Source organism: Nicotiana tabacum, chromosome 24 (genome assembly GCF_000715075.1).
Source record: "Nicotiana tabacum cultivar K326 chromosome 24, ASM71507v2, whole genome shotgun sequence".
Classification (NCBI taxonomy): domain Eukaryota; kingdom Viridiplantae; phylum Streptophyta; class Magnoliopsida; order Solanales; family Solanaceae; genus Nicotiana; species Nicotiana tabacum.
In genome coordinates this window covers 92,103,844-92,246,601 of record NC_134103.1, presented here as the reverse complement: position 1 = coordinate 92,246,601, position 142,758 = coordinate 92,103,844, and the positions used below count along the sequence as shown (strand labels likewise).

At 36.8% G+C, this 142,758-nt stretch overlaps 9 protein-coding genes and 2 long non-coding RNA genes across 18 annotated transcripts in view; 8 read left to right on the top strand and 3 right to left on the bottom strand.

The window, feature by feature from the left end:
- Positions 1-668, top strand: part of LOC107760412 (DNA glycosylase/AP lyase ROS1) — a 10,340-nt gene extending 9,672 nt beyond the window's left edge. The window contains exon 20 of the mRNA XM_075248392.1: positions 340-668. Coding sequence (XP_075104493.1) covers positions 340-479 — 140 coding nt within the window. The 3' untranslated portion in view covers positions 480-668. The remainder of the gene's footprint in view (positions 1-339) is intronic.
- Positions 669-39,905: 39,237 nt separating this feature from the next.
- LOC107776232 (serine/threonine-protein kinase CTR1-like) lies at positions 39,906-54,976 on the top strand. Of its 3 annotated transcripts, none has more exons than XM_075248028.1 (16): positions 39,906-40,553; positions 42,766-43,067; positions 43,156-43,300; positions 43,519-43,622; positions 44,828-45,036; positions 47,495-47,869; positions 48,073-48,113; positions 48,472-48,540; positions 48,699-48,799; positions 48,890-48,974; positions 49,062-49,160; positions 50,306-50,374; positions 50,482-50,617; positions 53,835-53,922; positions 54,013-54,216; positions 54,712-54,976. In XM_075248028.1, the coding sequence occupies exons 1-15, from the start codon at positions 40,089-40,091 to the stop codon at positions 54,122-54,124; spliced, it is 2,400 nt and encodes a 799-aa protein (XP_075104129.1). In that variant the 5' UTR covers positions 39,906-40,088; the 3' UTR covers positions 54,125-54,216; positions 54,712-54,976. The 3 variants fall into 3 exon arrangements, with proteins under 3 accessions (XP_075104129.1, XP_075104128.1, XP_075104130.1); XM_075248027.1 differs by having other exon boundaries at positions 39,909-40,553; positions 50,482-50,613; positions 53,828-53,922; XM_075248029.1 differs by having other exon boundaries at positions 39,911-40,553; positions 47,504-47,869; positions 50,482-50,613; positions 53,828-53,922.
- Positions 54,977-55,475: 499 nt separating this feature from the next.
- Positions 55,476-63,623, bottom strand: LOC142178464 (ribosome production factor 2 homolog). 2 transcript variants are annotated; one of them, XM_075248030.1, is made up of 7 exons: positions 63,180-63,623; positions 60,931-61,023; positions 60,639-60,842; positions 56,533-56,778; positions 56,205-56,447; positions 56,049-56,114; positions 55,476-55,960 (listed from the first exon to the last, which is right to left on the bottom strand). In XM_075248030.1, exons 2-7 carry the CDS (start codon positions 61,015-61,017, stop codon positions 55,841-55,843), a joined length of 966 nt encoding a protein of 321 aa, XP_075104131.1. In that variant the 5' UTR covers positions 61,018-61,023; positions 63,180-63,623; the 3' UTR covers positions 55,476-55,840. The 2 variants fall into 2 exon arrangements, with proteins under 2 accessions (XP_075104131.1, XP_075104132.1); XM_075248031.1 differs by having other exon boundaries at positions 60,931-61,042; positions 63,180-63,317.
- Positions 63,624-63,680: 57 nt separating this feature from the next.
- LOC142178316 (serine/threonine-protein kinase CTR1-like) lies at positions 63,681-73,139 on the top strand. The gene is made up of 5 exons (XM_075247647.1): positions 63,681-63,704; positions 71,455-71,555; positions 71,646-71,730; positions 71,815-71,913; positions 73,059-73,139. Exons 1-5 carry the CDS (start codon positions 63,681-63,683, stop codon positions 73,137-73,139), a joined length of 390 nt encoding a protein of 129 aa, XP_075103748.1.
- Positions 73,140-73,229: 90 nt separating this feature from the next.
- LOC142178463 (uncharacterized) lies at positions 73,230-76,485 on the top strand. 2 transcript variants are annotated; one of them, XR_012706612.1, is made up of 4 exons: positions 73,230-73,366; positions 75,357-75,451; positions 75,542-75,745; positions 76,241-76,485. It is a non-coding gene; the product is annotated as an uncharacterized LOC142178463 (long non-coding RNA). The 2 variants fall into 2 exon arrangements; XR_012706613.1 differs by lacking the exon at positions 73,230-73,366 and adding an exon at positions 74,134-74,639.
- A 524-nt stretch (positions 76,486-77,009) lies between these two features.
- Positions 77,010-85,144, bottom strand: LOC142178462 (ribosome production factor 2 homolog). Of its 2 annotated transcripts, none has more exons than XM_075248026.1 (7): positions 84,696-85,144; positions 82,447-82,558; positions 82,154-82,357; positions 78,065-78,310; positions 77,737-77,979; positions 77,581-77,646; positions 77,010-77,492 (listed from the first exon to the last, which is right to left on the bottom strand). In XM_075248026.1, exons 2-7 carry the CDS (start codon positions 82,531-82,533, stop codon positions 77,373-77,375), a joined length of 966 nt encoding a protein of 321 aa, XP_075104127.1. In that variant the 5' UTR covers positions 82,534-82,558; positions 84,696-85,144; the 3' UTR covers positions 77,010-77,372. The 2 variants fall into 2 exon arrangements, with proteins under 2 accessions (XP_075104127.1, XP_075104126.1); XM_075248025.1 differs by having other exon boundaries at positions 82,447-82,539.
- A 52-nt stretch (positions 85,145-85,196) lies between these two features.
- On the top strand, positions 85,197-94,653 carry LOC142178314 (serine/threonine-protein kinase CTR1-like). The gene is made up of 5 exons (XM_075247646.1): positions 85,197-85,220; positions 92,969-93,069; positions 93,160-93,244; positions 93,329-93,427; positions 94,573-94,653. Exons 1-5 carry the CDS (start codon positions 85,197-85,199, stop codon positions 94,651-94,653), a joined length of 390 nt encoding a protein of 129 aa, XP_075103747.1.
- A 971-nt stretch (positions 94,654-95,624) lies between these two features.
- On the top strand, positions 95,625-97,997 carry LOC142178422 (uncharacterized). 2 transcript variants are annotated; one of them, XR_012706559.1, is made up of 4 exons: positions 95,625-96,131; positions 96,849-96,943; positions 97,034-97,237; positions 97,733-97,997. It is a non-coding gene; the product is annotated as an uncharacterized LOC142178422 (long non-coding RNA). The 2 variants fall into 2 exon arrangements; XR_012706558.1 differs by having other exon boundaries at positions 95,629-96,943.
- A 504-nt stretch (positions 97,998-98,501) lies between these two features.
- On the bottom strand, positions 98,502-106,636 carry LOC142178421 (ribosome production factor 2 homolog). 2 transcript variants are annotated; one of them, XM_075247813.1, is made up of 7 exons: positions 106,188-106,636; positions 103,939-104,050; positions 103,646-103,849; positions 99,557-99,802; positions 99,229-99,471; positions 99,073-99,138; positions 98,502-98,984 (listed from the first exon to the last, which is right to left on the bottom strand). In XM_075247813.1, exons 2-7 carry the CDS (start codon positions 104,023-104,025, stop codon positions 98,865-98,867), a joined length of 966 nt encoding a protein of 321 aa, XP_075103914.1. In that variant the 5' UTR covers positions 104,026-104,050; positions 106,188-106,636; the 3' UTR covers positions 98,502-98,864. The 2 variants fall into 2 exon arrangements, with proteins under 2 accessions (XP_075103914.1, XP_075103913.1); XM_075247812.1 differs by having other exon boundaries at positions 103,939-104,031.
- Positions 106,637-114,422: 7,786 nt separating this feature from the next.
- On the top strand, positions 114,423-115,965 carry LOC107765576 (serine/threonine-protein kinase CTR1-like). Its single transcript, XM_075247645.1, has 4 exons — positions 114,423-114,516; positions 114,607-114,691; positions 114,776-114,874; positions 115,885-115,965. The coding sequence occupies exons 1-4, from the start codon at positions 114,425-114,427 to the stop codon at positions 115,963-115,965; spliced, it is 357 nt and encodes a 118-aa protein (XP_075103746.1). The 5' UTR covers positions 114,423-114,424.
- A 96-nt stretch (positions 115,966-116,061) lies between these two features.
- LOC142178313 (serine/threonine-protein kinase CTR1-like) lies at positions 116,062-118,932 on the top strand. The gene is made up of 5 exons (XM_075247644.1): positions 116,062-116,192; positions 118,288-118,382; positions 118,473-118,580; positions 118,635-118,763; positions 118,866-118,932. Exons 1-5 carry the CDS (start codon positions 116,070-116,072, stop codon positions 118,930-118,932), a joined length of 522 nt encoding a protein of 173 aa, XP_075103745.1. The 5' UTR covers positions 116,062-116,069.
- The last annotated feature ends 23,826 nt before the right edge of the window (positions 118,933-142,758 follow it).

Genomic DNA, 142,758 nt, shown 5'->3' with positions numbered 1-142,758 from the left:
TTTTAGCAGGGTTTGTAAAGACATGTGTTTTAAACTAGCTTTATGTCGGGATGACATACTGTAAAACAAATAGATAAAATGGATCACATTCTAGTCTGTTTAAAATTTAACATACCATGTTAAAAAAAAAAACATATTATAGTCAAAATTTTAAATGATATAGAAGTATCAGAAGACCTAGGACCTGTTTCATGATTGCCTTCCACAGCATTGGATAAATGGTAAATTTAGCTATGAACAAAGAGTAGTAATCAGTTCAGAAACTAACAGGAAGAAGTTGGTGTACCCTGCTGCAAAACATTTTTGCTTTTCTGATAAATATCTATTGTATTTTTCCAGGGTTTGTTTGTGTGCGGGGATTTGATCATAAGACACGAGCACCTCGACCGCTGATGGCACGGTTGCACTTTCCAGCCAGCAAGTTAAACAAGACTAAAGGAAAAACGGATGAAGAACTTGGAGCAGCCCACCGAATATAGCTACCCAGGTAATCATGCCAAACAAACTAACAGCATTCAATATCATGCAGTTCTAAGCCAGATGGTGAAAGAAGATAGGTATCTTGTTAACTTATAAAGTAGAAACGAAAGTGAGATGATAATTTTTTTTTGTAAATAACAGTTATGATGTTTCTTTAAATAGCAACAATTTATTGGGTCAGTTTATTCCCATTTAGTTCGATCGAATTCTGTAAGATAATGGACTTACAGAGCCCATTATTTTACTTTTTAGTATTAATAGCTTGAACTGAACAAAGTTGTAATGTTTCCTGTTCTCTGCTACATATGCAATAATACGCAAAGGTAAACATGTGAATGCACCTGCTAATGCAGGTACACACATGTATACATGATACCAGCCTTCTATATAGTAACTTATAGACACGGGTGGATGCAGTGTTGAGTTACTAGGTACTTTTTACGCGGAACATAAATTTATGTGTAAAAAACTCCACTAAAAGTATGAAAAGTAATAGACACGAACCCATAATTTCAAAAATACTATGGGTTCAGTACTAAAAACCTTAGAGGTTTGAACCCATAGAGTTTACGTTGGATTCGCTCTCGTTTATATACACACACACGTACAGTATCAGTGTAACAAGTCTCTTAACTTGCTGGAAAGGGCAGCCTTGCCATCAGCTGAGAAATACGATTTCTACAATTTTGACGTTCCAAATAGCTATTGAAAATGCATGATGACCACTTCTCAACCTGCACAATCACAGTAGATTCAAGCTATTTACAATGAGTGAATCGTTAATGTTCACAATTCACAGATATTGTTCTTAAATTATTTGCATGTATATACACAGTTCAAATCAAAAGCAATTGATGCAACCAGTGACCAATTCAGCCACTACATACATCAGATAGTGAGATATGATGTGCAAATGTACGTCCACCAGAATTATCAACAACTCATACAGATGAAGCTTCACATTTAAGTAAAAAACACATAGATAAACTACGGCGGAATCACGCTGTTAATCACGTACTCCTCTTGAAACGATTTGATGTTTATATCGTGTGTGTTACAACTTCAATTTGACAGCAAACCATACATTAATCATAAGAAACACTCAATAGCAACATCAATCAATATCACGATAATACACAGATTAGGCTTTTTGAAACGGTACCGAGTATCCAGTCCATCTTAAGCGCACCTTAAGTCCATAGATATTCTATCCATCAAAGTTTAACCATAGTTCCGAAATTAGAACTGCGTATTAGCGTGTAGAAGGAAGGGAGGAATATATCGTTTGATGCAGAGTTTCTGTGTTTTTAATGCATTTATGGGAAAAATTTGCCGCCGGGTAGCTTTTGGCGTTCCCTCCCTTTTTGGGTCTCCGTGCTTGAGGACACGCGCCATTCGCGAGTCGAGATTGCACTGATTCAGCATTTCCGAATCGATACCCGACTCGTTTAGTTGCTTGCTCTTGCAAGTCGACCCCATTAACACGTGTAAATAGCATGGGCTAGCCAGTTTTTAGATCGATAATCGAAAACTCGCTAGTGTTTACAAAGTCAGTAAAAAATAGTCACGAAAATAAAATCTGAATAAAAATGCTCTAGCTGAAAACACAAAAAGTTCCAGCATAATCAGCTGGATTATGAAGCTCTTACGTATAAACTTCCAGCAAATTATTTCGGAACTCCAGCATATTATGCTAGAATTTTTAAGGGCGTTTTTATTCATATTTTATATTTACATGAAAATGTGATTTTATTCCAGTTACTTTTCAAATTGTGGCTGATTTTTCAAATACTAGTTGTAAATCAGGTTATTCTCATTTATTCCCAATTAACACTGATGAAGAAAGTCTTAGTGGGATGAGTCTGATTCTCTCTAGGTGCACGTTAGCTTAAATTATGCCAGCCATGGGCAAGAGAGCGTGCATACCCATTGAGAAGACATTAATGGCGAAGGAAGCACAAGCCTCACATGCAGCAGCTATGAGAGGTCAAAGAAACAAAGGCGAACCAGCAATCGAAGTGCAATCTGAACAAATTAGGTCTCAATTACTTGAACCTAGTTTGAGCAGCAGCAAGTTGGGGATAAATGCGGCAAGTAAACCTAATCAAATTGGGACAAAATCAACGGAGAAATTATCTTCTCTAAACCAATTGGATGCATAACCAGTACAAATTGAAGTTCAAGGCAGAGATAAAGTAATGGAGAAAGTCCAACAACATGAGGCAATAAAACAGTGGACATAGATAACGTCTACGACGCCTAGCAAAGGAGATCAAACAACATCAAGTAGCGGGAAAAAATCCTGGGCATATCAAGTTGAAGAGGAGATCGCAACGAACAAAAGTTCGATATGGGATAACTTTTACATTTCTAAAATTACAAACGTTGGATTTAAATTGGAATATATTGCACCTAATCTACATGGTGAGTCCCCTATTGTTGACATTGACTATGAGGACTTTAGCAGTGGAATTAAATTTTGGAAACATACTATTGTGTGCTATGTGTTAGGAGCCCATCCCACATTTTAGGTGATTAAAGGATTTATTCAAAGGTTATGGGCTAAAAATGGCATAAATAAGATTGTTATGATGAAGAATTGAGTTGTGCTGGTACGGTTCGATGCAACTGAAGAAAAGAACGAAATGATCCAAGGAGGAATTTATCATTTTGACAATAAACCATTTATTGTAAAGGCTTAGAGCCCAGACATGAAATTTAGTATGGAAGAGTTGAGAATTATCCCTATATGGATACGATTTCCTGGTTTGGATTTCAAATACTACTATGTGAAAGGTTTAAGCAAAATAGGCAGCTTAATTGAGAAACCTCTAATGGCTGACCATAATACAGAGAATAAACTTGGTTTAAACTTTGCAAGACTATTAGTTTAAATGGAACTGGATGCACAACTACCAGATACAGTTTACTTCGGGAATTAAAAAGGAAACATAGTTGAGTAGAAGGTTAGTTATGATTGGAAGCCCACACTATGTAAATTTTGCAAGAAATATAGCCACTCAGAGGAAATGTGCAGGAAGAAGAAGGCAACTAAACAAGGAGAATAAAATACCAAAGTGATCAATGCAGGGAATATGCAGGAGATATCTCTTAAGAATCCACAAATTCCATAGGAACAAATACAGAACAAGCTGGGGCAGCAGAAAGGGACTATCTCAATTAGTGAGAAGGGGCAGACAAGTAACACCCAAAAAAAGCTCAGGAACAACAACCAAAAGAGAAGGAAGCACAAATAATACAAAAAGATGCCCATGATGAGGAACCTAGGATGCAATCTACATGGTGGGTCACACCAAGGAATCAAAAGAGATACTAACAAAAGCCAAATCAGCAAATGGTAAAGCAAAATATATTTCAGGTACTTTCCAGGCCTGAGACTAATAGACAAATAAATGTGACAATGGAGAAAGAGGGAGGCCAACATATGCCTCACTCAGGGCATGGATAGCATCCTCATCTGGAATGTAAGGGGCTTAAGTGGCCCGAATAAACAAAAGGAGGTTTAACCCCTTTGCAATAAGGAAAGAATAGGACTGATTGGACTACTAGAAAATAAAATAAAAAGTAATAAAATCAGCCAAGTAACAGAAAATCTCTTTGGAGGGTGGCAGTACTTAACAAAACTAGAATACCATTACAATGGTAGAATTTTGGTTACCTGGAGGCCAGATTATTTCCAGGTGATGCCAATGACTATGAGTACACAAATGATCACATGTGAGGTATTGCATATTCCTCTACAAGTTTCATTTGTAGTGACTTTTGTGTATGCCTTTAATACAAAAGAAGAGAGGAGGGGATTATGGAACAACCTGCTTAGGTTGAATGTAGAGATTCAAAAACCTTGGTTGATACTTAGAGATTTCAACTCATTACTAACAACTGAAGATAGAGTAAGTGGTAATCCAATATCATGGGCAGAGCCGCAGAGGTGGTGAATTTTGCTAATTGTATTGAGGAAGGTGGGTTGATTGAATTACCCTATCAAGGGAGCAGATATACTTTGAGTGATAAGTATGAGCATCGAATCTTATCTAAAATAGACTGGACATTTATCAATGGAGCTTGGTTGGATGTGTTGCCCTCTAGTAAGACCATTTTCTTATTGGAAGGGATTAGTGATCACTGTCCAACTAAGGTAATCATGGCTGAAGACAGGTCCAATCATGTGAAATCATTCATATATTGCAATAATTTGAATCAACATCCCCACTTTACAAGGTTGATAGAAGAAGGATGGTTGGTGCAAGTTAAAGGGTACAAAATGTTCCAGATAGTTAAGAAACTGAAATTGCTCAAGATGAAGTTAAAAAAGCTAAATAAGGACCATTCCAGTAATATAGTAGCAGAGGCAAAAGAGGATAGAAAGTCTTTGCACCAGGCTCGGGTACTATTACATACAAGACCTTTAGATATTGAACTTCAAGCAATTGAAAAGGAGAAGTATCTGAAATTCAAAACATCTTCTTACTTAGCAGAAGTGTATTTACAACAAAAGAGTAAAGCCACTTGGCTACAATTGGGAGATGATAATACTAGCTACTTTCACTCTATTATAAAACACGGAAAACTGAAGCAAGCAATAATTCATATCAAGAATGACCAAGGTGGGCTAAACACTAACCAAGACAGTATAGCTCGGGTATTTTTAAATATCAAGACCTGCTAGGAAAGAAGGCAATAACTAGGGTGTCAGCTCATTCAGAAATCATCAAGAGGGGAAACACTTTGTCTACAATACAACAAATGCATCTTATAAAGGAGTTCACAGAGGAAGAAGTCAAAGAAACCATGTTTAGTATTGGCAAAAACAAAAGTCCTGTGCCAGATGAATATGGAAGTGGATTATATAAAGCAACTTGGAGTATTGTGGGAAAAGATGTCATTGAAGTTGTTCTTGAATTTTTTCATAATGGGAAGATGATTCGACAGATCAATGCCACAAACATTGCCCTTATTCCAAAAAGTGATCATCCGAAAAGTGCAAGTCAGTATAGACCTATAGCTTGCTGTAATGTGTTATACAAGTGCATCTCAAAAATATTGTGCAGGAGACTCAAAGAAGCAATGAGTCATATAGTTACAGATAATCAATCTACATTTGTTCAAGGAAGGTCTATGATCCATAATATCCTAATATGTCATGATCTCCTCAGACACTACAATCGGAAAACCTCACCAAGATGTCTTATGAAAATAGATCTCAGGAAAGCATATGACATGGTAAGTTGGGAATTTTTGGAGGAAGCTTTGAGGGGGTATGGATTTCCTGAGAAATTCATCAGGTTGGTCATGACATGTGTATCCACCCCAAAGTTCACTATCAAAATTAATAGAGAAAGCCAGGGTTATTTTGATGGTCATAGAGGGCTCAGACAAGGAGATCCTGTATCTCCTCTATTATTTGTGTTTGTAATGGAATATTTAACTAGAGTCCTCAATTGCATGAGTTTGCTACCAGACAAATATCATCCAATGTGTAAATCTCTAAAACTTACTCGTCTGATCTTTGCGAATGACCTGATGGTATTTTGTAAAGGGGATGAAGACTCAGTCAACAAAGCTCTAGAGGCTTTAAACCATTTTAGTGTTGCTACAAGACTTATTGCTAACATGGATAAGTCACATATGTTTGTTGCTGATGTGCCTGATCAAGTTAAAGCTCAACTGTTGGATAAGATTGGATTTGCCAAGAGGACTTTTCCTATTAGATACTTAGGATTACCATTGTCATATAAGAAATGGAGTAAGCTTGAATGTCAACAGTTGATCAACAAGATTACAAGCCGGATAACAACTACTTATGTAAGACAATTATCATATGCTGGAGGGCTGCATGTACTTAATGTTGTCCTGTTTTCTCTACATAACTTTTGGGGCTCAGTTTTTATCTTGCCACAAAGCATCTTAAAAGGAGTTGATAGTAAGTGTAGAGAGTACCTATGGAGTAAAATAGGGGAACAAAAGAAAGCATCCTTGGTCTTTTGGGATAAAGTCTGCTTGCCTAAGAGTAGAGAAAGTATAAGTGTCAAGGATTGCAGAACTTGGAACATTGCTTAAGTGGGTAAGCTGTTGTGGCAATTGATAGAAAGGAAGGACTCATTATGGGTGATATGGTTTCACGATGTGTATATAAAAACAGACTCAGATATATGGAGCCACAATGTACCTGAAGATAGTAGTTGGTACTGGAGAAAGATCAACTATGACCAGGAAAGATACATTCTCATAGCTCGGGGAGGATATTTAATCATTAAAAAGCTACTTGCAGTTGAAAGGAGAGCACAACAAAATGGAAATGTCAGATATTATTTGAAACTCAGTAACTCTACCTAGATACATATTTCATATGTGGCTAGTAGTCTATGGTAGACTATTGACAAAAGAAAGATTGCTCGGATTGCACATACCAGTAGAGAATCCCAGTTGCTGCTTATGTGACCATCATGTTATGGAGACAAGTACACATTTATTTGTGGACTGCAATTGGATCACAACTTTGAGAGCTTAGCTTATTCAATGGACTAATTCTCAACTCCCCGTTGGAGAGATGAAACATGTGTTGGAATGTATCAAGAGGAAGCACTGGAAAACACTCAAAAATGAGGTTATAGCAGCTGTTTGGGGAGATATGCCATACCAAACCTGGCGAGTTCGGAATTATAAACTGTTCAAGGGTGCTATACTACAACCAACAGAAGTAGCAACACAGATAAAGAGAGAAATTATACAGAGAATATAAGTACTTAGATCGTCAAAAAAGCACATATGAGTAGAGAGTTTTTATATAGAATACTTAGTTGAAGTACAGTTTTGCATAATTGTAACTAGTTATGGAAATAAATACTCTATAGGTGTATTAATTTGGTTTGTTAATGGTAATATTCACATTGTTACCCACACAAAAAAAACTGATGAAGTTTTGGAGATTTTTTTACATAGTATAGCCACATTTTGGTGTGTATTTAAAAGTTAGCCACGATTTAAAGATATCTTAAATTATTCAGATTATGAGGTGGTGGTTTTCATGACTCTTTAGTTCATAGATAGAAGTAGCTTTCACTAGAGTTTTGGAGTGAGAGTAGCATTGGCTTGTAAGCCGTAAATCAGGGGAGAACAAAATTTCAAGAACAAGTAGAGGATTTCTTTTGTGTGTTAGTTTTCTCGGCATATTCCAATATTATGGAGTGTTGAAGGGATTTATTGAGCATATAATATTAGGATATAGAGTAATAGAGACGAGAGATTTGAGTAGAGGGGAGGTTGGAGATACATTCCTTTTGATTTGTATTAGGGAGATTACCTTTAAATTATGACTGATTTGAAAACACAAAGGATAGATAATGAGACAAAAACGACTATACCCCTGATAGGAAAGTGAAAAACCGAGAATAGTATATCTCAAAAGATGAGAGTCTCTTGTTGATTAAAAAAATATTCAGAAGTACTTAAATTCATGCTTACATAAAATGTCCAAATTCATCCTCTTAAAATTAGTATATGTATTTATTTCACATAATGGGTCATTGCTCTAAAATCCCCAGCTATTGGATCATTATGACAATTACTCATTCATTGCAACTTTCTCATTTTTCTTCACCTATATACATATTCTTCCCTTTTGTGAAGTTGCATTAGAAAATCTATTCTTTCTTTCTATTAATATGTTAAGTTTATTTCTCTTGAATAAGTTTGTTGTCTGTATTGGTAAATTATGGATACTCGTGGACGATACATAAGCTAACACGTGACAAGCAATACCTAGTCAGTACCGAAGGACCCACCTAGAGCGAAAATTAAGGAACCATCTTAGAAACTCGTCCCAAATTCGTTTAGCGCAATCTCGAAGTAGACCACCCCACTAGTCTTCGTAGTCTTGATAAGATTATTCTCAAATCAATGGAATTATGCATTAACTCCTCAACGGTTACAATTGACATGTGTAACGTACTGAGCATATTGGTAGTGTCCATAACATTTAGGGGCAATTACATTAGGGTTATGTTGTAAATATCATATTTTCCTCCGATTGTATCCCATTTGGATTCTACTTTACAAACCTACACTATGGAGTTTTTTTGTAGCAATCACCAACATTATTATTCATCACATTTAGTTCATTAGAGATTCATCAATAAGAATCTCACTCTTATTCTTCCTTGTTCATTCTATTATTTTATTTACATCATAACTACTGTTATACCACTTTTAATCAAGAAATGATTTAATCGCTTTGATATAATCAGATTTTTTGTAGCCTAGCATATAAATTCAATTGCTTAATCTAGTCAAATTTTAGGTTAAACATTATCTCTACTTTTATTTTATGTTAAAAGAGCTTATTGTATTTTGAATGATAAGATCATCCTGGTGAAATATCCTTAAGGATAATGTCTTTGACACATCTCAAGCTATAAGAATTTTTGTATTTTTTCAGTATTTCGAATGTTGAAGTTGCCCATCCAAAAAATAAAACATACAAATTTCCTCATTCTTTTGCCTATGAAACAAAAGTCAAGAATTCCCCAAATCTAAAAATAATCACCTCAAGAAAACAAAATGTAAATCTTTTAAAGGAAAAAGTGTGTTCGTATATAAATATGGAATTTTGACTCATTGCTTTTGCTTTTAATGCTTCAATAGCAGTTTCATTCATCATTTCTCACAAATCTCATTAGTTCAAATTCTTCATTCTTAAAACTGCAAAATAAATGTATATAAAAGTAAGATAGATCGAATTTGTTTTTCAGGTAATGAGAAGACAGTTTCATTCATAAACGAAATAAATAAGATAGATCGAATTTTTTTCCATATGATGAATAGAAATAGAGAAAAAGGTCGTGGTGCGGTAAAATGCATCATAAGTGGATAAAGCCGAGAAATTAGAACCTTATAGTTGTCTCGATGCTATGAATGAAGGGAGCACACCACTATTTAAGAAAATCAGGCCTTACAATGATTAAGTAATTGGATCCTTATTAGTTATAGATTTTTCGAATTGCTCAAAAAGCAAAAATGAAATGAATTTATTGTAAATAAGCCTCCAATGATAGAGAATCTTTATTGAAGTTCTAAATCTTAGAATTAAAGCGAATCGAAGAAAAGGAAACTTGATCGTCAAGGTATAGGGAAGCAAAAGCGTCCCAAGGTTATTTGGATGTTTCACAATCATAATTAAGAAAAGTGTCAACAACTAAATGAGATAAAGTGACATTGATCAAACTTAAAGTAATAGTGTCACATTAAATTCAAAATATATATTCCTCGTGTGTTGATACTTGGTGGTGAAATGGAATTCAGCCATTAATCAAACGTATTTGATCTTTTAAATTATCTAAAAAAGTTTTTTTTAAGAAGGATAATTGAGGTAGCCCAATTGAGAAGATTTGGATTTTGTGATTTGAGCAGAAGATAGTTGAGAAGCCAAAAAAGTTATGATACTCTGATACCAAGATGAGAATAAACATTTGATGGTCTGCTTAATTGCTAAGTCTAGAATAACATATTTATTTATACACATAATATTACAAGTTGCAGTGCTAATATAAATAATATATTAGGTAAATGAGTATATACAAATAATCAGGTAGTTTATCTCTATCATTACCTGAAAAAATATAATGATCACAATGGAGTCTATAGACTGAAATGGCTTCAACAAGAATCCTGAAGTGAGAATTGACGTGGCCCGTATGGTGAAATCAAAGAGAATAAAAGTTTGAGTAAGGCGGGTGAGGGGAAGGGGAGAGGAGATAGAGGATTCATTTTTACGAGTATGTTAATTATCTTTATATGTTTTAACTTTACTGAGTGTTTCGAAGAGATTTATAGATAAGTTTTTTTATTTTAGAACGAGAAATTTGTCGATAGGGAGGTTAAGCGTATATTGTCTTTGATTTTCTTCGGAAAAAATGACTTTCTAAACTCTTACAAATCTAAAAACACAAAAAAGACAAAACAAAACTAAACAAAAGAGAATATCAATCCCTAACATTGAGAATTGCCCCCACCAACAAAAAAATATTTTCTTCTTTTTTTCCCCCAAAAACGAACACCAATTTTCAAGATCCAGGAAAATACATCAAGAAAATATAATGTAAATCTACTAACTGAAAACACGTGATAGTGTAAAAATATGATATTTTGATTCATTGATTTTTTCTTCCAATAAGTTTCAATTATAATTTTGTCCATCATTTTTCACAAGTCCCATAAGTTAAGATCCTTTATTTGTAAGACTCTAAAATAATACTTCTTTCATTTCACTTTATGTGGCACACATTTTCTTTTTAGTATACTCTAAAAAGAATGATAACTTCCGAAATTTGAAACAACTTATCTTAAACAACTCATGTAACCATTGATGAGAAAGTTTTAAACTTTTAGTTAGTGTCTATATTGTTAGTAACTGGGAAGATGTATAAGGTGAAATTGGTTTATATTAAATACTCGAATGTTTAAATGACACGTGAAATCGGAGGCGGACAAAAAATGAAGCGAATGGGAACCAAAGCCGAAGACAACACCTTCGGTTGGTATCGGGTAGATCCCGATGGGAAAGCAGTCAACGGAAGCAAATGAATATTTGTCATCGGATGGTATTTAATGAATAATATTCTGCAGTATTAAATATGCAGACGATGCAGAGAACTTTGGCATTCATGGTCCGCCGTTACATATTCATCAATAGCCCCCCTTTATTGTCATTTAAGAGGGGCTTGATCCTAGGATCTTGTTCCCTAGGTATAGCTATAAATAGTGACTTCAACAACTATTGTAAGACAGAAAATCTCCGGCAAAAATTATGCTACACCTTATTCTCAAGCTAAATAATATAACTTTATTTTCTGTCTAATATTGTCCTTATCGCTATCTTCGGAAACCTTGATCCCAGAACCAGACTACTTGCTATTTATATCGATTTCAACGCTAAGTCTTATATTTTATTTAATTTATTTATCATTTTGGGATCAAATTAGTTCGCTCAACTATAAACCATGTAACAAAATTCAATTGTACTATTTTACGGGTAAATGATTTGGCGCCCACTGTGGGGATTAAACAATTATGTAATTGAGTTGATCCTTGCATTTATTACTAACTTGTTTGATTCTTTGTTTCATAGAAAAAAATCGAAAAAAATGGCAGTTAACGATGTCACCATCACACACAATGTTGATGCACACGAAAATGTGCCTCAACACGAGGATTCAATTAGTGACACCTGCAACGAGGGAGAGAAGCAACTCCGGTCCATGGCGGGAAATATCCCTGACATGTGTGGGAAACAGCTCCTGATGATGCCGAGGACGAGCATGTTGCGAAAATAGTAAGGATCTTGAGAGAACAACAAAAGACTATCATGGTCCATCTCTCAAGGCAAGACTAGGCCATGACGGAACTAAAACAGGCATTGTCATGTGCTTCCAACAATGCGAATGGAATATGCTATGTTCCTCCCAATGCTCCCGCAAATCAAATATCTTAAAGAGTTGATAACAAAACCCCAAGGGGTGAAGTCGGCTTTGATGGAGCTGGGGGGCATCGACAACGGATCCGGTAACGACAACGACGATGATCCCTTCAAAACCAAACTCATGAGATTCATGAGGAAAATGAACTAGCGGATGGATCTGAATGTGAAAGAGTTCCACGCTCAAATGGAACAAATTCCGAGTGCACCACCAGTGTTGAAGGGCCCAGACTCGAAGAAGTACACCCAATTGCCGTTCAAACCCATAGCACTAGAATTGATTCCAAAACAGTTTAAAATGCCGGATATACCGAAGTATGATGGAACTTTGGTCCCTCAGGAGCACATCACAACTTATACAACGACGGTGAAAGGAAATGACTTGGCCCAACATAATATCGAGTCGGTCTTGCTAAATAAATCCGGGGAAACCCTCACGAATGGGGCCTTGACATGGTATTCACGTCTACCTGAACACTCAATCGATTCTTTTGAGATGCTTATAGATTCTTTCATCAAAGGCCACATATTCAGAATTTCGCAAGAAAAGTCTAAATTGTTGTGTGAGTTTGTGATCAGGTTCTAGAAAGAAAGGATGATGTTATCGGTCGTTCCACATGAATGGGAAGCTGAGGCATTTACTAAGGGGTTGAATTCGAGGAGCTCTGACGCCTCCAAGAAGTTGAAAGAAAGCCTTCTTGAGTTCCAAGAAACTACATGGGCAGATGTCCATAACCATTATGAATCATAGATAAGGATAGAAGATGATCAGCTCGGGTTCCCGGTATCAACTAAGGGCCGGGATCGAGAAAAGAACATGGATAAATCAAAAGATGATTTTAATGCAGATCGGCGATCTTTTAGGGGCCGATTCTTGCCATATGAGAGGTTTGTAGGACGCTGCAGCAAAGGGTTGATCAGTGGATATGTTCGCCCCCGATAGAAGAGTTGATCGCGGCCGAAATAACAAGTTATTGCAGGACAACATGTCGTTGCGACCGAAATAACAAATATTTCCTGGTATTCCACTTATCACATACTATCAGAGTATAATTTCAATGTTAATATAGTGGAGCTGGTATCGACAATGAGAAACATCAAGGAAGCAAGGTTCCTGAGGCCGATGAGATCTGATTTCTCCTAGAGGGATCCTAATTTATGGTGTGAATATCATGGGACTCATAACCATCGAACTGGGGACTGTCAACATTTGCACGAGGAGGTGGAAACATTGTTAAAGAACGACTATCTTAGAGAATCCTTAAGCGAGCGGGCCAAGAACAATTACGGCCGCAACCGAGACAACGCAGAACCCTCAAAGATAGGGAACGACCCTCGTCGACTAACTATCAACGTGATTTTCAGGGGGAAAGAGATCAACGGTGTATCTTTTTTTGTAGCCAAGAAGACAAAGGTATCAGCGACTTATAGCAAGTGACTCCGGAAAGTAGCTGAAGACGACATCACCTTTACGGAAGAAGACGCCGATGGAATTCTTCTGCCACACAACGATTCCCTGGTAATTTCTCTTAACGTTTTAGATTTCAAGATTAAACGTGTTTTGGTTGACCTAGGAAATTAGCCAACATAATTCAATGTAGGGTGTTGGAACAAGCCAAACTTATCGGAAGCAAATTCCGGCAACAAAGCTCCTCGTCGGGTTCAACTTAGCGAGTGTGACAACCCCGGGGAGATCTTTCTACCCATGGTTGTCGAAGGGGTCTCAAAGACTACCTTATTTGAAGTGGTAGACAACGACATGGGCTACAACATAATTATCGGTAGACCATAGCTACATGATATGAAAGTCGTACCATGAATATATCACTAACTGCTTAAATTCCCAACTCCAGAGGGAATCAAACAAATAAGAGGAGATCAACCGACAACAAGGGAAATGAGTGCGGTATCAGTTTTTAGTAGTAAAGGGAAGGAACTCAACATAGCAATTACATGAACCGACGCCTGCTCCTGAACCAAGAGAATGTGACAAAGGGGAGGAGTCGTCGGAATCCTACTAGGTACCAAGATATTTTCAGATACCAAAAGAAACAGAGGTGACCAAGTCCACGGTAGAAGAGCTCGAACAAGTGGCTTTGTTCTAAAAATTCGTGGATAGAAAATTTCACTTAAGAACAGGACTCAACCCCGAGCTCAGGTCAAGATTTATTGATTTTCTTAAAACTAATATTGATTGTTTCGCATGGTCGCACACAGATATGACAGGTATCCCACTAGAGATGGTTGCACACAATCTAAGCCTAGACCCGAGTATCTCACCGGTAAGGCAGAAGAAGTGCCCAATTGCCGAGATTAGTAACATGTTTGTTAAAGAAGAGGTAACTTAGTTACTTGACATCGGTTCAATCCAGGAGATAAAGTATCCTGGCTAGCTAATGTAGTTGTAGTTCCAAAAGAATATGTAGTAATAAATTTCGAATGTGCGTAGATTATAAGGACTTGAATAAGGTGTGCCCGAAAGACTCGTTTCCACTGCTGAACATCAATCAAATGATTGGCGCCATGGCGGGCATAAGTTAATGAGTTTCCTTGATGCTTATTCCAGGTACAATCAAATTAAGATGAACCTGTAGGACCAGGAAAAAACTTCATTCATAACGAACTTTGGAACATATTGTTATAATGTGATGCCCTTCGGGCTTAAAAACACCGGAGCCACTTATCAGAGGCTCGTGAACAAGATGTTCGAAAAACAAATAGGTAAAATAATGGAATTATATATACATGATATGTTCATCAAGTTTTTGAATGCAGGTGACCATTTAAAATACATCTAGGAAACCTTCGATATCCTAAGGAAACACAACATGAAGCTCAACCCCGAAAAATGCGCATTCAGAGTTAGCTCCTGTATATTCTTGGGTTTCCTGGTGTCACAAAGAGGGATCGATGTCAATCCCGATAAGATCAAAGCCACCGAGGACATCTCAGACTAGCTAACAAGCGTGAAAGAAGTCCAAAGGCTAACCGAAAGATTGGTCGCTCTTAGCAGGTTCATTTCTCGGTCTTCGAAAAGAATGTCATCACTTCCTCTCACTTTTTGAATAAGAAGAACAACTTTGAATGGACTCCTGAATGCCAACATGACTTAAAAGACCTGAAACATTATATATCAAGCCCTCCTCTACTATCAAAATCGGAGGAAGGTGAATAATTGCTGATATACTTAGCGATCTCGGAGGTAGGGGGTAAGTGTCGTTCTAGTCCAGGAGGAAGAAGGTACACAATATCATGTCTATTATGTTAGCAAAATTTTGTCAGAAATGGAAACTCGTTATCCGCACCTTGAAAAACTGGCCTTAGCTCTCGTAGTCGCCTCTCGAAAGCTTAGGCCTTATTTTCAGTGCCACCCGATAGCCATGGTGATAACTTTTCCCCTGCGGAATGTCCTTCACAAACCTGAGTTGTCATGTTGGTTGTCCAAATGAGTAGTTGAAATTAGTGAATTTGATATTGAGTATAAGCTCATGACTGCGATCAAATCTCATGTTTTGGCTGACTTCGTGAGCGATTTCAGTCTCGAGTTACTGCCTTTGGTCGCAAAAGAAGCGGTGATGGTGTCGGAAATGACAGAGGGAGTCTGGGCCATATTCACAGACGGAGCTTCCTATGTGAAAGGGTCCAGGCTCGGAGTGGTTCTAATCACTCCCTCGGGAGAAACTATGAGGCAGACCATAAAAACTATTTATTTGACTAACAATGAAGTCGAGTATGAGGCATTGATTGCAAGGCTCGAATTGGCCTGAGGACTTAGCTCTGAGGTCATAGAAATCAATTGTGATTCGCAACTGGTAGTAGACCAAGTTTATAGGATCTTTGACACGAAGGAGGAACGCAACAAAATTATGTGATTAAAGTTCAAACCTTGATCACACGGTTCAGGGAGTGGTCGATCACCCACATCCCGAGAGAAGAAAACATAGAAACAGATGCATTGGCCAATTTGGGGTCATCTACAGAGATAAAAGGGATCAGATTTCGGTACTGTCGTACAACTCATGCATTTGGTACTGGATGTGGATAGTTATTGTGAAGTATATACAACCAACCTACTCTGGGACTAGAGGAATGAGTTCATTGATTACCTTCAGCACGACAAGCTGCCCGAAGACCCGAAGGCATCCCGGGCACTCCACACCAAAGCAATTCGCTACAGTTTCTGGGGGGCATCTATATAGAAGATCGTTCCAAGGCTCGTTGGCCCGATGTTTAGGATCCTCGGAGGCAAATTACGTCATGAGAGATGTTCATGAATGGATATGTGAGAATCATTCCAATGCAGATTCGTTGGTGATAAAATTAGTTAGAGTAGGATACTATTGGCCTCAGATGGAACAAGACACGAAGGCGTGCATTCAAAAATGCGACAAGTGTCAACACCATGCACCGATGGCGCATCAACCGGCAAAACTACTGCATTTGGTATTGTCCCCATGGCCATTCATAAAATTGTGGATGGATATAGTTGGACCGCTGCCACCGGGTCCGGGGAAGGTAAGATTTCTTTTAATTTTAACTAATTACTTCACTAAATGGGTTGAGGCAGGTTCCTACCAAAATATCGGTGAGCATAAAGTGGCCGATTTCATATGGAAAAACATAATTTGCCAATTCAGAATATCGAAGGAGATTTCTTGCAACAACGGACCACAATTCATAGGCTCCAAGATCACAAAACTTCTTTAAGACATGAAAATTAAAAGAATCATATTTTCACCATACCATCCGAGCGCAAATGGACATGAGAAAACAACCGATGCGATAATTATTCAAAACCTCAAAAAGAGATTGGAAGCAGCCAATGGCAAGTGGCCCGAAGAGTTGCCGAGAGTGCTATGGGCATACCGAATGATGGCCAAGTCGAGCATGGGGGAGACGCATTTCTCTCTCGTATATGACAGAGAAGCTCTGATCCCAATGGAAGTAGGATCACCGACCTTGCGGTACTTCTTGGCGGACAAAGAAGAAAATAATGAGGCATTGCTGGTCAAACTGGGATTGCTTGACGAACTAAGGGACTTGGTGCATATATGAATGATGGCTTGGAAATAAAGGATGGAAAGATATTATAACCAGAGGGCCAATCTCCGCTATTTCAAAGTGGGAGACTTGATTTTGAGGAAGGTGACTCGGAATACCTGGGAGCTAAACGCGGGAAAGCTGGGTCCGACATAGAAAGGCCCCTATCGGGTTTCAGCTATCACCGAAAAAGGGTCATACGAGCTAGAGAACCAAGACGGAGTAAAATTGCCGAGTGAATGGAACGTGACTCATCTCAAAAGGTATTACTGCTGATGGATCCTGCTAACACTGAAAGTATGTGCTACACTCTTTTTCCCTTCACCCAGTTTTGTCCAAATTTAGTTTTTCTAGCAAGGTAGCGATGGAAAGCATACTACGAAGAAAACGTCATCAGTAGAGTTAAGACCTTTAAATGACAAGGTATTGAAATAACAAACCACTGCGGGATAGTTAAATAGTCTTTGGATCGATGGCAAAATCCTAATGGGAAGTAAAATATGCCATCATACCAAAGATTATTCAACCTTTCACAAGTGTTTTTTCCTCAAAGGAGCAAGATTTCCAGCGTTACAATTCATATTCTTCGCTTTCGAATACTGGGGGAAATATTAAGAGAATACAACAACTTGATTGCCACGAAAACCGGGACTGTGAAACCTAGGAACAATAATGTCTCATTGGAACTGGTAACTGCACAGCTAGCCTCGTAGAAATAAGTTGTACAAATTATCCACATGTATTGGCAAATTCTTTTCTTTCAGCAAACGAATGCTTATGTACTTTTGAAGATATCAGGAATAAAATGAAGTCCTTTTATTTTTATCTTGTTTTATGTCAAAACGATGAATTGATTTTATCATTTGAAAGTTAACTAAAAACTGCAAATGCTAATGCCGAAATGAACATGAGACGTCCTCTTCAAGACCACTGTAAACATAAAAGGACCCTCTCTTATGAAACTCTCATAGTAAAGGGTTGGTTCTGGAAGAGTTTATGCCCGGAACCCAAATGCTATCGGAAGAAAACACACCCAAAGTCTTACTTAATTCGACGCAAAAAGAATGAACTTTGTGCAATACTTAAACTAAAGATCCTTTTTTATTTATCAAACATGACAAGCGACATGAATACAAATATACAAAAGAAGACAACAAAAGAAAAGAAAGCAAAAAGGCTAAAATTTGTCGCCACCGGAACTCGGCGGAAGAGAAGCATTTATGCCCCCGGGGAAAGTAGGCGAATTTTTCATCGGCGCAGGGTCTTGGACTTTATCATCATTCTCTTCAAGTTCCTCCTAGGTTCCAGAAAACTCAAAACAGGGACTAGAAGAGTCAATTGCATCAGGCTGAGTCGGGAGGTGTTCTCGAGCAGTTAACTCCAGCGTTCGGGCCTTGGCAATCTCATCGTCGATATCAATAACACCCTTTTTGTACACTTCCAAGGTTTTCCTCCTCATATAGTACATAGAGTATGTTTTTTCAATAATGAGGGAATCCCCTTGGTGCTGAAGTTTTGCTTTAAGCCTATCAAGCTAGATCAAAGGCCATCCCGCTCGGATCTCATGGCACTAAGGCTAAGATCGAGATCACGAATTGTGTTTATGTGAACCTTATTTCATGATTTTCTTAAAATATTTTCCATCCGGTCCTGCTTCTTCTCGGCAGCAGCAACCTCTTCAGCTTTTGAGTTCATAGCTGACTCGCGATTGGTAGCAGCAAGAGCAACATCTTGAGATTCATCCCACCCAGCCTTTGCATCCTAAAGATGTGCGTGTAGCTGAGTGGCTTGTTGACTATGATCCATCACCTCTTTCTCACTCTGTTGCAACCGGGTATCAAGCTCGGCCGCTTCAGCAGCCTTCGCCTCTAGCACCAGGAGGGGCGTGGCAAGTTGATTCCCCTCGACCAACAGTTTATCCCGCTCGAACATAAGTCCCTCTTTATCTAGGAGCAATCTCTAAAGATCCTTGGAAGCGAGGAAATTGGCCTACGAAGCAAATATCAAATTTAAAAACCATGTTATAACAAGCCAAATAGAAACAAACAACAAAAGAACAAGTATGGTACCGTTGCTGCATTGTGCATGGCATAATTCAACATACACTCCCCCGAAATAGAGTGTATTTTCTTTTTATCTTTTTCTGAAGCCAATGACTTCAGATAATTGGCAAAGTTCTACCGGCCTGGATAGCAGGTGACACTCCTTTGAGACCGAGAGAGAGACACTCCTCCTCCCTTAGGGATCTATAGAAGGGGGTGAATAGTTGTGCCCCAAATTTCCATGTTCATGGGACTGTGGAGGAGGGACATCCTCCTCTCGGGCGTCTGTGGCCGGGGGAAAAGATGTAACAGTTGCTGGTGGCGAAGGCACATCTGGTGTGGAGGGAGATGAAGCTGATGTTGTTGTATGTTAAGAAGTAGCTGCGGGATAGGCGGTGCTATTTGTTGGTTACTCACCAACCAAAGATAGAAAAGGCATGGTATCCGACCGTATGGGGCCGGGACCAGCAACTGGGACTGAAAAGGGAGAATCATCGTTATCTACTAGATCCAATTCTCCCTAGAGCACTCGGACCTCGCCCTCAGTTGGGGTTCTAAGCTCTCCAGATTGAGCATTTTGTTGAGCTGATGAAGATCTTTGTCTCCTTTGTAGGTAAGCCCCTTCATCACTGTCTTCACCATCATCGTCAATGACCACAGTGGTTGTGGTTGGCTCGGGGTGGCTTTCTTCACCTTCTTATTTTTACCCCCAGCCGAGGAAGAACGCAACCTTTTTGGTTGCTTGTTCTCTAGCCGGGGATTCCGAGAGGAAGCACTCGCACCAGAAGTAGACCCGAGGGCACCGGTCCGAGTGAGAGCCTCCTGCAACAATCTCGTAGTCTCTGCAGGATCGACCAAAACATCCTCCTAAAGGCAGGAAATAGAACCCTGCGGGAAATCTAAATCAAACAAAAAGATAGAGTTAGCATGTTTTTTATATACAAAGGTGGAATGTAAGAAGAGTCAGTTCACCGTGGTTCTTGGCCCTCCGCCCGCATTTGAGAGCCAACTCCTTCCACCAGCGGGTCTCTAGCGTAGTGATGTTCAGGATCATCTGAACCCATTGGTCTAGGCTTTCAACCCCTGGTGGTGTCGACCAAGTATCTTAAATAATGAAAGAAAAATTGTTAGCAATGACATGGAAACAACTTTTTTCAGAAAAAGAGATAGACTTTGAACTAACGTTAATGATTCCAGGATTCGGGGAAATATGGAGTCGTAGTCGGGATGATATCCTTGGTGGCAATGACGACAAACCGCTCCATCCATCCAAGGTCATTGTCATCATCCATATTGGTAAGAAAAGTATGGTGACCACGCTTGTTGAAGTTTATTACTCCCCCACTGAAAATTTTGGGGGAGTAGAGGTTCATTATATATGCCAGGGTTAGGGGTTCCCTCGTTTCCAGGCACAACCATCACAGACAGACCACCGTTATCCACACCGAAGGTCCCCACCTGAGCTAAACAAACTTGGTATCGGTGGTACAACTCCAAAATCACGGGGTCAAGTCCCCCACTTAAAGAAAATAGACCCAAAGTGAATGTATACATCTAAACTTAAGTAAAACCCTTCTTAGTGAAGGTCACCCACTCCACCAGGACAGGGGAAATGATAATTAGGTCATGACAGTCATAATCTTCCTTCACAACAGGAATACAAGAAAGGTATTTACCAACAATCCAATTTCGGAGATTTGAAGTAGGAAATTTCTCTTCAAAATCTTTGGCAGTGTTGATATGTTTAGGTATGATGCTGCCCACTGTGGGAGGGTCATCATCAACATCAACCTCTTTATCTTTGCTCCTCTTCGGGCCCCTACCAAAGAGAATACTCGAGTTCTTGAAAAATTTAGAAGAAGACATAATGATAAGGAGATGATAAAGTTTTTTTGAAGAATAACAAAGAGAGATGAGAGCATAAGAGAGTTTAGTGCAATATGGTTGATAGAGCTTGTGAAGTTATTAGAGGTGAAAGAAGAAAAATGAGGCATATAAGTAAAAAAATAGTCGGTTAAAATTATGGCCATGGTTACCTCGAGAACCGGAGAAAATATTGCTAAATTGTAGGGTAACACATGTTCGGGGTATGAAATGCGAGGAGATGTGTGTCTTATCAAGCGTCAGAAACTTTTTCAAAAGGGTACAAAAAATTCCGCCAAGAAAGGAATCTTCACGATGACACAAAGATGTGCCATCGGAAAGTAGGGTGGACTATCTGTATAGGGTGAAATTGGTTTATATTAAATGCTCGAATGTTTAAATGAAACGTGGAACTGGAGGCGGATAGATGATGAAGCGAGTGGGAACCAAGGCCGAAGATAACAACTTCGGTTGATATCGAGTAGATCCCGAAAGGATCGAGTCAACAGAGGCAAACGAATGTTTGTCATCGGATAGCATTTAATGAAGAATATTCATTAGTATTAAATATGCAATCATTACAGAGAATTTTAGCATTCATGGTCTGCCGTTACTTATTCATCAATGACCCCCTTTATTGTCATTTAAGAGGGGCTTGATCCAAGGATCTTGTTCCATATGTATAGTTGTAAATAGTGACTTCAACAAACATGTAAGACAGAAAATCTCTAGCAAAACATATGCTACACATTATTCTCAAGCTAAATAATATAACTTTATTTTCTGTGTAATATTGTCCTTATCGCTATCTTCGTAACTTGCTCCAGAACCAGGCTACTTGCTATTTCTCTCGATTTCAACACTAAGTCTTATATTTTATTTAATTTATTTATTATTTTGGGATCAAATCAGTTCGCTTGTCTATAAACCACGCAACAAATTCAGTTGTACCGTTTTACGGATCAACAGAAGAGGGGGTTTGTCCATTATTGGTGGAATACAAAAGGTTAGAAACTAGTGGCAATAAAGAGTGGCAGTTCTGGCAGTAAGTACTATTTGAGTATTTATAATGAAGTGGTAGAAGCAGTCATGTTTGCTACTTCTCATTATGTGGCATTCATATTGGTCTTTTTCTGAGCCCTAGATCATAAGCCTTGACTACTTACCTTTACATTCAACCAACCATTATTTTACTTCCCAAAATATATAGCATCTAGTCTTTTTAAGCGCCTTATCACGAAAGTGACTAGGCATGCAGATGATGACGGTGTCAACCGGTAAGCTTGCAAGCTTTCGAAATGAAGGAAGGAGACTCTTTTATTATAAGTTGAAAACGAAGTCAGAAGTCCTGATATTGGTAATAATAAATGTTTATAAATTCTAACCAAATATTATATTTGTGGAATAAAATACTTGGTAAAATTTGGAGAGAAATTCAAATGTGACTATAATAATATAGTCAAGGATGGAAAATTAGGCCTCATGAGTAGCCGGATAATAATTATATTTTTCACTCATCTCCCAATTAATAAATTATTTAATTAATATAGTTTCTTTTAAGAAGACTTTTGAATTTAAACACATGACTCTTGGGCATTAGATGCGGATCTAGGATTTTAATTATGTGGGTACAATATTTAAACTTTTTAGTATTGAACTCATTATATTTTTAAAGTTATGAGTTCATATCTATTATTTATTATACAATTTTAATGATTTTTACACACAAAATTATGCTTCGCGCCGAAGGTACTGGGTTCAATTGAACCCAGTAACTCTCTGTTAACCCAAAAATGAATAACCTCATATACTCCCTTACTGCTCTCATGGTGAAATGAATAACCTCAAGAAAATAATTTTTTTTTCTTCTCGTCAAGTGAGTCTCTTAATAATTAAAAAGAACAATTTAAAAGAGAAGAACCTTTAGAAAAACTAAATTTTATATACTTAAATAATACTCCTATAGCGTAAAATTACAATCATTAAGTTATAGATGAATTTGTATTAATGTAACGACCCGACTTGTCGTTTGGAGAATTAACGTTCTGTTCACCGACTTAAGATCCCGAACAACTTCGTAATATGTATTATGACCCGCGTGTGTAGTAGAGTTTGATTTTCGGAAGATTCAGAATTTAACTGAAAGAACAATTCTTATTTTTGAAGTTTAAATACAAAGAGTTTGCCTGGAGTTTGACTTTTAAGCAAACGACTCTGAAATAAAATTTTGATGATTCCAATAGATTCGTATGGTGATTTAGGATTTAGGCGCATGTAGGGATTTGGATTTTGAAGTTCGTAGGGCAATTCAACGCATTTTGGCGAAAGTTGAAAAATGGAAGATTTTTTGAAAGTTTGACAGGGAGTTGACTTTATTGATATCGGGGTCGAAATTTGATTCCGAAAATCGAAACAGGTCCATTATATCATTTATGACTCGTGTGCAAATTTTGGGATCATTGCGGATTGATTTGATACGTTTCGGCACAAGATATAGAATTTAGAAAATTTCATAAACTCATAAATTTGATTCGAGGTGTGATTCGTTGTTTCGGTATTGTTTGATGTGATTTAAGGCCTCGACTTAGTCCGTAATATGTTTTGATACTTGTTGGTATGTTCGGATGGGGTCCCGAGGGGATCGGATGAGTTTCAGAGTGGTTTCAGACCATTTCTAAGCCATTTTTAACTGTTGATTTTTGGCTACAGCAGTGTGCATCGTAGAAATTTCTGCTGCACAAGGCTTATTTTGGCAGCTTATATCTCGTAATCTATAAGGAATTTGGAGATGATACAAAAGTGAAAGTTGTATCCTTTAAATGTAGTTTCCAGAAATGTAAACCAGTCATCTTTTGGATATTTATACAGAAAGTTATGATCGATTAACTGAAGCCTGGTACTGTAGTTGTTTTGCCTGGTAGTGTGCATCGCATAAATTTCTGCCGCACATGGGGAAGCTTAAATCTCGTAATCTATAAGGAACTTGGCGATGATCTAAAAATAAAAGTTGTAGCCCTTTGTATCTAGTTTTCAGAAATTTAAACCGTTTGGCAGTTGGAGTTGGGTACAAAAAGTTATGGTTGATACACTACAAGCTGCCTGGGAAGAGTTTTGAAATCGCGAAGAAGAAATTTCTACTGCGCAGGGCTGATTTTGGGAGATTATATCTCGCTATCTAGAAGGATTAGGAGATAAGCAAAACATGGAAGTTGTAGGCCTTAGTGTCTAGTTTCAAGAAAGTTTAACCATTCATCATTCAGACATCGTATAAGAGAGTTATGCTCATTTCCGTATCGGGAAAGATTGCTATTTTTCTGGAGGTGAGGCAAATCGCAGGTGTCAAATGCGAGTTTTAAGTCTCAAATATCAAATGCGACTTGCCTAGACAGATTCTAAAAATGGGAGTTTCGGCTATTTTACATATTTGGAGCTGTGGAGCGCGGATTGAAGCGATCTTTTAGGTGATTTTCATCATATGGATTGGGGTAAGTGTTCTATATCCAAAAGTGATTATACTTCATGATTCCATGGTTATTTTCATCAATTATTAGTGAATCAAATGGAAAAAATTGGAGAAATTTCTAAAACTTTTCAAAAACAAAAATTTAAGATTTGGAGGTCGATTCGTTATTGGAGTTTGATAAAATTGGTATGGTTGAACTCTTATCGGAATGGGTATTCGGATTTCGTCAATTTTTGTCAGGTTCCAAGATGCGGGCTCCGGGGATGACTTTTAGAATAACTTTTTAATGTGAATTTTTAAGTCAACTTTTTATTATCCGGAATTATTTTTGATGAATTTTAATAAAGTTATACAATTAATTTAGATAGATTTGAGTTGTCCGAAGGTCAATTCAAGAAAGAAGACTATTTTGGAATATCGGTCTAACTTCAAAAAGGTAAGTATCTTGCCTAACCTTGAGTGGGGGAAATTACACCTTATGCATTGAGTCTTATGTGAAAATTGTGTAATTGAAAACCATGTACGCAAGGTGACGAGTACGTACTTAGTTTATATGTGCAAATTATATCGATTAAAATTCGTGACACCTTTATGTATTAAAATAGAAATTGTTGGCACCTATTAAATTCTTTGTTTGTCATCCTTCATTCCTTGTTTGTCGAGGTTGTTTTTATATGATAATTTGGTGTGATTTCCACTTTGATTATTATATGAAATACCGTGGTTAGTTGGGTTGACATTTCTTGAAAATAATCTCATTATGGATTCCTTATCTGTAAATAATTATTAAATAAGTTTAAAATGAGGCATTAATATATATTTATCAAAAATTTGGATTAAAGAAGGCGTTGTCCTATACTGAGTTACTTTTCCATCTCTGTTATTTTTGAGGTTTTATATACGTTGTGTGGAGCCTTGGGCTATTTGCTATGAAATTAATTGATTTTGTTGTATCTTTGAAGTTGGTTGCGGCATGTGGGAAAATTATGATATGAATTGTTGTATTGTGTTGTCGTTTAAACACTCTCCTTGATATTATTTATGTTTCCTACATTGCTTGTTAATGATATACATGTGCTTGGTAAGTAAGAGCGTAAATCACAAAGGGTGATGTCGTGCCATTTCATATACATTATCATTTGAGGGAGAGTGTAAAGCATGACGGGTGATGCCGTGCCATTTAAGTTATATTATCATGTGAGGAAAGGTATAAAGCACGAAGGATGATGTCGTGCCATTCATATACATTAATATGCACGAATGATAATGCCGTACCATTTCATATACATTATCATGTGAGGATAAGAGTAAAATCACGAAGGGTGATGCCGTGCCATTATTTTTATATTATCATATATTCATGGAACGAAGGGTGTTTCCGTGCAGGCGAGGACAAGAGGAATACATTATATTGTAATATCTTTTCGTTGTATATACATTTATGCCTTTATCTTGAGTTGTTATTGTGCACCTATATTTTCTATGTGACTTGTAGTCGTTTTTGCTTCCTGTGTGCCTCCCACTTTATTTCTTTTATTGTTATTGTCATTTCTCCCACCTAGTTGGTAGTCGTTGTTTCTTCCTGTGTGCCTCCCACTTTATTTCTTTTATTGTTATTGGCATTTCTCCCACCTAGTTTGTACTGTTATATCTATGCATGATGAGAAAGATATAATAAATGCACGAAGGGTGTTGCCGTACCAATTGATTTGATCTACATATATATATATCAGGTGAGAATGAGACAAGTGCACGAAGGTATTACCGTGCCATTCGATGTGATATGTTAAATATATTTCTCACACCAAGAAAGTTAAATGAGGTATCACATGAAATATTCATTCTACTAGTAGTCCAGGGGTTATGATGAATTCTTGTACTCTCGTATAGCGACATGATGGGTGCAGTGAGGGGTATGGAATTTGAAGTTGAGGATCAAGGTTGTTTTTTAGTGTTGATAAGAATGTCATGAGCTCGGATGAGCAGGGAATAATTCAGATGTTTAGAGTAAGCTGATGTTATCTAGTGTCGCTTGAAAATGGTGTTATGTGGAAAAGGCATTGTGTTTGGATTTGTGGATTGTGATTTGCCTTACATAATTAGTACGGTTGGTGTTAGGGATGTGCACACTTTGTCACCTGGAGTGGAAGGTTGGGGGAGCGTACTCCATGGGTAAACTTGTATAATGTGACCTATTAGTCACTTGATTGTTAAAGATTGAAACAAAGTATGGAGATTTTGGGGTACTATCGTTAATCTGGGATTTTATTTCGAATTGGGACGGTTGCTCGTGTGGGTTATGAATAGGTCCACTGTGGATCCTTGAAAGGTTATTAGCTCAGTATGGTATGATCGGAATCGGTGTGAGGTTCCGTGTAGCTTGTAGTGTTATGTGAGAAGGATAGCTCTCGAGATGTAGGTCATTTATCACACATTCGTTATGCTTGAGTTTCATAGCGTGTGGTAATATTCGTATCCCCCAGGATTTGTATTAAGCATTGGGCATGCTTATGGTCGATATTCGGGCATTTTGTAAGTATAAGCGTTACAACTTGATGTGTGTGTTTTCTTTTTGATTTTTATGTGCGGATCGGGTGGCACGCCGCCATGAGTATGTTGTTTGGATCGGGTTGCATGCCACAATGGTACCGTGTGTGGATCGGGTTGCACACCGCAACCGTGAGATATTGGGTACGGTTCCATAATTTATTTCTGTGTATTTTGTTTCTCATTCACTGAGGAGAGTTCATAGCGTCTGTTCGACCGTTTTACTTTTTACGCGGGCTGGGAAGTTCCATTCCATAGTTCACTTTTTTTTATGTATCTCATTCAACTTTGTAGCATGTTGGATGGTGTGATTTCAGCACAAGTGCACAATCATGTTTTCGTACAATGTGTAGTAATTGTTATAGTGTTCGTATGTTAGAATCGGATATTGTAAAGAAATTCGGAGGTTGGGGTTTGGTTTTAAGGCTTATTGACTAAATAAAATGAAGGACCTTCACTCCGGCTCGAGCTAAGTTGCCAAACTGGGTTGTGATTGCATGGGCAGGTGCATGAGGTGTTAAACAATGTTTTTGGATAACTCCGAAGCAGCTCCTAGCACGTTCGAGGATGAACGTATGTTTAAGCGGGGGAGAATGTAACGACCCGGCCGGTCGTTTTGAGCTATAGCGTGTCGTTAGGCAATTTGAGCCTTGAGTAGCTTCACTTCAGGTATTATGACTTGTATGCATGGTCGGAATCGAATTTCGGGAAGTTTGAAGTTGATTTGGAAAACAAATTCTAAATTCGGAAGCTTTAAGTTAGAAAATTGACTAAGGTTTGGATTTTTAGAAAACGACCTCAGAATCAGAAATTCAAGGTTCCAATAGGTTCGTATGATGATTTCAGACTTCGGCGTATGTTTGGGTGGAGTATCAGGTTTCCCAGGAGTATTTTGGCGACTATTACGGAAGGTTGGCATTTTGAAGGTTTAAAAATTTCCTAAGTTTGGGTTGAAGTGGATTTTGATATTATCGATGCCTATTTGGGATTCCGAGTCTGCGAATAGTTATGTATGGTGATTTTGGTCTTAGGAGCGGTTCGTAGGTCATTTCGGCATCAATTGGCGAAAGTTGGAAATTTGGATGATTTTGAGAAGTTTGACCGGGAGTGGACTTTTTGATATCAGGGTCGAATTTCGATTCCACAAGTGGGAGTAGGTCTGTAATATCAAATATGACTTGTGTGCAAAATTTGAGGTCAATCGGACTTGTTTTGATAGAGTTCGGTGTCAAATGTAGAAGTTTGAAGTTCTAAAGTTCATTAAGCTTGAATTGAGGTGTGATTCGTGGTTTTGATGTTGTTTGATGCGATTTGAGGCCCCGAGCAAGTTCGTGTTATGTATTGGGACTAGTTGGTGTGATTGGACGAATCCTGAGGGCCTTAGGTGTGTTTCAGACCAATTTTGGCTGTTTTGACTGCTGTTATTGCTGGTTCTGGTTTTGTCCTTCGCGAACACGAAGGGAGTCCCGCAATCGCGAAGAAGGATTTTGGGCCGTTAAAATTTTGAACGCAACACAAGGGTCGCGAACGCGAAGAAGGGAGGGGGAGTTGGGGGCCTGGAAGTGTTAATCCTTCGTGAACGCGGCTTGTTGACCGTGAACGCAAAGCATCAGGATCTGAAGGCATCGCGAACGCGGCATAGTTGATGTGAATGCGAAGATGAATTTTTGGGGCAGTGGTATTTGGCCTTCGCGAACGCGAGGCCCTGGACGCGTTTGCGAAGAAGGGGCGACTCTATTGGGCAGAACATTTTAAAAATGGGGTTTTGGCCATTTTCATTTCATTTCCTCCACGATATCCGACCTTGGAGCGATTTTGGAGCACCATTTTCAATGTCAATCATTAGGTAAGTGATTTATACTAGTTGTGAGTTAAAGATACGAATTTAGGCTTGTAAATTCATGGAAATTAGTATAAATTGTCATTTTGAAGAAAAACTTAGAAATTGGTATATTTTGGATTTTTACCACGAAATTGGACATGGAATTTAGAATAAATGATATATTTGAGTTTGTAGTGTTATGGGTAAAGTTCATCTTCGAAAAGTTTCGGAATCCGGGAACGTGGGCCCGAGGGAGAATTTTATCGACTTTTCGAGCGGAGTTGAAAATTATTTAAATTGATTAATTATGGGTATTAGAACACATTTTGATTGGTTTGCACATTGTATGCATAGTTTTGGATCAGCAAGCATTGGTTTGAGGTGTTAGAGTAGCGTTGGAGCCGGCTATGGAACTTCAGAGTGAGGTAAGTCTCTTGTCTAACCCTGTGAGGGAAAAACTACCCCATAGGTGATATTATTGTTATGTGCGCTAGTTGTGGGCATACGTACGCACAAGGTGACTAGAGTCTGTACGTAGCTAAAGCATGTTTATGTCCGGGTAGACTTAGGATTTTATCATGAAATATTTGAATTACTTGAACTTGTTCTCCTGGGTTAATTAATTAAAATTATAACTGAACATGATTTAGAAATTACATATATCATAGGCCAAGCCTTATCACCTTGAGTTGTTGACTAGTTATTTGAGAAAATGGTAAGATTATATTCATATTAAGTTCATGTTCTATAATGTAAAACACACTTCTCGAAATTCTGGGAACTTCTTTCCCTTTCTTGTGGAGCGGGCCGAACGCCTCGGTAGTATAGATGCATCTATGGTTCGTGCCGCTCGACCTTCGGCAGTGTACACATTATTCCGGATCGGGCCGAACGTCCCTCGGCAGTATCGTGCGTTATATCGCTAGTAGCCAAATATTCACGAGTTAGTCTTTCCACTGATGCCCGACATTTTATGGTATTTCTTATTTAATTGGTATTGACACTTGGTATGTTCTGAGATATTAATAAAATAATAAAAGCCTGAGAATTATGCTCTAAAGGGAATAATTGGTAAATTTTGAGATTATAGAATTACTTTACTACAGTTGTATACTTCATACATGTTATGAATTATCTTATTATTTATTTGGACCTCTAGTTAGTGTCGATGTTAGTCTAGATACTTACCGGGTACACGTTGGTTTACGTACTCATGTTGCACTTCTGCACTAAATGTGGAGAAATTGGCAGGTCCATTTGGTGATCACCTTGGCGTATAGGAGTACATGTTGGGAAACTTTATGTGAGCTGCATTCCAGGCTATGCATCGCAGCCCTCCGAGTCTCTATTGTACAATTTACTTTATTCTGTCTTATTACATTCGGGACATGGGTTGTATTTATTATTGTACTCCTTAGAAAATGCCCATGCACTTGTGATACCAGATTTTGAGGGTTACCACAGGTAGTTCGTCATTGTAACTCGTGTTCATATTATCATTCACCATGTAAATTCTATTCCACATTATTTAATTAACGAAAAAATTTGATTTCAAACTTCTAAAATGGGTAATGAAGTTGGTAAATTATTGTTGGCTTGGCTGGCGGTTGCATTAGGTGCCATCACGACCTATAGTGGATTTTGGGTTGTGACAACTTGGTATCAGAGCGTTAGGTTTACTTAGGTCTCACGAGTCATGAGCAAGTCTAGTAGAGTCCTGCAGATCGGTAAAGAGACGTTTGTATTTATCTTCGGGAGGCTACATGGTTATTAGGAGCACTTCCCTTCTTGATTCCTTTATCGTGCGGTTTAATTCCATTGAGGCTTATACCTTTATTTCCTTCCTACTCATTCTTATATGATGTTGAGTGCTCGTGCCAATTGGACATCGAGGAGTTGTAGTGGTACTACAGACATGGTGCAAGATATTTTTCCTTGCGCATTTAAGCAAGTTATTATCGTCTTATTGCGGAAGAAGGTTCTGTCATTTCAGATCAGTATTGGTATGGTTTGAGGCTATGTACAGTGTTGGTGTAATGGTAGGGTGCATGTCTACATGTCGAGCTAGTGAATGACTTGAAAGGAGTATCTCTCGGTGCATGATTTAGAGGTTCAGTATTTAATCCCAGCAAAAGAAAGGCAATTGGACTATGAATATCCAGGTTTGGGTTAATGGAGTAACGATACTTGGTATTTTTGAGCGTGGTGGAATGTTCATTGTGATATAGTGTCGTCGTCCTTGTTTGAATGCATTTTTGTTGCCGGTGCTATGGTCTTTTTTAATTTTTTTTGCCTTCGGGGAGGGGTGTTGTGGACTGGTGCCTGAGATGCGGTGTGCAGTAGTTCAGGGTCGGATTGGTATTTCTAATGTGACGGCTCGAGGAAGATGATCTTTCAGGAGGCTTAAGGCCGGTAACAATTATTAGCTCAGGTTTACAGAGATGGATTTTAATTTGATACAACACTAGGTAACGAAGAATGAGGAAGGACATGTGGGAGGTGCCTTGCGGTGGTTGAATTATTAGCGAGTCAAGTATGAGAAGCGGAAGTCGAGAAGTTGTTTAAAGGAGATGGTTTGACCGAAGTGGGAGATGAAGAGTGTCATATGGATTATATGGTAGAATAACCACGTGCCTTGAGAAAGTGTTGAACGACTTGGGAATCGTGATGAAAGATGAATTGGTCTACTTATTTTATTTGTAATAATGGTCATTGTATGTAGAGAGATTTAATATGGCAGGAAGAAGTTTGCTTAAAATTAGGAGGGGTGTGAAGATTTGATTATCGTTTCAGATGTAATATGACTTGAGTTGGATGTTATTGTTGAACTCTCAGTTGATGTCAATAGGGAATGAACGGACATGTATAACTGGTGGACGAGCATGGGCTCGGGAGGGTTACTGAATGCATGGTAGTTGCACCCAGTGCAACGTCGTTGGAAGACGTCGGAATGGAATTTCCATATGTGGGTTATCTCCTGTGAACAGGCTAGCGGTGCGTGGTGTTGATGAAGCTACTACGAATGATTTTATTTGCTACTTGGTAAGAGGTCGAATATGAGATTGACGAATGATTCAGAATGTTCATGAAAAGATTAACAAAAGACTTCGGGAAATTTGGCGGGTTAACAGTGCGAGATCATGGTAATTGAGAAGGAGGAATCATTGTAGGCTCTACATTATGCGATGGTAGATTAAAGCTAAGTGGGGGAGCCCCAACTGTCTATGATTGTATAGCGTGGTTTTCTACTTGTGTGGTTTCTAGCTATCGGTGCATGGGTGAACTATTTATAACTAATGAACGTGTGCAAGGAACTTGATGAATGTGTGCCAAACTTCGTCTTATCGATTCAGATGCAGGTTTTGGGAAAATTCAGAGTTATATTTCTTGTGGATGAAATGTGCAAGGAAAAAGAATTCAGCCGGTTGCTTCTTTGAGAGGGTATTCATGTGCTAGCAGAGTGTTGAAGTTTGGTTATATTCGGGACCAGGACATAGTGGGTGACTCTCAATAACAGTCCAGTGAGTTCAAGGATTCAAGTACAGTACCTAAGAATTTTGGGTTCGTTGTGCGGTTAAGGATCGAGTTTTGTAGTTAATTGTGAACAGGACTTGGAGTGTTCTATGTTATCACTGGGTATGCGGTGCAGTATGGGAAGAAAGGAAGAAATAGCTTCAGATTCACAGAAGGTCTTGCAAAATGGGTGTACTAATTGGAGATGCTATTGTGCATTGAGAAGGGTATGAGATGGTTCATGGGCATTTAGACGATGTGGTCTTGCGATTCGGGTCGCTCGGGATGCGTGTGAATTGGGTTCGTTATGTTGTGAATGGAGTTGCTGTTATTTCTAAGACAAGTCAAGAGTAACCTGAAGGAAGTAAGGTAGGTTGGTAATGGTTTGAATCGGCCTAATTATGGCAATGATCAACTCATTCATTATGTGAAGTTATTCATGTGGTCGCGGTTACACGTGCGGGATCGGCATTCCCCATAACTTGATTGATCTGGGAGGTATTGATTCAAATGACCTTGTGGTGTAAATGGATTTCCGAAAGAGTCATGGCAGTTTAGACCATGACTTGAGGTTTGTATTTTTCTGCGGTTTAGGAATTCAGTTGCGTGTTGCATTGGTTCTTCTGAAATTAGCTAAGTGAAAGGTGTCTAGCCAATGAAGTGTTCATTCTACTAGTAGTTCAGGGGTTATGATGAATTCTTGTACTCCCGTATAGCGGCATGATGGGTGCAGTGAGGGGTATGGAATTTGAAGTTGAGGATCAAGGTTGTTGTTCAGTGTTGATAAGAATGTCACGAGCTCGGATGAGCAGGGAATAATTCATATGTTTAGATTAAGTTGACGTTATCTTAGTGTCGTCTGAAAATGGTGTTCTGTGGAAGAGTCATTGTGTTTGGATTTACGGATTGCGGTTTACCTTACATAATTAGTACGGTTGGTGTTAGGGATGTGCAGACTTTGTCACCTGGAACGGAAGGCTGGGGGAGCGTATCCCACGGGTAAACTTGTATATTGTGACCTATTAGTCACTTGATTGTTAAAGATTAAAACCAAGTATGGAGATTTTGGGGTACTATCGTTAATGTGGGAGTTTGTTCCGAATTGGGACGGCTGCTCATGTATGTCAAGAATATGGCCACTATGGATCCTTGAAAGGTTATTAGCCTAGTATGGTATGATTAGAATCGGTATGAGGTCCCGTGTAGCTCGTAGTGTTATGTGAGTATGATGGCTCTCGAGATGCAAGTCATTTATCGCACATTAGGTGTACTTGAGTTTCGTAGCGCATGGCGCTATTCGTCTCAGGGTTTATATTATGCACTGGGCGTGCTTATGGTCTATATCCGGGCATTTCGTAAGTATAAGCGTTATGGCTTGATGTGTATGTTTTCTTCTTGATTGTTATGTGCGGATCGGGTGGCGCGCCGCCATGGGTATGTTGTTGGATCGGGTTGCACGCCGCAACGGTACCGTGTGTGGATCGGGTTGCACGCCGCAACAGTAAGATGTTGAGTACGGTTCCATAATTTGTTTCTATGTGTTTTGTTTCTCATTCACTGAGGATGGTTCATCGTGCGTTATATTGCTAGTAGCCAAATATTCACGAGCTAGTCTTTCCACTAATGCCCGATATTTTATGGTATTTCTTATTTATTTGGTATTGACACTTGGCATGTTCTGAGATATTAATAAAATAATAAAAAGCCTGAGAAATAATTCTCTAAAGGGAATAATTAGAAAATTTTGAGATTACTGTACTCCTGAGAAAATGCTTATGCACTTGCGACACATGGTTTTGCGGGTTACTACAGGTAGTTCGTCATCGTAACTCGTGTTCATATTATCATTCACCATGTAAATTCTATTTCACATTATTTAATTAATGAAAAAAATTGATTTCAAACTTTTAAAATGGGTAATGAAGTTGGTAAATTATTGTTGGCTTGCCTGACGGTGGCGTTAGGTGTCATCACGACCTATAGTGGATTTTGGGTTGCGACAGTTATTATGCACCTATGTTTTTTATGTAACTTGTAGTTGTTGTTGCTTCCTGTGTGCCTCCCGCTTTATTTCTTTTATTGTTATTGGCATTTCTCCCACCTAGTTGGTACTGTTATATGTATGCTCGGTGAGAAAGAGATAAATGCACGAAGAGTGTTGCCGTGCCAATTGATTTGATCTACATATATATATCGAGTGAGAATGAGACAAGTGCACGAAGGTATTACCTTGTCATTCGATGTGATATATTTAATATATTTCTCACACCAAGAAAGCTAAATGAGGTGTCACATGGTGACTTTTACTTGAAAGAATTATATTCGAAAGGTATTTACTTAAAATAATTATATTCAAAAGATATTTACTTGAAAGAATTATGTTTGAAATATATTTATTTGAAAGAATTATATTCATAAGATATTTATTTGAAGGAAGTATATTCGGGATATATTTAATTGTACAAATTATATTCTAAAGATTTTTATTTGAAAAACTTATAGATAAAAGATGTATATTTTGAAGGACTTGATTAATTAGTTGTACTTGCGTTTATATTTGTTTGAGCAATATTTATGGTGTTCATGTTGCCTTGCTGTTTATGTCACAAGTTGATTGTTGTTGACATCACTGCTATTTATTTTTTATTGTTTGTGTATGCTATATTGCACAGGTTATTTGACTAGTGAGTGTCTTGACTGTACTTCGTCACTACTCCACCGAGGTTAGTCTTGATACTTACTGGGTACCGACTGTGGTGTACTCATACTACACTTCTGCATATTTTTGTGCAGAGCCATGTATTGGAGATATCAGATTCGGACATATATTATAGTGTGATAGCAAGGATTCAAGGTATGACTGCTTGGTCGTTGCAGTCCCTTGGAGTCTTTCCATTATATTGTACTGTCAACTCTTATTCGAATATTATTGTATATTCAATCCTTGAGATCAGTGTATGTATTCAATTAGAGTTCATGACTCGGTATTACCAGTCTTGGGAGGTTGTTATAATTATATGTTTTTTTAAAAAAGGCTCGAAATGAAATTGTAATCGGATTACCTAGTCTTAGAGACTAAGTGCCATCACGACGCCGGTGGTGGAATTTTGGGTCGTGACACCTAAGTAGTATCTATGAGCGTGCATTGCACATTAATAATGACACGTGATGGTTTAAATATTTATTTATATGAAGGAACAATAAAATTTAATTAATGAGAGAAATTTTATGTATAATAATACAACAATCATTTAAATACTAAAAAATATTATTACATTATCATAATACGTGAATTCAAATTGAAATGACATCATCAAAACTTACACAAATGATCAATTTACTAATATTAGTTAGATAATTATGCATCATAGTTTAAAAGTATTTAATATGACGATATCTTACCGAGCACTTCTTTGTAGATGATGTTTTTTTGTGTATGGTTCCTTCTATTGTTTTGGCTACTCTGCCATAATCAGAACTCTTATTGTCGATATTGATATCCCTCTTGAAAGTGCAACATATAATTGTTCGTACAAGAAAAAATATTTTGCGGTAAATATAGTCCAATATTTGTTATGTTTGTCTTTGAGCTTTATTTATTATTACAATTGCAAAACATAAACATACTAAAAATTATTTTCACACAAATTTAAAAGGTTATTCTTTAGTTTCAGAAGATGAAAGTTGAATTCAATGATAAAAATATACTTAGAAGTATTGAGTAGTATCATAATTTTTTGCATGTATGACGTTATTGTCAAAATTTCTATATACCATATGTATGCTATTACATAAGCTATTTGTCATAAGTTTTTCAATAGCATGACATGCATATTTTTCTTCGTAATCAACCGGTATGCAATGGAAGATCAATTTTAACTTAGTCTATTATATATACGGTGACACTAACATATGTAAGAAATAATAAGCTTGACAACAAATATGTATGGTAGAAGGCCATTTGGTATTAAAGTATTTAAGTATTTTTCTTGATAGTAATTGTTGGTATCATCTTTTACTAAGTCAAAAATTAAAAAATATTTTGTTTTTACCGCAAAATTTTGCAATCAACCTTTAATTTAGTTGATCAACATATTCATTTTTGCTAGCTAAGATGGATTTTTAATTTCTATTATACAACTTGCACAAATTGCATTTTAATCTAATTATGAAAATATTTCCCTTTTTAAATGCATTATTACTGCCATTGGGGTTGATAACCAAGTGTTCTGGAAGAATCGAATCATTTTTTATATCCGACATGAAGCAATAAATCACTGAATACTGGATATATTCTTACTTTATATTTCTTCTCAGTTGAATCTTTTTCATTTGAGACCATAAGTATAATTTTGACAAGCTAGCTTTTACAGTCTCTACTTTGGTCGATTTTGGAACTACTGGCAGTACTTGACATAAATCACCTTCCAAACCATTAATTTTTCACCAAGTTGTTCATTGATATCCAATTTATCTCTAGAACTCCGAGCAATTGTTTCGATCGTTTGACACTTCTCCATAAGCGCTTCATCTCATATTATCAATTTTTCTTATAAATTTATCATTATTGCTCTGCTTTGATATATTTGTGAAGGTTATTTCAGTTATTTGAAGAGGTGTATCAAATATAAAGTGAGTGGTCTCATGATAAATCGTTGTTGCTTGTTGGTACACCACTTGTTATTATTGCTGACAGTATTATGCCTCTTGATCTGACATTTGCAAGTAATTGACACAAAATATATTTCGATTCCATCGAATGCATCTACAAAGGATAATTCCGCTATACCAGAGTCGACTCCTTATAATATAGTCTTGAAAGATTGTTCTTGTTCAGGATTTAGTTTTGATTGTGCTTCTTCAGTTACTTGTATGGTCTTTTAATTCTTAATACTATACTAACCTTTTTTACTTTGTGTTCTAATATTTTTAATCTTTAACGCTCTTTTTATGGAATAAATCTATGTACCCTAAGATTTTTTTAACTTAAAAAATAATTTTACTCATATGATGAATTTAAACAATAATTGAATTGGATTATTTAGCTAAATAATTAATTGAAAGAATTAATTATTTGGTCTTAACATAAAAAATAATTTATTTTTTGTTGATTCAAATTCTTAATATTAGTTCATCTTTTGTTTTGAATATTTAATCTTAATTATAATTTTATCCTCACATGAATTTTATTTTCAAAGAGTAAAAATATTGATTTAACGTTCCACTTTTAGGGCTTTATATATACATAATCATTAGTGGTATTAATTCTTATCATCCATTTTTCTTTCTTTTTCTCACACATTTATATTCTTAAATATTTTCTTAGTTGTTGTTTAATAATTGGGTATATTTTTTAATATTACACGAAAAATTGATTAAAAAAATAGTATTTGAGTAGGAAAATAGTTCAAAAATAAGATAAAAATATATTATCACGGGGATATTTTTGTCTCAATTTACACGCCTTTTGCAGTTCATTTAACATTACTTTTATTGTTTCGTGGTATTGGACATTATGGAGTGGTAATGTATTTCCAACACGGAGGATTCTTATGAAATTGATTTTATTAAACCTTCATGCATATTGTTAATAAGAATTTAATAGAGAAAAAATTATTAATTTTAAAATTTTATATATTAAAAAAATTAACATAGAAGGTATTATAGTCCAAAAAAATAAGTTATTACAATTATGTCCTTTCCCTATGAGTTCTTCTGTTTAATATTTTAAGGCAATTTTGGTCTATCAATATTGTATTCGTGCTATAATATATAGGCTCTCCTTTTCTAAAAATTAGTAATAGAATTTTTTAAGAAGTATATCCTAAAAGTAATAGGATTACATGACTAAAAATATGTGTCTATCCTGAAAGTAATTATACTAAAAGGAAACTCAGCGTGTTCCTAAAGGTATTAGGTTTACAAGATAACATGTGATATTATATGTCTATGCCCGAAATTAATTATATTAATAGTATTCCTAAAGGTAATCATGTATGATTCATAATATGTATTATTATATCCTAAAATTAATAGTATTACAAGACTAATATCTAAAATTCTAGTTATATTATTTTATTGTGAGTTATTATACTTAATATTATAAGATAGAAATATAGATTTAACGCACAAGGCTAAAAGCCATGCGCTAAGTTCAGCTCCCAAAAAAGGAAAAAACAAGTAAAGGTCAGAAGCCGGAACTGTCAACCGTTCACGCATTTACGCACAAAATTCTCTGCATCTTTCCGCCTCATGACTAAACAGCGCCACTTACTATAATTTATTCAACGAAAAATGGTTAAAATTGTTCTCAAACTATCGAAAATAGTTCAAATATACCCTCCGTTTATTTTTTGTATTAAATTTATCCTCGTCGTCTAAAAATTGGACCATTATTACCCTAAAACTAACGGTTGCCACATCAGCTTTTGGACATACTTAAATATTACAGGAAAAGGGTCAAAATTGCCCTCAAACTATCGAAAATAGCTCAATTATATCCTCAGTTTTGTGTTTGGTACCAAATATGTACTTGACGTCTAAAAATTGGACCATTACTGCCCTAAAAACTAACGGTCGTCACATAAGCTCATGTGAACAACAAAAGTCTATCTCCAACAGACTGTCTTCCATCTTGACAAAAGCCCCCACGAATAAAATTTCTTTCTCCATTTTCATTCGTTGACTCATCGAAGTGTTGCTCCTTCCAAATAATTAAAGTAACACCAATCTTATTATGAGAAATTTAATTGGGCTATTATTAAGATTCACAAATCTATAAAAAAAAAAAAATCAATATACTATACAAGAAATAAAATACCAACTTTTATCACTTAAAATCATAAATCTTATCACAAAAATAGTGGAGAACAACAAAAGCTGTATATTGCACTACTCTTATGGCTAGCTATCCAAGCTCATATCTCAAAAAGGTCACATATCAGTTGCAGAGATATATCCTTTTAAAAACAACTCTCATAAAAAACTCGAAAACCATTAGAATGAAACCATCCTCTAAAATACTAAACCCTTCCACTTCCAGCCTTCATCAACAGAAAAGAAAAGAAGACCGACCGCAAATAAGACCTAGACCCAAAACCTCATACAAAGATACATTTTTTAGATACCACCTAATCCTTCCCCTTCTCACCGGCCTAGCTAGCAGGCCACCTGAAGTGCTTCACTACGCCTTCACGAGAAATACAACAACCTCGCAGAAAATGGAGAAATTTTTTTTATTCGTGGGGACTTTTGTCAAAATGGAGGACCGTCTGTTGGAGATAGACTTTTTTTGTTCACATGAGCTTATGTGACGACCGTTAGTTTTTAGGGCAATAATTGTCTAATTTTTAGACGTCAAGGACATATTTGGTACCAAATACAAAACGGAGGATATAATTGAGCTATTTTCGATAGTTTCAGGGTAATTTTGACCATTTTCCCATAATATTTAAGTATGTCCAAAAACTGATGTGACAACCGTTAGTTTTAGAGTAATAATGGTCTAATTTTTAGACGGCAAGGACAAACTTGGTACCAAAAATAAACGGAGGGTATATTTGAGCTATTTTCGATAGTTTGAGTACGATTTTGACCCTTTTCCGTTTATTCAAATAAAGCCAGCATCTCTGCTTTAATAGTTGTTTACCCCACAAAATTTCACAAAATATTGCAATTACGCCCTCGAAAACTGAACATCCATTATCTCCTTCATCTTTCTCTGTGAGAAAAAATTTAAAGAGAGAAAGTGATTTAAGGTGAGAAACTGCACTGCTACAGTATAATGGCAGTTGCTAGGATTTTTGTAAATTGAACATTTTCTCTATGGAAGTTTCTGGTAGACGATCGAATTATACTTTGTTGAATCAAATTCCTGACGATAATTTTGTCCAGCCGCCACCGCCGAAGTTCTCCGCCGGAGCTGACTTGATTGAGGACCGCATGATGCAATCACAGAGCCGGGTCGGATCATTGCAGTTACCCGGTTCGGGAGGGTCGCATAGGCAATCAAGTGAAGGCAGCTTCGGTGGTAGCTCGATCTCCGGGGAGTACTACGCGGAGACTTCCTTTGGGCTTAGAAATGATGGCTGCGGCTCGTCGGCGGCGGCAAGGAGTTGGGCGCTGCAGACGGAGGAGAGTTACCAGCTGCAGTTAGCGTTGGCAATACGGCTCTCTTCAGAAGCAACCTGTGCTGATAATCCAAACTTCTTAGGTCCTGCGGCCGACGAATCAGCATCCCAAGATTCAGATTCTTCTGCATCAGCGGAAACAATGTCACATCGATTGTGGGTAAGATGTTTATTGCTTTAGAAATCCTTTGACCATTTCGTAATGGTAAACGAGAGAAATAACAGGAGTTGGTTTAGATTACAAATGCCTTATGCTATAATGTAGTAGCTGATTAAGTGGTGGATTATGAGGGAATCTAACAGTCCAACCCAAAACTTTGAGATAATGGGTGAAATGGTCCAAGACCTTTATAAACTTATTTGAAAGCCCTTACATAATCACGCAGAGCAATAATATGTGACTCAATCATCCTTTTTTCTGGTTTACACGTGAGCTTTAATATGGACATATGGGTGTGAGAATGGGCGTTCCTCTAATACTATCTGAAAGAATCTGATCATCCAACCTAAATCCTTTTTGATATTGAATGGAGTGACTCAAGACCTTTTGTGAACTTTTTTGGAAGTCCTTAGACAAACTTATGAAGAACCACAATATAACTCAACTTAGGATTTGGTTTAGACTACAATTGTCTCCACGCATTAAAGTTGGTGATTAAGCGGGTAGTTGAACACTCCATCACCAAATGAACGAATTATTCAATGATTATTTAGACACTTCAACTCGCCTCCAGTGTGTCTCGTGGACACTCGAAGCCACCAGACCAGATGTGTGCATTACAATCGCCAATGACATGCAAATGAGTGAATTATACAATGACATGTGTTGTTAGTGAATATTTTTTTGAAACATGTAATTAAAAAAAAAGAATACAAGAAAAAATCTCTTTTTCTTATTTTAACCATAACAGCAACCCCCCATCTCCATTCTTCTTCTTCCTTCCTCCTCCCCTTCCACCCCCTTTTCAATTGGTAGAACACCCAATTGTTAATTATTGGTAGCTCTGTTAATGTATTGTGTTCTTGGAGAGGATGGGAAAATCGATGAGGAGATTTTAAAGATTTTGCGGCTGATTTCATGGTGTTCTCAGGTGACATTCATGGTGGAATCGCGATGGTGCATGGTGGAACGATGGTAGAGAGAGGTGGTTGAAAGGGTGGTTTAAGGAGTAGAAGAAGAAGAATTGTGAGGAAGAGGGTGATAATGCGAGACCCAAAATGGTGGGATCTATGTGTATTGTGTCTAAAATGGTGAGTTCTCCTTTTTTAATGGTGAATGGGAAATTGAATAAGAAGAAGTGTTGAGGAAAAGGGTGAAAACACGAGATCCACATAATTAAAAAAAAGAAGATTAAAACACAAAATTTAAAGATTCACGCGCTAAAATTTTGTTTAAAAGACAAACATTTTGCCATGTTAGCGCCGACTGTCTATTTTACCATGTCTAGCACCGGGTGTCCACAACACATTGGGGGAAAGTTGAGGTGTCTAAATGATCATTTGGTAAGTTGGAGTGTTCAACTGACAGTTGGGGCCAACTTTAAGTGTCTATTTATATATTTTGCCTTTTTCTTAACATGGTATTAGAAAAGACCCATCCCTTATGTCGAGTAACCCAATGTTGGACCCGTAGTTATGTTATCCACGCTCCAAGTGTCTAACTCTAGGCATGAGGGAATGTTAGAATTCCATATTGGTTGAGACTTGAGAGTATGGCTGAACTGCGGGGGTCTTAGAGCTCTATATAATTGTGTTGAAGTGTATGACCATCTCATCTAAAAGCTTAAGCTGTTAGAGGTAACATACTTTTATTTTTTTAGTTATGTCTTCAACACGCATCCCCACGTGCGGGCCTCATTCTTTTCCATGGACCAGGTGCTTGAAAATTCTTTTTTTGATAATGGATGGCGGTGAGACTCAAACTCAGGACCTCGCCCTGCTGTTATACCATATTGAAGTGTGTGACCATCTTATCTAAAAACTTAAGCTAGAGAGAGCACATTTTTATTTTCTTGATAATGTATTCAACAGATTGAAAGTATAGATTGTAGTCTATTTATATTGTTTTAGACCAGCCTAACCGCGCAAACTAGGTTTTGGGATTGAGTTAGGCTTAATGTCCATTTTGTTTTAACTTCCTTTCCCAAGCTTAGTAGTTCTGCTCGCTTCAACTTTGTTTTTCTCCTATGTTTCAAACTTAAGTATCAAACTAATATGGAGGTTGAGAATAAATGGGTGCTTTTGACAAGCGAAGGATGGAGTCTTTCTTTGTGTAGATCTCTTCTCATTCTCAATCGACACGCTTATTCTGTCCATATTTTCCAGGTCATCATTCCTAAAGACATCTTTTTGCTGTCTTTATTCTATGCCAGATAAATGGATGCTTATCGTACTTTGACAAAGTCCCTGATGGATTTTATTGGATATATGGGATGGATCCATATGTCTGGACTGTCTGCTCAGTTCTGCAAGAAAGCGGCCGTATTCCATCAATTGAATCATTGAAGGCAGTGGATCCCACTGTAGCACCATCTGTTGAAGTGATTTTAATTGATCGGTGTAACGATCCCAGCTTGAAGGAACTGCAGATTGGAATTCTTAGCATGTCCGCTAGTTGCATCAGCGTAGAAGAAGTTGTTGATCAGCTTGCCAAGCTTGTCTGTGATCATATGGGGTGAGTACTACAAGCTTTTTCTCAGAAGCTCCAACAGACACACTTTTTCTGTTTTTCTTTTTGTAATTAGCTTTATTCCCTTTACAAGGGGTGCAGCTCCTGCTGGAGAAGATGACTTGGTTTCCATGTCGAAGGAGCGCAGTGATGAGCTCAAGGATTGTCTAGGAACTATCGTGCTTCCAATTGGTAGCCTGTCAGTTGGGATTTGCAGGCACCGAGCGTTGCTTTTTAAAGTATGTTAAACCTGTTTAGTTGGTGCTGTTATAAGTCAGTAGATCTAAATTCTAAGGAATTTAAGGATAATAATCAGACTAACGGTATATTTTATCACCAAAATAGAAAAACCTTATGGATAGAGTGTGTGTGTGTATTTTATTTTTTCTGCCATCAGTGTGAAATATGGCCTGTATAAGGTTGATGTTTATCATTAACTTCAATGTGATCATTACAGGTGCTAGCTGACATAATTGATTTACCATGTCGAATTGCCAAGGGATGTAAATATTGTAACAGATCCGATGCTTCCTCATGTCTAGTTCGATTAGGACTTGACAGGTAAAAGTTCAGAATAAATATAGTTTATGTTATCGTCTTTACTTCGTTTGAAAATGTTCGTACTAGGATAGAAAAAGGGGAAGAACACTCTGATTCATCTTTTGTATTCCTCTCTGCTAGATAAGTATAGTTTCGGGGATGGTGTGTCTTTTAGATGTTGAAGCCTTAACAGATGTAATAAATGCTGCCACTTACTTTTTGTTTGGAAAACAATTATCCCTCATTTATTGTGTATGATATGATCAATATTTACTTTCCTATTGCTATTACACATCTGTTGATAACATTATGGAAATGATTTGTGCCTATTGGTTGTACTGGTTACAACTCTTTTACCTGGTATTTTATTTATGATATGCTCAACTTTAATTTTTTCTTAACGCTACTGGTTTATGTGTTCTTCGATTACGTAAGCTGGTGAAGAACAAGAAGTTCAAAATCTAATACACTTGTCAAAAGAAACAGTTCAAAATATATATATGTATTCAGAAAATTGACTATGGCGAATTTTCTTATTGTATTATGTGAATTTTTATGACTATGGCGAATTTTCTTATTGAATATGTGAACTTTCCGATGCGATAAAACAGATCTTTAAAGATTCAAGTCACTACTTTTAGTTTATGAACTGAATAAACCTAGCAGGAATTTGCTTCTCTTAGTACCTGCTATACCAAACTTAGAGACTTTTTTTGTTTTGTTGAGAAGGTCAAAACTTAGAGATTTTGGAATTAAGATATGTGAGTTGAATGGTAATTCTTTATTAATATGCTGAGATTGAAAAAAAAAGTTCAAAAAACTGACCCCCATTGTCCACGAGATAGGTAATGTACCTTAATTTCTCATACAGTCTTAATAGCTCAGATTCTGATTTCATGATCCCATCCTTTTCTTCTTCCGCTCAGCTCCAAAATGCAGAGAAAAAGAACCAAAGTGCTAAAACTAGAAGCAAGCAGAATCAGATATCCAAGGCAGATGGTTTAGTGAATGACAGGAAATTATTGCTGTCACTGCTACTTTAAGTTGGGATTAGCTTAGTAATTAATGATATGCCTGTCGTCTTCATCTGTTGAACTATTATTCTTGATTCAGTTTATATGATGGATATATATTAGTCTTAAATATGCTAAACATTTGTGCGCTATTTGGATAGTCTCATATTAGGAAGGAGTGCTACTACTGACATGTAACTCTTGACCATACAGGGAGTACCTGGTTGATTTGGTCGGTAAGCCAGGAGTTTTATGCGAACCAGATTCCTTGATCAATGGTCCATCTTCCATCTCAATTCCTTCACCTTTGCGCTTTCCGAGATACAGACAAGTTGAACCTACAATTGATTTCAGGTCACTGGCCAAACAGTATTTCTTGGATAGTCAATCACTTAATCTACTGTTTGATGATTCTTCAGCTGGTGATTTTCTAACTCTTACCTGCTTAAACACATGCATTTTTGGTGTTCATTTTGTTTGTTTTGAATATTTTTGTAAAGTCGTTTTGTTTGTTTTGAATTATCTAACTCTTTCCCGACATGTAACTTGGCCTTTGCCATGATGTATTGAGAGACGTTCAGTTCCTTAACCAAATTTAAGATGGCTCCTGTCTAGTATGCTGCGTCCACCAAATACCCACTTGTGCCAAATTTCTTTTCATTGGATAAAAAAGAGTCTGGGATCTGATAATCTGTCAAACTTATTAGTGTCTCCTGAAAACTTTGGCGGTATATTTTGTTATTTGTCTTACTTGAATGGAGTATACTTTCAGCTTGCCTGTAACTATATTCAATGCTGTAATAACCTAAAACATAATTGAATACATGATTTCATTGGCAATCCAGAGTTCACTGGTGCTTCCATGCATTATCTACTCTTTAAATGACATAACACAGGATTGAAGACAATATATTGTTTATTTGTGTATATTGTTCCAGAGACTAATTGGCATTTCATTTTATAAAGTACATACCTTTCCATTTGGATCTGTATTGGCCATAACACAGACCTTTTCTGTCTCATCAAGATTCCCCTGCGATTTTGTCAAGATTACACTAAATCCCTCTTGTAGGAATGGAACTTGAACCTTGTTCATAGTCAAATAGGCTAGCAACCTTTGTTTTCCCCCTGAATACATGTTTATTTCTGTAGGTAGCCAATTTAAGTTAAACCCAATGGAGATGCTTTTGCTTGCATCCTTGCTCCCTCACAGCCTACTGTTTTTTTTTCCCTTTATCTGCCAGTACATCGCCAAGACTTCTATAACTGTGAGTAATCAGCAAAGTCCAAAGCAAGATATTTATGTGGTTTAGAGTGCCAAGCTTGGCCACTTATTTGGTACCAAAATGCCTCCTGTCTGTACCATAGTTTTTAATTTCGACATTCCATCTTCTTGCCATCTATTCTGTTCTTCATTTGTTTCTTTAATTTATTCTCTGGTTTAGGTAATGTGATTAAAAGGCTTGATACTAGCTCCGCTTGTTAAGTTTCGATGTTGATATTTGATTTTTCGGAATGATTATTTTTAATAGTACCCACACCCACCCATACATTATATGTGTGTGTGTACATTTGATTAAAAAGCTTGATTTAACTTCAAATATCAATTTAAGGTGTTGACATTTGAGTCTTCTGGAGATTGAATTGTTTTTTTATATAGATGGATGTATATTTATTTTAGATAAGGTAAATGATTTTATTGATTTGGGAAAACTCCCGTATACAAGTAGTATACCCAACAGTAAAAAGCCTTCACAAAAATATAAATGTCTACAAATAACTCCAATCTCATATAAAAACAGGGATCTCATGGGTGCACCAAAAGCTAAAGTAGTAGGCTATTTCTTAAATGTACAGAAGCTCTCCTATTTTTCTCTTTACGCAGGACCCACATGATGGGTATTGGGCAAAATCAGATGCCCTATGTCTTCTCGTTTATTCTTCTAAAGGCTTCACTAAGCTTGGCATGGTCGACTGCACCCCGAACTAGTTCCAGACAGCCTATAATTGTGAATCCACCCGACAATACAACAACAGGGGATGATCCACATCTTTGCTTGAACGTCTGCACATAAAGCACTAGCTAACATATGTAATCCTCTTCTTCCGCAAGTTTTCATCCGTCGAAATTTCCCAATTGCTGCCAAACAAGCAAAGAAGCACCTTTTAATCCAAACCGATACATGCGGGAAGCCTGTCCTTCCTCACCAAAGCTTGTGGTAGTATGACTTTAATTAGAAAATTCCATCTCCCGCTCCCCACCTCTATGAGTCCTGTCTAGTGAGTGTTGGGTTTTGTTTGTTAAGCATCCTTGGAAATTCATCCGCATATATACATGTATATTTATATACTTAGCTATTTTTGGATCGCAATATTTCTTCCTTTTGGTTTGGGGTGGGGTTGTGGGTGGGTTTGGGGGGGGGGGGGGGTACAACCTAAATTAGAATAGGCAAAGACAAATTAATAACATTAGTGTCTCTAGTCTCCACCTGTCATAACTAGGAAAGTAAGTATGAATTATTTCTCTTCCTTGTGCAAATAAATATTATTCCCTTTATCCCATTTTATGTGGCACACATTTCTTTTTAGTTTGTCCCAAAAAGAGTGGCACCATTCTATATTTTGAGACAATTTAACATTAAATTTCCTATTTTCCCGATGATTTATAGCCGCGCAAATGTCTATGGCTTGTTTTAGACCACAAGTTTCAAAAGTCTTCATTTATCTGCTAAGCTCCGAGCCAAATCAAACAATGCTACATAAATTGGGATGGAGGGAGTACTATTTTGTTTATGGACAATTTCTCTTCAGTTTTGTTAGTGAATACCAGATCCCTCAAGTCCTGTTTCAGGGATTCATAACAATTAGCATTTGGCGCAGGATCTGCAGCTGATGGAGATGCAGGACAATCAAACAGAAGTTGCATGGATAGAAACAATGCAGTCCCTAGTTCAAGTAACCGTGATGCAATTTCTCGGCTACCTCTGCCTCCATCAAATGCATGGAAAAAGGGGCGTGATAAAGAATCTCAACTTTCCAAAATGTATAATCCTTCAAGTATGTTAAACTCAATGAACGTGGACAAGGACCTAGTTCCTGTGAAGCATGTCCCCCCATCAGGGGAAGATGTTCAACCACTGATGGCATTGTCTCACCCAAGAGCAGATACAATAAATGATGGAGAACTTCTTAGTGATGTAGAAGAGTTCAATATTCCATGGAATGATCTGGTTCTGAAGGAGAGAATTGGGGCAGGTAATCTGTCTCTGCTTGTTTCTAGCCACTTGGATAGTGGTCGGATGTTTGTTTTTCCTATTGAAGGGTGCATGTTATATTGGTATTCTATAGTACCATAAAATTTCTTGTTTTTCCTATTGAAGGGTGCATGTTATATTGGTATTCTATAGTACCATAACATTTCTTGTTTGTTTTAGCTAACACCGTTTGTCGATTTTCAGGGTCTTTTGGTACTGTTCATCGTGCTGATTGGGATGGCTCTGTAAGATACTTGTCTATGTAGATCTTAGTTTTTGAAAGTCTTCTATCTGGAAAAAATCTAACGTATCTCTCACTTCAGAGATTCATTTATGCAATGTAAATTTGTTTCTCTCTATTGTTCTTTTATTGGGGGGAAACCATATCTCTGTTGTGGTTTAAACAAGCCAACAAGGTAGCACTCAAGCTCCCTCCCAAATGCTTTTTACTGACTCTTTTTTTTCTCCAGATTTTGTCGTTTTTATTTTGGGGAGGAGGGGTAGTATTTTGTATGTCCATTGGAGATAAAAATATCTGAAGCTGCTATTTTCGTTGACTTTGTTCCTTCCTGATTGCGTCTCATGGAAGTTTGTATCATTTAGGACGTTGCTGTGAAGATTCTCATGGAACAAAATTTTCATGCGGAGGGATTCAATGAATTTTTGCGGGAGGTAAGTCTGGGCCTTCTCCCCCATCTTCCAACTAGCAATTAGGAAGAACAAGAGACAGACCAGGATGCGTGGAGATTGAGGATCAGTGAACATCAGTTTTATTTAATTGTTTTCCCTTCTACACTCTTCTAATTCTGTTTTCTCTTTGGTTGTCCTAGGTTGCAATAATGAAGCGGTTGCGACATCCAAATATTGTACTTTTTATGGGTGCTGTCATTCAGCCACCAAATTTGTCCATAGTTACTGAATATTTATCGAGGTCTTAGAAATATTTTCCCGTCCAATTAACAGAAAACATTACGCTATTCCCAATTTATCTGAGCGATTCCCATGTTATCATGTATTTCAGAGGTAGCTTATATAGACTTCTTCATAGACCTGGTGCGAGAGAGTTGTTAGATGAAAGACGTCGGCTGTGTATGGCTTACGATGTGGTATGGATAAATGTGTCCTACTCCCTCCTCTTTCTCATTTTATTTTTTCAATTGGGGCTAATCTCTTACTATGGTCTTGTTGTGCAGGCAAATGGGATGAATTATCTTCACAAACGCAATCCTCCCATTGTTCACCGAGATTTAAAATCTCCAAATCTGCTAGTGGACAAAAAATATACAGTGAAGGTGAGAGTAAGAATTTCTTTAGCAAACATAAAGGTGCAATCCTTTTTGTCATGATTAATATATTGTCGGACTTGGCTGTCAGAGTAGTCAAATCTGAAGGAAGTATCATTTTGGATAGGGCATATTTTTTTATTAACTTCTTCAGATATTTTCCGGAGGGTCAAGAGAGAAACATAGAGAAGTTTTATAGTTTCACAAGCTTCCTAACCTAATCAAACTTGCTAAAACACATAAGGCAAGTGGTGAACCAGCAAGTATTTATCAGATTTCTCAGATGATGGAGAGTTAACGTTGCAATCCCATGAAATGGGTTAATTTCCAACAAGAGAGGATATATGTTGAAGCTTTTATCTAAAGGGAAAAATCACTTGTACATAATTAATAATTTTACATTTTGGAGGGAAGCTTGGTCCAAAATCTCTCTTTGCGATCTTCTAGACATATACCATCTATAGAGTGGTTTTTCAGCTGCCATGTAGCAATAGTGCTGCATTCAGTCCACCTTACATATCATAAACACATGTGGATCCAGTGTTTCAAGAAATTTAGGAGTCACTATGAGGACGAATTTATGTCTAGTTAAGATTATGCTTTTTCTACTCATGTTTTTCCTTAACATAACTTGTCCTCCTTTTCGACCTCCTAGTGAATTAGTTTCTTTTTAACTGGAAATATTAGCATAGATGTGTCTCCTCTCACTCCGGAAATATGTGTCTGGTCTTCTTCCTTTTAATCAACTTGGACCATCGAGAAAAACACTAATTTCTTGATCATTCAATTTGACTTTTCAAACCCAACCAAAAAAGATTTTAAAAAAAATATCAAAAGGTCTTGAGGTCTGATTGAGAATTTGCTTGAAAAAGAGGAGGCATTTTGAATGTCTGTGATTTTTAAGGAGGTTCTGTCCTCCATAGCTCAGCAGTATGCATAATGTATTACCTGTACTTTTAGTTAACATTATAATTTATTCTTAAGTTCTGAACAAACTTGGTAGTCCTACTCAAAGTTAGCTAGCGAATATGATTTTGTTGCTTTAATGAATTTATTATTACTTATTTTCGTTTATGGAAGTTTTTATGAAGCTATTATTTCTCTTTATCAGTAAAAGATTCTAAATGTTCTCACTTGTCTAATGTCCTCATCAGGTCTGTGATTTTGGTCTTTCTCGTTTCAAAGCTAATACATTTCTTTCATCAAAGACTGCTGCCGGAACTGTAAGTTCTTGATTCAAGCTCTGGTTCCTTTAGTGTTCTGTTGGTCTTTTGGCTCGTTTCTTGATAACTAAATAAGGAAAAGAATGATTTGGTGCTTAATGTGACAGCCGGAATGGATGGCGCCTGAAGTTCTTCGTGATGAACCATCAAATGAGAAATCTGATGTATACAGCTTTGGCGTTATTTTATGGGAGTTGGCAACACTACAACAACCATGGAGTAATTTGAGCGCACCACAGGTTTGTGCTTGGTATTTTAGGTGTAAATGGTGATCTAAACAATTGAATAAGGGTGGCAAGTGGGCCGGTCCTGGACCGGCCCGGGACCACGGGCCAAACAGGCTAACGGGCCAGGACCGTTTGGGCCGGTCTTAGTGGGCCTGGGTCAGTCCTATGATTTGGGCCCGTCATGCCCGGGATCGTTTAGCCGCTAGGGCCCGGGACCTTAGCGGGCCAAACGGTCCCAACGGCTATTTTTAAAATTTTTTTAAAAAAAATAAAAATTAAAAAAATTAAAATATATATAGCTTTGAATATCTCTTTACAATATTTTTGTCTTTTTATATATCTTAAGCTATACATATAGTATATAATATAATATATATATATATATACATCTTACTATATACATAGTATATAAGCCATATTCGATAGTATACATCTTACGATATACTATATATACATCTTAATATAGTAAGATGTATATATAGTATATATATATATATATATATATATATCTTAAGATGTATGTATAGTATATAAATCAAATATTAATATATAAATCTTAAGATGTATATATAGTAAATCGAATATAGCTTATATATCTTAGGATATACATATAGTATAGTATAGTATATATATATAAGCTTATATATATATCGAATATAACTTTTATATATATATACTATACTATAGCTTATATATCTTAAGATGTATATATAGTATAGTATAGTATATATATTATAACGCATTGCTTTGAATATCTCTTTACAATATTTTTGTCTTTAAATTTGAATTAAAAAAATTAGGTGACAATTCTATAATATAATTTACTAGGAATTGCCTTAGATATTTTTATTATCATTTTTTTTCTCTAACTTGTATAAAAACAAATTTAAAAATAGAAAGTATATGTAGGCCCGTTTAGGCCCGGGACCGTTAGGTCGTGGTCTTGGTCCCGGACCGGTTCCAACAACAAGCCCGTGAAGCCCGGAACCGTTTAGGACCGGCCCACTTAGGACCGGGCCCGGCCCACATGCCTGAAGTTCTTCGTGATGAACCATCAAATGAGAAATCTGATGTATACAGCTTTGGCGTTATTTTATGGGAGTTGGCAACACTACAACAACCATGGAGTAATTTGAGCGCACCACTGGTTTGTGCTTGGTATTTTAGGTGTAAATGGTGATCTAAACAATTGAATAAGGGTGGCAAGTGGGCCGGTCTTGGACCGGCCCGGGACCGCAGGCCAAACGGGCTAACGGGCCAGGACCGTTTGGGCCGGACTTAGTGGGCCTGGGCCGGTCCTATGATTTGGGCCCGTCAGGCCCGAGACCGTTTAGCCGCTAGGGCCCGGGAGCTTAGCGGGCCAAACGGTCCCAACGGCTATTTTTTAATTTTTTTTAAAAAAAAATAAAAAAATAAAAAAATTAAAATATATATAGCTTTGAATATCTCTTTACAATATATTAGCACCTTGTTGTGCTCAATCCATAGGGGGGAGGAAGACTAAGAAAGATATTGCCATAATTTTTTAATGCTATAATAAAAATATAACGCATTGCTTTGAATATCTCTTTACAATATTTTTATCTTTTTATATATCTTAAGCTATACATATAGTATAATATAGTATAGTATAGTATATAATATACTATATATATTGATTATGTACTATATATACATAATCAGATGTATATATAGTATATAAATCGAATATTAATATATAAATCTTAAGATGTATATATAGTAAATCGAATATAGCTTATATATCTTAGGATATACATATAGTATAGTATAGTATATATATATAAGCTTATATATATATCGAATATAACTTATATATATATATATATACTATACTATACTATACATCTTTATATATATATATATATATATATATATATATATATATATACTATACTCTATATACATCTTTATAACGCATTGCTTTGAATATCTCTTTACAATATTTTTGTCTTTAAATTTGAATTAAAAAATTTAGGTGACAATTCTATAATATAATTTACTAGGAATTGCCGTAGATATTTTTATTATCATTTTTTTTCTCTAACTTGTATAAAAACAAATTTAAAAATAGAAAGTATATGTAGGCCCGTTTAGGCCCGGGACCGTTAGGTCGTGGTCCCGGTCCCGGACCGGTTCCAACAACAAGCCCGTGAAGCCCGCAACCGTTTAGGACCGGCCCACTTAGGACCGGGCCCGGCCCACATGCAACCCTTACAATTGAATCTAGAGGGTAACAACTAATATATCAACTGAAAGGACCTAAGGCTATCTCTTGGGATGTGAAAATGAGTTGGTCCATATGGTTCTTCTGCCAGGAACTAGGGCACCACAAGTGGGATCACTTCTTCCAGGAATGCCATTTCAATTTCCTTTCGTCATCTGCCTCTCTTTTTCATGTGGTTAATGTAGAAAGCTACGCATTCATGGGCCCTTGAATGGGAAAGTTCTGGGGATGCTACTTTCCACTTCTCTCTAGGTTTTGTTTTGCTTATTGTGGTCTTCTAATAGTTCATATTTTGAGAAGAGAAGAAAAGAAAAAGTTCCTACTTTCTGTAACAGTTAGTGTACAGTTTGTCAAGATTATTGTTAAGTAGAGAACTAAAAGTTGTGGTAAGTTGATGACTAGTGTAACCGTAGTTTAATTATGATGAATCATCTAAATATTGTATTTGTTAATGCGGGTGAGGTAAAGAAGTTAGTCAACCACATTGACATGGTGCTAGATAGGAAAAGGTTGTCGCATGTTAGAGGATGGGGACAAAGAAGCTAATTCAAGAGAGTAAGATTCGAATAGTTATTTGGAATAGACTTGTTGATGGGAAAGCAAATAGAATTAGTAGATACCATAAAGAGGAGGACAATAGATATGCCCACAGGCTTAGTTCAAGTGACCTAGAATGTAGGTCACAGGTTCAAGCCATGCGCCATGTGAACTAAGCCTTGTATTGTAGCGAAGAAGGGTACAGGGGCGGGCCCATTATTCCCGAGTTTCGGAGCCTCTGGTTACTCCTAAGGGTTGATTTCTCGGTCATCATGATTGTTGAAACTGTTTCCCTGTGATATCGTACATTCTAGTTTCTGCTACAAGTTTGATTTTTGAAAGATAGATAAGAGGACCATCTGTCGAGCCTCATGAATATTGAACTGTTTGTTTTTTTATATCGTACATGGCGTAGAATGTGCTGTAATGAATCTGATTTTGTAGGTTGTAGCAGCTGTCGGCTTTAGGGGGAAGAGGCTTGACATTCCAAGTGACTTGAATCCTCAAGTGGCGACTATTATTGAGGCCTGCTGGACTAAGTGTGTTGCTTGTACTCGTCCCCAAGTTCATGCCTTTTAGTTTCGTGATTGCTTTAATGTTATCTAAAGTTAGTTTTGATAATGTTGTAGTGAGCCGTGGAAACGCCCCTCCTTTTCTACTATCATGGATATGCTGAGACCAAATCTTAAATCTCCTCTCACACCTCAATCAGGTCATACAGACATGCAGATGCTCACGTGAATGTGTGATAACTTTTATGGTTTCTGCACATAATTTGCATTTGTTACTAGTCAATGTTTCTGGGAGGAAGAATGCTTGGAGGATTATGTCAGGTTTGTCTATCTCGAAATCTGTTTCGTCGTTCTACTGAATTTTAAAGCTATTGCCCTTGGTATATCCACATTTTTGTCAAAGTCTAGGTAAGTTTGACACTAGGTGACGAGTGCTGATAGTAGTAGTTGAACTATTTGGTAGAATGTTTGGAATAAACTTCTTCCCATGACACACTTTCTTGGGTCTAGTGATGCTTTGGAAACTGCTGGAGCATCTGAACTTCTGTTTGGTGGATTTGAGAAGGCATTACTTTAGACTGGCCATGACATCATAGCAGCTAGTATTCTGTTGAGAGACCCAGCCTAACGATCTAGATAGGTGCCAGTGAACCACTGTCAAGCTTTAGCTTGAAAGATTTGAGAGTAAATGGTCAATAAAATGGGTTCACCCCTTTGCTTTCTTGCACTTCGATGGCAAATGTTTTATGACAATACCTCTAGGCAGTTTCTTCACATGTATAAACTTTGATAGCTATGTCTGCGTATGTTTTGCAGGCTTGTATCTATGCATATTAGTTCAGGTTGCCTGTGGAGAATACTAAGTTTTCTTCACGAATTCAAGCAGCAGCCGCTGCCTTACGGAAGATCCTTTGCACTGGGCATGTCCGTTTCTCTCTAAGCACTGTTTGGCCTAGTGATTTTGTTGATGCCAGCAATAACATTTTTTGTATTCTCTGTTCAGAATTGTTGTTGTATAACTATATGTATAAGCATTATAATGAAAAGTTGGATTATAGAAATGTACACCTATCAGACACCATACTTGTGTGTGCTTTATGGTGACATGTACGTTTGTTTCATAAGTAGCTTTCCTCTGTTTGATTGCTTCCCCTAAAAAATTTTGTAAAGGGGAACACACGCACTTGGGAAGTAGAGTTCCTTAACGCTTCCCTTGCAATAAAATATGGCTTGTACTTGTAATTATGCATACATATTATTTGGTTGCGGACAGGATAATGGTCGACTTTTAACACAACCAAGTGGTGTTGTAAGTGAAGGGATTATGAATGAGGATATATACAATTATACATAACATATATGTGCGTGTATAAAACGATGAAATAGGATTTGCTAGGGTTGGGGCTGTGAGAGCGTTACGCCGTAGTACATTAGTTGAATGCCAGCAATTTTGAATGAACAGTTAGCAACAGGATATAATTATTTTCAAAACATGCTTCGACGAAAGAACAGTCGGCAGCGCTGATATTTTAGGATAATGAGTGCTTGGAGTGTTCTTAGCTTAAAGAAAATAAAAGACATGTTTAAACATAACTACATTTTTAGGATGTTGATTCGTATAGAGTTATATAGAATGATAAAAATTCTAGATTTCAGACTTCAGAATGACCCTCCAAACAGATAGAACTAAATTACAAGCAATAGAGGAAATTTTTCCAAATAACTAGAAACACGCCAAATATACCAAATGGTGAAAATTCAAATAACAGTGAGAACCATCGCTCCAGAAAGCTCCCAGTTGATATTTTTGACAGCAATGATCCGGCCTTTGGTTCGCAGAAAGCTGGGATTAGACTCCGATATGCATTGTGCCTAAAGCACATAAGAACAAAACTGATTTGGCTCAGCAGAAGAGCATCAAACTACAGAAGGTTGGAATTGAAAATCACTCAGAATCCAGCTTCTGTTTCTTTTCTTCAGGCTGGTCTGCCACATTCTTCATCTTAGCTTCTCTTCGCTCCCTTTTAACTCCTTTTGCTTTGTGAGGCAGTGCAACACTTCCAACCTACAGAAAGGAATAATTTTTCACTGGTAAACAGTCATAGAATTTTATAATTTCTTTTCAACCAGAGTAGTGTATTCTTATTTCTTACCTTCTGATCAGGAATGTAAATCTTCCCGTATTTTCCTTGAATGGCATCTTTGACAACATTTTTCTCCTGAAAATGACAGCCAGTAACAACATAAGTATTTTGCAGACTCCAAGTTAGTCAAATAAAGATGTGAAGAAGTGACTAAGCCAATCAAACCTTCTTCTTTGCTTTATCAAGAGCAGTTTTCATAGCTTCTTTCTTCAAACTGTCGTCAGGGAGACGATGTCGCCGAACTACTAAGTCCATGGACGGGCCAACCTCCACTAATTCTATTCTTGGAACTACTGTGCCAGATTTTTTAAGCCGTAGTGCACAATGTGTCAAGAAAACCTTTTTTGGCGACACAGCTGCACATACATATACACGATCTAACCCAGCAAGGTTCAAGTTGGTCACTACCTGCAATATTGAACCCACGTGCATTAGTGGTACTCTTTCCAATTCAAAGAAGCCGTGCGAATAAGTTGATTGAGAAAGAACAGACCTCGCCATGGAATAGATCAAGCAAAACTTCTTTTAAATGCTTCAACTCTTCAACACTATCAAATCCTTCTCCAATAAAGGTAAAAAAGGGCTTTGACCCAATTTTAGGAGCCAAACTCTTATCATATTTGAACGACTTCATGCTTTTGAACTCTTCCACCCCTACCTCTACAAGATCGTAAATATGGTGATCATAGGTTCGCCCAATAACAAGATTGTTAGGGCGCTTCTTGGAGTGAGAACCATACTGCAAAATAACCAAAGACTGTAAGTGGGTATGGAAAACAAAAGACAAAGCAACAAGCAAAAAGTCCTGAACACAAAAGACAGAACTACTCCTGATAAAGCGATAAACTAGAAGAGTTCAACAGTTTATACAAAGATAGCCTTTCGTTCAAATCAAGATTTTCAAAAGTTGAAAAAAACTCATCTCACTCCGAGTATCTAACTTAACAGTAGGTGTTATTCCTCATCTGCATGAAGAGTTGAAATCTACTATCGATTATAATAATGTAATAGACAATTTTACCAGAGCAATACTACTTGGAAGAGTTGAAACTAGTGGCGGAAAATGGGCGGGTTGGGTCGGATTTGGACGGGTTAAAAATGGGTTGAGCAAAAATGGATTGGGTCTCAACCCGCCCATATTTCATGCGGGTCAAAAACGGGTTGGGTGTTAAATGGGCGGGTTGAATATGGGTTAACCCATATTATATAAGTGTAATAGTTTTTCAAGTACAATTTATAATTTTCCTTTTGCTCAGATTATTTAGTGACATAAGCTTAACCGGAATAATATATACTTCTTCATTAAACTTATTCAAATTTGACTATCTTCCACAAAATATGACAGTTTTCATTTTAGGAAGAAAATGTGCTTAATGCACATCAAGCAATATCACTAATAATATATGACTGCATTTTCCACTTTGTTCATATATTGTTTGCAATCCAATATAAAACTAAACAAATTTTAAAAAATACTATAAATAGAAAGATACTATTTATATTCAAAAAATTCGCTAATAATATATGACTCTATACAAATTCAACATTGAAATATGTGCATCATAACTAAAAAGAAAATATTATTTTTTTGGTTGAAAAAGAAAGTACCCTTTCTACAATATAAAAAGAAAGTACTCATTCTATTGAAATGAAAGAAAATACTTTTTCTACATTATGAAAAGAAAGTAACTTTTTTTGTTGAAATGAAAAAAAAAAAAAAAACTCATATTGTTGAAATGAAAAAGAAAGTACTCTTAGGGTGTGTTTGGTAAAGCGGAAAATGTTTTCCGTGAAAAATATTTTCTTGGAAAACAAGTAGTAATCTTACACATTTTTCGGTGTTTGGTATGCAAATTAAGGAAAATAACTCCTCAAGAGTATTCATAAATAATTTAGATACAATAAACATGAAGCCATAAACATGACAAGAGTGGGTTGCTCTAGTGGTGAGCACCCTCCACTTCCAACCAAGAGGTTGTGAGTTCGAGTCACCCCAAGAGCAAGGTGGGGAGTTCTTGGAGGGAGGGAGCCGAGGGTCTATCGGAAACAGCCTCTCTACCCCAGGGTAGGGGTAAGGTCTGCGTACACACTACCCTCCCCAGACCCCACTAGTGGGATTATACTGGGTTGTTGTAAATATGAAGCCATAAACTTTCGAACCAACAAACTTGCGAACCCACAAATTCCATAAACTTCCGAACCACTAAACTTTCAAACCCGTAAACTCTATAATTTCTAAACCCGCAAACTTCCAAAATCATTAACCTCAACTCATAACTTTGGAACTCGTAAAATTTCAAACCTATAAACTGAAAATATTAATTAAAAAAAAATGCCCCGCAGTGAGGGGAGGGGTGTAGCAAGGTGGGTGGTGACGGAAAAGAAAATAAATTGAAATATGAAAAAAAATCTTCTTTGGAGAGAGGGGGTGGGAGAGGTAGGGTAGGGAGAGAAGGGGGAGGGAGGGAGTTAGATGTGAGGGTAGGTGAAATTTTTGGAAAATGTTTTCCTAACTTTTTCTAGGAAAGTCATTTTCATACAATTTCAGGAAAATGTGATATCTAGAAAAATAATTTACAAACTATTTTGTGCAACCAAACAGTGGAAAATGGGAAAACATTTTTCGGAAAATGTTTCCGTCATACCAAACACAACCTTAATAATATTTCTATTGAGTTGTGTAGGGGTGGATGTGGGTGGGTAGCGTAGGGGGTTGGTGGGGATGGGGAATAGGGTGGGGAAGATTGAAAAGGAGTTCTAGAAACTCTTGATAAGGAAAACATTTTCCTCCAATTGGAGAAAAATGAGTTCATGAGAAAAATATTTTCCAAAATATTTAAGCCAACCAAACATGAAAAAATTGAAAAACATTTTTCGAAAAATATTCTCCTTCGTACTAAACATACCCTTAATGTAATCTTGAGTACCTCTTCGTTTCAACCATCCAGTTCTAATCCTATGAGTACCATCTTGATCTATCATTTCATTCTCTTGAAACGAGCCTAGATATCTAAATTGATTGCATTTTGGCACCACAAATCCATCTAGTCAACTTCGCTCTTCTCGTGCAGGCTGAACTTGCAATGCATGTATTTAGTCTTACCTTTATATATCTCAGAACACTTGCTCAATGCATGTATTTAGTCTTACCTTTATATATCTCAGAACCCTTACTATCTAAGATGTTTCTCCATAGCTCTAGCTTTTTGTTAACACCCTCGCTAGTTTCGTAATTTAGTACAATATCATCAGCATATATCATACACCCTGGAACCTCATCCTGTGTTACGTTGGTTAGCTCATTCATAACTAGGGTGAATAAGTAGGGGCTCAATGCAGAACCCCGGTGTGAACCCACTGCTATGGAAAACTTCTTTGGATTTCCTACTACTGTTTTAACACTAGTGACAACTCCTTCATACATGTCCTTTATGACATCTATATATTTTACTACATGAGTAATATAACTTGTAGACCAATTACTATCAGGAGCCACATATCAACTATAAATATCTCGAGTGACCAAAAATTGAACACAAATACATTTTCAGTTAGGGTGCTCCAAAGCTACAAAATACAAATTCTAGATGCTCTAGTTCTAAATGTGCTCTCCCCCACGCTATAAAAGAAACCTCGTTAACCAAGCAACATGTTACCAAAAGACTATTGTTAATCACTTATAAAATAACATCAAGACATCAGTAATTTAGTTTTACCATTCAGAAATAACCCCTCACTATATCTATTAGCACTAAAAATAATGAACTATGGTAGCACAATGAGGGATATACAGACAATCAAATACTAAGTTCAAATTTTTACTTATTCGGTGTCTCAACAAATCAAGCAACCAAAGCGAAATCAGGACTTGAAACTTATGGGTTCAAGATTCTAGTCCTTTTAGGTTACTAGGTTCTAAATTAATAATTTGTATATATTCATTAAATTTCCTAAGACAAAAAAAAGAGCTTGGACAAAAATTATTGGGTTCCGCGAACCCGTAACTCAAAAGGCTAGCTCTGCCCCTGTAAGCAACTAACAATATTATAGATCTTTTCTATTTTAAAATAATCAAGCAGTTGAAGATCAAAAGTGGACTCTTCAATAGTGCTACAAGTAGCTAAAAGGACTTAGGCAGATAATGTACCCATTTTTGTTATGAACTTATGCAAGCTACCCATTAAGCATTATACGGCTTAGTCTCTGTTCCTTATTCCCTAGAAGCCAGCGGCTTAACCTGATTAAAACAATGCAAGTCCATGTCAAAATGAACTTTCTTTGGCCTGGGTTAGAGGGAGATTCAGAATGACGCAACAAATTCACAACATTGCACCTATGTTTCTTCTTCTGTATTTCATTGAATATATATCTTTGAGCACAAATAACTATTTATTATGAAAAAAGATCTGTTCTCCTTTACTAAATATTTGGAGACAATTAATTTTTGTACCTTCAAGAACAAGCCTTAGGAAACAACATAATAATCAGAGAGCCACAGACACAAATCCAAATTAACATGGAGCGATATATATATCAGCACTTATCTATCCACTGAACCAAAAAATGCCTCAAAAAGGAAAACGGCCTGTAGACGCTTACCACAAAAAGGCTGCAATCTGTCTTAAGAGAGAAAAACTCCAAAGAAGCCTCGCCCCCGCTCTCGAATGGTCTAACATTCTCATTCTTCCGGGTATATTTAACAGAATTATCCCTCTTCAAATGATAAATTTCAGTCATCACCTCATTCAACACTTGGCTTGTTTTTGTACCATGTAATATCAATGTCTTTTTCCCAGTTTCAACCTGCCCTCAAATAAATAAATAAGATTGTCATCACAATAAAAATCCCATCTTTAAAAAAAAAAAAGTGGTTTGCTAAGATCAAACTCACCAGTTTAGGAGCACGTTTTTCAAGCTCCCTTCTAATTCTTCCTTTCTGTGGGGTTTTAATTTTCCATGGGGTTTTACTTCTCATCATGCTTACCTACAAACAAAATTGAAAACTAAACTAATATTATTGTGGTTAAAGCAAATCTTCAACTATCATAACAACAACTACTAGGGCTTAATCACAAATTAGTTGGAACCCTAGAAACAAAAACAAACAGCAAGCGAACAGTAAGAATTTAAGCTTTTACTTACCAATTGAGGAAAAGGGAAGATACGAAGAAGAATTGGTAAAGGGATGATACGAAGAAGAAGGGGAAGAAACAACTATGCCTATGCAAATATTAGGGTTTTAGAATCGTTTAGGGGTTTTGGGCGGGTGTTATTGTCTGGTTTCAATTGTGGGCCTAATAGTGAAAATGCCCAGGCCCAAGTTGACTCAACTACTACTAATCCAATAACAATTTTTAGCTTCCTATACTATATATGAAACTTTATTACACACCCTAATCAAGTTTTAACTTAATTACATGGTTATATATAATTTATCAATTATATAAAAATTAGTTTTAAATGAGTATCTTTTGTTCCGCAAAAAATGCATATATTTAATCATTATTGCCTTATATTATAACACTTTTAATCATCTTTTGAGTATTAATTACATTACTTTGTGCTTAATATTATATTTTAACTGTGTAGGAATAATGCGGTGTGAAGATGAAGAGATTTGGAGTAAAATTGAATAAGATACGGAACAAAAAAGATAGAAAATTAAAAGAATAAAAAATGGGGAATACCCTTTGGTATTTGTCCCCGAATGAAAGACAAAAAAACAAAGGAAATACATTCCAAGCAAAGAATTAAAGAAGGGAAAAAGAAAATGTACTTGGCAGCAAAAGAGCTGTCACACCTCCTTTTTCCCGAAGGGAGATAAGGGAGTTTTTTCCAATTAAAGTGACATTAATCAAAATGGGATTATTTATTAAAAACAGAGTCGCCACATGGAATAAGTTATGGTGTCCCAAGTCACCGGTTTATTTTAAATCCCAAATCGAGGAAATTTGACTCTATTTATGGTCCGCGAACACAGAAGACCGGGTAAGAAATTCTGTTAACCCGGGAGAAGGTGTGAGGCACTCCCGAGTTCCGTGGTTTTAGCACGGTCGCTCAACTATTAATAATTGACCTAATTATCTGATTTATTACATGTTTGAAACCTATTGTGCGTTTTTAACCTTTTAATCGTTTTTAATATTTATGGAGATTATTTAAATAAGTCGCGATGTCGCGCACTTATTATTTTTGTACACATTGTGAATCGCGTCACATGAAAGGCACCCGCGATTTACAACATGTTAATTTTTATTATTATTTGAAGTTGTAAGGTCGAGTCACGTGAAACACACACTCGAATTGGGGTTTACGTATCATGACTACGCCAAAGGAACCGTACTCATAGTCACGATGATTTATTTAAACGCGCCTAAAGCAAACTACCAATGTTTATGAGTTGTTTAATTTTCTAATACTATTGATATAGCGTGTAACTAAGAGACAAGCCCCAAAGATATGCCCAAATATAATTCACGGCACCTCAAACTATTCTTTATGAGACCTTCCCAAATCAATCATATTGATAAACAACAAATTCATATCTACTTATTACGAATCAATCCTTTCTAATTTTGTTATGGGTAACGGAATAATCCTTTTATAAGTGAAGATGACTGAGCGGAGAAATTGGTGAACTTGCTTTTCCGTGAAGTTTTTCACCTTCAGCAGTTCACCACTTGCACAAAATGAGGGTCTATTATACACCAAAAGTCTGGCAATTGAGCAGCAATTGAAGATTACAAGATGAATGCACAGTGTGTAATGGAATCTGGTTCAAGTTAAAATCTCACTTGGGAGCAAAAGAATTAATAAAAATATACGAACTGTTTGCATTCACCCATAAATAAAACGGAACAAGCAGATTAATTTGTGTTTAACGATAAGTAGTGTAAGGGTCAACAAGCAACTTGAACAAATACTGTAACTAAAGATGCCAAAATAAAAGAAGCTAAAACCATATTAATTCTTCTTCAAAGGTTATGGAACCATTATTTCCAGCATAAAAATGACAAAGAAAAATCGCTATTCCCCACGTCGTACTTCACTAAACAACAACGATTACACAAATATTCTAATTCGGAATTCACACAATTTCATTACTCAATCAAAGTGAGGTGCAGAGGTTCAATGACTTACCTAATTTCGCAAAAGTAAACTGGAATGTTGGCCAAATGAAAGCTGAAAAGGACGGATGGAGTCCGTCAAAGCAGCAATCAACAATACAGAGCAACAAATCTCCCCAATTGTTTTAAAACCCAGAACGTGAAAGCACACCAAAATCCATTTGAATAGTGACAGAAACTTCTCTTCTATTTTGTTTTCGTATCTCTGTCTTTCAGATCTGAGCTTCAATTTCAATTCAAAAACCTTTGTTTTAGCTATTTGGACTGTGAGTTCGTGTGTATTTGTGTGTTTGTTCAGAGAGGTGAGTATGGTAAGAAAATGAGCGTTATCTTCGAAGAGTGGGGGAGGTGAGCGTGAATCCTCTCTGTGTATTGTGAGGATGCCGAATAGTTGAGTGAGAGAGGGGCGGCGCTAGGGTTCTCTCATCTCTGTTGGGTTTTTTCCTTTTTTTAGGGGAGAGTGAAATTAATGTCTCCCTCTATTAGAGTGGGGAAGAAGAGTATGGGCCAGACTATGGGGTGGATTGGGCTTCTACAGGTATGGGCTTGAAACAATTGCAAAATTAGTCACTTTGGACTCAAATTTTAATTAAAATCAATTTGTGTGGCTAAACCATTATATATATATATATATATTTTACTCACTAATTGACTAATGACCTAATTAATTAACTAGCCTAAAAATGCATGTAGAGTTACTAATGTATTTTTTGGTATTTTAGTATTTTACAAATGCAATTGATTATGCATTTAAAATCTACAAAATGTAAAAATTAAAAATATTTTTGTATTTTCTTTAGGATTTAAAAATGCAACTTAAAAATGCATCAAATATGAATACGTACAAAGCAAACTAAGTAAAAATATAGAAAAAATAATTTAAAGCTATTTTTTGGATTTTTTAGGAGTAATTTTATATTAGGGCAAAAATTAGGTGCTCACAACTGCCCCTCTTTGCTCGAGAACATGAAGAGTTTTTCGGGCAAAGATAAAGTGAGCAATTATGAGCAATTTTTGCCCGTTTGACACTCCATGGGAAGCATTTTGAAAATGTTTGACCGAACCGTGCTTCAAAGGTTGCCTACATATCCTTGGCTATAAAGGAATCAGGTCAGTGTAGTTCTGGAAGTTTAGGTAGCTGGGACTACCGAGAAGCTGTGATTTCACTGTTGCTGCTGCTGTTTACTGCTTGCTGACCTTCTTTTTACACCAAAGTCAAAAATGAAAAAGACTAACTAAGCCTATCAGCTACGAGTTACAGGATTCCTATCTATGAGTCTTTTGAAGCTTGATCTTGAGTTTTGGCTGGTTCTTCATGCAGACTCTGATCTGATCCTCGATGCTTGCTAGTTGCAGGTGGTAGTTCATTCTTCTTCGGCATTTCGGATCAAGATGGGACATGCAAAGCTTGCGACTTCAATCGTGTCTTGAGCAGCCCATATCTTTTCATCTACTTCTGCATTTTGGATTCACTTCTCTTTTTTTCTTTTTATTCTATATTGAGACTTCTTCCTTTGGTCATCTCGGACTGTCAGCTAGCATTCTTGAGGCGAGCTTCTGCTACTTCTAACTTGAATTGAATCCTTAAATGACTTCCCTCGTTCTCCAGGTGGGCGCCTGATGACTTAAAACTCGAAATAAATTCCCTCATTCTCCAGGTGGGTGCCTGCTGACTTAAAAACTTGAAATAAATTCCTTCATTCTCCAGGTGGGCGCCTGTGATGACTTAAAACTTGAAATGAATTCCCTCATTTTTCAGGTGGGCGCCTGCTGACTTAAAACTTGAAATTAATTCCCTCGTTCTCCAGGTGGGCGCCTGCTGACTTAAAAACTTGAAATAAATTCTCTCGTTTTCCAGGTGGGCGCCTGCTGACTTAAAACAGAAATGAATTCCCTCATTCTCCAGGTGGGCGCCTGATGCTAACTTAAAACTTGAAATAAATTCCCTCGTTCTCCAGGCGGGCGCCTGATAATGACTTGAAAATTAAAATAAATTCCCACGTTCTCCAGGTGGTGCCTGATGACTTTAAAACTTGAAATTAATTCCCTCATTCTCCAGGTGGGCGCCTGCAACTACAACAAAATGGAAACAACAAAAGAAATATTTTTCTGCCCCAGTTTACACTAGGAAGATTTGTGAGTTATTAGCAGAACTATAAATTACCTATGCTATTGATGAAGGATGCAATGATGAGAGCAAAATTGAAGACTCGACTAGGATGTGCGTCTCCTAAAGAAATAAAAATCTGAAAAACCCAAACTAGGGAGTGCATCTCCTAAATTTGAGATTGAGCTTGCAGAAAACTATAAACTAAGCTTGACTGAACTAAAAAATGACCCTATTCTCCAGGCGGGACCCCTGATTTCAAGAAAACTAAAGATTGATAACTTAAGAAAACTAAAAATTGACCTCTGTATTTTTATTTTTTTTCAGACTTCCCTTTTTTTAAACTTATTATCCTAGGAGAAAATTCATTAGACTAGGTATTTTTTTGGTATTTTAGGAGAAAGATTCATCAGACTAAGATTTTTATCCTACGAGAAAGTTCATCAGACTAGGTTTGTTATCTTAGGAGAAAGATTCATCAGATTAAAATCTCGGTCCTAGGAGAAAATTCATCAGACTAGGTCTTTTGTGTTATCTTAGGAGAAGGATTCATCAGACTAAGATATTTTTATCCTAGGAGAAAGTTCATCAGACTAGGTCTTTTTGTTATCTTAGGAGAAAGATTCATCAGACTAAGTTTTAATCTTAGGAGAATGATTCATCAGACTAAGACGTTTATCCTAGGAGAAAAATTCGTCAGACTAGGTTTTCTATCTTAGGAGAATGATTCATCAGACTAAGATTTTGATCCTAGGAGAAAATTCATCAGACTAGGTTTTCTATCTTAGGAGAAAGATTCATCAGACTAAGATTTTGATCCTAGGAGAAAATTCATTAGACTAGGTCCTTTTTTGTTATCTTAGGAGAAAGATTCATCAGACTAAGACGTTTATCGTAGGAGAAAATTCATCAGACTAGGTTTTCTATCTTAGGAGAATGATTCATCAGGCTAAGACTTCGATCCTAGGAGAAAGTTCATCAGACTAGGTCTTTTTTTTTTGTTATCTTAGGAGAAAAATTCATCAGACTAAGATATTTTTATCCTAGGAGAAAATTCATCACACTAGGTTTTCTTATGTTATCTTAGGAGAAAAATTCATCAGAATAAGATTTCGATCCTAGGAGAAAGTTCATCAGACTAGGTCTTTTTGTTATCTTAGGAGAAGGATTCATCAGACTAAGATATTTTTATCCTAGGAGAAAATTCATCAGACTAGGTTTTCTTATCTTAGGAGAAAGATTCATCAGACTAAGATTTCGATCCTAGGAGGAAAAATGTGAAGAGCAATGGAAATATTTTAGGCACACTAGCAAGACAAATAAAGGCAAAGATTTGAGAAACTTCCCTTTTGTCGGCTCTTCTCTTCTTCTTTTTTGAAACCCAAATTCCTTGCACTGCTTTGTTCCTGTTTCAAACAAAGAAAATTTTGTCAGTTTTAAAAGTGGTGGTCGGTTTGCGGACTTGAGTCTTGGATGGCTTGACTTTGTGATCATCCAACTTTTAGAAGACCGACTGCATTGGTAGTTGGCTGCACTGCTGGGAGACTCTGTTGTTCCTTACAAGGGACCTTTACTTTCTGTATCAACCCTGATTGTTTCGCTCCCAATGCCATTTGTGTTTTGTGGCTCAATCAGCCTTATCTCAAAAAGAGATTTCTTTTCTTTGATAACCTTTTCAGATATTTTGAATGGCTTTTGCTTTTGGAGCAATTTTGTCTCTCAGAGAGAATCACAACTGGTAAGTGTCTTTTGCACAATGTGCCACTTCATAGTCCTTGTTCGGTACTACATGGAATCCCTGATTAACCTTGAGGTTATCTTTGCTTGCTTTAGCCAAATAGGCTGACAAGAGTCTTTTGGGGGAAACCTTCGTATTGCACGAATCCTCAAGACATATTGGCTGTAACAACTGAGTGTGCTGGCCAAATTTACTTTGTGCAACTGAAAAGCTAGTAGCAGATTTTGAAATCTTTTCTTGCTTGTTTTGACAAGGACGAACTTAGAGTGAAGGACACAATGATGTAAAGAAACAATATTAACAAGAAATACCCCTATCGGAAAGGAAAGGAGGAAGGTTTTTTTTTTTGGGGGGGGGGCAGCTAGCCTTTATGATCATGACATGCATTTTGGACTTAGCGGCCTCATCTTTCAAACTGTTCAAATCTTTCCTTTTACCATTCCTATGACATTTGAAGTCGGGCTTGTTTGTGTCAATTCTTTGCATCAGCTTCATGACTCACTTTCGACTAGTGGTGCCCCGAGGGGTTTTCACCAACAAGTCTCTCTCATTTATTCATCTCTGCTTACCGTGAGGGTTTTCACTAATAAGACTCTCTCATTTTTCTTCTTTATTTTTCTTTTTCTTTTGCTTTCTTGTATGAGCAACTTGATAGTGTCCTATGTCGCGTGACAACCATTGCTCATTGTATGCTTCTCTTGACATTCTTGAAGGCACATCGGAAGATCTTTATTTGGAAGGTTTTTGGATAGGGTTGGAAAGATGGGTCGGCATGGAGGCTCTAAGTAGACTCAATATGATGGGTTGTACACTTTACAACTCTTGGAATCGACTCTTTCAAAAGTGAAAAAAAAATCTTTGCCCCAGTTTTAGATATTGAGGATTTTTGGATTTTTTTTTTTGAATTCTTATTTGGTTGGACCGAACCGTGTAAGGCTGCCTACGTATCCCTTTTAAAGGAATAAGGTCTAACGTAGTTCAAACATCTGACCTAATATTATTTTTTTCATCTTTCTTTCTTTTTCTTTGTCTTTCTCTTCTCTTTTTTTTCATTTATTCCATCTTTCTTCTCTTTTTTTTCAAAACAAGTTGTCCCAGCTTTTATTTTCTGGGGGCATGGACTTTGACTGTTCTTTTCTTATTCTATTTTTTCACTTGAACTTTCTAAGAGTCGCCCTAGTTTGTACTCTTGGGACATGGACTTTTCTTTCTTTTTTTTTTTTTTTAGACTTTTAACTCTAAACTTGATTCCAAAAGAGGGTGGTCAAAGAAAATAACACTGGCTCGAAAGGATAACGAAGGGTATAAAGTATTTGAATAGCAGAAAAAGGGCCTCCCAACCTCGAGAATGCCAATCATGTTAGCCCTTCACAATCACAGCATTGATGGACATGTTGCTTTCTCGTCTTTTTCAGTGTAAAGTTGTATGAGTAATAATTTCCTTGCAGTGAATGACCCTTGTCAATTTGGGTGACTTTTCTTCGATTTTGTCTTGATGTAGAAGATGCATTTTGCCAATAAACTGATCCATTTCAAGTTAACTGGGATACACCTTCTTTTGAAAAATACTTTCTATCTTTTAGTGCTAAACAGACTTCAACCCGTCCGGTTATCCTTAAGCCCGATCTCCTCAATAATTCAAAAGGTAGAGATCCTTAACTATTATGAGCATGACTGCTTTTGTTCCATGTAAACTTGGTTCATGCTTATTTTCCAAATGTTTCATGTCTCTATTTATCTTCAAAAGTGTCTCTTTCTCAGTTATCCAATTCAAGACTAAATCAGTTTTCTAAGATCTGACCAAAAATTCCGCATGCATGTCATGTCACTAGGACTAGCGTGAAAAGAACTATGCACAAAAATGGACACAAAATGACTGACTGTTGTTTATTGAATAAAGGATAGCAAAGTCCGATAACACAAAAAGAAGAAGAAAAGAAGACAAAATAAGCTACCATGGCTAAAAGAGGAGTGACTTTCCAGTTGCTAAGCGACATCTTAGCCACACATTCGCACATCAACATTACTAGCATTTACCCGTTTTGATTGCTTTGGATTCAACACTCAAATTTTGACAATTATCCCGAGCAGGCCATATCCTATTGCTCAAATCTGGTAAAGTCAACCCCACATTTGTCTCCATTTTTTTAATTTTTCACCGCAAACTTGCCTATTTGCCTTTCTGTGACCTTGGATCAACAACAGTTATGTTTATTCCATTGGTTGAGAAGATGCTTTTATTTTCGAAGGATCTTGGATTGTTTTGTAACTCGCCATTGCAAACCAACAAACCGACCACCTTCAACTAGCTTTTATTCCAAAACAATAAGCATGTTAGAATAAACGCTCTTTTTTTTTCTTTTTTTTTTGGTTTCTTTCCTTTCTCTTATTTTCTCTCGATTGAACCTGATGTGGGTTGCCTACGTATCATGTGGGAACATGAATCAGATCGTGCGTAGTTCGGAAAGATCAAGAATAAAAGAAATAAACTAACTATTTTTTTTCTAATTTCCGAAAGAAAGACTTACAAAGAAGAAAGAAAATATATTTTTTTGAATTATGATTTTTTCGGAATTTCGAAAGAAAAACCTCTAAAAAAAAAGAAAGGAAATATTTTTGGATTTATGGACTTTCATTTTGAATTTATGAAAGAAATACTTCTAAAGAAAAAAAAGAAAATATTTTTGAATCTTGAATTTTCTTTTCAATTTTCGAAAGAAGAATGAAAATATTTTTGGATTTTGAGAAGAAATTAAAAGGAAAATGTTTTTGTTTTTTTTTCTTAAAAAAAATTGGGGGCTAAAAGAATGATTTTCTAAAGAAGGAAGTAAAGGAAAATATTTTTCGATTTTTTTTTGAAAATTGTGGGCCGGAACCGATGAGGTTTGCCTACGTATCTCACATCCGGTGAGAATCAGACCAGCGTAGTTCTGTCATTTTGATGCACAGAAAAATATGATTTGCTTTGAAATGATTTTTGTCTTCTTTTTTTCTTTCTCTTTTTATTTTTGAGACTTTGGCAGAGCAACGTATTTTTGAATATCAGGATTATCAAAACCGGGCATTTTTCTATCCTACCTCACTCTTGGTTTTTTTTCTCTTACTCAAGAGGCCGGCCAACATACAAGCCAAGCAAATTAATGCACAAGTAGCACGTAAAAAATGCATCAGGATGGTCCTTTTAATTGTGGGTACACCTGTCCTAGACGGACCCAACCCCTGTGTTGAGTCTCCTAAGTCAAATGCACGTGATGCAAGCAAACGTACCTACTAGGGATCCGGCATGAGGCTATGTTATTCTAAGTTTAAATCCTGGGTGTATTGTTCTAGACCTGACTTACTCGAGCGGACAACTCGAGCCGGGGGAGGGGGGGCAGCGTACCGGGTATACAGAAGCTTCACCGGCTTTGCAACTTGTCCGAACCTCATTCTAAAATTAGGATATGACTCTAACAGAAAAGAAGCCACGCGAAGCGCACGCTCCCCAGAAGATTTAGAAGACTCAGAAAGAAGAAGGGTTTCATAGCAGTTTATATACAGTTCACATAATATCAAAGCGGCATTTAGCACATTAGGCTCAAACACGTAAAAATCAGATAATAGACAAAAATCAAGTATAACAGTTATTCTAAGCTCGAATTCTGAACCCTGAACCAGAGATTCTGGGTTCTTGTCCCCAGCAGAGTCACCAGAGCTGTCACACCTCCTTTTTCCCGAAGGGAGATAAGGGAGTTTTTTCCAATTAAAGTGACATTAATCAAAATGAGATTATTTATTAAAAACAGAGTCGCCACTTGGAATAAGTTATGGTGTCCCAAGTCACCGGTTTATTTTAAATCCCAAATCGAGGAAATTTGACTCTATTTATGGTCCGCGAACACAGAAGACCGGGTAAGAAATTCTGTTAACCCGGAAGAAGGTGTGAGGCACTCCCGAGTTTCGTGATTTTAGCACGGTCACTCAACTATTAATAATTGACCTAATTATATGATTTATTACATGTTTGAAACCTATTGTGCGTTTTTAACCTTTTAATCATTTTTAATATTTATGGTGATTATTTAAATAAGTCGCGATGTCGCGCACTTATTATTTTTGTACACATTGTGAATCGCATCACGTGAAAGGCACCCGCGATTTACAACATGTTAATTTTTATTATTATTTGAAGTTGTAAGGTCGAGTCACGTGAAACACACACTCGAATTGGGGTTTACGTATCATGACTACGCTAAAGGAATCGTACTCATAGTCACGATGATTTATTTAAACACGCCTAAAGCAAACTACCAATGTTTATGAGCTGTTTAATTTTCTAATACTATTGATATAGCGTGTAACTAAGAGACAAGCCCCAAAGATATGCCCAAATATAATTCTGTTTTATTTAATTGTTTTCCCTTCTACACTCTTCTAATTCTGTTTTCTCTTTGGTTGTTCTAGGTTGCAATAATGAAGCGGTTGCGACATCCAAATATTGTACTTTTTATGGGTGTTGTCATTCAGCCACCAAATTTGTCCATAGTTACTGAATATTTATCGAGGTCTTAGAAATATTTCCCCGTCCAATTAACAGAAAACATTACGCTATTCCCAATTTAGCTGAGCGATTCCCATGTTATCATGTATTTCAGAGGTAGCTTATATAGACTTCTTCATAGACCTGGTGCGAGAGAGTTGTTAGATGAAAGACGTCGGCTGTGTATGGCTTACGATGTGGTATGGATAAATGTGTCCTACTCCCTCCTCTTTCTCATTTTATTTTTTCAATTGGGGCTAATCTCTTACTATGGTCTTGTGCAGGCAAATGGGATGAATTATCTTCACAAACGCAATCCTCCCATTGTTCACCGAGATTTAAAATCTCCAAATCTGCTAGTGGACAAAAAATATACAGTGAAGGTGAGAGTAAGAATTTCTTTAGCAAACATAAAGGTGCAATCCTTTTTGTCATGATTAATATATTGTCGGACTTGGCTGTCAGAGTAGTCAAATCTGAAGGAAGTATCATTTTGGATAGGGCATATTTTTTTTATTAACTTCTTCAGATATTTTCCGGAGGGTCAAGAGAGAAACATAGAGAAGTTTTATAGTTTCACAAGCTTCCTAACCTAATCAAACTTGCTAAAACACATAAAGCAAGTTGTGAACCAGCAAGTATTTATCAGATTTCTCAGATGATGGAGAGTTAACATTGCAATCCCATGAAATGGGTTAATTTCCAACAAGAGAGGATATATGTTGAAGCTTTTATCTAAAGGAAAAATCACTTGTACATAATTAATAATTTTACATTTTGGAGGGAAGCTTGGTCCAAAATCTCTCTTTGCGATCTTCTAGACATATACCATCTATAGAGTGGTTTTTCAGCTGCCATGTAGCAATAGTGCTGCATTCAGTCCACCTTACATATCATAAACACATGTGGATCCAGTGTTTCAAGAAATTTAGGAGTCACTATGAGGACGAATTTATGTCTAGTTAAGATTATGCTTTTTCTACTCATATTTTTCCTTAACATAACTTGTCCTCCTTTTCGACCTCCTGGTGAATTAGTTTCTTTTTAACTGGAAATATTAGCATAGATGTGTCTCCTCTCACTCCGGGAATATGTGTCTGGTCTTCTTCCTTTTAATCAACTTGGACCATCGAGAAAAATACTAATTTCTTGATCATTCAATTTGACTTTTCAAACCCAACCAAAAAAGATTTTAAAAAAAATATCAAAAGGTCTTGAGGTTTGATTGAGATTTTGCTTGAAAAAGAGGAGGCATTTTGAATGTCTGTGATTTTTAAGGAGGTTCTGTCCTCCATAGCTCAGCAGTATGCATAATGTATTACCTGTACTTTTAGTTAACATTATAATTTATTCTTAAGTTCTGAACAAACTTGGTAGTCCTACTCAAAGTTAGCTAGCGAATATGATTTTGTTGCTTTAATGAATTTATTATTACTTATTTTCGTTTATGGAAGTTTTTATGAAGCTATTATTTCTCTTTATCAGTAAAAGATTCTAAATGTTCTCACTTGTCTAATGTCCTCATCAGGTCTGTGATTTTGGTCTTTCTCGTTTCAAAGCTAATACATTTCTTTCATCAAAGACTGCTGCCGGAACTGTAAGTTCCTGATTCAAGCTCTGGTTCCTTTAGTGTTCTGTTGGTCTTTTGGCTCGTTTCTTGATAACTAAATAAGGAAAAGAATGATTTGGTGCTTAATGTGACGGCCGGAATGGATGGCGCCTGAAGTTCTTCGTGATGAACCATCAAATGAGAAATCTGATGTATATAGCTTTGGCGTTATTTTATGGGAGTTGGCAACACTACAACAACCATGGAGTAATTTGAGCGCACCATAGGTTTGTGCTTGGTATTTTAGGTGTAAATGGTGATCTAAACAATTGAATAAGGGTGGCAAGTGGGCCGGTCCTGGACCGGCCCGGGACCGCGGGCCAAACGGGCTAACGGGCTAGGACCGTTTGGGCCGGTCTTAGTGGGCCTGGGCCGGTCCTATGATTTGGGCCCGTCATGCCCGGGACCGTTTAGTCGCTAGGGCCCGGGACCTTAGCGGGCCAAACGGTCCCAACGGCTATTTTTAAAATTTTTTTAAAAAAAATTAAAAAATTAAAAAATTAAAATATATATAGCTTTGAATATCTCTTTACAATATTTTTGTCTTTTTATATATCTTAAGCTATACATATAGTATATACTATATATATATATATATATATATATATATATATATATATATATATATATATATATATATATACATACATATCTTACTATATACATAGTATATAAGACATATTCGATTGTATATAAATATATATAGTATATATATCTTAAGATATATGTATAGTATATAAATCAAATATTAATATATAAATCTTAAGATGTATATATAGTAAATCGAATATAGCTTATATATCTTAGGATATACATATAGTATAGTATAGTATATATATATAAGCTTATATATATATCGAATATAACTTATATATATATATATATATATATATATATATATATATATATATACTATACTATATATACATCTTTATAACACATTGCTTTGAATATCTCTTTACAATATTTTTGTCTTTAAATTTGAATTAAAAAATTTAGGTGACAATTCTATAATATAATTTACTAGGAATTGCCGTAGATATTTTTATTATCATTTTTTTTCTCTAACTTGTATAAAAACAAATTTAAAAATAGAAAGTATATGTAGGCCCGTTTAGGCCCGGGACCGTTAGGTCGTGGTCCCGGTCCCGGACCGGTTCCAACAACAAGCCCGTGAAGCCCGCAACCGTTTAGGACCGGCCCACTTAGGACCGGGCCCGGCCCACATGCAACCCTTACAATTGAATCTAGAGGGTAACAACTAATATATCAACTGAAAGGACCTAAGGCTATCTCTTGGGATGTGAAAATGAGTTGGTCCATATGGTTCTTCTGCCAGGAACTAGGGCACCACAAGTGGGATCACTTCTTCCAGGAATGCCATTTCAATTTCCTTTCGTCATCTGCCTCTCTTTTTCATGTGGTTAATGTAGAAAGCTACGCATTCATGGGCCCTTGAATGGGAAAGTTCTGGGGATGCTACTTTCCACTTCTCTCTAGGTTTTGTTTTGCTTATTGTGGTCTTCTAATAGTTCATATTTTGAGAAGAGAAGAAAAGAAAAAGTTCCTACTTTCTGTAACAGTTAGTGTACAGTTTGTCAAGATTATTGTTAAGTAGAGAACTAAAAGTTGTGGTAAGTTGATGACTAGTGTAACCGTAGTTTAATTATGATGAATCATCTAAATATTGTATTTGTTAATGCGGGTGAGGTAAAGAAGTTAGTCAACCACATTGACATGGTGCTAGATAGGAAAAGGTTGTCGCATGTTAGAGGATGGGGACAAAGAAGCTAATTCAAGAGATTAAGATTCGAATAGTTATTTGGAATAGACTTGTTGATGGGAAAGCAAATAGAAATAAAGAGGAGGACAATAGATATGCCCACAGGCTTAGTTCAAGTGACCTAGAATGTAGGTCACAGGTTCAAGCCATGCGCCATGTGAACTAAGCCTTGTATTGTAGCGAAGAAGGGTACAGGGGCGGGCCCATTATTCCCGAGTTTCGGAGCCTCTGGTTACTCCTAAGGGTTGATTTCTCGGTCATCATGATTGTTGAAACTGTTTCCCTGTGATATCGTACATTCTAGTTTCTGCTACAAGTTTGATTTTTGAAAGATAGATAAGAGGACCATCTGTCGAGCCTCATGAATATTGAACTGTTTGTTTTTTTATATCGTACATGGCGTAGAATGTGCTGTAATGAATCTGATTTTGTAGGTTGTAGCAGCTGTCGGCTTTAGGGGGAAGAGGCTTGACATTCCAAGTGACTTGAATCCTCAAGTGGCGACTATTATTGAGGCCTGCTGGACTAAGTGTGTTGCTTGTACTCGTCCCCAAGTTCATGCCTTTTAGTTTCGTGATTGCTTTAATGTTATCTAAAGTTAGTTTTGATAATGTTGTAGTGAGCCGTGGAAACGCCCCTCCTTTTCTACTATCATGGATATGCTGAGACCAAATCTTAAATCTCCTCTCACACCTCAATCAGGTCATACAGACATGCAGATGCTCACGTGAATGTGTGATAACTTTTATGGTTTCTGCACATAATTTGCATTTGTTACTAGTCAATGTTTTTGGGAGGAAGAATGCTTGGAGGATTATGTCAGGTTTGTCTATCTCGAAATCTGTTTCGTCGTTCTACTGAATTTTAAAGCTATTGCCCTTGGTATATCCACATTTTTGTCAAAGTCTAGGTAAGTTTGACACTAGGTGACGAGTGCTGATAGTAGTAGTTGAACTATTTGGTAGAATGTTTGGAATAAACTTCTTCCCATGACACACTTTCTTGGGTCTAGTGATGCTTTGGAAACTGCTGGAGCATCTGAACTTCTGTTTGGTGGATTTGAGAAGGCATTACTTTAGACTGGCCATGACATCATAGCAGCTAGTATTCTGTTGAGAGACCCAGCCTAACGATCTAGATAGGTGCCAGTGAACCACTGTCAAGCTTTAGCTTGAAAGATTTGAGAGTAAATGCTCAATAAAATGGGTTCACCCCTTTGCTTTCTTGCACTTCGATGGCAAATGTTTTATGACAATACCTCTAGGCAGTTTCTTCACATGTATAAACTTTGATAGCTATGTCTGCGTATGTTTTGCAGGCTTGTATCTATGCATATTAGTTCAGGTTGCCTGTGGAGAATACTAAGTTTTCTTCACGAATTCAAGCAGCAGCCGCTGCCTTACGGAAGATCCTTTGCACTGGGCATGTCCGTTTCTCTCTAAGCACTGTTTGGCCTAGTGATTTTGTTGATGCCAGCAATAACATTTTTTGTATTCTCTGTTCAGAATTGTTGTTGTATAACTATATGTATAAGCATTATAATGAAAAGTTGGATTATAGAAATGCACACCTATCAGACACCATACTTGTGTGTGCTTTATGGTGACATGTACGTTTGTTTCCTAAGTAGCTTTCCTCTGTTTGATTGCTTCCCCTAAAAAATTTTGTAAAGGGGAACACACGCACTTGGGAAGTAGAGTTCCTTAACGCTTCCCTTGCAATAAAATATGGCTTGTACTTGTAATTATGCATACATATTATTTGGTTGCGGACAGGATAATGGTCGACTTTTAACACAACCAAGTGGTGTTGTTGTAAGTGAAGGGATTATGAATGAGGATATATACAATTATACATAACATATATGTGCGTGTATAAAACGATGAAATATGATTTGCTAGGGTTGGGGCTGTGAGAGCGTTACGCCGTAGTACATTAGTTGAATGCCAGCAATTTTGAATGAACAGTTAGCAACAGGATATACTTATATTCAAAACATGCTTCTACGAAAGAACAGTCGGCAGCGCTAATATTTTAGGATAATGAGTGCTTGGAGTGTTCTTAGCTTAAAGAAAATAAAAGACATGTTTAAACATAACTACATTTTTAGGATGTTGATTCGTATCGAGTTACATAGAATGATAAAAATTCTAGATTTCAGACTTCAGAATGACCCTCCAAACAGATAGAACTAAATTACAAGCAATAGAGGAAATTTTTCCAAATAACTAGAAACACGCCAAATATACCAAATGGTGAAAATTCAAATAACAGTGAGAACCATCGCTCCAGAAAGCTCCCAGTTGATATTTTTGACAGCAATGATCCGGCCTTTGGTTCGCAGAAAGCTGGGATTAGACTCCGATATGCATTGTGCCTAAAGCACATAAGAACAAAACTGATTTGGCTCAGCAGAAGAGCATCAAACTACAGAAGGTTGGAATTGAAAATCACTCAGAATCCAGCTTCTGTTTCTTTTCTTCAGGCTGGTCTGCCACATTCTTCATCTTAGCTTCTCTTCGCTCCCTTTTAACTCCTTTTGCTTTGTGAGGCAGTGCAACACTTCCAACCTACAGAAAGGAATAATTTTTCACTGGTAAACAGTCATAGAATTTTATAATTTCTTTTCAACCAGAGTAGTGTATTCTTATTTCTTACCTTCTGATCAGGAATGTAAATCTTCCCGTATTTTCCTTGAATGGCATCTTTGACAACATTTTTCTCCTGAAAATGACAGCCAGTAACAACATAAGTATTTTGCAGACTCCAAGTTAGTCAAATAAAGATGTGAAGAAGTGACTAAGCCAATCAAACCTTCTTCTTTGCTTTATCAAGAGCAGTTTTCATAGCTTCTTTCTTCAAACTGTCGTCAGGGAGACGATGTCGCCGAACTACTAAGTCCATGGACGGGCCAACCTCCACTAATTCTATTCTTGGAACTACTGTGCCAGATTTTTTAAGCCGTAGTGCACAATGTGTCAAGAAAACCTTTTTTGGCGACACAGCTGCACATACATATACACGATCTAACCCAGCAAGGTTCAAGTTGGTCACTACCTGCAATATTGAACCCACGTGCATTAGTGGTACTCTTTCCAATTCAAAGAAGCCGTGCGAATAAGTTGATTGAGAAAGAACAGACCTCGCCATGGAATAGATCAAGCAAAACTTCTTTTAAATGCTTCAACTCTTCAACACTATCAAATCCTTCTCCAATAAAGGTAAAAAAGGGCTTTGACCCAATTTTAGGAGCCAAACTCTTATCATATTTGAACGACTTCATGCTTTTGAACTCTTCCACCCCTACCTCTACAAGATCGTAAATATGGTGATCATAGGTTCGCCCAATAACAAGATTGTTAGGGCGCTTCTTGGAGTGAGAACCATACTGCAAAATAACCAAAGACTGTAAGTGGGTATGGAAAACAAAAGACAAAGCAACAAGCAAAAAGTCCTGAACACAAAAGACAGAACTACTCCTGATAAAGCGATAAACTAGAAGAGTTCAACAGTTTATACAAAGATAGCCTTTCGTTCAAATCAAGATTTTCAAAAGTTGAAAAAAACTCATCTCACTCCGAGTATCCAACTTAACAGTAGGTGTTATTCCTCATCTGCATGAAGAGTTGAAATCTACTATCGATTATAATAATGTAATAGACACTTTTACCGGAGCAATACTCCTTGGAAGAGGTGAAACTAGTGGCGGAAAATGGGCGGGTTGGGTCGGATTTGGACGGGTTAAAAATGGGTTGAGCAAAAATGGATTGGGTCTCAACCCGCCCATATTTCATGCGGGTCAAAAATGGTTGGGTGTTAAATGGGCGGGTTGAATATGGGTTAACCCATATTATTTAAGTGTAATAGTTTTTCAAGTACAATTTATAATTTTCCTTTTGCTCAGATTATTTAGTGACATAAGCTTAACCGGAATAATATATACTTCTTCATTAAACTTATTCAAATTTGACTATCTTCCACAAAATATGACAGTTTTCATTTTAGGAAGAAAATGTGCTTAATGCACATCAAGCAATATCACTAATAATATATGACTGCATTTTCCACTTTGTTCATATATTGTTTGCAATCCAATATAAAACTAAACAAATTTTAAAAAATACTATAAATAGAAAGATACTATTTATATTCAAAAAATTCGCTAATAATATATGACTCTATACAAATTCAACATTGAAATATGTGCATCATAACTAAAAAGAAAATACTATTTTTTTGGTTAAGAAAGAAAGTCCTCTTTCTACAATATAAAAAGAAAGTACTCATTCTATTGAAATGAAAGAAAATACTTTTTCTACATTACGAAAAGAAAGTAACTTTTTTTGTTGAAATGAAAAAAAAAAATACTCAGATTGTTGAAATGAAAAAGAAAGTACTCTTAGGGTGTGTTTGGTAAAGCGGAAAATATTTTCTTGGAAAACAAGTAGTAATCTTACACATTTTCCGGTGTTTGGTATGCAAATTAAGGAAAATAACTCCTCAAGAGTATTCATAAATAATTTAAATACAATAAACATGAAGCCATAAACATGATAAGAGTGGGTTGCTTTAGTGGTGAGCACCCTCCACTTCCAACCAAGAGGTTGTGAGTTCGAGTCACCCCAAGAGCAAGGTGGGGGAGTTCTTGGAGGGAGGGAGCCGAGGGTCTATCGGTAACAGCCTCTCTACCCCGGGGTAGGGGTAAGGTCTGCGTACACACTACCCTCCCCAGACCCCACTAGTGGGATTATACTGGGTTGTTGTAAACATGAAGCCATAAACTTTCGAACCAACAACCTTGCGAACCCACAAATTCCATAAACTTCCGAACCACTAAACTTTCAAACCCGTAAACTCTATAATTTCTAAACCCGCAAACTTCCAAAATCATTAACCTCAACTCATAACTTTGGAACTCGTAAAATTTCAAACCTATAAACTGAAAATATTAATTAAAAAATAAAATGCCCCGCAGTGAGGGGAGGGGTGTAGCAAGGTGGGTGGTAACGGAAAAGAAAATAAATTGAAATATGAAAAAAAATCTTCTTTGGAGAGAGGGGGTGGGAGAGGTAGGGTAGGGAGAGAAGGGGGAGGAAGGGGGTTAGATGTGAGGGTAGGTGAAATTTTTGAAAAATGTTTTCCTAACTTTTTCTAGGAAAGTCATTTTCATACAATTTCAGGAAAATGTGATATCTAGAAAAATAATTTCCAAACTATTTTGTGCAACCAAACAGTGGAAAATGGGAAAACAATTTTTGGAAAATGTTTCCGACATACCAAACACACCCTTAATAATATTTCTATTGAGTTGTGTAGGGGTGGATGTGGGTGGGTAGCGTAGGGGGTTGGTGGGGATGGGGATGGGGAATAGGGTGGGGAAGATTGAAAAGGAGTTCTGGAAACTCTTGATAAGGAAAACATTTTCCTCCAATTGGAGGAAAATGAGTTCATGAGAAAAATATTTTCCAAAATATTTAAGCCAACCAAACATGGAAAAATTGGAAAACATTTTTCGAAAAATATTCTCCTTCGTACTAAACATCCCTTAATGTAATCTTGAGTACCTCTTCGTTTCAACCATCCAGTTCTAATCCTATGAGTACCATCTTGATCTATCATTTCATTCTCTTGAAACGAGCCTAGATATCTAAATTGATTGTATTTTGGCACCACAAATCCATCTAGTCAACTTCGCTCTTCTCATGCAGGCTGAACTTGCAATGCATGTATTTAGTCTGACCTTTATATATCTCAAAACACTTGCTCAATGCATGTATTTAGTCTTACCTTTATATATCTCAGAACCCTTACTATCTAAGATGTTTCTCCATAGCTCAAGCTTTTTGTTAACACCCTCGCTAGTTTCGTAATTTAGTACAATATCATCAGCATATATCATACACCCTGGAACCTCATCCTGTGTTACGTTGGTTAGCTCATTCATAACTAGGGTGAATAAGTAGGGGCTCAATGCAGAACCCCGGTGTGAACCCACTGCTATGGAAAACTTCTTTGGATTTCCTACTACTGTTTTAACACTAGTGACAACTCCTTCATACATGTCCTTTATGACATCTATATATTTTACTACATGAGTAATATAACTTGTAGACCAATTACTATTAGGAGCCACATATCAACTATAAATATCTCGAGTGACCAAAAATTGAACACAAATACATTTTCAGTTAGGGTGCTCCAAAGCTACAAAATACAAATTCTAGATGCTCTAGTTCTAAATGTGCTCTCCCCCACGCTATAAGAGAAACCTCGTTAACCAAGCAACATACCAAAAGACTATTGTTAATCACCTATAAAATAACATCAAGACATCAGTAATTTAGTTTTACCATTCAAAAATAACCCCTCACTATATCTATTAGCACTAAAAATAATGAACTATGGTAGCACAATGAGGGATATACAGACAATCAAATACTAAGTTCAAATTTTTACTTATTCGGTGTCTCAACAAATCAAGCAACCAAGGCGAAATCAGGACTTGAAACTTATGGGTTCAAGATTCTAGTCCTTTTAGGTTACTAGGCTCTAAATTAATAATTTGTATATATTCACTAAATTTCCTAAGACAAAAAAAAGAGCTTGGAAAAAAATTACTGGGTTCCGCAAACCCGTAACTCAAAAGGCTAGCTCCACCCCTGTAAGCAACTAACAATATTATAGATCTTTTCTATTTAAAAATAATCAAGCAGTTGAAGATCAAAAGTGGACTCTTCAATAGTGTTACAAGTAGCTAAAAGGTTAGGCAGATAATGTACCCATTTTTGTTATGAACTTATGCAAGCTACCCATTAAGCATTATACGGCTTAGTCTCTGTTCCTTATTCCCTAGAAGCCAGCGGCTTAACCTGATTAAAACAATGCAATTCCATGTCAAAATAAACTTTCTTTGGCCTGGGTTAGAGGGAGATTCAGAATGACGCAACAAATTCACAATATTGCACCTATGTTTCTTCTTCTGTATTTCATTGAATATATATCTTTGAGCACAAATAACTATTTATTATGAAAAAAGATCTGTTCTCCTTTACTAAATATTTGGAGACAATTAATTTTTGTACCTTCAAGAACAAGCCTTAGCAAACAACATAATAATCAGAGAGCCACAGAAACAAATCCAAATTAACATGGAGCGATATATATATCAGCACTTATCTACCCACTGAACCAAAAAATGCCTCAAAAAGGAAAACGGCATGTACACACTTACCACAAAAAGGCTGCAATCTGTCTTAAGAGAGAAAAACTCCAAAGAAGCCTCGCCCCCGCTCTCGAATGGTCTAACATTCTCATTCTTCCGGGTATATTTAACAGAATTATCCCTCTTCAAATGATAAATTTCAGTCATCACCTCATTCAACACTTGGCTTGTTTTTGTACCATGTAATATCAATGTCTTTTTCCCAGTTTCAACCTGCCCTCAAATAAATAAATAAGATTGTCATCACAATAAAAATCCCATCTTTAAAAAAAAAAAAAGTGGTTTGCTAAGATCAAACTCACCAGTTTAGGAGCACGTTTTTCAAGCTCCCTTCTGATTCTTCCTTTCTGTGGGGTTTTAATTTTCCATGGGGTTTTACTTCTCATCATGCTTACCTACAAACAAAATTGAAAACTAAACTAATATTATTGTGGTTAAAGCAAATCTTCAACTATCATAACAACAACTACTAGGGCTTAATCACAAATTAGTTGGAACCCTAGAAACAAAAACAAACAGCAAGCGAACAGTAAGAATTTAAGCTTTTACTTACCAATTGAGGAAAAGGGAAGATACGAAGAAGAATTGGTAAAGGGATGATACGAAGAAGAAGGGGAAGAAACAACTATGCCTATGCAAATATTAGGGTTTTAGAATCATTTAGGGGTTTTGGGCGGGTGTTATTGTCTGGTTTCAATTGTGGGCCTAATAGTGAAAATGCCCAGGCCCAAGTTGACTCAACTACTACTAATCCAATAACGATTTTTAGCTTCCTATACTATATATGAAACTTTATTACACACCCTAATCAAGTTTTAACTTAATTACATGGTTATATATAATTTATCAATTATATAAAAATTAGTTTTAAATGAGTATCTTTTGTTCCGCAAAAAATGCATATATTTAATCATTATTGCCTTATATTATAACACTTTTAATCATCTTTTGAGTATTAATTACATTACTTTGTGCTTAATATTATATTTTAACTGTGTAGGAATAATGCGGTGTGAAGATGAAGAGATTTAGAGTAAAATTGAATAAGATACGGAACAAAAAAGATAGAAAATTAAAAGAATAAAAAATGGGGAATACCCTTTGGTATTTGTCCCCGAATGAAAGACAAAAAAACAAAGGAAATACATTCCAAGCAAAGAATTAAAGAAGGGAAAAAGAAAATGTACTTGGCAGCAAAAGAGCTGTCACACCTCCTTTTTCCCGAAGGGAGATAAGGGAGTTTTTTCCAATTAAAGTGACATTAATCAAAATGGGATTATTTATTAAAAACAGAGTCGCCACATGGAATAAGTTATGGTGTCCCAAGTCACCGGTTTATTTTAAATCCCAAATCGAGGAAATTTGACTCTATTTATGGTCCGCGAACACAGAAGACCGGGTAAGAAATTCTGTTAACCCGGGAGAAGGTGTGAGGCACTCCCGAGTTCCGTGGTTTTAGCACGGTCGCTCAACTATTAATAATTGACCTAATTATCTGATTTATTACATGTTTGAAACCTATTGTGCGTTTTTAACCTTTTAATCGTTTTTAATATTTATGGAGATTATTTAAATAAGTCGCGATGTCGCGCACTTATTATTTTTGTACACATTGTGAATCGCGTCACATGAAAGGCACCCGCGATTTACAACATGTTAATTTTTATTATTATTTGAAGTTGTAAGGTCGAGTCACGTGAAACACACACTCGAATTGGGGTTTACGTATCATGACTACGCCAAAGGAACCGTACTCATAGTCACGATGATTTATTTAAACGCGCCTAAAGCAAACTACCAATGTTTATGAGTTGTTTAATTTTCTAATACTATTGATATAGCGTGTAACTAAGAGACAAGCCCCAAAGATATGCCCAAATATAATTCACGGCACCTCAAACTATTCTTTATGAGACCTTCCCAAATCAATCATATTGATAAACAACAAATTCATATCTACTTATTACGAATCAATCCTTTCTAATTTTGTTATGGGTAACGGAATAATCCTTTTATAAGTGAAGATGACTGAGCGGAGAAATTGGTGAACTTGCTTTTCCGTGAAGTTTTTCACCTTCAGCAGTTCACCACTTGCACAAAATGAGGGTCTATTATACACCAAAAGTCTGGCAATTGAGCAGCAATTGAAGATTACAAGATGAATGCACAGTGTGTAATGGAATCTGGTTCAAGTTAAAATCTCACTTGGGAGCAAAAGAATTAATAAAAATATACGAACTGTTTGCATTCACCCATAAATAAAACGGAACAAGCAGATTAATTTGTGTTTAACGATAAGTAGTGTAAGGGTCAACAAGCAACTTGAACAAATACTGTAACTAAAGATGCCAAAATAAAAGAAGCTAAAACCATATTAATTCTTCTTCAAAGGTTATGGAACCATTATTTCCAGCATAAAAATGACAAAGAAAAATCGCTATTCCCCACGTCGTACTTCACTAAACAACAACGATTACACAAATATTCTAATTCGGAATTCACACAATTTCATTACTCAATCAAAGTGAGGTGCAGAGGTTCAATGACTTACCTAATTTCGCAAAAGTAAACTGGAATGTTGGCCAAATGAAAGCTGAAAAGGACGGATGGAGTCCGTCAAAGCAGCAATCAACAATACAGAGCAACAAATCTCCCCAATTGTTTTAAAACCCAGAACGTGAAAGCACACCAAAATCCATTTGAATAGTGACAGAAACTTCTCTTCTATTTTGTTTTCGTATCTCTGTCTTTCAGATCTGAGCTTCAATTTCAATTCAAAAACCTTTGTTTTAGCTATTTGGACTGTGAGTTCGTGTGTATTTGTGTGTTTGTTCAGAGAGGTGAGTATGGTAAGAAAATGAGCGTTATCTTCGAAGAGTGGGGGAGGTGAGCGTGAATCCTCTCTGTGTATTGTGAGGATGCCGAATAGTTGAGTGAGAGAGGGGCGGCGCTAGGGTTCTCTCATCTCTGTTGGGTTTTTTCCTTTTTTTAGGGGAGAGTGAAATTAATGTCTCCCTCTATTAGAGTGGGGAAGAAGAGTATGGGCCAGACTATGGGGTGGATTGGGCTTCTACAGGTATGGGCTTGAAACAATTGCAAAATTAGTCACTTTGGACTCAAATTTTAATTAAAATCAATTTGTGTGGCTAAACCATTATATATATATATATATATTTTACTCACTAATTGACTAATGACCTAATTAATTAACTAGCCTAAAAATGCATGTAGAGTTACTAATGTATTTTTTGGTATTTTAGTATTTTACAAATGCAATTGATTATGCATTTAAAATCTACAAAATGTAAAAATTAAAAATATTTTTGTATTTTCTTTAGGATTTAAAAATGCAACTTAAAAATGCATCAAATATGAATACGTACAAAGCAAACTAAGTAAAAATATAGAAAAAATAATTTAAAGCTATTTTTTGGATTTTTTAGGAGTAATTTTATATTAGGGCAAAAATTAGGTGCTCACAACTGCCCCTCTTTGCTCGAGAACATGAAGAGTTTTTCGGGCAAAGATAAAGTGAGCAATTATGAGCAATTTTTGCCCGTTTGACACTCCATGGGAAGCATTTTGAAAATGTTTGACCGAACCGTGCTTCAAAGGTTGCCTACATATCCTTGGCTATAAAGGAATCAGGTCAGTGTAGTTCTGGAAGTTTAGGTAGCTGGGACTACCGAGAAGCTGTGATTTCACTGTTGCTGCTGCTGTTTACTGCTTGCTGACCTTCTTTTTACACCAAAGTCAAAAATGAAAAAGACTAACTAAGCCTATCAGCTACGAGTTACAGGATTCCTATCTATGAGTCTTTTGAAGCTTGATCTTGAGTTTTGGCTGGTTCTTCATGCAGACTCTGATCTGATCCTCGATGCTTGCTAGTTGCAGGTGGTAGTTCATTCTTCTTCGGCATTTCGGATCAAGATGGGACATGCAAAGCTTGCGACTTCAATCGTGTCTTGAGCAGCCCATATCTTTTCATCTACTTCTGCATTTTGGATTCACTTCTCTTTTTTTCTTTTTATTCTATATTGAGACTTCTTCCTTTGGTCATCTCGGACTGTCAGCTAGCATTCTTGAGGCGAGCTTCTGCTACTTCTAACTTGAATTGAATCCTTAAATGACTTCCCTCGTTCTCCAGGTGGGCGCCTGATGACTTAAAACTCGAAATAAATTCCCTCATTCTCCAGGTGGGTGCCTGCTGACTTAAAAACTTGAAATAAATTCCTTCATTCTCCAGGTGGGCGCCTGTGATGACTTAAAACTTGAAATGAATTCCCTCATTTTTCAGGTGGGCGCCTGCTGACTTAAAACTTGAAATTAATTCCCTCGTTCTCCAGGTGGGCGCCTGCTGACTTAAAAACTTGAAATAAATTCTCTCGTTTTCCAGGTGGGCGCCTGCTGACTTAAAACAGAAATGAATTCCCTCATTCTCCAGGTGGGCGCCTGATGCTAACTTAAAACTTGAAATAAATTCCCTCGTTCTCCAGGCGGGCGCCTGATAATGACTTGAAAATTAAAATAAATTCCCACGTTCTCCAGGTGGTGCCTGATGACTTTAAAACTTGAAATTAATTCCCTCATTCTCCAGGTGGGCGCCTGCAACTACAACAAAATGGAAACAACAAAAGAAATATTTTTCTGCCCCAGTTTACACTAGGAAGATTTGTGAGTTATTAGCAGAACTATAAATTACCTATGCTATTGATGAAGGATGCAATGATGAGAGCAAAATTGAAGACTCGACTAGGATGTGCGTCTCCTAAAGAAATAAAAATCTGAAAAACCCAAACTAGGGAGTGCATCTCCTAAATTTGAGATTGAGCTTGCAGAAAACTATAAACTAAGCTTGACTGAACTAAAAAATGACCCTATTCTCCAGGCGGGACCCCTGATTTCAAGAAAACTAAAGATTGATAACTTAAGAAAACTAAAAATTGACCTCTGTATTTTTATTTTTTTTCAGACTTCCCTTTTTTTAAACTTATTATCCTAGGAGAAAATTCATTAGACTAGGTATTTTTTTGGTATTTTAGGAGAAAGATTCATCAGACTAAGATTTTTATCCTACGAGAAAGTTCATCAGACTAGGTTTGTTATCTTAGGAGAAAGATTCATCAGATTAAAATCTCGGTCCTAGGAGAAAATTCATCAGACTAGGTCTTTTGTGTTATCTTAGGAGAAGGATTCATCAGACTAAGATATTTTTATCCTAGGAGAAAGTTCATCAGACTAGGTCTTTTTGTTATCTTAGGAGAAAGATTCATCAGACTAAGTTTTAATCTTAGGAGAATGATTCATCAGACTAAGACGTTTATCCTAGGAGAAAAATTCGTCAGACTAGGTTTTCTATCTTAGGAGAATGATTCATCAGACTAAGATTTTGATCCTAGGAGAAAATTCATCAGACTAGGTTTTCTATCTTAGGAGAAAGATTCATCAGACTAAGATTTTGATCCTAGGAGAAAATTCATTAGACTAGGTCCTTTTTTGTTATCTTAGGAGAAAGATTCATCAGACTAAGACGTTTATCGTAGGAGAAAATTCATCAGACTAGGTTTTCTATCTTAGGAGAATGATTCATCAGGCTAAGACTTCGATCCTAGGAGAAAGTTCATCAGACTAGGTCTTTTTTTTTTGTTATCTTAGGAGAAAAATTCATCAGACTAAGATATTTTTATCCTAGGAGAAAATTCATCACACTAGGTTTTCTTATGTTATCTTAGGAGAAAAATTCATCAGAATAAGATTTCGATCCTAGGAGAAAGTTCATCAGACTAGGTCTTTTTGTTATCTTAGGAGAAGGATTCATCAGACTAAGATATTTTTATCCTAGGAGAAAATTCATCAGACTAGGTTTTCTTATCTTAGGAGAAAGATTCATCAGACTAAGATTTCGATCCTAGGAGGAAAAATGTGAAGAGCAATGGAAATATTTTAGGCACACTAGCAAGACAAATAAAGGCAAAGATTTGAGAAACTTCCCTTTTGTCGGCTCTTCTCTTCTTCTTTTTTGAAACCCAAATTCCTTGCACTGCTTTGTTCCTGTTTCAAACAAAGAAAATTTTGTCAGTTTTAAAAGTGGTGGTCGGTTTGCGGACTTGAGTCTTGGATGGCTTGACTTTGTGATCATCCAACTTTTAGAAGACCGACTGCATTGGTAGTTGGCTGCACTGCTGGGAGACTCTGTTGTTCCTTACAAGGGACCTTTACTTTCTGTATCAACCCTGATTGTTTCGCTCCCAATGCCATTTGTGTTTTGTGGCTCAATCAGCCTTATCTCAAAAAGAGATTTCTTTTCTTTGATAACCTTTTCAGATATTTTGAATGGCTTTTGCTTTTGGAGCAATTTTGTCTCTCAGAGAGAATCACAACTGGTAAGTGTCTTTTGCACAATGTGCCACTTCATAGTCCTTGTTCGGTACTACATGGAATCCCTGATTAACCTTGAGGTTATCTTTGCTTGCTTTAGCCAAATAGGCTGACAAGAGTCTTTTGGGGGAAACCTTCGTATTGCACGAATCCTCAAGACATATTGGCTGTAACAACTGAGTGTGCTGGCCAAATTTACTTTGTGCAACTGAAAAGCTAGTAGCAGATTTTGAAATCTTTTCTTGCTTGTTTTGACAAGGACGAACTTAGAGTGAAGGACACAATGATGTAAAGAAACAATATTAACAAGAAATACCCCTATCGGAAAGGAAAGGAGGAAGGTTTTTTTTTTGGGGGGGGGGCAGCTAGCCTTTATGATCATGACATGCATTTTGGACTTAGCGGCCTCATCTTTCAAACTGTTCAAATCTTTCCTTTTACCATTCCTATGACATTTGAAGTCGGGCTTGTTTGTGTCAATTCTTTGCATCAGCTTCATGACTCACTTTCGACTAGTGGTGCCCCGAGGGGTTTTCACCAACAAGTCTCTCTCATTTATTCATCTCTGCTTACCGTGAGGGTTTTCACTAATAAGACTCTCTCATTTTTCTTCTTTATTTTTCTTTTTCTTTTGCTTTCTTGTATGAGCAACTTGATAGTGTCCTATGTCGCGTGACAACCATTGCTCATTGTATGCTTCTCTTGACATTCTTGAAGGCACATCGGAAGATCTTTATTTGGAAGGTTTTTGGATAGGGTTGGAAAGATGGGTCGGCATGGAGGCTCTAAGTAGACTCAATATGATGGGTTGTACACTTTACAACTCTTGGAATCGACTCTTTCAAAAGTGAAAAAAAAATCTTTGCCCCAGTTTTAGATATTGAGGATTTTTGGATTTTTTTTTTTGAATTCTTATTTGGTTGGACCGAACCGTGTAAGGCTGCCTACGTATCCCTTTTAAAGGAATAAGGTCTAACGTAGTTCAAACATCTGACCTAATATTATTTTTTTCATCTTTCTTTCTTTTTCTTTGTCTTTCTCTTCTCTTTTTTTTTCATTTATTCCATCTTTCTTCTCTTTTTTTTCAAAACAAGTTGTCCCAGCTTTTATTTTCTGGGGGCATGGACTTTGACTGTTCTTTTCTTATTCTATTTTTTCACTTGAACTTTCTAAGAGTCGCCCTAGTTTGTACTCTTGGGACATGGACTTTTCTTTCTTTTTTTTTTTTTAGACTTTTAACTCTAAACTTGATTCCAAAAGAGGGTGGTCAAAGAAAATAACACTGGCTCGAAAGGATAACGAAGGGTATAAAGTATTTGAATAGCAGAAAAAGGGCCTCCCAACCTCGAGAATGCCAATCATGTTAGCCCTTCACAATCACAGCATTGATGGACATGTTGCTTTCTCGTCTTTTTCAGTGTAAAGTTGTATGAGTAATAATTTCCTTGCAGTGAATGACCCTTGTCAATTTGGGTGACTTTTCTTCGATTTTGTCTTGATGTAGAAGATGCATTTTGCCAATAAACTGATCCATTTCAAGTTAACTGGGATACACCTTCTTTTGAAAAATACTTTCTATCTTTTAGTGCTAAACAGACTTCAACCCGTCCGGTTATCCTTAAGCCCGATCTCCTCAATAATTCAAAAGGTAGAGATCCTTAACTATTATGAGCATGACTGCTTTTGTTCCATGTAAACTTGGTTCATGCTTATTTTCCAAATGTTTCATGTCTCTATTTATCTTCAAAAGTGTCTCTTTCTCAGTTATCCAATTCAAGACTAAATCAGTTTTCTAAGATCTGACCAAAAATTCCGCATGCATGTCATGTCACTAGGACTAGCGTGAAAAGAACTATGCACAAAAATGGACACAAAATGACTGACTGTTGTTTATTGAATAAAGGATAGCAAAGTCCGATAACACAAAAAGAAGAAGAAAAGAAGACAAAATAAGCTACCATGGCTAAAAGAGGAGTGACTTTCCAGTTGCTAAGCGACATCTTAGCCACACATTCGCACATCAACATTACTAGCATTTACCCGTTTTGATTGCTTTGGATTCAACACTCAAATTTTGACAATTATCCCGAGCAGGCCATATCCTATTGCTCAAATCTGGTAAAGTCAACCCCACATTTGTCTCCATTTTTTTAATTTTTCACCGCAAACTTGCCTATTTGCCTTTCTGTGACCTTGGATCAACAACAGTTATGTTTATTCCATTGGTTGAGAAGATGCTTTTATTTTCGAAGGATCTTGGATTGTTTTGTAACTCGCCATTGCAAACCAACAAACCGACCACCTTCAACTAGCTTTTATTCCAAAACAATAAGCATGTTAGAATAAACGCTCTTTTTTTTTCTTTTTTTTTTGGTTTCTTTCCTTTCTCTTATTTTCTCTCGATTGAACCTGATGTGGGTTGCCTACGTATCATGTGGGAACATGAATCAGATCGTGCGTAGTTCGGAAAGATCAAGAATAAAAGAAATAAACTAACTATTTTTTTTCTAATTTCCGAAAGAAAGACTTACAAAGAAGAAAGAAAATATATTTTTTTGAATTATGATTTTTTCGGAATTTCGAAAGAAAAACCTCTAAAAAAAAAGAAAGGAAATATTTTTGGATTTATGGACTTTCATTTTGAATTTATGAAAGAAATACTTCTAAAGAAAAAAAAGAAAATATTTTTGAATCTTGAATTTTCTTTTCAATTTTCGAAAGAAGAATGAAAATATTTTTGGATTTTGAGAAGAAATTAAAAGGAAAATGTTTTTGTTTTTTTTTCTTAAAAAAAATTGGGGGCTAAAAGAATGATTTTCTAAAGAAGGAAGTAAAGGAAAATATTTTTCGATTTTTTTTTGAAAATTGTGGGCCGGAACCGATGAGGTTTGCCTACGTATCTCACATCCGGTGAGAATCAGACCAGCGTAGTTCTGTCATTTTGATGCACAGAAAAATATGATTTGCTTTGAAATGATTTTTGTCTTCTTTTTTTCTTTCTCTTTTTATTTTTGAGACTTTGGCAGAGCAACGTATTTTTGAATATCAGGATTATCAAAACCGGGCATTTTTCTATCCTACCTCACTCTTGGTTTTTTTTCTCTTACTCAAGAGGCCGGCCAACATACAAGCCAAGCAAATTAATGCACAAGTAGCACGTAAAAAATGCATCAGGATGGTCCTTTTAATTGTGGGTACACCTGTCCTAGACGGACCCAACCCCTGTGTTGAGTCTCCTAAGTCAAATGCACGTGATGCAAGCAAACGTACCTACTAGGGATCCGGCATGAGGCTATGTTATTCTAAGTTTAAATCCTGGGTGTATTGTTCTAGACCTGACTTACTCGAGCGGACAACTCGAGCCGGGGGAGGGGGGGCAGCGTACCGGGTATACAGAAGCTTCACCGGCTTTGCAACTTGTCCGAACCTCATTCTAAAATTAGGATATGACTCTAACAGAAAAGAAGCCACGCGAAGCGCACGCTCCCCAGAAGATTTAGAAGACTCAGAAAGAAGAAGGGTTTCATAGCAGTTTATATACAGTTCACATAATATCAAAGCGGCATTTAGCACATTAGGCTCAAACACGTAAAAATCAGATAATAGACAAAAATCAAGTATAACAGTTATTCTAAGCTCGAATTCTGAACCCTGAACCAGAGATTCTGGGTTCTTGTCCCCAGCAGAGTCACCAGAGCTGTCACACCTCCTTTTTCCCGAAGGGAGATAAGGGAGTTTTTTCCAATTAAAGTGACATTAATCAAAATGAGATTATTTATTAAAAACAGAGTCGCCACTTGGAATAAGTTATGGTGTCCCAAGTCACCGGTTTATTTTAAATCCCAAATCGAGGAAATTTGACTCTATTTATGGTCCGCGAACACAGAAGACCGGGTAAGAAATTCTGTTAACCCGGAAGAAGGTGTGAGGCACTCCCGAGTTTCGTGATTTTAGCACGGTCACTCAACTATTAATAATTGACCTAATTATATGATTTATTACATGTTTGAAACCTATTGTGCGTTTTTAACCTTTTAATCATTTTTAATATTTATGGTGATTATTTAAATAAGTCGCGATGTCGCGCACTTATTATTTTTGTACACATTGTGAATCGCATCACGTGAAAGGCACCCGCGATTTACAACATGTTAATTTTTATTATTATTTGAAGTTGTAAGGTCGAGTCACGTGAAACACACACTCGAATTGGGGTTTACGTATCATGACTACGCTAAAGGAATCGTACTCATAGTCACGATGATTTATTTAAACACGCCTAAAGCAAACTACCAATGTTTATGAGCTGTTTAATTTTCTAATACTATTGATATAGCGTGTAACTAAGAGACAAGCCCCAAAGATATGCCCAAATATAATTCTGTTTTATTTAATTGTTTTCCCTTCTACACTCTTCTAATTCTGTTTTCTCTTTGGTTGTTCTAGGTTGCAATAATGAAGCGGTTGCGACATCCAAATATTGTACTTTTTATGGGTGTTGTCATTCAGCCACCAAATTTGTCCATAGTTACTGAATATTTATCGAGGTCTTAGAAATATTTCCCCGTCCAATTAACAGAAAACATTACGCTATTCCCAATTTAGCTGAGCGATTCCCATGTTATCATGTATTTCAGAGGTAGCTTATATAGACTTCTTCATAGACCTGGTGCGAGAGAGTTGTTAGATGAAAGACGTCGGCTGTGTATGGCTTACGATGTGGTATGGATAAATGTGTCCTACTCCCTCCTCTTTCTCATTTTATTTTTTCAATTGGGGCTAATCTCTTACTATGGTCTTGTGCAGGCAAATGGGATGAATTATCTTCACAAACGCAATCCTCCCATTGTTCACCGAGATTTAAAATCTCCAAATCTGCTAGTGGACAAAAAATATACAGTGAAGGTGAGAGTAAGAATTTCTTTAGCAAACATAAAGGTGCAATCCTTTTTGTCATGATTAATATATTGTCGGACTTGGCTGTCAGAGTAGTCAAATCTGAAGGAAGTATCATTTTGGATAGGGCATATTTTTTTTATTAACTTCTTCAGATATTTTCCGGAGGGTCAAGAGAGAAACATAGAGAAGTTTTATAGTTTCACAAGCTTCCTAACCTAATCAAACTTGCTAAAACACATAAAGCAAGTTGTGAACCAGCAAGTATTTATCAGATTTCTCAGATGATGGAGAGTTAACATTGCAATCCCATGAAATGGGTTAATTTCCAACAAGAGAGGATATATGTTGAAGCTTTTATCTAAAGGAAAAATCACTTGTACATAATTAATAATTTTACATTTTGGAGGGAAGCTTGGTCCAAAATCTCTCTTTGCGATCTTCTAGACATATACCATCTATAGAGTGGTTTTTCAGCTGCCATGTAGCAATAGTGCTGCATTCAGTCCACCTTACATATCATAAACACATGTGGATCCAGTGTTTCAAGAAATTTAGGAGTCACTATGAGGACGAATTTATGTCTAGTTAAGATTATGCTTTTTCTACTCATATTTTTCCTTAACATAACTTGTCCTCCTTTTCGACCTCCTGGTGAATTAGTTTCTTTTTAACTGGAAATATTAGCATAGATGTGTCTCCTCTCACTCCGGGAATATGTGTCTGGTCTTCTTCCTTTTAATCAACTTGGACCATCGAGAAAAATACTAATTTCTTGATCATTCAATTTGACTTTTCAAACCCAACCAAAAAAGATTTTAAAAAAAATATCAAAAGGTCTTGAGGTTTGATTGAGATTTTGCTTGAAAAAGAGGAGGCATTTTGAATGTCTGTGATTTTTAAGGAGGTTCTGTCCTCCATAGCTCAGCAGTATGCATAATGTATTACCTGTACTTTTAGTTAACATTATAATTTATTCTTAAGTTCTGAACAAACTTGGTAGTCCTACTCAAAGTTAGCTAGCGAATATGATTTTGTTGCTTTAATGAATTTATTATTACTTATTTTCGTTTATGGAAGTTTTTATGAAGCTATTATTTCTCTTTATCAGTAAAAGATTCTAAATGTTCTCACTTGTCTAATGTCCTCATCAGGTCTGTGATTTTGGTCTTTCTCGTTTCAAAGCTAATACATTTCTTTCATCAAAGACTGCTGCCGGAACTGTAAGTTCCTGATTCAAGCTCTGGTTCCTTTAGTGTTCTGTTGGTCTTTTGGCTCGTTTCTTGATAACTAAATAAGGAAAAGAATGATTTGGTGCTTAATGTGACGGCCGAAATGGATGGCGCCTGAAGTTCTTCGTGATGAACCATCAAATGAGAAATCTGATGTATATAGCTTTGGCGTTATTTTATGGGAGTTGGCAACACTACAACAACCATGGAGTAATTTGAGCACACCATAGGTTTGTGCTTGGTATTTTAGGTGTAAATGGTGATCTAAACAATTGAATAAGGGTGGCAAGTGGGCCGGTCCTGGACCGGCCCGGGACCGCGGGCCAAACGGGCTAACGGGCTAGGACCGTTTGGGCCGGTCTTAGTGGGCCTGGGCCGGTCCTATGATTTGGGCCCGTCATGCCCGGGACCGTTTAGTCGCTAGGGCCCGGGACCTTAGCGGGCCAAACGGTCCCAACGGCTATTTTTAAAATTTTTTTAAAAAAAATTAAAAAATTAAAAAATTAAAATATATATAGCTTTGAATATCTCTTTACAATATTTTTGTCTTTTTATATATCTTAAGCTATACATATAGTATATACTATATATATATATATATATATATATATATACATACACATCTTACTATATACATAGTATATAAGACATATTCGATTGTATATAAATATATATAGTATATATATCTTAAGATATATGTATAGTATATAAATCAAATATTAATATATAAATCTTAAGATGTATATATAGTAAATCGAATATAGCTTATATATCTTAGGATATACATATAGTATAGTATAGTATATATATATAAGCTTATATATATATCGAATATAACTTATATATATATATATATATATATATATATATATATATATATATATATATATATACTATACTATATATACATCTTTATAACACATTGCTTTGAATATCTCTTTACAATATTTTTGTCTTTAAATTTGAATTAAAAAATTTAGGTGACAATTCTATAATATAATTTACTAGGAATTGCCGTAGATATTTTTATTATCATTTTTTTTCTCTAACTTGTATAAAAACAAATTTAAAAATAGAAAGTATATGTAGGCCCGTTTAGGCCCGGGACCGTTAGGTCGTGGTCCCGGTCCCGGACCGGTTCCAACAACAAGCCCGTGAAGCCCGCAACCGTTTAGGACCGGCCCACTTAGGACCGGGCCCGGCCCACATGCAACCCTTACAATTGAATCTAGAGGGTAACAACTAATATATCAACTGAAAGGACCTAAGGCTATCTCTTGGGATGTGAAAATGAGTTGGTCCATATGGTTCTTCTGCCAGGAACTAGGGCACCACAAGTGGGATCACTTCTTCCAGGAATGCCATTTCAATTTCCTTTCGTCATCTGCCTCTCTTTTTCATGTGGTTAATGTAGAAAGCTACGCATTCATGGGCCCTTGAATGGGAAAGTTCTGGGGATGCTACTTTCCACTTCTCTCTAGGTTTTGTTTTGCTTATTGTGGTCTTCTAATAGTTCATATTTTGAGAAGAGAAGAAAAGAAAAAGTTCCTACTTTCTGTAACAGTTAGTGTACAGTTTGTCAAGATTATTGTTAAGTAGAGAACTAAAAGTTGTGGTAAGTTGATGACTAGTGTAACCGTAGTTTAATTATGATGAATCATCTAAATATTGTATTTGTTAATGCGGGTGAGGTAAAGAAGTTAGTCAACCACATTGACATGGTGCTAGATAGGAAAAGGTTGTCGCATGTTAGAGGATGGGGACAAAGAAGCTAATTCAAGAGATTAAGATTCGAATAGTTATTTGGAATAGACTTGTTGATGGGAAAGCAAATAGAAATAAAGAGGAGGACAATAGATATGCCCACAGGCTTAGTTCAAGTGACCTAGAATGTAGGTCACAGGTTCAAGCCATGCGCCATGTGAACTAAGCCTTGTATTGTAGCGAAGAAGGGTACAGGGGCGGGCCCATTATTCCCGAGTTTCGGAGCCTCTGGTTACTCCTAAGGGTTGATTTCTCGGTCATCATGATTGTTGAAACTGTTTCCCTGTGATATCGTACATTCTAGTTTCTGCTACAAGTTTGATTTTTGAAAGATAGATAAGAGGACCATCTGTCGAGCCTCATGAATATTGAACTGTTTGTTTTTTTATATCGTACATGGCGTAGAATGTGCTGTAATGAATCTGATTTTGTAGGTTGTAGCAGCTGTCGGCTTTAGGGGGAAGAGGCTTGACATTCCAAGTGACTTGAATCCTCAAGTGGCGACTATTATTGAGGCCTGCTGGACTAAGTGTGTTGCTTGTACTCGTCCCCAAGTTCATGCCTTTTAGTTTCGTGATTGCTTTAATGTTATCTAAAGTTAGTTTTGATAATGTTGTAGTGAGCCGTGGAAACGCCCCTCCTTTTCTACTATCATGGATATGCTGAGACCAAATCTTAAATCTCCTCTCACACCTCAATCAGGTCATACAGACATGCAGATGCTCACGTGAATGTGTGATAACTTTTATGGTTTCTGCACATAATTTGCATTTGTTACTAGTCAATGTTTTTGGGAGGAAGAATGCTTGGAGGATTATGTCAGGTTTGTCTATCTCGAAATCTGTTTCGTCGTTCTACTGAATTTTAAAGCTATTGCCCTTGGTATATCCACATTTTTGTCAAAGTCTAGGTAAGTTTGACACTAGGTGACGAGTGCTGATAGTAGTAGTTGAACTATTTGGTAGAATGTTTGGAATAAACTTCTTCCCATGACACACTTTCTTGGGTCTAGTGATGCTTTGGAAACTGCTGGAGCATCTGAACTTCTGTTTGGTGGATTTGAGAAGGCATTACTTTAGACTGGCCATGACATCATAGCAGCTAGTATTCTGTTGAGAGACCCAGCCTAACGATCTAGATAGGTGCCAGTGAACCACTGTCAAGCTTTAGCTTGAAAGATTTGAGAGTAAATGCTCAATAAAATGGGTTCACCCCTTTGCTTTCTTGCACTTCGATGGCAAATGTTTTATGACAATACCTCTAGGCAGTTTCTTCACATGTATAAACTTTGATAGCTATGTCTGCGTATGTTTTGCAGGCTTGTATCTATGCATATTAGTTCAGGTTGCCTGTGGAGAATACTAAGTTTTCTTCACGAATTCAAGCAGCAGCCGCTGCCTTACGGAAGATCCTTTGCACTGGGCATGTCCGTTTCTCTCTAAGCACTGTTTGGCCTAGTGATTTTGTTGATGCCAGCAATAACATTTTTTGTATTCTCTGTTCAGAATTGTTGTTGTATAACTATATGTATAAGCATTATAATGAAAAGTTGGATTATAGAAATGCACACCTATCAGACACCATACTTGTGTGTGCTTTATGGTGACATGTACGTTTGTTTCCTAAGTAGCTTTCCTCTGTTTGATTGCTTCCCCTAAAAAATTTTGTAAAGGGGAACACACGCACTTGGGAAGTAGAGTTCCTTAACGCTTCCCTTGCAATAAAATATGGCTTGTACTTGTAATTATGCATACATATTATTTGGTTGCGGACAGGATAATGGTCGACTTTTAACACAACCAAGTGGTGTTGTTGTAAGTGAAGGGATTATGAATGAGGATATATACAATTATACATAACATATATGTGCGTGTATAAAACGATGAAATATGATTTGCTAGGGTTGGGGCTGTGAGAGCGTTACGCCGTAGTACATTAGTTGAATGCCAGCAATTTTGAATGAACAGTTAGCAACAGGATATACTTATATTCAAAACATGCTTCTACGAAAGAACAGTCGGCAGCGCTAATATTTTAGGATAATGAGTGCTTGGAGTGTTCTTAGCTTAAAGAAAATAAAAGACATGTTTAAACATAACTACATTTTTAGGATGTTGATTCGTATCGAGTTACATAGAATGATAAAAATTCTAGATTTCAGACTTCAGAATGACCCTCCAAACAGATAGAACTAAATTACAAGCAATAGAGGAAATTTTTCCAAATAACTAGAAACACGCCAAATATACCAAATGGTGAAAATTCAAATAACAGTGAGAACCATCGCTCCAGAAAGCTCCCAGTTGATATTTTTGACAGCAATGATCCGGCCTTTGGTTCGCAGAAAGCTGGGATTAGACTCCGATATGCATTGTGCCTAAAGCACATAAGAACAAAACTGATTTGGCTCAGCAGAAGAGCATCAAACTACAGAAGGTTGGAATTGAAAATCACTCAGAATCCAGCTTCTGTTTCTTTTCTTCAGGCTGGTCTGCCACATTCTTCATCTTAGCTTCTCTTCGCTCCCTTTTAACTCCTTTTGCTTTGTGAGGCAGTGCAACACTTCCAACCTACAGAAAGGAATAATTTTTCACTGGTAAACAGTCATAGAATTTTATAATTTCTTTTCAACCAGAGTAGTGTATTCTTATTTCTTACCTTCTGATCAGGAATGTAAATCTTCCCGTATTTTCCTTGAATGGCATCTTTGACAACATTTTTCTCCTGAAAATGACAGCCAGTAACAACATAAGTATTTTGCAGACTCCAAGTTAGTCAAATAAAGATGTGAAGAAGTGACTAAGCCAATCAAACCTTCTTCTTTGCTTTATCAAGAGCAGTTTTCATAGCTTCTTTCTTCAAACTGTCGTCAGGGAGACGATGTCGCCGAACTACTAAGTCCATGGACGGGCCAACCTCCACTAATTCTATTCTTGGAACTACTGTGCCAGATTTTTTAAGCCGTAGTGCACAATGTGTCAAGAAAACCTTTTTTGGCGACACAGCTGCACATACATATACACGATCTAACCCAGCAAGGTTCAAGTTGGTCACTACCTGCAATATTGAACCCACGTGCATTAGTGGTACTCTTTCCAATTCAAAGAAGCCGTGCGAATAAGTTGATTGAGAAAGAACAGACCTCGCCATGGAATAGATCAAGCAAAACTTCTTTTAAATGCTTCAACTCTTCAACACTATCAAATCCTTCTCCAATAAAGGTAAAAAAGGGCTTTGACCCAATTTTAGGAGCCAAACTCTTATCATATTTGAACGACTTCATGCTTTTGAACTCTTCCACCCCTACCTCTACAAGATCGTAAATATGGTGATCATAGGTTCGCCCAATAACAAGATTGTTAGGGCGCTTCTTGGAGTGAGAACCATACTGCAAAATAACCAAAGACTGTAAGTGGGTATGGAAAACAAAAGACAAAGCAACAAGCAAAAAGTCCTGAACACAAAAGACAGAACTACTCCTGATAAAGCGATAAACTAGAAGAGTTCAACAGTTTATACAAAGATAGCCTTTCGTTCAAATCAAGATTTTCAAAAGTTGAAAAAAACTCATCTCACTCCGAGTATCCAACTTAACAGTAGGTGTTATTCCTCATCTGCATGAAGAGTTGAAATCTACTATCGATTATAATAATGTAATAGACACTTTTACCGGAGCAATACTCCTTGGAAGAGGTGAAACTAGTGGCGGAAAATGGGCGGGTTGGGTCGGATTTGGACGGGTTAAAAATGGGTTGAGCAAAAATGGATTGGGTCTCAACCCGCCCATATTTCATGCGGGTCAAAAATGGTTGGGTGTTAAATGGGCGGGTTGAATATGGGTTAACCCATATTATTTAAGTGTAATAGTTTTTCAAGTACAATTTATAATTTTCCTTTTGCTCAGATTATTTAGTGACATAAGCTTAACCGGAATAATATATACTTCTTCATTAAACTTATTCAAATTTGACTATCTTCCACAAAATATGACAGTTTTCATTTTAGGAAGAAAATGTGCTTAATGCACATCAAGCAATATCACTAATAATATATGACTGCATTTTCCACTTTGTTCATATATTGTTTGCAATCCAATATAAAACTAAACAAATTTTAAAAAATACTATAAATAGAAAGATACTATTTATATTCAAAAAATTCGCTAATAATATATGACTCTATACAAATTCAACATTGAAATATGTGCATCATAACTAAAAAGAAAATACTATTTTTTTGGTTAAGAAAGAAAGTCCTCTTTCTACAATATAAAAAGAAAGTACTCATTCTATTGAAATGAAAGAAAATACTTTTTCTACATTACGAAAAGAAAGTAACTTTTTTTGTTGAAATGAAAAAAAAAAATACTCAGATTGTTGAAATGAAAAAGAAAGTACTCTTAGGGTGTGTTTGGTAAAGCGGAAAATATTTTCTTGGAAAACAAGTAGTAATCTTACACATTTTCCGGTGTTTGGTATGCAAATTAAGGAAAATAACTCCTCAAGAGTATTCATAAATAATTTAAATACAATAAACATGAAGCCATAAACATGATAAGAGTGGGTTGCTTTAGTGGTGAGCACCCTCCACTTCCAACCAAGAGGTTGTGAGTTCGAGTCACCCCAAGAGCAAGGTGGGGGAGTTCTTGGAGGGAGGGAGCCGAGGGTCTATCGGTAACAGCCTCTCTACCCCGGGGTAGGGGTAAGGTCTGCGTACACACTACCCTCCCCAGACCCCACTAGTGGGATTATACTGGGTTGTTGTAAACATGAAGCCATAAACTTTCGAACCAACAACCTTGCGAACCCACAAATTCCATAAACTTCCGAACCACTAAACTTTCAAACCCGTAAACTCTATAATTTCTAAACCCGCAAACTTCCAAAATCATTAACCTCAACTCATAACTTTGGAACTCGTAAAATTTCAAACCTATAAACTGAAAATATTAATTAAAAAATAAAATGCCCCGCAGTGAGGGGAGGGGTGTAGCAAGGTGGGTGGTAACGGAAAAGAAAATAAATTGAAATATGAAAAAAAATCTTCTTTGGAGAGAGGGGGTGGGAGAGGTAGGGTAGGGAGAGAAGGGGGAGGAAGGGGGTTAGATGTGAGGGTAGGTGAAATTTTTGAAAAATGTTTTCCTAACTTTTTCTAGGAAAGTCATTTTCATACAATTTCAGGAAAATGTGATATCTAGAAAAATAATTTCCAAACTATTTTGTGCAACCAAACAGTGGAAAATGGGAAAACATTTTTTGGAAAATGTTTCCGACATACCAAACACACCCTTAATAATATTTCTATTGAGTTGTGTAGGGGTGGATGTGGGTGGGTAGCGTAGGGGGTTGGTGGGGATGGGGATGGGGAATAGGGTGGGGAAGATTGAAAAGGAGTTCTGGAAACTCTTGATAAGGAAAACATTTTCCTCCAATTGGAGGAAAATGAGTTCATGAGAAAAATATTTTCCAAAATATTTAAGCCAACCAAACATGGAAAAATTGGAAAACATTTTTCGAAAAATATTCTCCTTCGTACTAAACATCCCTTAATGTAATCTTGAGTACCTCTTCGTTTCAACCATCCAGTTCTAATCCTATGAGTACCATCTTGATCTATCATTTCATTCTCTTGAAACGAGCCTAGATATCTAAATTGATTGTATTTTGGCACCACAAATCCATCTAGTCAACTTCGCTCTTCTCATGCAGGCTGAACTTGCAATGCATGTATTTAGTCTGACCTTTATATATCTCAAAACACTTGCTCAATGCATGTATTTAGTCTTACCTTTATATATCTCAGAACCCTTACTATCTAAGATGTTTCTCCATAGCTCAAGCTTTTTGTTAACACCCTCGCTAGTTTCGTAATTTAGTACAATATCATCAGCATATATCATACACCCTGGAACCTCATCCTGTGTTACGTTGGTTAGCTCATTCATAACTAGGGTGAATAAGTAGGGGCTCAATGCAGAACCCCGGTGTGAACCCACTGCTATGGAAAACTTCTTTGGATTTCCTACTACTGTTTTAACACTAGTGACAACTCCTTCATACATGTCCTTTATGACATCTATATATTTTACTACATGAGTAATATAACTTGTAGACCAATTACTATTAGGAGCCACATATCAACTATAAATATCTCGAGTGACCAAAAATTGAACACAAATACATTTTCAGTTAGGGTGCTCCAAAGCTACAAAATACAAATTCTAGATGCTCTAGTTCTAAATGTGCTCTCCCCCACGCTATAAGAGAAACCTCGTTAACCAAGCAACATACCAAAAGACTATTGTTAATCACCTATAAAATAACATCAAGACATCAGTAATTTAGTTTTACCATTCAAAAATAACCCCTCACTATATCTATTAGCACTAAAAATAATGAACTATGGTAGCACAATGAGGGATATACAGACAATCAAATACTAAGTTCAAATTTTTACTTATTCGGTGTCTCAACAAATCAAGCAACCAAGGCGAAATCAGGACTTGAAACTTATGGGTTCAAGATTCTAGTCCTTTTAGGTTACTAGGCTCTAAATTAATAATTTGTATATATTCACTAAATTTCCTAAGACAAAAAAAAGAGCTTGGAAAAAAATTACTGGGTTCCGCAAACCCGTAACTCAAAAGGCTAGCTCCACCCCTGTAAGCAACTAACAATATTATAGATCTTTTCTATTTAAAAATAATCAAGCAGTTGAAGATCAAAAGTGGACTCTTCAATAGTGTTACAAGTAGCTAAAAGGTTAGGCAGATAATGTACCCATTTTTGTTATGAACTTATGCAAGCTACCCATTAAGCATTATACGGCTTAGTCTCTGTTCCTTATTCCCTAGAAGCCAGCGGCTTAACCTGATTAAAACAATGCAATTCCATGTCAAAATAAACTTTCTTTGGCCTGGGTTAGAGGGAGATTCAGAATGACGCAACAAATTCACAATATTGCACCTATGTTTCTTCTTCTGTATTTCATTGAATATATATCTTTGAGCACAAATAACTATTTATTATGAAAAAAGATCTGTTCTCCTTTACTAAATATTTGGAGACAATTAATTTTTGTACCTTCAAGAACAAGCCTTAGCAAACAACATAATAATCAGAGAGCCACAGAAACAAATCCAAATTAACATGGAGCGATATATATATCAGCACTTATCTACCCACTGAACCAAAAAATGCCTCAAAAAGGAAAACGGCATGTACACACTTACCACAAAAAGGCTGCAATCTGTCTTAAGAGAGAAAAACTCCAAAGAAGCCTCGCCCCCGCTCTCGAATGGTCTAACATTCTCATTCTTCCGGGTATATTTAACAGAATTATCCCTCTTCAAATGATAAATTTCAGTCATCACCTCATTCAACACTTGGCTTGTTTTTGTACCATGTAATATCAATGTCTTTTTCCCAGTTTCAACCTGCCCTCAAATAAATAAATAAGATTGTCATCACAATAAAAATCCCATCTTTAAAAAAAAAAAAAGTGGTTTGCTAAGATCAAACTCACCAGTTTAGGAGCACGTTTTTCAAGCTCCCTTCTGATTCTTCCTTTCTGTGGGGTTTTAATTTTCCATGGGGTTTTACTTCTCATCATGCTTACCTACAAACAAAATTGAAAACTAAACTAATATTATTGTGGTTAAAGCAAATCTTCAACTATCATAACAACAACTACTAGGGCTTAATCACAAATTAGTTGGAACCCTAGAAACAAAAACAAACAGCAAGCGAACAGTAAGAATTTAAGCTTTTACTTACCAATTGAGGAAAAGGGAAGATACGAAGAAGAATTGGTAAAGGGATGATACGAAGAAGAAGGGGAAGAAACAACTATGCCTATGCAAATATTAGGGTTTTAGAATCATTTAGGGGTTTTGGGCGGGTGTTATTGTCTGGTTTCAATTGTGGGCCTAATAGTGAAAATGCCCAGGCCCAAGTTGACTCAACTACTACTAATCCAATAACGATTTTTAGCTTCCTATACTATATATGAAACTTTATTACACACCCTAATCAAGTTTTAACTTAATTACATGGTTATATATAATTTATCAATTATATAAAAATTAGTTTTAAATGAGTATCTTTTGTTCCGCAAAAAATGCATATATTTAATCATTATTGCCTTATATTATAACACTTTTAATCATCTTTTGAGTATTAATTACATTACTTTGTGCTTAATATTATATTTTAACTGTGTAGGAATAATGCGGTGTGAAGATGAAGAGATTTAGAGTAAAATTGAATAAGATACGGAACAAAAAAGATAGAAAATTAAAAGAATAAAAAATGGGGAATACCCTTTGGTATTTGTCCCCGAATGAAAGACAAAAAAACAAAGGAAATACATTCCAAGCAAAGAATTAAAGAAGGGAAAAAGAAAATGTACTTGGCAGCAAAAGAGCTGTCACACCTCCTTTTTCCCGAAGGGAGATAAGGGAGTTTTTTCCAATTAAAGTGACATTAATCAAAATGGGATTATTTATTAAAAACAGAGTCGCCACATGGAATAAGTTATGGTGTCCCAAGTCACCGGTTTATTTTAAATCCCAAATCGAGGAAATTTGACTCTATTTATGGTCCGCGAACACAGAAGACCGGGTAAGAAATTCTGTTAACCCGGGAGAAGGTGTGAGGCACTCCCGAGTTCCGTGGTTTTAGCACGGTCGCTCAACTATTAATAATTGACCTAATTATCTGATTTATTACATGTTTGAAACCTATTGTGCGTTTTTAACCTTTTAATCGTTTTTAATATTTATGGAGATTATTTAAATAAGTCGCGATGTCGCGCACTTATTATTTTTGTACACATTGTGAATCGCGTCACATGAAAGGCACCCGCGATTTACAACATGTTAATTTTTATTATTATTTGAAGTTGTAAGGTCGAGTCACGTGAAACACACACTCGAATTGGGGTTTACGTATCATGACTACGCCAAAGGAACCGTACTCATAGTCACGATGATTTATTTAAACGCGCCTAAAGCAAACTACCAATGTTTATGAGTTGTTTAATTTTCTAATACTATTGATATAGCGTGTAACTAAGAGACAAGCCCCAAAGATATGCCCAAATATAATTCACGGCACCTCAAACTATTCTTTATGAGACCTTCCCAAATCAATCATATTGATAAACAACAAATTCATATCTACTTATTACGAATCAATCCTTTCTAATTTTGTTATGGGTAACGGAATAATCCTTTTATAAGTGAAGATGACTGAGCGGAGAAATTGGTGAACTTGCTTTTCCGTGAAGTTTTTCACCTTCAGCAGTTCACCACTTGCACAAAATGAGGGTCTATTATACACCAAAAGTCTGGCAATTGAGCAGCAATTGAAGATTACAAGATGAATGCACAGTGTGTAATGGAATCTGGTTCAAGTTAAAATCTCACTTGGGAGCAAAAGAATTAATAAAAATATACGAACTGTTTGCATTCACCCATAAATAAAACGGAACAAGCAGATTAATTTGTGTTTAACGATAAGTAGTGTAAGGGTCAACAAGCAACTTGAACAAATACTGTAACTAAAGATGCCAAAATAAAAGAAGCTAAAACCATATTAATTCTTCTTCAAAGGTTATGGAACCATTATTTCCAGCATAAAAATGACAAAGAAAAATCGCTATTCCCCACGTCGTACTTCACTAAACAACAACGATTACACAAATATTCTAATTCGGAATTCACACAATTTCATTACTCAATCAAAGTGAGGTGCAGAGGTTCAATGACTTACCTAATTTCGCAAAAGTAAACTGGAATGTTGGCCAAATGAAAGCTGAAAAGGACGGATGGAGTCCGTCAAAGCAGCAATCAACAATACAGAGCAACAAATCTCCCCAATTGTTTTAAAACCCAGAACGTGAAAGCACACCAAAATCCATTTGAATAGTGACAGAAACTTCTCTTCTATTTTGTTTTCGTATCTCTGTCTTTCAGATCTGAGCTTCAATTTCAATTCAAAAACCTTTGTTTTAGCTATTTGGACTGTGAGTTCGTGTGTATTTGTGTGTTTGTTCAGAGAGGTGAGTATGGTAAGAAAATGAGCGTTATCTTCGAAGAGTGGGGGAGGTGAGCGTGAATCCTCTCTGTGTATTGTGAGGATGCCGAATAGTTGAGTGAGAGAGGGGCGGCGCTAGGGTTCTCTCATCTCTGTTGGGTTTTTTCCTTTTTTTAGGGGAGAGTGAAATTAATGTCTCCCTCTATTAGAGTGGGGAAGAAGAGTATGGGCCAGACTATGGGGTGGATTGGGCTTCTACAGGTATGGGCTTGAAACAATTGCAAAATTAGTCACTTTGGACTCAAATTTTAATTAAAATCAATTTGTGTGGCTAAACCATTATATATATATATATTTTACTCACTAATTGACTAATGACCTAATTAATTAACTAGCCTAAAAATGCATGTAGAGTTACTAATGTATTTTTTGGTATTTTAGTATTTTACAAATGCAATTGATTATGCATTTAAAATCTACAAAATGTAAAAATTAAAAATATTTTTGTATTTTCTTTAGGATTTAAAAATGCAACTTAAAAATGCATCAAATATGAATACGTACAAAGCAAACTAAGTAAAAATATAGAAAAAATAATTTAAAGCTATTTTTTGGATTTTTTAGGAGTAATTTTATATTAGGGCAAAAATTAGGTGCTCACAACTGCCCCTCTTTGCTCGAGAACATGAAGAGTTTTTCGGGCAAAGATAAAGTGAGCAATTTTTGCCCGTTTGACACTCCATGGGAAGCATTTTGAAAATGTTTGACCGAACCGTGCTTCAGAGGTTGCCTACATATCCTTGGCTATAAAGGAATCATGTCAGTGTAGTTCTGGAAGTTTAGGTAGCTGGGACTACCGAGAAGCTGTGATTTCACTGTTGCTGCTGCTGCTGTTTACTGCTTGCTGAGCTTCTTTTTACACCAAAGTCAAAAATGAAAAAGACTAACTAAGTCTATTAGCTACGAGTTACAAGATTCCTATCTATGAGTCTTTTGAAGCTTGATCTTGAGTTTTGGCTGGTTCTTCATGCAGACTCTGATCTGATCCTCGATGCTTGCTAGCTGCAGGTGGTAGTTCATTCTTCTTCGGCATTTCGGATCAAGATGGGAAATGCAAAGCTTCTGCATTTTGGATTCACTTCTCTTTATTCTTTTTATTCTGGATTGAGACTTCTTCCTTTGGTCATCTCGGACTGTCAGCTAGCATTCTTGAGGCGAGCTTCTGCTACTTCTAACTTGAATTGAATCCTTAAATGACTTCCCTCGTTATCCAGGTGGGCGCCTGATGACTTAAAACTCGAAATAAATTCCTTCATTTTCTAGGTGGGTGGGTGCTGACTTAAAAACTTGAAATAAATTCCTTCATTCTCCAGGTGGGCGCCTGTGATGACTTAAAACTTGAAATGAATTCCCTCATTTTCCAGGTAGGCGCCTGCTGACTTAAAACTTGAAATTAATTCCCTCGTTCTCCAGGTGGGCGCCTGCTGACTTAAAAACTTGAAATAAATTCCCTCGTTTTCCAGGTGGGCGCCTGCTGACTTAAAACAGAAATAAATTCCCTCATTCTCCAGGTGGGCGCCTGATGCTAACTTAAAACTTGAAATAAATTCCCTCGTTCTCCAGGTGGGCGCTTGATAATGACTTGAAAATTAAAACAAATTCCCACGTTCTCCAGGTGGGTGCCTGATGACTTTAAAACTTGAAATTAATTCCCTCATTCTCCAGGCGGGTGTCTGCAACTACAACAAAACGAAAACAACAAAAGAAATTTTTTCTGCCCCAGTTTACACTAGGAAGATTTGTGAGTTATTAGCAGAACTATAAGTTACATATGCTATTGATGAAGGATGAAATGATGAGAGCAAAATTGAAGACTCGACTAGGATGTGCGTCTCCTAAAGAAATAAAAATTTGAAAAACCCAAACTTGGGAGTGCATCTCCTAAATTTGAGATTGAGCTTGGAGAAAACTATAAACTAAGCTTGACTGAACTAAAAACTGACCATATTTTCCAGGCGGGACCCCTGATTTCAAGAAAACTAAAGATTGATAACTTAAGAAAACTAAATATTGACCTCTATTTTTTCTTCTTTTCAGACTTCCCTTTTTTTAAACTTATTATCCTAGGAGAAAATTCATCAGATTAGGTCTTTTTTTGGTATCTTAGGAGAAAGATTCATCAGACTAAGATTTTTATCCTAGGAGAAAGTTCATCAGACTAGGTTTGTTATCTTAGGAGAAAGATTCATCAGATTAAAATCTCGGTCCTAGGAGAAAATTCATCAGACTAGGTCTTTTGTGTTATCTTAGGAGAAGGATTCATCAGACTAAGATATTTTTATCCTAGGAGAAAGTTCATCAGACTAGGTCTTTTTGTTATCTTAGGAGAAAGATTCATCAGACTAAGTTTTAATATCTTAGGAGAATGATTCATTAGACTAAGATTTTGATCCTAGGAGAAAATTCATCAGACTAGGTTTTCTATCTTAGGAGAAAGATTCATCAGACTAAGATTTTGATCCTAGGAGAAAATTCATTAGACTAGGTCCTTTTTTGTTTAGGAGAAAGATTCATCAGACTAAGATTTTGATCCTAGGAGAAAGTTCATCAGACTATGTCCTTTTTTATTATCTTAGGAGAAAGATTCATCAGACTAAGACGTTTATCCTAGGAGAAAATTCATCAGACTAGGTTTTCTATCTTAGGAGAATGATTCATCAGGCTAAGACTTCGATCCTAGGAGAAAGTTCATCAGACTAGGTCTTTTTTTTTTGTTATCTTAGGAGAAAAATTCATCAGACTAAGATATTTTTATCCTAGGAGAAAATTCATCACACTAGGTTTTCTTATGTTATCTTAGGAGAAAAATTCATCAGAATAAGATTTCGATCCTAGGAGAAAGTTCATCAGACTAGGTCTTTTTGTTATCTTAGGAGAAGGATTCATCAGACTAAGATATTTTTATCCTAGGAGAAAATTCATCAGACTAGGTTTTCTTATCTTAGGAGAAAGATTCATCAAACTAAGATTTCGATCCTAGGAGGAAAAATGTGAAGAGCAATGGAAATATTTTATGCACACTAGCAAGACAAATAAAGGCAAAGATTTGAGAAACTTCCCTTTTGTCGGCTCTTCTCTTCTTCTTTTTTTGAAACCCAAATTCCTTGCACTGCTTTGTTCCTGTTTCAAACAAAGAAAATTTTCTCAGTTTTAAAAGTGGTGGTCGGTTTGCGGCCTTGAGTCTTGGGTGGCTTGACTTTGTGATCATCCAACTTTTGGAAGACTGACTGCATTGGTAGTTGGCTGCACTGCTGGGAGACTCTGTTGTTCCTTACAAGGGACCTTTACTTTCTGTATTAACCCTGATTGTTTCGCTCCCAATGCCATTTGTGTTTTATGGCTCAATCAGCCTTATCTCAAAAAAGAGATTTCTTTTCTTTGATAACCTTTTCAAATATCTTGAATGGCTTTTGCTTTTGGAGCAATTTTGTCTCTCAGAGAGAATCACAACTGGTAAGTGTCTTTTGCACAATGTGCCACTTCATAGTCCTTGTTCGGTACTACAGGGAATCCCTGATTAACCTTGAGGTTATCTTTGCTTGCTTTAGCCAAATAGGCTGACAAGAGTCTTTTGGGGGAAACCTTCGTATTGCACGAATCCTCAAGACATGTTGGCTGTAACAACTGAGTGTGCTTGCCAAATTTACTTTGTGCAACTGAAAAGCTGGTAGCAGATTTTGAAATCTTTTCTTGCTTGTTTTGACAAGGACGAACTTAGAGTGAAGGACACAATGATGCAAAGAAACAATATTAACAAGAAATACCCCTGTCGGGAAGGAAAGGAGGAAGATTTTTTTTTGGGGGGCAGCTAGCCTTTATGATCATGACATGCATTTTGGACTTAGCGGCCTGATCTTTCAAACTGTTCAAATCTTTCCTTTTACCATTCCTATGACATTTGAAGTCGGGCTTGTTTGTGTCAATTCTTTGCATCAGCTTCATGACTCACTTTCGACTAGTGGTGCCCCGAGGGGTTTTCACCAACAAATCTCTCTCATTTATTCATCTCTGCTTACCGTCGTCTTACAGTGCCCGTGAGGGTTTTCACTAGTAAGACTCTCTCATTTTTCTTCTTTATTTTTCTTTTTCTTTTGCTTTCTTGTATGAGCAACTTGACAGTGTCCTATGTCGCGTGACAACCATTGCTCATTGTATGCTTCTCTTGACATTCTTGAAGGCCCATCGGAAGGTCTTTATTTGGAAGGGTTTTGGATAGGGTTGGAAAGATGGGTCAGCATGGAGGATCTAAGTAGACTCAATATGATGGGTTGTACACTTTACAACTCTTGGAATCGACTCTTTCAAAAGTGAAAAAAAAAATCTTTGCCCCAGTTTCAGATATTGGAGATTTTTGGATTTTTTTTTGAATTCTTATTTGGTTGGACCGAACCCTGTAAGGCTGCCTACGTATCCCTTTTAAAGGAATCAGGTCTAACGTAGTTCAAACATCTGACATAATATTGTTTTTTTCATCTTTCTTTCTTTTTCTTTGTCTTTCTCTTCTCTTTTTTTTCATTTATTCCATCTTTCTTCTCTTTTTTTTCAAAATAAGTTGTCCCAGCTTTTATTTTCTGGGGGCATGGACTTTGACTGTTCTTTTCTTATTCTATTTTTTCACTTGAACTTTCTAAGAGTCGCCCCAGTTTGTACTCTTGGGACATGGACTTTTTTTTTCTTTCTTTTTTTTTTCTTTTTTTTTTAGACTTTTAACTCTAAACTTGATTCCAAAAGAGGGTGGTCAAAGAAAATAACACAGGCTCGAAAGGATAACGAAGGGTATAAAGTATTTGGATAGCAGAAAAAGGGCCTCCCAACCTCGAGAATGCCAATCATGTTAGCCTTTCACAATCACGGCATCGATGGACATGTTGCTTTCTCGTCTTTTTCAGTGTAAAGTTGTATGAGTAATAATTTCCTTGCAGTGAATGACCCTTGTCAATTTGGGTGACTTTTCTTCGATTTTGTCTTGATGTAGAAAATGCATTTTGCCAATAAACTGATCCATTTTAAGTTAACTAGGATACACCTTCTTTTGAAAAATACTTTCTATCTCTGAGTGCTAAACATACTTCAACCCGTCCGGTTATCCTTAAGCTCGATCTCCTCAATAATTTAAAAGGTAGAGATCCTTCACTATTATGAGCATGACTGCTTTTGTTCCGTGTAAACTTGGTTCATGCTTATTTTCCAAATATTTCATGTCTCTATTTATCTTCAAAAGTGTCTCTTTCTCAGTTATCCAATTCAAGACTAAATCAGTTTTCTAAGATCTGACCAAAAATTCCGCATGCATGTCATGTCACTAGGACTAGCGTGAAAAGAACTATGCACAAAAATGGACGCAAAATGACTGACTGTTGTTTATTGAATAAAGGATAGCAAAGTCCGATAACACAAAAAGAAGAAGAAAAGAAGACAAAATAAGCTACCATGGCTAAACGAGGAGTGACTTTCCAGTTGCTAAGCGACATCTTAGCCACACATTCGCACATCAGCATTACTAGTATTTACCCGTTTTGATTGCTTTGGATTCAACACTCAAATTTTGACAATCATCCCGAGCAGGCCATATCCTATTGCTCAAATCTGGTAAAGTCAACCCCACATGTGTCTTCATTTTTTAAATTTTTCACCGCAAACTTGCCTATTTGCCTTTCTGTGACCTTGGATCAACAAGAGTTATGTTTATTCCATTGGTTGAGAAGATGCTTTTATTTTCGAAGGATCTTAGATTGTTTTGTAACTCGCCATTGCAAACCAACAAACCGACCACCTTCAACTAGCTTTTATTCCAAAACAATAAGCATGTTAGAATAAACGCTTTTTTTTTCTTCTCTTTTTTTTTCTTTTTTTTTGGTTTCTTTCCTTTCTCTTATTTTCTCTCGATCGAACCTGATGTGAGTTGCCTACGTATCATGTGGGAACATGAATCAGATCGTGCGTAGTTCGGGAAGATCAAGAATAAAGGAAATAAACTAACTATTTTTTTTTCTAATTTCCGAAAGAAAGACTTATAAAGAAGAAAGAAAATATATTACGAAAAATCTCTAAAAAAAAGAAAGAAAATATTTTTGGATTTATGGACTTTCATTTTGAATTTATGAAAGAAATACTTCTAAAGAAAAAAAAAGAAAATATTTTTGAATCTTGAATTTTCTTTTCAATTTTCGAAAGAAGAATGAAAATATTTTTGGATTTTGAGAAGAAATTAAAAGGAAAATATTTTTGTATTTTTTTTTAAAAAAAATTGGAGGCTAAAAGAATGATTTTCTAAAGAAGGAAGTAAAGGAAAATATTTTTCGATTTTTTTTTGAAAATTGTGGGCCGGAACCGATGGGGTTTTCCTACGTATCTCACACCCGGTGAGAATCAGACCCGTGTAGTTCTGTCATTTTGATGCACAGAAAAATATGATTTGCTTTGAAATGATTTTTGTCTTCTTTTTTTCTTTTTTTCTTTTTTTTTTGAGACTTTGGCAGAGCAACGTATTTTTGAATATCAGGATTATCAAAATCGGGCATTTTTCTATCCTACCTCACTCTTGGTTTTTTTCTCTTACTCAAGAGGCCGGCCAACATACAAGCCAAGCAAATTAATGCACCAGTAGCACGTAAAAAATGCATCAGGATGGTCCTTTTAATTGTGGGTACACCTGTCCTAGACGGACCCAACCCCTATGTTGAGTCTCCTAAGTCAAATGCACGTGATGCAAGCAAACGTACCTACTAGGGATCCGGCATGAGGCTATGTTATTCTAAGTTTAAATCCTGGGTGTATTGTTCTAGACCTGGCTTACTCGAGCGGACAACTCGAGCCGAGGGGGGGTAGCGTACCGAGAATACAGAAGCTTCACCGGCTTTGCAACTTGTCCGAACCTCGTTCTAAAATTAGGATATGACTCTAACAGAAAAGAAGCCACGCGAAGCGCACGCTCCCCAGAAGATTTAGAAGACTCAGAAAGAAGAAGGGTTTCGTAGCAGTTTATATACAGTTCATATAATATCAAAGCGGTAAAAAGCGGCATTTAGCACATTAGGCTCAAACACATAAAAATCAGATAATAGACAAAAATCAAGTATAACAGTTATTCTAAGCTCGAATTCTGAACCCTGAACCAGAGATTCTGGGTTCTTGTCCCCAGCAGAGTCGCCAGAGCTGTCACACCTCCTTTTTTTTGAAGGGAGATAAGGGAGTTTTTTCCAATTAAAGTGACATTAATCAAAATGGGATTATTTATTAAAAACAGAGTCGCCACTTGGAATAAGTTATGGTGTCCCAAGTCACCGGTTTATTTTAAATCCCAAATCGAGGAAATTTGACTCTATTTATGGTCCGCGAACACAGAAGACCGGGTAAGGAATTCTGTTAACCCGGGAGAAGGTGTGAGGCACTCCCGAGTTCCGTGGTTTTAGCACGGTCGCTCAACTATTAATAATTGACCTAATTATCTGATTTATTACATGTTTGAAACCTATTGTGCGTTTTTAACCTTTTAATCATTTTTAATATTTATGGAGATTATTTAAATAAGTCACAATGTCGCACACTTATTATTTTTGTACACATTATGAATCGCGTCACGTGAAAGGCACCCGCGATTTACAACATGTTAATTTTTATTATTATTTGAAGTTGTAAGATCGAGTCACGTGAAACACACATTCGAATTGGGGTTTACGTATCATGACTACGCCAAAGGAACCGTACTCATAGTCACGATAATTTATTTAAACGCGCCTAAAGCAAACTACCAATATTTATGAGTTGGTTAATTTTCTAATACTATTGATATAGCGTGTAACTAAGAGACAAGCCCCAAAGATATGCCCAAATATAATTCTGTTTTATTTAATTATTTTCCCTTCTACACTCTACTAATTCTGTTTTCTCTTTGGTTGTCCTAGTTTGCAATAATGAAGCGGTTGCGACATCCAAATATTGTACTTTTTATGGGTGCTGTCATTCAGCCACCAAATTTGTCCATAGTTACTGAATATTTATCGAGGTCTTAGAAATATTTTCCCGTCCAATTAACAGAAAACATTACGCTATTCCCAATTTAGCTGAGCGATTCCCATGTTATCATGTATTTCAGAGGTAGCTTATATAGACTTCTTCATAGACCTGGTGCGAGAGAGTTGTTAGATGAAAGACGTCAGCTGTGTATGACTTACGATGTGGTATGGATAAATGTGTCCTACTCCCTCCTCTTTCTTATTTTATTTTTTCAATTGGGGCTATTCTCTTACTATGGTCTTGTGCAGGCAAATGGGATGAATTATCTTCACAAACGCAATCCTCCCATTGTTCACCGAGATTTAAAATCTCCAAATCTGCTAGTGGACAAAAAATATACAGTGAAGGTGAGAGTAAGAATTTCTTTAGCAAACATAAAGGTGCAATCCTTTTTGTCATGATTAATATATTGTCGGACTTGGCTGTCAGAGTAGTCAAATCTGAAGGAAGTATCATTTTGGATAGGGCATATTTTTTTATTAACTTCTTCAGATATTTTCCGGAGGGTCAAGAGAGAAACATAGAGAAGTTTTATAGTTTCACAAGCTTCCTAACCTAATCAAACTTGCTAAAACACATAAGGCAAGTGGTGAACCAGCAAGTATTTATCAGATTTCTCAGATGATGGAGAGTTAACATTGCAATCCCATGAAATGGGTTAATTTCCAACAAGAGAGGATATATGTTGAAGCTTTTATCTAAAGGGAAAAATCACTTGTACATAATTAATAATTTTACATTTTGGAGGGAAGCTTGGTCCAAAATCACTATGAGCACGAATTTATGTCTAGTTAAGACTATGCTTTTTCTACTCATGTTTTTTCTTAACATAACTTGTCCTCCTTTTCGACCTCCTGGTGAATTAGTTTCTTTTTAACTGAAAATATTAGCATAGATGTGTCTCCTCTCACTCCGGGAATATGTATCTGGTCTTCTTCCTTTTAATCAACTTGGACCATCGAGAAAAACACTAATTTCTTGATCATTCAATTTGACTTTTCAAACCCAACCAAAAAAGATTTTAAAAAAAATATCAAAAGGTCTTGAGGTCTGATTGAGAATTTGCTTGAAAAAGAGGAGGCAATTTGAATGTCTGTGATTTTTAAGGAGGTTCTGTCCTCCATAGCTCAGCAGTATGCATATTGTATTACCTGTACTTTTAGTTAACATTATAATTTATTCTTAAGTTCTGAACAAACTTGGTAGTCCTACTCAAAGTTAGCTAGTGAATATGATTTTGTTGCTTTAATGAATTTATTATTACTTATTTTCGTTTATGGAAGTTTTTATGAAGCTATTATTTCTCTTTATCAGTAAAAGATTCTAAAAGTTCTCACTTGTCTAATGTCCTTATCAGGTCTGTGATTTTGGTCTTTCTCGTTTCAAAGCTAATACATTTCTTTCATCAAAGACTGCTGCCGGAACTGTAAGTTCTTGATTCAAGCTCTGGTTCCTTTAGTGTTCTGTTGGTCTTTTGGCTCGTTTCTTGATAACTAAATAAGGAAAAGAATGATTTGGTGCTTAATGTGACATCCGGAATGGATGGCGCCTGATGTTCTTCGTGATGAACCATCAAATGAGAAATCTGATGTATACAACTTTGGCGTTATTTTATGGGAGTTGGCAACACTACAACAACCATGGAGTAATTTGAGCGCACCACAGGTTTGTGCTTGGTATTTTAGGTGTAAATGGTGATCTAAACAATTGAATAAGGGTGGCAAGTGGGCCGGTCCTCGACCGGACCGGGACCGCGGGCCAAATGGGCTAACGGGCTAGGACCGTTTGCGCCGGTCTTAGTGGGCTTGGGCCGGTCCTATGATTTGGGCCCGTCATGCCCGGAACCGTTTAGCCGCTAGGGCCCGGGACCTTAGCGGGCCAAACGGTCCCAACGGCTATTTTTTAATTTTTTTAAAAAAAAAATTAAAAAATTAAAAAATTAAAATATATATAACTTTGAATATCTCTTTACAATATTTTTGTCTTTTTATATATCTTATATCTATATATATATATATATATATATATATATATATATATATATATATATATATATATATATATATATATATTATAACGCATTGCTTTGAATATCTCTTTACAATATTTTTATCTTTTTATATATCTTAAGCTATACATATAGTATAATATAGTATAGTATAGTATAGTACATATTACTATATACATAGTATATAAGACATATTCGATTGTATATAAATATATATAGTATATATATCTTAAGATATATGTATAGTATATAAATCAAATATTAATATATAAATCTTAAGATGTATATATAGTAAATCGAATATAACTTATATATCTTAGGATATACATATAGTATAGTATAGTATATATATATAAGCTTATATATATATCGAATATAACTTTTATATATATATATATATATATATATATATATATATATATATATATATATACACTATACTCTATATACATCTTTATAACGCATTGCTTTGAATATCTCTTTACAATATTTTTGTCTTTAAATTTGAATTAAAAAATTTAGGTGACAATTCTATAATATAATTTACTAGGAATTGCCGTAGATATTTTTATTATCATTTTTTTTCTCTAACTTGTATAAAATTAAATTTAAAAATAGAAAGTATATGTAGGCCCGTTTAGGCCCGGGACCGTTGGGTCGTGGTCCCGGTCCCGGATCGGTTCCAACAACAAGCCCGTGAAGCCCGCAACCGTTTAGGACCGGCCCACTTAGGACCGGGCCCGGCCCACATGCAACCCTTACAATTGAATCTAGAGGGTAACAACTAATATATCAACTGAAAGGACCTAAGGCTATCTCTTGGGATGTGAAAATGAGTTGGTCCATATGGTTCTTCTGCCAGGAACTAGGGCACCACAAGTGGGATCACTTCTTCCAGGAATGTCATTTCAATTTCCTTTCGTCATCTGCCTCTCTTTTTCATGTGGTTAATGTAGAAAGCTACGCATTCATGGGCCCTTGAATGGGAAAGTTCTGGGGATGCTACTTTCCACTTCTCTCTAGGTTTTGTTTTGCTTATTGCGGTCTTCTAATAGTTCATATTTTGAGAAGAGAAGAAAAGAAAAAGTTCCTACTGTCTGTAACAGTTAGTGTACAGTTATTCAAGATTATAGTTAAGTAGAGAACTAAAAGTTGTGGTAAGTTGATGACTAGTGTAACCGTAGTTTAATTATGATGAATCATCTAAATATTGTATTTGTTAATACGGGTGAGGTAAAAAAGTTAGTCAACCACATTGACATGGTGCTAGATAGGAAAAGGTTGTCGCATGTTAGAGGATGGGGACAAAGAAGCTAATTCAAGAGATTAAGATTCGAATAGTTATTTGGAATAGACTTGTTGATGGGAAAGCAAATAGAATTAGTAGATACCATAAATAGGAGGACAATAGATATGCCCACAGGCTTAGTTCAAGTGACCTAGAATGTAGGTCACAGGTTCAAGCCATGCGCCATGTGAACTAAGCCTTGTATTGTAGCGAAGAAGGGTACAGGGGCGGGCCCATTATTCCCGAGTTTCGGAGCCTCTGGTTACTCCTAAGGGTTGATTTCTCGGTCATCATGATTGTTGAAACTGTTTCCCTGTGATATCGTACATTCTAGTTTCTGCTACAAGTTTGATTTTTGAAAGATAAATAAGAGGACCATCTGTCGAGCCTCATGAATATTGCACTGTTTGTTTTTTTATATCGTACATGGCGTAGAATGTGCTGTAATGAATCTAATTTTGTAGGTTGTAGCAGCTGTCGGCTTTAGGGGGAAGAGGCTTGACATTCCAAGTGATTTGAATCCTCAAGTGGCGACTATTATTGAGGCCTGCTGGACTAAGTATGTTGCTTGTACTCGTCCCCAAGTTCATGCCTTTTAGTTTCGTGATTGCTTTAATGTTATCTAAAGTTAGTTTTGATAATGTTGTAGTGAGCCGTGGAAACGCCCCTCCTTTTCTACTATCATGGATATGCTGAGACCAAATCTTAAATCTCCTCTCACACCTCAATCAGGTCATACAGACATGCAGATGCTCACGTGAATATGTGATAACTTTTATGGTTTCTGCTCATAATTTGTATTTGTTACTAGTCAATGTTTCTGGGAGGAAGAATGCTTGGAGGATTATGTTAGGTTTGTCTATCTCGAAATCTGTTTCGTCGTTCTACTGAATTTTAAAGCTATTGCCCTTGGTATATCCACATTTTTGTCAAAGTCTAGGTAAGTTTGACACTAGGTGACGAGTGCTGATAGTAGTAGTTGAACTATTTGGTAGAATGTTTGGAATAAACTTCTTCCCATGACACACTTTCTTGGGTCTAGTGATGCTTTGGAAACTGCTGGAGCATCTGAACTTCTGTTTGGTGGATTTGAGAAGGCATTACTTTAGACTGGCCATGACATCATAGCAGCTAGTATTCTGTTGAGAGACCCAGCCTAACGATCTAGATAGGTGCCAGTGAACCACTGTCAAGCTTTAGCTTGAAAGATTTGAGAGTAAATGGTCAATAAAATGGGTTCACCCCTTTGCTTTCTTGCACTTCGATGGCAAATGTTTTATGACAATACCTCTAGGCAGTTTCTTCACATGTATAAACTTTGATAGCTATGTCTGCGTATGTTTTGCAGGCTTGTATCTATGCATATTAGTTCAGGTTGCCTGTGGAGAATACTAAGTTTTCTTCACGAATTCAAGCAGCAGCCGCTGCCTTACGGAAGATCCTTTGCACTGGGCATGTCCGTTTCTTTCTAAGCACTGTTTGGAAAACAAGTAGTAATCTTACACATTTTTCGGTGTTTGGTATGCAAATTAAGGAAAATAACTCCTCAAGAGTATTCATAAATAATTTAGATACAATAAATATGAAGCCATAAACATGACAAGAGTGGGTTGCTCTAGTGATAAGCACCCTCCACTTCCAACCAAGAGGTTGTGAGTTCGAGTCACCCCAAAAGCAAGGTGGGGGAGTTCTTGGAGGGAGGGAGCCGAGGGTCTATCGATAACAGCCTCTCAACCCAGGGTAGAGGTAAGGTCTGCATACACACTACCCTCCCCAGTACCCACTAGTGAGATTATACTGGGTTGTTATAAACATGAAGCCATAAACTTTCGAACCAACAACCTTGCGAACCACTAAACTTTCAAACCCGTAAACTCTATAATTTCTAAACCCGCAAACTTCCAAAATCATTAACCTCAACTCATAACTTTGGAACTCGTAAAATTTCAAACCTATAAACTGAAAATATTAATTAAAAAAAAAATGCCCCGCAGTGAGGGGAGGGGTGTAGCAAGGTGGGTGGTGACGGAAAAGAAAATAAATTGAAATATGAAAAAAAATCTTCTTTGGAGAGAGGGGGTGGGAGAGGTAGGGTAGGGAGAGAAGGGGGAGGAAGGGGGTTAGATGTGAGGGTAGGTGGAATTTTTGGAAAATGTTTTCCTAACGTTTTCTAGGAAAATCATTTTCATACAATTTCAGGAAAATGTGATATCTAGAAAAATAATTTCCAAACTATTTTGTGCAACCAAACAGTGAAAAATGGGAAAACACTTTTCGAAAAATGTTTCCGACATACCAAACACACCCTTAATAATATTTCTATTGAGTTGTGTAGGGGTGGATGTGGGTGGGTAGCGTAGGGGGTTGGTGGGGATGGGGATGGGGAATAGGGTGGGGAAGATTGAAAAGGAGTTCTGGAAACTCTTGATAAGGAAAACATTTTCCTCCAATTGGAGGAAAATGAGTTCATGAGAAAAATATTTTCCAAAATATTTAAGCCAACCAAACATGGAAAAATTGGAAAACATTTTTCGAAAAATATTCTCCTTCGTACTAAACATCCCTTAATGTAATCTTGACTACCTCTTCGTTTCAACCATCCAGTTCTAATCCTATGAGTACCATCTTGATCTATCATTTCATTCTCTTGAAACGAGCCTAGATATCTAAATTGATTGCATTTTGGCACCACAAATCCATCTAGTCAACTTCGCTCTTCTCGTGCAGCCTGAACTTGCAATGCATGTATTTAGTCTGACCTTTATAAATCTCGGAACACTTGCTCAATGCATGTATTTAGTCTTACCTTTATATATCTCAGAACCCTTACTATCTAAGATGTTTCTCCATAGCTCAAGCTTTTTGTTAACACCCTCGTTAGTTTCGTAATTTAGTACAATATCATCAGCATATATCATACACCCTGGAACCTCATCCTGTGTTACATTGGTTAGCTCATTCATAACTAGGGTGAATAAGTAGGGGCTCAATGCAGAACCCCGGTGTGAACCCACTGCTATGGGAAACTTCTTTGGATTTCCTACTACTGTTTTAACACTAGTTACAACTCCTTCATACATGTCCTTTATGACATCTATATATTTTACTACATGAGTAATATAACTTGTAGACCAATTACTATCATGAGCCACATATCAACTATAAATATCTCGAGTGACCAAAAATTGAACATAAATACATTTTCAGTTAGGGTGCTCCAAAGCTACAAAATACAAATTCTAGATGCTCTAGTTCTAAATGTGCTCTCCCCCACGCTATAAAAGAAACCTCGTTAACCAAGCAACATGTTACCAAAAGACTATTGTTAATCACCTATAAAATAACATCAAGACATCAGTAATTTAGTTTTACCATTCAGAAATAACCCCTCACTATATCTATTAGCACTAAAAATAATGAACTATGGTAGCACAATGAGGGATATACAGACAATCAAAAGGCTAGCTCCGCCCCTGTAAGCAACTAACAATATTATAGATCTTTTCTATTTAAAAATAATCAAGCAGTTGAAGATCAAAAGTGGACTCTTCAATAGTGTTACAAGTAGCTAAAAGGACTTAGGCAGATAATGTACCCATTTTTGTTATGAACTTATGCAAGCTACCCATTAAGCATTATACGGCTTAGTCTCTGTTCCTTATTCCCTAGAAGCCAGCGGCTTAACCTGATTAAAACAATGCAATTCCATGTCAAAATAAACTTTCTTTGGCCTGGGTTAGAGGGAGATTCAGAATGACGCAACAAATTCACAATATTGCACCTATGTTTCTTCTTCTGTATTTCATTGAATATATATCTTTGAGCACAAATAACTATTTATTATGAAAAAAGATCTGTTCTCCTTTACTAAATATTTGGAGACAATTAATTTTTGTACCTTCAAGAACAAGCCTTAGCAAACAACATAATAATCAGAGAGCCACAGAAACAAATCCAAATTAACATGGAGCGATATATATATCAGCACTTATCTACCCACTGAACCAAAAAATGCCTCAAAAAGGAAAACGGCATGTACACACTTACCCAAAAAATGCCTCAAAAAGGAAAACGGCCTGTACACACTTACCACAAAAAGGCTGCAATCTGTCTTAAGAGAGAAAAACTCCAAAGAAGCCTCGCCCCCGCTCTCGAATGGTCTAACATTATCATTCTTCCGGGTATATTTAACAGAATTATCCCTCTTCAAATGATAAATTTCAGTCATCGCCTCATTCAACACTTGGCTTGTTTTTGTACCATGTAATATCAATGTCTTTTTTTCAGTTTCAACCTGCCCTCAAATAAATAAATAAGATTGTCATCACAATAAAAATTCCATCTTTAAAAAAAAAAAAGTGGTTTGCTAAGATCAAACTCACCACTAAACTAATATTATTGTGGTTAAAGCAAATCTTCAACTATCATAACAACAACTACTAGGGCTTAATCACAAATTAGTTGGAACCCTAGAAACAAAAACAAACAGCAAGCGAACAATAAGAATTTAAGCTTTTACTTACCAATAGAGGAAAAGGGAAGATACGAAGAAGAATTGGTAAAGGGATGATACGAAGAAGAAGGGGAAGAAACAACTATGCCTATACAAATATTAGGGTTTTAGATTTATTTAGGGGTTTTGGGCGGGTGTTATTGTCTGGTTTCAATTGTGGGCCTAATAATGAAAATGCTCAGGCCCAAGTTGACTCAACTACTACTAATCCAATAACGATTTTTAGCTTCCTATACTATATATGAAACTTTATTACACACCCTAATCAAGTTTTAACTTAATTACATGGTTATATATAATTTATCAATTATATAAAAATTAGTTTTAAATGAGTATCTTTTGTTCCGCAAAAAATGCATATATTTAATCATTATTGCCTTATATTATAACACTTTTAATCATCTTTTGAGTATTAATTACATTACTTTGTGCTTAATATTATATTTTAACTGTGTAGGAATAATGCGGTGTGAAGATGAAGAGATTTGGAGTAAAATTGAATAAGATACGGAACAAAAAAGATAGAAAATTAAAAGAATAAAAAATGGGGAATACCCTTTGGTATTTGTCCCCGAATGAAAGACAAAAAAAACAAAGGAAATACATTCCAAGCAAAGAATTAAAGAAGGGAAAAAAAATGTACTTGGCAGCAAAGAAAGAATTGGAGGCGGAAAACAAACTAGTTTCGGTGCCAGGGCCAGCGCGACGCGCCGCCCTGGATGCTGTAGGCGAGATTCACCTATTTTGCTCGGGACAAGGTTATTTCGGCCTTACACGGTCCCAACTCGTATAAAAGGGGTTCTAAACCTAATTTGAAGGGGATCTAACTTACTTTGAAGGGAATTCACGTGAGGGAACACATACCACGCTTGGAGGAGGCTTCCAACTAATTTTTTTTCTCTTCTCTTCCTTTAATTTCATAGTTTATTAGTTCTAGAATTTAGGGTGCTACATGGACGTTGTAGTTTGAAACTTGAATTATTCTTATAATTTTATCACATATTGATTTATTTATTCAATCTTGCGCTTAATTATTTAATTGATTGATCACCAATTGAATACTATCTACGAATCTAGGATTGAACTCGGGAAAGGAAATTCTAGATTGCATATAAGATTGAGTAGAGCGAGATCTTGAACCTGATTATCAGGAACAAATTTGCGGTTAGGATAAGGATATACCTAATCGCCTTGCTTGGTTATTATACGAGAATTATTAATGCGTTCTTGTTAATCCTAATTCCATAGGAATATAGGCGTTAGGTTAACTTGAATAGGCGAGTAGTACTTCGGGAGAAGGCTACGAGTAATATTAACCATGTCAATCAATGAACCAGATAAATTAATTAGACAATTTAAGTGGAAGGCTCAACGAGATTGTTAGTTAACTCATGGCTCTAGAATATCGGCTCTCATTGAATTTGTATCTAATTTCGCCAACTTGTTTCCTTTAATCTCTTAGTTTGCCACTGTAGATTAGTTATAATTTAATATTCATACGTTAGGAAATCGCTTGAATAGATTAATTATTTGGGATTAATTTAGTTGATAGTTAATCATAAGTCCTTGTGGGTACGATATCTGGACTTACAATCCTATATTACTTGTCGACTACGTATATTTGCGTGTGCATTTGGGAGCAACAAGTTTTTGGCACCGTTGCTGGGGACTTAGAAATTAACTAGTCTACTAGATTAGATTTTTACTTTTTGTCTATTCAAGTTTTTAAATTTTAGCTTAGTTTAATATTTTATTATCTTTGTTGACACGGCATCTTAGAATGAGAATTGGTCGAATATTGATTATTCTTATTTTGGTGATCCATGTCCATATTGTGGAGGACCACACTTGTTGCAAAATTGTGAATCTCAATCTTATGAGTAGAATTTTTGTAATGTGTGTGGTTGTTAAGGTGGCCATTGGGATGGTTGTCCTAATTTGTTTTACCATTCTCTAAGCCCTTATTGTGATATTTCTAATAATGTTTATGAGTTTGATAGGAGTAATGAAGTGGAGGATGTAGAGCGTGTTGCCCGTATTATGGACATGATGAGGCAAGTAGCTAAGCAACAAGATGAAAATCAAAAGGTTATACAAAGAATTAGTGCAACAATCATGAGAATGAAGGCCGAGGCAGACATATTGGCTAAAGAGAGAGAGAGAGAGAGTTCCCACCAGAAGATAATTTTGAAGAAGCATATATAGTGAGCCAATCTTGGCTAGAGGAACAAGCTCAACAGATAAAATTTCATGAGTTTCTTCGTGATGGTCTTTCAAATAAGACAGAACAACTGACAGAAGTAAGAACCGAGCTCAGGCAAGATATAAACCAATTTGGCTCAGATATCCATGACCTGCAGGCTAAATTGAATAAAAAATTTGAGGCGTCTGATGCCCTACAATCAATTGTGTGGATATTGGTCAGCTTGTGGAGAAAAAAGAGGAGTTCCAACCATTCGACCAAAATATTATTAATGATGCCAAGGTTGACGAAGTGTGCAAAAGTGAGGATGTTAAAAGTGAAATGATTTTATAGTTGGAGCGCATTGCACCTCATTCTAACCACTTTTCAACACTGTGCTTGGTTGGTGACACGAATTAATCCATTCAAGCCTATGGAGGAGTCAATGGATGGGGAACAAAGTCTATATATTCTGAAATTTGTGATGCCAAAGAGACAAAATGACACCTCTCACTTAAGGGCCAAAAAGTGCAAGATATGATATCTATTGCTTGGTTCCTTTATTTTCACACCACCGCCTTAGGAACATGACAGAAAAATTGATGCTAAATTGGGGGCGCAATTCATATCCTCAAAGTGGAAGGAAAAATGGTGAAAGTGATGGCGTCGTACCACGACATTAAATCAAGCGCTTGTTGGGAGACAACCCAATTCTATTATTTTTTTGTTTATTTTTTCATATTTATTTTTGTGTTATTTTTGTATTTTGTAGGAGTAGGAGCATGGAATTAAAGTTAATAAGCGTATGCATAAGCGAGCAAGTGGCTGAAACTAAGTGTGGGGTGCCCGCACAAAGGATCATAACTGGGAGAAGTCTGAGTATCTCATGAACTGCTCGTGCTTCGGCCTTTGGCCTACCAGAGAGTCTCTTTTACCCTATTGTTATTTATTATATGCATTGAGGACATTGCACAATTTTAAGTGTGGGGTAAAGGGATTGTCTGGGTGATTTTCGGTGCTATCCTAGTTTAGTTGTAGTACTCTTTCTTAATGTACTAGTTTTTGCGTATTAAAAAAACAAAAAATGAAGAAAAAAGCAGAAAATTTGTACTTTTCCCGACAATGGATTTTGTGGACAGTTTTCTTAAGGGATAAAAGTATAATAAAAATAAAAAATATTTTCTTTTTGTTCTAATTAGTTTTAGTTAGATAATAATTCCCCTTGGTTTTTTCTTCTGTATCGGTTCTTTTCCAGGGGATGTAACTTGAACAGGATATTTTTATTTATTTTTTAGGATTAGATTTTTTTTCCTTTTTTTTAAGAGTAGTAAAAGAGGGAGAAAAACAAACTTTTGTGACTTGTTTGATACTAGCATATTTAGGACTCATCTTGAGTAGATTTTCCTGCGAGTGCTTGAGTAATGAATAAGATAGCAAACTTTCTGACACCTAGGCTTAGGGTTGTGACTCTATATATAACTTATTATTATTTTGTCGTTTATTATGATCCCGTCTGTTTTAGAGTAGAATTGATCCATCTTGATTTATACTTGTGCCATGTGGGGTGAGGATCTCTTACATATATTCCATATTTTGCATCTTAGTCTAGAACTTGCCCCGCATGTTATTGAAGCGAAATAAAAGTATTGCTCTGTTTAGAAGATGATAATAGACTTTCTTTGTTATGTCTTGTGAATTTTAGTCTTCTCAGATATTGTACCACTAGTTAGCCCTTTGAGCCGGTTTTCTTTTGTTTGGAAACCATATTTTTGCCTTGATTCTTTTGTTGAATCCCTAGTTTTTGCACCCTGCTTCCTTGAGCATTGTTGCTTAAACTGTGATATTAATTGATAAATTTGAAGAAAGGGATGATTAAATGAAAAATAGTGACCAGTGATAGCTGAAAAGTGATGAAAGGCCCTCTTGAAAAGAATGTGACTGGAAAAAAAAAGAATGGAAAAAAATTGCTTTGAAAAAAAATGAAACGTTCTTGATATGGGGGAAATACTTGTGAAACAATTGATGAAGATAGGGCTGAAAAATAAAATTAAGAGATAAAAACAATGGGTGATGAAGTAAAAAAAGTGCAAAGTACTTAGGAAAGTGTAAGTCACTATTATATAGTTCTCCTACCCATCCCCTAGCCAACATTACAACCCGTTAAAGTCCTATTTTATTCTATTTGAGCATACTTAATTAGTAGAGATGTACATAATAGGTAAGTCTATGGTTCTTTGTACATACATGTGAATTACTTGTGAGTGAGAGAGTTGTTCTTTGATTTTAAGTCCTTAAATTATATTCGTTCTTTGATTTGAGTGTATGAACTATTTATTCTTGTGAGGGCACTTGTTTCGTGATATATAGGTGATGTTATTAGCTTTATTTGACAGAGTTGATGAGCGAGCTTAAATTTGGTGAGTTAGAGTCCCTCTTTGATGTTAGGGGGTTAAATGTTTGTTATTTGTTTGTGACTTGTATATTTTGCGCGATGATCATGAAGTGTATATTTGATGGTTTTAGTTGCTATAAGGCCCAACTGTTAGTATCAACCGAAGTGGTGGTGTTGCTAGGCTTGATTTATTGAGAGTGATTTTAATGCTTACTCGAGGACGAGCAAGAGTCTAAGTGTGGGGTGTTGATGTTCCGCCAAAAATTCATATATTTAACCATTATTGCCTCATATTATAGTAGCACGTTTAATCATCTTTTGAGTATTAATTATATTACTTTGTGCTTAATATTATATTTTAATTGTGTAGGAATAAAGCGGTATGAAAATAAAGAGATTTGGAGTAAAATAAATAAAATACAGAACAAAAAAGATAGAAAATTAAAAGAGTAAAAAAAGAGGGACACCCTTTGGTGTTTGTCCCCCGAATGAAAGATAAAAAAAGCAAAGGAAATACATTCCAAGCAAAGAATTAAAGAAGGCAAAGAAAACATACTTGGAAGCAAAGAAAGAATTGGAGGCGTAAAACATATTGTTTTCGGCGCCAGGGCCAGCGCGACGCGCTGCGCTGGACGTTGTAGGCGGGTTTCGTCTATTTTATTCGGGACAAGGTTATTTCGGCCTTACACGGTCCCAACTCATATAAAAGGGGTTCTAAAACTAATTTGAAGGGGAACTAACATACTTTGAAGGGGAATTTACATGAGGGAACACATACCATGCTTGGAGGAGGCTTCCAACTAGTTTTCTTCTCTTCCCTTCCTTTAATTTCATAGTTTATTAGTTCTAGAGTTTATGGTACTACATGAACGTTGTAGTTTGAAACTTGAATTGTTATTATTTTATCACATATTAATTTATTTATTCAATCTTGCGCTTAATTATTTGATTGCTCGATCACCAATTGAATACTATCTACGAATCTAGGATTGAACTCAGGCGACGGAATTCTAGATTGCATATAAGATTGAGTAGAGCGAGATCTTGAACCTGATTATCGGGAATAAATTTGTGGTTAGGATAGGAATATAGGCGTTAGGTTACCTTGAATAGGCGAGTAGTACTTCAGGAGAAGGCTACGAGTAATATTAACCTTGTCAACCAAAAAACCAGATAAATTAATTAAACAATTTAAGTGGAAGACTCAACGAGATTGTTAGCTAACCCATGGCTCTAGAATATCGACTCTCATTGAATTTGTGTCTAATTTCGCCAACTTGTTTTCTTTAATCTCTTAGTTTGCAACTCTAGATTAGTTATAGTTTAATATTCATACGTTAGTAAATCGCTTGAATAGATTAATTATTTGGGTTTAATTTAGTTGATAGTTAATCACAAGTCACTATGGGTACGACATCTGGATTTACAATCCTATATTACTTGTCGACCACGTATACTTGCGTGTGCGTTTGGGAGCAACAAATTTTTGGCACCATTGTCGGGGACTTAGAAATTAACTGGTCTACTAGATTAGATTTTTACTTTTTGTCTATTCAAGTTTTTAAATTTAGCTTAGTTTAATATTTTATTATATTTGTTGACAAGAAATCTTGGAATGAGAATTGGTCGAATATTGGTTATTCTTATTTTGGTGATCCCTGTCCATATTGTGGAGGATCACACTTATTTCAAAATTGTGAATCTCAATCTTATGAGTGAAATTTTTGTAATGTTTGTGGTTGTCAAGGTGTCCATTGGGATGGTTGTCCTAATTCTTTTTACCATTCTCTAGGCCCTTATTATGATATTTCTAATAATGTTTATGAGTTTGATAAGAGCAATGAAGTGGAGGATGTAGAGCGTGTTGCTCGTATTATGGACATGATGAGGCAAGTAGCCTAGCAACAAGATGAAAATCAAAAGGCTATACAAAGAATTAGTGCAGCAATCATGAGAATGAAGGCCGAGGCGGACGAAGTGGCTAAAGAGAGAGAGTTCCCACCAGAAGATAATTTTGAAGAAGCATATATAGTGAGTTAATCTTGGCTAGAGGAACAAGCTTAACAGATAAAATCTCATGAGTTTCTTCGTGATGGTCTTTCAACTATGACAAAACAAGTGATAGAAGTAAGAACCGAGCTCATCCAAGAGATAAACCAATTTGGCTCAGATATCCATAACCTGCAGGCTAAATTGAATAAAAAGGTTGAGGCGTCTAATGCCCTACAATCAATTATTGTGGATACTGGTCAGTTTGTGGAGGAAAAAAAGGAGTTCCAACCATTCGACCAATGGTCCGCAGATCCGTATTTTGGTTCGTAGAAGCGTAGGTTGTTAGGCTAAGTGAGAACCGCACCTGCGATGGAAATTCCGCATGTGCGAAGCCGTAGATACGGATGTGGGTTCGCAGAGGCGAAATCGCTAGATTGAAAAGGCCTAAGTTCGAGGGTTTGATTTCATTATCCATTTTTGGACCTAGAGAGCTCGCTTGACTCGTCTTTGATTAATTCCCACGAATCTATTGTTGTTTTTATAATTTAATTAGTGTTTTTAATTGGAAATTTGGGGGGAAATTGGGAAAACTTCTTAGGCTAAAAATTGGGGATTTGAAAGGCGATTTGAGGCCGGATTTGAGTAATTCTTGTATGATTGGACTCGGTATCGAATGGGTGTTCGGATTTTATGATTTTGGTTAGGTTCCGAGACATGGGCCCAGGTCAACTTTTTGGAGTGATTTTTTTTTCCAGTTCTTCGCTAAAGTCGTAATTTCATTATTTAAAATAGTTTCCTATACTTATATTTATAGTATGAAATTATTTTGGCTAGATTCGAGCCAATCAGAGTTGGAAAATCGAGGAAACGACCTTCTTATTGATTGATTGAGCGAGGTTTGAGGTAAGTGACTTGTCTAACCTTGTGTGGGGAAAATTCCCATTAGGATTTGGTACTGTTATGGTAATTTACAATATGTGAAGGCCGTGTACACGAGGTGACGAGTGCGTACTCGAGTTAAATGTTAAAAATCTGGTTTTTGCTAAGTAGTTTCCTTTTATTTCCTTAGCTGATTAACTCTAGCATGTGTAGTCATCATGTTTAGCCTAATTGCACATGTCTACGTGCCTTATCTCTTATTTGAAATTTGTACAACATGCTCAATTGAATTACATGTCTTTTTGATTTTGTATTCATTCTTTAACTGTAGGATTATTTGCTTGTAATATCCTTGTTTCATTTGTTATGTGTTGGTTTTCATGATTTTTGTTGAGATAATTGTTTGGTTGTAGCACAAGGTTTCTGCCATGCGGGTTGTTATTGTGGCACGAAGTTTCTGCCATGCAGATTATTATTGTGGCACGAGGTTTCTGCCGTGCAGCTTGTTATTGTGGCACGAGGTTTCTGCCGTGCAGATTGTTATTGTGGCATGAGGTTTCTGGTGTGATGTGTTGAGGTTAGACGGTAGGGTGATTGCCTATGCGTCTAGACAACTGAAGGTGCATGAAAAGAACTATCTTGTCCACGATCTCGAGTTAGCAGCTATTGTTCATGCCTTGAAGATCTAGCGGTACTATTTGTATGGTGTCCCTTGTGAGATCTACACCGATAACCATATTCTATAGCATATGTTTAAATAGAAGGATCTTAACTTACGGTGGTTGGAGCTGCTTAAGGATTATGATATCACAATTCTATATCATCCCGGAAAGGCCAATGTGGTGGATGATGCCTTGAGTCGCAAGGCAGAGAGTTTGGGCAGTTTAGCATATCTACCAGTAGTAGAGAGGCCTTTAGCCTTTGATGTTCAGGCCTTGGCCAGCCAGTTTGTCAGATTGGATATTTTCGAGCCGAGCCAATTTTTGACTTGTGTGGTTTCTCAGTCTTATCTTTATGATCGTATCAGAGAGCGTCAGTATGATGACCCATATCTACTTGTCCTTAAGGATACGGTTCAACACGGTGATGCCAAGGAAGTAACTATCGGAGATGACGATGTATTAAGGATGCAAGGTAGGCTGTGTGTGCCCAATGTAGATGGTTTGCATGAGTTGATTCTCCAGGAGGCTCACAGTTCGCGGTACTCCATTCACCCAAGTGCCGCAAAGATGTATCAGCAGCATTATTGGTGGAGGAGAATGAAGAAGGGCATAGTAGAGTATGTACCTCAGTGCCTAAATTATCAGCAGGTGAAGTATTAGCATCAACGACCAGGTGGATTGCTTCAGAAGCTAGAGATTCCAGAGTGGAAATGGGAGCGGATCACTATGGATTTCATTGTTAGGCTTCCACGGACTCAGAGCAAGTTCTATGCAGTTTGGGTGATTGTGGATAGATTGACCAAGTTAGCTCATTTTATTCCTATGGTTACTAATTACTCTTCGGAGCAGCTAACTCAGGTTTACATTCGGGAGATTATCATGCTTCATGACGTGCCAATATCTTTCATCTGTGACCGGGGTACGAATTTTACATCACGATTATGGAGAGCCGTACAATATGAGTTGGGTACTCAGGTGGAGTTGAGTACAACATTTTACCCTCAGACGGACTGACAGTCCAAGCGCACTATTCAGATATTGGAGGATATGCTCTATGTGTGCATGATGGATTTTGAGGGAGAGTTTGCCTACAATAACAATTATCAGTCGAGCATTCAGATGGCCCAGTATGAGGCTTTGTATGGTAGGCAGTGCCAGTCCCCGGTGGGTTAGTTCGAGCCGGGTGAGGCTAGACTATTGGATATGGACTTGGTTCAGGATGCTTTGGAAAATGTTAAATTGATTCAGGATCGACTTCGTACAGCCCAGTCCAGACAGAAGAGCTATGCGGATCATAAGGTTTGCGACGTTGTATTCATGGTTGGGGAGCGGGTCTTGCTCCGATTTTTGCCCATGAAGGGCGTTATGAGGTTCGAGAGGAAGGTCAAGTTGATCCCTATGTATATTGGGCCTCTTGAGATGGTTGGAGAGGTGACTTACAGACTTGCACTACCACCTAGTCTCTATGCAGTTCATCAAGTGTTATATGTTTCCATGCTCCGAAAGTATACAACGATCTGTCTCATTTGTTAGACTTCAGCTCAGTCCATTTGGACAAGGATCTATCTTATGTTGAGGAGCCGGTGGCCATTTTGGACAGGCAGTTCGAAAGTTGAGGTCGAAGAACATAACTTCAGTAAAGGTTCAATGGATGGGTCATCCATTTGAGGAGGCGACTTGGGAGACCGAGCATGATATGTGTAGCCGTTATCCTCATCTTTTCACCACTTCATGTATGTCTCTATACTTGTTCGAGGACGAAAGTTTGTTTTAAGAGGGGGAAGAAGTAACGACCCGATTGATCGTTTTGAGAGTATTAGCCCCTATCCCCTATTTATTGATCCCTCTATTTTCATTTTGTGGTTTTGTGACTTGCAGGGGTGCTTGGTATCAGATTTGAGAGAGTTTTAGAGCGGAATGGGACACATAGTCCCTAAATTGGAAGTTTAAGTCATAGAAGTCGACTGTAGTTTGATTTGTGTGAAGACGAATCCAGAATGGAGTTTTAATGGTTCCGATAGCTTCGTAGGGTGATTTTGATCTTAGGAGCGTGTCCGGATGTTGATTTGGAGGTCCGTAGGTCATTTCGGCGTTAATTGACGAAAGTTGGAAAGTTAGAATATTTTGGAAGGTTTGACCGGGAATGAACTTTTTGATATCGGGATCGGATTCTGATTCCGGAAGTTGGAATAGGTCCGTAATGTTAATTATGACCTGTGTGCAAAATTTGAGGTCAATCGAACGTGATTTGATAGGTTTCGGCATCGAATATGAAGTTAGAAGTTCTAAAGTTTATTAGGCTTAAATCAATGCACAATTCGTATTTTTATTGTTATTTGATGTGATTTGAAGGCTCGACTAAGTTCATATAATATTTTAGGACTTGTTGGTATATTCGGACGGGGTCCCGGGGGCCCCGGATGCGAATCAGATCATTTTTGGAAATAGGGGAATTGCTGATGTTAGGCTGGTTATGGTGTCTTCGCACATGCGGTGGGACAGGCCGGAGGTGAGGGCTCGCAAATGCGGGGGGTTGATCGCAGAAACGAATTGTGGCCTGCCCATCTAGGACTGCAGATGCGGTCAGAGTTCTACAGAAGCGGATTCGCAGGGGCGATTGAGGAAGCGCAGAAGCGGAAAAGCTAGCCAAGCCTGGGGTCGCAGAAGCGGAGCCCCTTCCGCAAGAGCGAGAGCGCAAATGCACATTTTGGTCCGCAGAAGCGGAGGTTGTTGTTTTAAGTGATAACCGCACCTGCGATGGAAATTCCGCAGGTGCGGAGCCGCATATGCCATTGTGGGTTCGCATATGCAAAATCGCTCGGTAGAAAAGGCCTAAGTTCGAGGGTTTGATTTCATTATCCATTTTTAGACCTAGAGAGCTCGGATTGAGGCAAAATTTTGAGGGATTTTCAGAGGAATCGTTTGGGTAAGGATTCTTGACTCGTTTTTGATTAATTCCCATGAATCTATTGTTGTTTTCATCATTTAATTATTAGTGTTTTTAGTTGGAAATTTGGGGGAAAATTGGGAAAATTTCTTAGGTTAAAAATTGGGGATTTGAAAGTCTATTTGAGGTCGGATTTGAGTAATTCTTGTATGGTTGGACTTGATATCGAATGTGTGTTCGGATTTTATGATTTTGGTCGGCATCTGAGACGTGGGCCCGGGTCAACCTTTTAGAGTGATTGTTTTTCAATTCTTTGCTAAAGTCGTAATTTCATTATTTAAAATAGTTTCCTATAGTTATATTTATAGTATGAAATTGTTTTGGCTAGATTCGAGCCGATCAGAGTTGGAAAATCGAGGAAAATGCCTTCTTATTGATTGATTGAGCAAGGTTTGAGGTAGGTGACATATCTAACCTTGTGTGGAGAAAATTCACCTTAGGATTTGGTATTGTTATAGTAATTTGCAATATGTGAAGGCCGTGTACGCGAGGTGACGAGTGCGTACTCGGACTAAATGTTAAAAATCCAATTTTTGCTAAGTAATTTCTTTTTATTTCCTTAACTGATTAACTCTAGCATGTGTAGTCATCATGTTTAGCCTAATTGCACATGTCTACGTGCCTTATCTCTTATTTGAATTTTGTACAACATGCTTAGTTGAATTACTTGCTTTCTTGATTTTGTATTCATTCTTTAACTGTAGGATTATTTGCTTGTAATATCCTTGTTTCATTTGTTATGTGTTGGTTTTCGTAATTTTTGTTGAGATAATTGTTTGGTTGTGGCACGAGGTTTCTGCCGTGCGGATCGTTATTGTGGCACGAGGTTTCTGTCGTGCGGTTGTTATTGTTTGCAAGAGGTTTCTATCGTGCCGTTGTGAGATATTTACTTTTGGGACTACGAGGCGGTACCTCGGGAGTACCCCTGTTAATTTCCTTTATTTTTTGTATTGTTTGTTGTTGTTGTTGGTCCTTAACTTGTAAGATTTTTGTTTCCTTATATGTTGTAACTGTCTTCTTTGATTCTGTGTACTTACCTTCCATAAATTTATATTGTTACACTTCTCTGTCATTTTATTACCCCATTGTATCCGCTGCCTTGTTTCTTATAAATTCTAGTAGGGCCTTGACCTGACCTCGTCACTACTCTACCGAGGTTAGGCTTGGCACATACTGGGTACCGTTGTGGTGTACTCATACTACGCTTTTGCATATCTTGTTTGTGCAGATCCAGGTACTTCCTTCCAGACTAGGTACCAGTGAGCTAGCCTGTACGTGGAGACTTCAAGGTATATCTGCCAGTGTCCGTAGACCTCGGAGTCCCCCTCCATTTTTATTATGTTGTTTCCTTATCCTCAATAGACTCTGATGTATAGAGATATTTAGTATTTCTCTTTAGAGCTTGTGACTTATATCTACTGGATTTTGGGAATTGTTATTACTCGAATTGCAGATTTTATTTATTACAAATGTTGACGTTTTGAGATTTGGCTTAATATTTCAGTTATTCCGCATACTTGTTGGGCTTACCTAGTCTTAGAGACTAGGTGCCGTCATGACATCCTACGGAGGGAAATTGGGATTGTGACACTGCCTAATCTGCAACTATGTCGACTAAGAGAATCGTTAGTTGTATTACATTTTCAAATCAATGTTATCTCGCTTCGGTTTTTAATTTGTCTGATACTTTTAAAGGCAAATTCAACCCTCTATCAGCTCTAATCTTTTTCTGCATAACCCTTTCAGCAAGGGTTGACGTGGTTTGAGATCTTCCTCCAACCTCTAAGTAGTGTCTCAAGTCCTCTAACTTAGCATTTAAAAAAAGGATTTGCTCATCTTTTATTTTCATTTTCCTATTTATGGTCTACAATTATGTTTGAACGAAGTTGCAGTTGCTTTGTGACAATTTTCAGTAGACAGGTATTTCACCCTACCTATCATCAAAAGTCTTTGATTCTTCAATCTTAGGATAAGGTTGATATTTTGCTTGCTTTGGGAAATAAAAGATGATGCAAGCAAAACTAGTTTGATTTAGTTAGTTCAGGATCAAGGTGTAGTTCTTCTTCTTCTAGTTAAGTAATCATGTATTCAATTGTTTCCCATGTTAACATGATGAAGTCTAAATTCATATAGTTGACGAAACTAGTTTGTTGTTTACCAAAATTGTTTCCCAACTTTGCCGGATTTTAGAAGTTGTATCTTGCTACTTGGGGATAGAGAGTGTAGCATCTCAAATAGTATATGGTGATTCTTCAGCCATGTTTCCAGTTTATGTCTGCTGAATATATAAGAGTGTTAAGAAGCTCTTCTCCCTCCATTAGTTTAGTGAAACAGTGAAAGTTCACATTGGAAATGGGTTTTACAGTCTTTACTGAACTACTTTGATTGCTTTCACAGTCGATCTTCCTGTTTGTTTTTGCCATCATTTAGAGAATTTGCTTTCATACTCTCCCCCTTTGAGTTTACTCTTTATCACCTGATTGTAAGTGGCTATGGCAACCTCATTTAATATAACCTAAACATCATTTTACAATTTCCCAGTGAACAAAAGCTGCCATCTCTCTATCTTTTTGCCACGATCCCAATTTTTCTTCGTAGGATGTCGTAACGGCACCTAGTCCCTAAGACTAGGTAAGTCTAATACTTACTAAATAATTAGAAGAATTCAACCATCAAATGAAAAATACGAGATAAATTTTTTATACAAATTATAATTCCCAAAATCGGTAGTACAAGTCATACGCTCTACTAGGTTCGCTACGAGAATCCTTAAGTACAACTGTTCAGAATGGAAATCAAACAGTACAAAAACAAAATCAGTAGGTAATTCTGAGGCCTGCGAATGCGACGACAGGTTTACCTTGAGTCTCCACAACTCGACCAGCCAGTTAATAATCAACAACAACCGTGTCACCTGGATCTGCACAAAAATATTCAAAAGCATAGTGTGAGTACACCACAACGGTACTCAGTAAGTTTCAAGACCAACCTCAGTGAAGTAGTGATGAGGAACAATCAAGACACCTACATGACTAAACAACCTGAACAAGTGTGAAGGTGAACTAACAGAGGAAACAATAATAATATAAAGCTAAGCAGGATAAGGAACACAAATTAATACTTGCAATGATACACTAATAACAACAATATTTAACATGAAGCAGTCAGGTAATAAGGCTGTAGAGTAAATGGAACACATTCTAAGTCAGCGAAACCAAATAAAAGAAAACCAGCAACAACTCAATAAGAATAACCGCTTTCACACCAGATTTGTTCAAGCATTTCCACGAGGTACCGAACCACATAATCACAACTCATGGGTCCCAATTCTTGAACCCTAATCACTTGGCACCTTGTGCCCACATTTCAATCCATGTATGTTGTCGCAAATGCGTGTATGTTGTCGCTTCTGCGACGACTTAGATGCGGCTAACTGTCCGCACAAGCGGAAATGCTGGACAAAACACTTAAATGCAAGGGTTAGCGATTTTCGCTCATTTTGAGCTCGGGTCTTGGCGATTTTTGAGAGCATTTTCGAGGGGTTTATCGAGGTGTGTCCCTTGTATTTATTTTGATCAATAATCTTGTTTTCCCATTGATTTTCCCACCTAGTTAATGTGTATTTAAGGTAGAGTTTGGGAGTTTGAGGCTAGGGGTTTGGAGAGTTTGATTTGAGGATTTGAGGGTCGAGTTAATATCGGATTTTGATAATTTTGGTATAGGTGAACTCGATATCGAATGGGTGTTCGTATTTTGTAACTTTTAACCGATTCCGAGACGTGGACCCGAGTTGACTTTTTGGTGCGAATTTTTGATTCTTTGCTAAAGTCATAATTTAATTATTTAAATTAGTTCCTTTTAGTTTTATTCATGAGATGTAATTGCTTTTGGCTAGATTTGGGCCATTCGGAGTTGGAAAATCGAGGGAAAGACATCCTTACCGATTGATTATGAGAGATTTGAGGTAAATGACTTATCTAACTTTGTGTGGGGAAAATCCCCTTAGGATTTGGTACTGTTGTAACAATTTGTGATATGTGAGCGCCGTGCACGTGAGGTGACGAGTGCGTACACGGGCTGATTATGAAAAATTCGGTTCTTGCTGAATTGTCATCTTTTGAATTTCCTTAACTGAGTTGTCTTCTTTTAAAATACATTAACTGAGTTGCCTTAGCATATGTAGTGATCGTGTTTAGCCTAGTATCGCATGTCTATGTGCCTTAACTCTTACTTGCAATTTGTGGAACATGCTTAGTTGAATTAACTGCTTTCCTTGATTTGAATTAAATATTACTGTAACATTCTTGCTGAAAAATTTCTATTTCCTTGGATTACCTGCTGCATATTTACTTTGGGACTACGAGACGGTTCCTCGGGAGGTCCCTCTGTACTGCATATTTAATTTGGGACTATGAGGCGGTTCCTCAGGAGATCCCCATGTACTGCATATTTACTTTGGGACTACGAAGCGTTTACTCAGGAGATCCCCCCCTGTCTTGCATATTTACTTTGGGACTACGAGGCGGTAACTCGGGAGATCCCCCCTGTCTTGCATATTTACATTTGGGACTACGAGGCGGCACCTCGGGAGTGCCCCTGTTGTTTACCTCTATTTACCATGCTAATATTTTCTGAAATTTCTTATTGTTTAAATTCTCAGTTATTTCAAAATATTATTACATCTTCTGCCTTATTTTTTTTTCTTTTAAACCAGTAGGGCCCTGACCTCACCTCATCACTACTCTATTGATACTTACTGGGTACTGTTGTGGTGTACTCATACTATACTTCTACATATCTTTTTGTGCAAATCCAGGTTCTTCCCACCAGACCAGATACCAGTGAGTTGGACCACACATGGAGACTTCAAGGTATATCTGTCAGCGTCCGCAGACCTCATAGTCCCCTTCTATCCTCATTATGTTATTTTCCTTGTTATCATTTGACTTGATATATAGAGACACTTGGTATTTTCTCTTAGAAGCTGGTAACTTATTTCTACCAGGTTTTGGGAGTTGTAAACATGGATTTGCAGTTTTATATTTATATATCATGTGTTGAGATTGGAGTTCAGTTTATTCTTCATTTATTCCGCAAATTGTTAGGCTTACATAGTCTTAGAGACTAGGTGCCTTCACGACTCATACAGAGGGAAATTGGAGTCATGACAAGTTGGTATTAGAGCTCTAGGTTCATAGGTGTTATAAGTCACAAGCAGGTTTAGTAGAGTCTCGCTGATCGGTACAGAGACGTTTTTACTTATCTTCGGGAGCCTATGGAACTGTTAGGAAAAGTTTCACTTTCTTGATTTCCTTATCGTGCAAGATTTTTACTTCAGACTCTAAACTCATGTCTTTCTATTCTCTCACAGATGGTGAGGACACGTAAATCTGGATCAGATGACCAGACACTCGCGCCCCCTTCTAGAGCAGCGAGAGGTCAGGGCCGGGGTAGAGACCGAGGGCATCCACGTGGTGCTGCCATAACACCCGCACGAGCTGCTACAGAGGAGTCACCAGTAGCTCAAGTTGAAGGGCAGGCACCTGAGATGCCTATTATTGCACCAGCCCTCTAAGAGACTATAGCGCAGTTCTTGAGCATGTTCAGTACCTTAGCTTAGGCAGGATTGATTTCGCTTTGTAACACCCCGAAATTTTTTGAAGTATTTCAGTATAAAGCCCCGTAAAATTTCACAAATGAATTCAAGATTTTGTGGTGCCAGAGTAGGCTTACGTATTTGAGGATTGTATAAAATATTTGCGGCGAGGTTGCGAGCCGCGGTTCAGACTTTTTGGGTTGAACAGTGCGTGAGAGAGTAAAGGAAAATTTTCAGCAAAAGAAGGCATTTATGTGGCCCACTATGCGGTCGTAGAATCACTCTACGGACCGCATAATGGCCGTAGAGTTAGGGCGAGATGGGAAGGCTTGGATGCCATTCTGCGATCGACTATGCCATCGCAAAACTATTCTGTGGTTCATTATGCAACCGCAGAGCAGGTCTGCGGGCCGCATAATGACCGCAGACTAGGTCAGTTTATTTCCAGTTCTGGACCCCAATTTTGCGGTCAGTTCGCGGTTCGCATATGCGACCGCAGACCCTGTTCCGGAGCTTTATTTTTGGGTTTTTACAACCCGACCCAACTTCGTTAAATACATGCAAAGGGTCATTTTTGAGCAAAAATTCTGATGTTTTAGAGAGAAGGGAGAGTGTTTTAGAGAGATAGAGGAAACCCTAGGCTAATACTCTTCAATTCTTGCTCAAATCTTGGAGGATTAATAAGGAAATCTCTCGAGTTCTTCATCTAAGAGGTAAGGTTCCCTACCCTAGTTTTCAATTTCGAATTTGGATAGAAGATGGTTGATTAAGAGAATGATTCTTGGGTATGAGAGTATTATTTATACATGCATGTACCAATAAGATTTGTGGGAAGATTGTTGAGCTTAAATAAGTAAGGATTGGGTTGTGGAGTGAAGGAAATCTTGTAGAAGGACCTTGTGGTTAAATTTATACACCTAGTGTTTGATAAAATGCTCAAATGAGCTGAGACCATGAATATATTCCTAATTATGGTTCAATTTTGTTATGTCTCAAAATAGATTGGGATTGCTAGAATTTTCGAAACGTTGTAGTAATTTAAAGAAAGCTCAAAGAGAGGTATGTTGGCTAAACTTTCTCTCTAATCGAATTTCATAATGTTCCCGTGAGTTTCAAAGTATGGGTTGCGTATTAAAATATTGTGGCTTTGAATCGTATTTCAAATGAAAGCTAGTATGCCAAATCGTGTGAGAAAATCTCAATATTCTTAAGACTCTTAATTGCTCATATGTGTACCTAAAGTCTTGATTGGAAATGTCTTATTGTTGATAATCTATAAAGATGGTTGGAAATGAAATAATTGAATTGGGGATATAGTGTGTGGCTAACGTGTCAAGAATCTAAGTCATGACCGTGGCTAGTAGTGCAATTGATTTGAGAGAATGCGATAAAGAATATGAAATGAGCCTCGACCCGATTGTTTAAAAACAATTTCGAAAATAGAACTGCCTAAAGGCTTTTGTACTCAATTCATGCCCATAAGTGGCTGCTTTAACTAATGTTTTGCTTTATAAATATATCCAGTGTGATTCGTGTTCTATATACTCATGTGTTGAAATTGTACATTGTCATTTCTGGGGAAAAGTATTGCAAGAATAAATAGTGTATTGATTGTTATGATTTTTCATGTGTGTTCTATTGTTGGTTGGTATGCCTCATTCTTTGGGAAGAAACCATTTGTGTTTGAAGTTCCTATTTCAAATGGATTTGAAGTATATGATTTCTGAAATATTCTATATGTTGATATTTGATGGTGATCTTTGACATAGAAAGAGATGAAAGTGTGGAATATGAAATACGTCCATCGTGCCAGGAATAAAAAATCTTGTGAATGGCCAAATGAGCCAAGGAAATATTGTTGTGAATAACTGTAAATACTAATGAGAATTTATATAATGTGAAAGATGTTGAGGTGAGTACAATTGTATTTATGTTACTTTTGTGTGCTAATCAAATCAAAAAAATATTTTGGGAGCATCATTAGCAAAACCGAGGAAGGGTGGGTCATAAGGCCCGCACCTGAAATAACACGTGCCGGTATAGGGGTGGATTGTGATTATTCCCCTTATTTGGGGTGAAATTAAAACATTGGTGAAATTGTGATTATTCCCCATAATTGGGATAAAATTGGTAACAATTGTGGATTGGAAAAGTCGACCCACACGACATATGTGGGAAGGCGGCCTAGCTGATCGGGTGGAGATCGGACGCCATGTTGTGCACGTGTTGGTACTACTCTTGGTAACAATTTTCTTTCGCATAACTTGTCAAACCACATTATTCGTGGGGAGATGGCCTAGACGATCGGGCGTGATAGGATTCCATGCTAACAAAGACGGTAGTATATCGGTGCTAATGATCTCCTAATCAAAAATTGTATATGAAGCTTGTATTTTGAAAATTATTATGTTTTTAACTGGACATTTGGATATTGTGGATTGTGACTTGCTATTTCTATGTGTTGCATTTTGTTATATGGGCATTCTATTTTGAAATAGGATTTTTAGCTATACATACTAGTGCTATTCGACAGTACTAACATCCCTTTGGCTTGGGACGCTGCATCTTTAATAGATGCAAGTGGTTCTACAGCAGGCGACATTGATTAGTGATAACAATACACTCTTTTTAGCTGATTTGGTAAGCCCCACTTCATTTCGGGGTCTTGTATATTTTGTTTCTCATGTACTGTATTTTGAGGTATAGTCGGGACATTGTTGCCGGCATTTCCATATTACTCTTCTATTGTACTTAGAGGCTCCGTAGATAGGTTGTGGGTTGTGGTTGATGTTAGGAACCGAACTAGAAATGTTGGTATTTGGAAATCATGTTTTTCATTAATTCTATAAATTCGTAATATTTTGGAATTTATGAATGAAGCTACTAATGGGAATGAAAAGAAAGTTGTTAATAAAATCTTTTCAGTGTTTGATTAATGGAGTACATCTCCTCTTTATTTATGGATGAGTTTGGGTAGAAGAAAATCTAACAGGCTTGCTTGGCTGGGTTCTCTTGGTTGAGCGCCGGTCACGCTCCCCGAGTTTGGGGCGTGACACGCTTGCTTCTGCCACATCTCAGGCCGGGGGAGGAGCACAGACTCCCGTCGCCGGTATCCCAGAGCAGCAGGTTCAGGTAGACCAGGATCCATAGGTCATACCAATACAGCTGGTAGCTCCAGTTCAGCCCGAGGTTAGGGCATCAACTTCTGAGGCAGTGCAACTCAGGCTTGAAAGGTACAAAAAGTACCACCCACCTACTTTTAGTGGCTTGGCGTCAAAGGATGCACATGGTTTTCTTGAGGAGTGCCACTGTATCCTCCATTCTATGGGTGTTGTGGAGATTAGTGAGGTTTCTTTCACTACATTCCAACTTAGAGGAGCGACCTATCAGTGGTGGCGCGTATACGAGTTGGATAGTCCGACTAAGGCAGCTTCGCTCACTTGGACTCAGTTCTCAGATATGTTCTTGAGGGAGTATGTTCCCAGAGTCTCAAAGATGCTTGGCGCGCAGAGTTTGAGTAGTTGCGCGATGGTTCTATGACCGTGTCAGAGTATGCGGTCTGATTCAGTGACTTGGCCAGGCATGCACCAACCTTGGTTGCTACTGTCTGAGAGCGAGTTCATCGATTTATTGAGGGGCTCAACCCCAACATCAGATTAAGAATGGCCCGGGAGTTGGAGATGGATATTGCATACCAGTAGGTAGTAGGGATTGCTAGGAGGTTGGAGGGCATGCTGACTCGGGACAAAGAGAAGATAAAGGCCAAGAGGTC

Excerpts from the sequence above, each read along its gene's own strand:
- LOC107776232 (XM_075248027.1), top strand. The coding sequence starts at position 40,089 with ATGGAAGTTTCTGGTAGACGATCGAATTATACTTTGTTGAATCAAATT. Across the intron at positions 43,301-43,518 it reads ACCGAGCGTTGCTTTTTAAA|GTGCTAGCTGACATAATTGA; the intron begins GTATGTTAAACC and ends TGATCATTACAG. Across the intron at positions 53,923-54,012 it reads ATTGAGGCCTGCTGGACTAA|TGAGCCGTGGAAACGCCCCT; the intron begins GTGTGTTGCTTG and ends ATAATGTTGTAG.
- LOC142178464 (XM_075248030.1), bottom strand. The coding sequence starts at position 61,017 with ATGATGAGAAGTAAAACCCCATGGAAAATTAAAACCCCACAGAAAGGA. Across the intron at positions 56,779-60,638 it reads CAGATTGCAGCCTTTTTGTG|TATGGTTCTCACTCCAAGAA; the intron begins GTAAGCGTCTAC and ends GTTATTTTGCAG. Across the intron at positions 56,115-56,204 it reads TTGATAAAGCAAAGAAGAAG|GAGAAAAATGTTGTCAAAGA; the intron begins GTTTGATTGGCT and ends TGTCATTTTCAG.
- LOC142178316 (XM_075247647.1), top strand. The coding sequence starts at position 63,681 with ATGGGGTGGATTGGGCTTCTACAG. Across the intron at positions 71,731-71,814 it reads TGTGTATGGCTTACGATGTG|GCAAATGGGATGAATTATCT; the intron begins GTATGGATAAAT and ends GGTCTTGTGCAG. Across the intron at positions 71,914-73,058 it reads ACAAAAAATATACAGTGAAG|GTCTGTGATTTTGGTCTTTC; the intron begins GTGAGAGTAAGA and ends TGTCCTCATCAG.
- LOC142178462 (XM_075248026.1), bottom strand. The coding sequence starts at position 82,533 with ATGATGAGAAGTAAAACCCCATGGAAAATTAAAACCCCACAGAAAGGA. Across the intron at positions 82,358-82,446 it reads AAAAACGTGCTCCTAAACTG|GTTGAAACTGGGAAAAAGAC; the intron begins GTGAGTTTGATC and ends ATTTGAGGGCAG. Across the intron at positions 77,980-78,064 it reads TTGATCTATTCCATGGCGAG|GTAGTGACCAACTTGAACCT; the intron begins GTCTGTTCTTTC and ends TCAATATTGCAG.
- LOC142178314 (XM_075247646.1), top strand. The coding sequence starts at position 85,197 with ATGGGGTGGATTGGGCTTCTACAG. Across the intron at positions 93,070-93,159 it reads GTTACTGAATATTTATCGAG|AGGTAGCTTATATAGACTTC; the intron begins GTCTTAGAAATA and ends CATGTATTTCAG. Across the intron at positions 93,428-94,572 it reads ACAAAAAATATACAGTGAAG|GTCTGTGATTTTGGTCTTTC; the intron begins GTGAGAGTAAGA and ends TGTCCTCATCAG.
- LOC142178421 (XM_075247813.1), bottom strand. The coding sequence starts at position 104,025 with ATGATGAGAAGTAAAACCCCATGGAAAATTAAAACCCCACAGAAAGGA. Across the intron at positions 103,850-103,938 it reads AAAAACGTGCTCCTAAACTG|GTTGAAACTGGGAAAAAGAC; the intron begins GTGAGTTTGATC and ends ATTTGAGGGCAG. Across the intron at positions 99,139-99,228 it reads TTGATAAAGCAAAGAAGAAG|GAGAAAAATGTTGTCAAAGA; the intron begins GTTTGATTGGCT and ends TGTCATTTTCAG.
- LOC107765576 (XM_075247645.1), top strand. The coding sequence starts at position 114,425 with ATGAAGCGGTTGCGACATCCAAATATTGTACTTTTTATGGGTGCTGTC. Across the intron at positions 114,517-114,606 it reads GTTACTGAATATTTATCGAG|AGGTAGCTTATATAGACTTC; the intron begins GTCTTAGAAATA and ends CATGTATTTCAG. Across the intron at positions 114,875-115,884 it reads ACAAAAAATATACAGTGAAG|GTCTGTGATTTTGGTCTTTC; the intron begins GTGAGAGTAAGA and ends TGTCCTTATCAG.
- LOC142178313 (XM_075247644.1), top strand. The coding sequence starts at position 116,070 with ATGGCGCCTGATGTTCTTCGTGATGAACCATCAAATGAGAAATCTGAT. Across the intron at positions 116,193-118,287 it reads GTAATTTGAGCGCACCACAG|GTTGTAGCAGCTGTCGGCTT; the intron begins GTTTGTGCTTGG and ends CTAATTTTGTAG. Across the intron at positions 118,581-118,634 it reads ACAGACATGCAGATGCTCAC|TCAATGTTTCTGGGAGGAAG; the intron begins GTGAATATGTGA and ends ATTTGTTACTAG.